At 49.5% G+C, this 131,404-nt stretch overlaps 2 protein-coding genes across 2 annotated transcripts; one reads left to right on the top strand and one right to left on the bottom strand.

Moving 5' to 3' along the window:
• Positions 1-43,586: 43,586 nt before the first annotated feature.
• Positions 43,587-69,261, bottom strand: EHD3 (EH domain containing 3). The gene is made up of 6 exons (XM_035000851.1): positions 68,514-69,261; positions 59,620-59,796; positions 56,756-56,853; positions 49,040-49,452; positions 48,226-48,390; positions 43,587-45,765 (listed from the first exon to the last, which is right to left on the bottom strand). The coding sequence occupies exons 1-6, from the start codon at positions 68,738-68,740 to the stop codon at positions 45,238-45,240; spliced, it is 1,608 nt and encodes a 535-aa protein (XP_034856742.1). The 5' UTR covers positions 68,741-69,261; the 3' UTR covers positions 43,587-45,237.
• Positions 67,322-123,574, top strand: CAPN14 (calpain 14). Its single transcript, XM_035000852.1, has 23 exons — positions 67,322-68,314; positions 80,531-80,641; positions 97,047-97,309; positions 99,043-99,112; positions 99,973-100,091; positions 100,228-100,364; positions 101,001-101,175; positions 101,800-101,865; positions 104,052-104,137; positions 105,346-105,420; positions 106,488-106,651; positions 107,566-107,729; positions 108,250-108,258; positions 110,157-110,362; positions 111,297-111,333; positions 111,831-111,887; positions 113,388-113,445; positions 116,064-116,128; positions 118,052-118,120; positions 118,744-118,822; positions 119,427-119,543; positions 119,877-119,932; positions 122,265-123,574. Exons 3-23 carry the CDS (start codon positions 97,085-97,087, stop codon positions 122,289-122,291), a joined length of 2,061 nt encoding a protein of 686 aa, XP_034856743.1. The 5' UTR covers positions 67,322-68,314; positions 80,531-80,641; positions 97,047-97,084; the 3' UTR covers positions 122,292-123,574.
• Positions 123,575-131,404: the final 7,830 nt, after the last annotated feature.

The raw sequence follows: 131,404 nt of genomic DNA, 5'->3' as shown, positions 1-131,404 counted from the left end.
TCTTGCCTGTGCCTCAATGACAGCCTAACACTGAGACCAAGAGTCCCTTTCCTGAACTTGACCCCTGGATGTTGAGAGTAGGGAGCATAAGGAGGCTGGGCCTGGGCCACTCCCATTGTCCTGATGGGCTCCTGGCTCAGATCAGGGAGCAGAGAGCACATTTTTGAGAGTCTGAGCAGCATATATCTCCCTCCCCTGCTTTCCCATCTCCCACACATCCTACCTGGGGTGGAGACCAGGGCCCTTTCCCTGTGCAGCCAATTGTCCCAACCTTTGAACTTTTGACAAATACTGAACTGGCGCATGCATTTCCCTGTGTTCTTCCTCCATGAGGTGGTCCAGGGGTCCTCCTTGCTGCATGACAGCCTTGTGGGGCACTGCCGTTCCTTGCTTCCCGCCTAGGCTGGACTGAGTGCCTACCCTGGGGCGGTGGCAGGCTCCCTGCCTGGGCCCACGCTGGGTTATGTAGGAGTTGAGTATAACACACGGGGGCCGAGACCCTCTGCTTCTCCTCTTCCCTCTTCTCTCTTGGGCAACTCGCTTAGCTGCTCGGAACCTCAGTCTTCCCATCTGTGAAATGGGGATGGATAATCACCTCCTCTGCTGCCAGATGGCTATGGTCTTAAACCAAGTAAGACCGTTTCATGTCATTATGTTTTGGCACAAATGACAAAGATGATTGATTAGCATGTCTCAGCTTTTCACACCGACGCGACTTTCCCAGCACACTGGCCTGGGGAGGAGAGCTGGCTCTCAGCTCCCCACGGCTAACTAAGAGATACCCATGAGAGTGGGGGCAGAGCATATCTGGCATCTCCCCAGGCCTTTACCAAAAGGCTGGAAGGAGACAGTCCTTCACTTCTGTCACCTCAGCCATTTAATCTTGTCTGATAATGACAACTGACATTCTTAAAGAAATTTGCAAGGCACTTGACCTTTTACTGTTTAATGGAACTCTTGCAGTAAACCTATGCAGTGTGTTACAATCATACCCATTTTACCGATGAGGGAGCAGAGGCTCAGGGCAAGAAGGTGGTGGTGCAGTCAAGAGCACTAGCTGTGACCTCCACAGATACGGTCCCATCTTGGGTCTCTCACTTAGTTGCTGTGTGATCTTGAGCAAATTGTTCAAATTTTTGTACTGTACTTTCCCCTCTAATCTGGCAATAGCCTTCCTCACCAGTGCTCACTCCCACCCTGCCCCTGGGGCCTGGGATTGCCACCTCTTTGGGTGGTGGGGCTGTGGTCCAGCCGGTGGTGATGTGCGGACCTCAGCTGATGAGGACACTGGCTTGAGAGGAGCTCAGCCCTCATTTGCCGAAATCCCACATGGTCTTCTCATTGCTCAGGGCATGCTCCCTGTGCTGCTTAATGGCCAGGCGCTGGGCTGAGCCCAGGGTTGGAGTGGAAGGAGCATGGGCTGCCCATGAAGCCTCTTCTCTGCTCCGGCAGCATCTGAGCTCTCTTCCCTTGGGTCCGTGACTCACCCTCTGAGCCTCAGTCTCCTCGCTGAGAAAAGCAAAGTGGCAAGACCTGCTGTCCGTATTTTGACACTCAGTGAGGTCAACTGTGAAAGCGCCCAGCACCGCACTTGGCCCCACTTGGCCGCTCCATAAAGTCAACCCGTTGCTGTTGCAAGACGTGCCCAGCCTCTGGACAAAATGTTGTAAGTTTGGTGGCAAACATGTTTATACTGTGTACTTGCAGGAGACACTGTTGGAAATCCTCCTACTGGGCTGCGAGTTACCAGTTTCTCTAAGTGCTGGCTGCTGATGTCTCGTATCTGCTGCCTGTTATCTGGAGAATTGCCTGCAGCTAGAACAGAAGCTCTAGGGAGGTTAGAAGGTTAGAAGCCCTCTGCACCCCTCACCCCTGAGTGCAGCTCATAGACAACGACTGACTGTCAGCAGGTGCAGAAGAATGGGCCCTTGCCTCAAGATTTGTCCACCTGTCCTGGTGGTACGATTTCCGCTGCTGACTGTCTAGGGGACAAGGCTGAAACTAGACTCCCGCTGAGCCCCCAGCGTTGCTTTGCACCTTCCCCTGCCCTGCTCATTCTCTCTGTCCTGAGAGCAGCTCCCCCTCCCCTCCCCAAATCACTGCAGTCAATCTCTTCTAAATCCTGGCTTCTTGGGAACCCACCGTAGGATAGGTCGTAGGCTGTTTTCTACTCGCATCATTTAAAACCACATTACATTCTTGTATCCCTGCCCTCTGGGTACTGTATGGCTAGAAGTCCTCACTGTCTTGTAAGGTAATGTGTGGCTGGGGATTCCCATCTTACTGGGAGTTCAAAGTCAGTCTAATGAGATCAGGTGTGTGTGCTTGGTTGCTCTTGACAGTACCTTGAGTCTCTCCCGAGTCTCCTTCATTACTCGGGGCTGCTTGCCCCATTCTCACAAAAATGTCCTCTGGTCAAAGCATCATCAGTTTCCTCTACTGTTCCACTGAATCCTCCTCTTTTCCTCAGATAGCAGATGAGCCCCACACAAAAGCGACCAGGGCTATGTGCCTTGCCATTGTTGGTTCCTTCTATGTTCCCATGTGCCTGGGCTCTGAGACAATGACAGGCATTGCTCCAGTGGTATACACCGAAAGCAAAACATTTTAGAGCTAGAACAGCTTGGTGGTCCTCAGGTGGGGCCAATTTGTCCCTCAGGGGACATTTGGCAATGTCTGGAGACCTCTTTGGTTGCCACCACTAGGGAGGGGGTGGTGACTCCTGGCATCTGGTGGGTAGAGTCCAAGGATGCCACTAACATCCTGCAATGCCCAGGGCAGCCCCCTGAAGCAGAGAATTACTTGGCCCCAAATGTCAACATTGCTGAAGTTGAGAAACCCTAGTCCATCCGACCACCTTAATATCAGGGAGGTGACTGAGGGCTCCAGAGATGGCAGTGGCAGAATTCGAGCCTGACTTGTTCTTTCTACTGACCTGTTGTCTCTATATGTTATAGCTTCAGTTCTGTGTAGCAAGCGTGTGACAACAATCTCTTGTAGAGATTCCAAACTTGTAGAATGGAAACCTCCTAGTGCAAGAGCACACCCAGAAGTTCTTATTTCTAAATGGACACTCAAGTGGTATCCACTCAGCATGAGGAATTACCCTCCCTGCAAAATATAGATCTATACATAGATTTATATATCATATCTGTCTATCAACTATCTATCTATCATCTATCTATAGATATCTCTATCTCTATCTGATATACATATGTATCTCATATATATCTATTCATATATATATGTGTATATATATATCTATTCATATATATATGTGTATATATATATATATATATATTCCCCAGAAGGGGAATGGGGGAATGTCTGGTCTATTAGTCAAGTTTCAAGTGTTGAATTTTATAACCAGATATACTGTGAATTTGTTTGCTTCTTTATGGTCTATTTTTTTCCTTTAAGAACTTTTTACTTTAATTATAGTATATATCAAACATAAGTAATACAGAGAAAAATCACAGACAAATATATACTTCCCATCTAGTTCCAAAAATGTTTGTCCATATTTGTTTCCTATGTTTAAAAATTAATGTTATAAGAACAGTTGAAACTTTCCAATGTATCTCCCACCCTCAGGTTTTCCTCTCCTGCCTTGAGGTAATCAGTATCCTAAGATGGGTGTCTATCAATTCATGTTTTTATATTTTTACTGTATATAGACATATATCCATGGGCAAGTTACAGTGCTTGTGTGTGAGTGTGTTTTAAAATTCATACCCATTAACCACCAGAATAGCTCACATTTGAAAGACTAAAAACTCAAGTGTAAATAAGATGCAGAGTTACTGGAACTCTCCTATAATGTTAGGGAAGTAAATTGGTAAAACCACTTTGGAGAACTGGGAGTCTGCGGAAGCAGAAAGCACGCATACCCACTGACCCAGCAATTGCTGAGCTATACCAAGGGAAATGCGTGCACATGTGCACCAAAGGAGAAGTCCAAGATTGATCACAGCAGCTCTGCTTGTACAGTCCCAAACTGAAAAACCCCAAGGGTAGATCACTAATGGAGTCCATAAATTAACTGTGGCATATTCATGCAGGGGAACCCGAGCTCACGCAAGAGTGAATAAGGTGTAGCTTCATGCTTCAGCAACGATGCAGCTCACACACATAATATGGAATGAAAGAGGTGAGACAGAAGGTGAGCACAAACTTTTTGTGTGTATGATCCCATGTATATACATTCAAAACCAGGCAAAACTAACCTACGGGGTTACGACAGTAGTTACCTTCGGAGGGGGATAGTACCTGGAGGAAAGTGAAGGGATCTTTCTGGGATGCTTGGGAATGTGCTAGTTCTTAATCTGGGTGCTGGGTACAAGGGCCTGTCACTTTGTGAAAACTCATCGAACTGTCCATTATGATTTGTACACTTTCATATATGTATATTTTTCTTTGATATAAAGTTTCCTTTGAAAAAATCTACGTCCATGATATCATATGGGGATAACTTTCTCCAACTGGAGTTTCTATTCAACATTACCTCATCCCCCTTTTTAAAATTTTTTTTATTTTTTATTTTTTTTAAAGATTTTATTTATTTATTTGAGAGAGAATGAGAGAGAGCGAGTACATGAGAGGGGGGAGGGTCAGAGGGAGAAGCAGACTCCCTGCCGAGCAGGGAGCCTGATGCGGGACTCGATCCAGGGACTCCAGGATCATGACCTGAGCCGAAGGCAGTCGCCCAACCAACTGAGCCACCCAGGTGCCCCCCCCCTTTTTTTTTAAAAGAAAGAGTGTATGTGTGCTTGAGCTTGTGTGGGGGGAGGGGTAAGGGGAGAGGGAGAGAGAGAATCTCAAGAAGAGTCCACGCCCAGCACCGAGCCCCATGCGGGGCTCGATCTCACAACCCTGAGATCATGACCTGAGCTGAAATCAAGAGTCAGCTGGCTTAACCCACTGAGCCACCTAGGCACCCCTCAACATTACTCTTTTGATATGTAGCCATCTTGGCCCATTTGATCTGGTTCAGTCATTTATCGGTTACATTTTGTTTTCTTAAATGTATTTGTCAAAATGTATTTTTTCATCCCTCTGCTAAGGGATGTTCATGCTATTTCCAATCTTTCATGATTACAAACGACACCATTTGGTGTTTCTCTACTGACTATGTTCTCTTTTTCTCATGGTCTTCCATTGGCGTCAAGCTTTCTCTTCCCTTCCCTCCCTGTTCTCTCTGCTAGTTTGGCAGTTCTGCATTTTCTTTCTACTCTTTTAAAGATCTTTGGTACATTTTTCACCTGCCCACTGTATTTAGCAAGGCCAGCGCTTATTTAAGATTTACATGCTGTCACCACACGGTGGAAGAGCCTTCGAATGTATTCACTCTGATCTCTCCCTTCCACCGTGCCTCCATCCCTGGGTGCCATGGTCTCACCTGGTTTGGACACTCCCATTAGTCGTCGGTGGTGTGATGCTTGCGCAGTCCTGTGTTTAGTTATACTCATATGTTTACCTTTGTTTTTCTCATCTCTGCTTTTATAACCCACTCCTTCCTTCTGGGTTCAATTTCCTTCTTTCAGAAACACACCTGTTAGCAGTTTTCCAGTCAGAGTTTGTGAATGGTCAGCTCCGTCTTTTGTCAAAACATCTTTATTTTCCCCTCCTCCCCAAATGACGGCTTCTCTGGGCACCGAATGGTAGGTCTCAGCTCTTTCTCCCAGTCCTTGGACCATAGTTTTCTGATGTCAGTCCAACAGCCATTCCTTTGCAGGCAAGATATCTTCTGGCTCACTGCCTGCTTTTCTTCTGTGAAGGTAGTTTATTTTAAGGTATTCTGCTACCTAGGTATGGAGAAACTTTTATTATGCTTGGGGTTCACTCGCTTCTTCATTCCTATGTCGGCATCAGAGGATGCTGGTCCATTCTACACAGTCACTCAGAGACCAAGGATAAGAGGCTCCCTCGTGTAGGAGGAGTCTCACCAATGGGGATAGGAGCTCTTTTGGAGCTTGCGCTCTGGACATTCTTCTTTTCTGGAACTTGGGAGGTTTCCCTTTCCTTCTTTTGAGCTCAGCTGGGTGTTACATCATTTTGCATGTTCGACAATATTTATACCCATTTGAAGCAGAAGAAGAACATTCATTTAATTAAAACTTCATGGTGCCAGAAGTTGAAATGTTTTAAGAGGTTATATTCTAAAACATTTTCGATCCCAACTTTCAATCCTGTTTATTTTGTGTATGAATTTACATCTCAGAGCCAACTGCCAGGGCGCTCAGATTCCAAGCATCCGAAAATTAGCATATCCTACTTCTGCACATTCTGGTTTTTCTTATGCTGTCAGTTTCCATCATCAGTCAGCTACTCCTTTGTATATTTGCAAATATTTCTAGGGTCCATTGCCACAGCAATTCATTTTATTAAACAGTAACCACCCATATAGGTCATGAGACATCCTTCCAATGAAAATTTAACACTGACTACATATGAGGTGTGTGCTCTGCCCTGGAAGGAAAATGAAGATGAGGAAGCCTCAGTTACTGCCCCGATTAGCACAGTCTGGTGGGAGAAATATACCCCGATACAGGTGGACCATGGTAATGGTTGAATGCTTTGAGAATTCAGAGGGGACCTCACCCATACATGGAGAAATCAGAGAAGGCTTCGTGGAAGTGGCATTTGTACTGGTGCTGAAGGATGGTGTGTTCATTCTCCATTGTTGCTGTAACAAATTACCGCAAGTTTAGTGCATTAGAACAACACCTTGTAAGGTACAGCCTGGGACTATAGGTAGTAATACGGTATTGCCTGTTTGAAAGCTGTTGAGAGTTAGTGTCCCACAGTTCTGTGGGTCTGACGTGTGAGTACAGTGTGGCTCTACTAGGTCCTTTGCTTTGTTTCACAAGGTCAAAATCAGGGTGCTGGCAGGGCTGCATTCCTTTCCAGAGGCTCTGGGGATGAATCTGCCTCCAAGCTCGTTCAAGTTGTTTAGTTCCTTATGGTGGCAGGACTGAGGTCCCGCCTCCCTGCTGGCTGTCAGCTGGGGGCCTGTCTGCTCCCTGAGGCCACCCCACTCCCCTTTATGCTTTACATGCGGTCACCTCCAGCAGTGGGAGGCGAGTCCCTCTCATGCTGTGGATTTTTCTGACTTCCTTTGCCACATCTCTTCTGACCCCAGCTGGAGCACCTTCTCTGCTTTTAAGGGCTCCTGTGATTATATTGGGCCCACCTGGAGAAGCCAGGCTGGTCTCCCTATTTCCAAGTCTGTAACCTGCCCTGCATCTGCAGACTCCCTTTCGCCATGCAAGGTGACATAGTTACAGGATCCAGTGATTAGGGTGTGGACGTCTTGGGAGAGCCATTACCCGCCCAGCACTGATGGGTAGAATGTACCTATGTTGGGCCATGCCAGAGGGCTCTCAGGCTGAGGAGGCAGGAGACCACGTGCATGGAGCCCTGCGAATAGCTGGCTTTGCTTGGGCGTAAGCGGGCCAGTTTCTTGCAAATGATGAGATACGTGTGCAAGCTCTTGGGCAGAGTAAGACCTTCTGAATGAGAGCCGCAGACTCCTGCCCAGGAGCGTGGGGAGTGCAGGGCCTTCCCCTCAGCCCTGGGGGTGAAATTGCTCTTGTAGCATTTCTACGCTTCCTGTGTATGCTTCGTTCCTTGTGATTTAAGAGCATAAAAGCTGGGCACCTGCAGTAAGTAACTTTTATGTATTATTACATATCCGTTGTACAGAGTACTGGCAAATCAGAAGAAGAATGTGACAAGCACCCATCACCTGAGCACTCAGATGGAACTGTACATGCTATGTTTTTTGTGAGATGCCTTTAAAAGTTAGCGATAGATGCGCCTGGCTTTCCAGGTCTATTAATAGTCTCCCTCGATGTTATTTTTACTGGCTAGGTGGTTTTCTATTGTATGGGTGGCACCATGGTTTATTTAATGAGTTGCCCGATGTTGACATTTGGCTCGGTGCCGAGTTGTTTCACTATCATAAACAACTCTGAGATGACCACAACAAGGATTGTTTGTACAGGCATGTTGAACAGGATGTCATGAGACCCTCAGCAGGAATGCAGAGGGGGGGCCTGGGCGCAGTCCCAGCGGCTAGGGTGCATGGCCCCTTGCCCAGTTTCTTCATCTGGGCCTCTTGGCTGTCCCCAGGTGTGTTGTTTGTTGTTAACTTGATCCGGCTGCACCTGAGGGCTCTGCTGGGGATGCTGGAGCTGTGGCATGAAGAGGGGCCTCAGAGCAGCAGCTGAGGGCTGTGGAGGACCGTGGGAGCTCAGCTGGGTGTGAACCCCCAGGGTGGGGGGGGCTGAGCAGGCCCTGAGTCCTGGTGAGCGGAACCCCCAGGGAGACGCACCCGAGCTTCCCAGGATGCCTCTTGGAAGTTGTTTCCTTTGGAAGGAAAGGGAAGAACACAGCAAAGACATGTTGCTTTAATAGGCTGAAGGAGGATGGACAAAGAGTTGCTGTGAGCTGTAACTAGGACAGTGACAATATTTGTACTTCCTTGCCTGTATCCAACTCCTGCTACTCTGTTTTCTCCTCCCTTGCTCCCAGCTGCCTGAACAGAATGGAAGATCTGAGAACTAAATGTGTTCCTCTGGCTGGGGGGCGGGGGGGGAGGGGTTGGGGGGGATTGACTGGGAAAGAGCACAGGGATCCTTCTGGGGCGAGGAAACATTCTGTATGTTAACTGGGGTGTGGGTTACACATGTATTAAAACCCAGGGACTGTTGCAATTAAGAGCTATGCATTTCACTGTATATAAATGATCCTCAATATTTAACAAAAAAATTTAAGTGTTCTACATTTGCAAACCAACAGGATCTTGCTATTTTTGTGCAAGTTAATATAAATGGGATAAGGTGGAGGAGAAACAGGAAGGAAGGCACAGGAGGGGCTGTCCCGGTGCTGACCTCCTCGGGCTCCCCGGGGAGAAGCTCAGCATAGAGGGCTCTGACTCTCAGCCCTCATGTGGGTGAAGGAGACACAGCCCCGCCTTGCAGGCTGGTGCTGTGGTAAGGGGTAAGGGTTTCAGATCCTGTGTATAACAGCCCAGCGTGGTGTCTGCTGAAGGACAGGGTGTCAACATGTGGGAGTCATCCTGAAACTTTTCCAGGGATATCAGGCAGATGCTGTGCTCTATAATTTACTAGGCAGGGTGGGGAAGAGTCACAAGGGGACCCCCAGGAAGAGGAGAACGAAGATAGGGCCTGGGGATGCTTCTAACTGTTACTTCTGAGAAACCCCCACCTAGGACTGCCGCTCAGTGCCTTTCTGGGATAGGTACCAGGGAAAGTGGTCAGTGGAGACAGACTCTGCAGGGGGGCGAGGCAGGGGCTCAGGGGACCTGGCAGTTCTGACCGGAGGAGGCGGCCTGGGGTGCAAAGCAGATAAAAAGGAGCCACATAGCTGCGTGCAACAGAGTGCTGGTCATGTGACTCTGCCTGCAGCCAGCCCACCCCACCCTTTATGCTGCCACATGGAACATGAACTTGGTTACAATAATGAAATACTAATCTAAAGTAAATTTTGGAGAGATTACATAAATACACATCGGCTTTAGTTTTAACATTATTCTGATTATTCCTATTTGAACAGCAAGCTGTACGCCTTAAAGTCTAGTTCCTGAGAATGTATGTCTAGGCCACGCTTGCATCATTATCAACCTGCACCCCTACAAACTACAGGGCTCACCATGCAGCCCATAATAAATTAATCAGCAAAGATGAACCAACCAGAAATTATCCTCAAAAACCAAGAAGAGCAGCAATTTAAAGTCATGACCCTGAAGACAACGGTGATCGTCCTCTTATTGCAGCAAATCCTTCTAAACTCACTGGGGACTTGCAGTGACTTTTTTGGACCCATGCCTCATGCAGTCCAGAGGAAGGCCTCGTACAGTGTGGCTGCCTCCTTCCCTGGGAGAGCAGTGAGGTGGGGCTCACTGTAAATCTCAGTAAATTTTTAACATGAGTTTACAAGTCCCAAATACTAGTAATTCACTTAATAACTTACTAGGTAGGTATTTGCTAAGTCATCTTTCGATGTAAAATGAAGTTTTATACAAGTTAAAGGGAGGATCGGTGAGTGACTTATCAGATGAATCCTCCCAGCGCTCCATGGGATTAAATATTATACACTGCCAAGACTTGGCCTGCAGCAATAGAGTTGCCTGAGGTGGTTATTGAAAAATGCAGCTTCCAGGGCTCCCCTTGTAGAGATTAGATGAGTCAGGATTGGGACTCAGGAATCTGCATTTTAAACAAGCACTGGGAAGGGAAGCTGATGTAGGTGGTCCACAAATAGGAATTGATTGGTATCTAGGCCAGGTGCTGTGTGCACCTGCTATTCTGAGAGCATCTCCAGGATGGATGTGTGCTTTTATGAGTTCTGGGTGGGTGGGGGTCAGGCTGGTGCCTATAGCCAAAGGCAGGGAAGGCAGTGAAGAAGGGCCCAAACAAGGTGGGCTCTCTCTGTGGGAGGAATGTTGTGGTTGATCAATGAGTGGTGGCAGCTTGGAGAGAAATAAAGGCCTCCTAGTGAGGGTGGGACTGAGGGATGAGAGACTTAGAGGTCAAGGCCAGAGAGGCCGTGTGAGAGGGAGAGGACCATGGAGAAGACTGGAAGGACATAGGGGAAGTAGTAAAGGAAAAGAAATACACACGGCACTGATTACCCACCTCATTCACTGCTCACCACTGTGCTCTGAGCTGGGCATTAGCATACCTTCATACCAGTGGGGAGACGGTGCTTGGAATGATTAACCAATTGGCCAAAATAAGTATGGAAGTCAGGACTTCATCCCAGGTTCATAGAGTTCCTGAGCTCTTGCTCTTTATCTAGTGCTTTGTCAGGCAAGTAAATGATATGCAACCACTCCATCCAACATTTATTCATTATTTCATTCATTCACTCAGCATGAATGAGCTTCTACTAAGTGTGAAGAGCTGAGATAAGGGTAGGGGATTGATTGGTAAACAAAAACGACACTTTCGTGAGACTTTGATAGAAAACACATACATTAGACAACCATGTGTGTACCTATCACTTTGCAAACAGTTGTAAGAACGGAAAAGGAAAACTGCAGGCTTTATAAGAAAGACAGCAGGGGCTCTTCATTTAGACTGAGGGACCAGAAAAGGCCTCTGTGAGAATGTGATATTGAGCTGAGACTTGGAAAATGGGTAGGAATTAGCCTAGCTCGAGTGTGGGGAAGAATGTTCCAGAACTGCACTGTCCAAAGGAACTTTCTGTGAGGATGGAAATATTCCATGTCTGTGCAATCCAACATGGTAGCTACAAGCCACTTGTGACGATGGAGTGCTTGAAATATGTCTAGTGTGGCCAAGGACCCGAATTTCTAATTTTATTTAGTTTTACTTCATTTAAATATAGATATGTAAAGAGCCTCATGTGTCTCGTGGCCATTGTATTGGGCAGCACAATGGGAAAGTTTATGCAAAGCCTCTGAGCTCAGAAAGGGTTTGGTGGCTTCCAGGAGCCTAAGGTGTGGGGTACAATGGGGAGGCGGGAGCCAGATGAGGCCTGTAGGAAATAGCCTTCAGAGTACAGACACCTGCGGGCCTCATGTGGGATTTCGGGTTTACTGCGATGGGGATGTTGAAGGGTTTTGAGAAGAGGCGTATCTTGGTCAATTTTATGTCTTAAGAATATTGCTTCGGGCTGGGGCAAAAGCATCATAGGGGGTGAAAGTGGGAGAAGAGAAACGAAGGAGGACAAGATGCTGGTGGTTCAGCTGAAGGTGGAAAATGGGAATGAAGAGAAGTGGGTGGATTTGTGATATAATTTTCAGGTATAATTGACAGAATCCACGGTTTTAAAGACAGAATCAGGCTTCCTAGATCTGTGTTGTCTAATACGGTAGCCACCGCGGCTGCTTAAATTTAAATTAATTAAAATAATTAATTTTACCAATAGTTTTAATAATTTTTAATAATAAATTTTAATAAAATAAATGAAATAATGCTGCTTGCCCGCCTTAGGCACATTTCACGTGCTCAGTGGCCATTTATCGGACAGTGAAGCTTTAGTGAACTTTTCCACCATTGCAGAAACTTCTACTGGACAGTGCTGGGGTCACCTGGAAAAGTATTTAAAATAAGTTCTAGAGGAGATCGAAGAGGTCATCAAGTCCAACACCCTCCTGTTGGAGGCGACGTGCCCGAGGATGCTCTGTAGATGTCACTAGAGTGGTGCCTACGCCAGGCTCTCAGCCGGCAGCCTCCTCCACGTGCCTGCTTTGTAAGCATTGTTGGCAGAAGCGCCAGCTCTCCAAAAGGCTTCGCTTCAAGAACAAGCGCTTCTCACTGTTCCCCAAGGTTTGTCAGTGAGGAGGGGGGCGGGGGCAGGGGAGAAGGGTGTGCGGATGGCCTGATGACCCCGTTGGACAGAAGGCGAAGTAAGGAGCTTCAGGCAGGGGCTGAGTAAGCAAAGCTTCCCGGAAGGCTCAGGCCTGATTCTGACTCAAACCATTTAATAATTCCATGGTAGCCTAGAGAAGGAAGAGTGAGATATAAACAGCAAAGCACAACCAGTTCCAGCTAGCATGGCCCAGCGCCCGAGGCCCAGGGAATGGGGCTCCAGTCCCTTCTGTAGAAAAAAATGCATGGCCTTCTGAAACCACACACCACACAGTGGGGCTCATTTTGTTATTCAGCCCCATGGCCTCACTCCGTGTCTCCAAAGACATCCCAAAGAAGTGCGTTCCAAAGAACTACCACCAGCTCATACTCTTTATGTGAGTCTAGACCCCAAGTAGGCCTTGTCTCCAGAGAAGCAAAAAGAAAAACAACAAGAAAAAATCCTGAGCTAGCAAAGCTTCCTGGTGACTTGGTAATTCTGGGAACAATGAAGTGAGTACACAGGAAGTAGGTGAAAAGATAAAACAAAACAAAACAAAACAAAAAACCCTTGTTTTTGTCACCTCTGAGCTTCTGGTTATGGTCAGGGCTCAGCTTCAGATGAGTCAAGTGGAGGAAGGGGAGAGCGGGCTTGGGAAGTTGAGGAGGACTCAGTAGAGGACAGCAGATGTCTGAGGGTCCATGATCCCCGGGGGCTCTGACTTGCTGAACCTGAGAAAGACAGCTTCCCTGTGACCAGTGATGTGGGTTTATCTCCACCTCCCCTCCCAGCTCAGGCTGCTCAGGCCTGCAGCACTCGGGATCACAGCCCATAGGAGGCCACCATATTCCCCCTTGATGGAGGGAGTAGTACTCTGCTGGCTTGTCACCGTTCCCTGTTGCCCTGTGCCTTCTTGGACTGTGGACAGATGACCCATGACTATGACACCCTGACGTCCTCTCCTCCAGTCTGCACTTGGATGCGCATCTCTCATGTTCGTGTTCCCATCAGCGCTTGAGCAGGACAACCTTTAGCTGAGCACTGCCTACGTGCTGGGCACTGTGCTAAATGCTTCTCGCGCATTAGCTCAAAGACACCTCACAATACCCTGAAGGACTATGTTCTCTCCACTTCACTAGTGAAGAAAATGAGGCTCAGGAAAGTGAGAGCAACCATATGATCCAGCAATGGTGCTCTTCAGTGTTTACTCAAATGAGTGGAAAACTTGTGTCTACACAAAAACTTGCACATGGATGTTTATAGCAGCTTTATTCATAATTGCTCAAACTTGGAAGCAACAAAGATGTCCTTCAGTAGGTGGAAGGATAAACTGTGGTCTCTCTAAACAGTGGATTATTATTCAGTGCTAACAAGAAATGAGTTATCAAGTCATGAAAAGACATGGTGGAATCTTAAATACACATGACTAAGTGAAAACAGCCAATCTGGTCAGGCTACGTACGGTATGATTCCAACCATACAACATTGTCGAAAAGGCGAAACAACGGGGAGAATAGAAGACCAGTGGCTGCCAGGGATTCAGGGGAGGGAGGGATGAATAGGTGGAGCTCAGAGGATTTTTAGGGCAGTGTAACCATTCCGTGTGGTACTGTAATGGTGGATACATATCATTATTCATTTGTCAAAACCCATAGAATGTACACCAGAAGTGAACCCTGATGTAAACTCTGGGCTCTGGGTGATGATGTGTCAGTGTAGGTTCACTGATGGTAACAAATGTGCCACTCTGACGGGGTAGGCTGTTCCGGGGGGTAGGGTTGTGGTATATGGAATGCTGTAATTTCCAGTCAACTTTACTGTGACCCTAAGACTGCTCTAAGAAATAGAGTCCATATTAAGAGAAAAAAAAATGTCAGTACCTGTTTAAGGTCCCAGTCTAGTGCACAATGGAACTGGGACCCCAATGAAGAGGGCTCTTTAATTCCAAATACCCTGTTCTTCACTTTCATGCTGACCTACCCCACTGTAGGCTTTCATACCTTAACTGACAGTGATTCCATCAAGTGGCCATTAATTCTGTTTTCCAGATAAGGAAGTAGGCTCAGAGAGGTTAGTTAACTCACTCGAGTCACCAGCTGGGTGGGTGAGTAGCTGAGTGGGAACTTGAATCTAGGTCAGCTGACTCAAAACTCTGTGTTCTTATCAGGTAATACATTGACCCTCTGATCTAGAAACTCCTTTGGCCTAGAAGCATACAGAGTGGTGTCTCGGCTGGTTGCCTCCACCTACCAGGTACTATATGACTTTCGCTCTGTGTTGAGTTATTCCAGCAGCTGCTGAGTGTGGAGGGAGTCCAGTGAACCCCAGGACTTGGGTCATGTCTTCACCAAGGCAAGACACACAAAAAACAGCTTTGTCACTGATCCACACCCTGAAGAAAGGGGTGTGTAATAGATGGAGAGAAGAGGCAAGGGAAGTCACTGGGCTTCCCTCACTTCTCACCAGAGAAGGCTCAGCTATTCTTCCCTTGAGGGTATTGGGATTCTGGGCTGGCCGGATCTCCTGGTTGTGGGGGGAAGCTGGCAACAGGGATGGAGAGGCTGTTTAGAAACCTTGGGAAAATTCAAGACTCCTTTCTCTCTCTGTCTCCTCTTTTGAGGGAAGTTTGACAATGCCTTCTCCTCCTCTGTGGGCTGGGAATGTGCCTGATGTAAATCCTGACCACAGTGGTCTTCCTCTCCTTCTAGTCTTTCTTCCCTTTGCTTGTAGGCCACACCTCCTTCCCTGTTCTCTCAGGAAAGGTGGAGGGTGCTGCCCATGTCTGGCTGGCTGGCAGGCTGGCACCTCTCTTTCCTGGCCAAAATCTACCCTTTAGCCCACTGATCTCACTGCTCTCTGTCGGGGGACAACCTAAATGACAGTAAAATGTTGAGTGCACAGCCACTCTGCTGTAGAAAAGGAGCTCAGAACTTAAGGTGATAACTATCAAGGCTGCCAATGTGGAGTTGGACAGGTTGTGCATTGTCCAAGGGTGGCTGGTGGAGGGGATGAGTGATGAGTGGGGTCTGAGTTGGAGACCTTGCTGTCCTGACCAAGCCAAGTCCCCTCAGCCCAGAGGGGCGTCTCTAATGAACACGGAAGTGCCAGGTGGCCTGAGGTGTTTTCAAAAGCAATGGTGATCACTGTTTATAACCTGCATTACTGTTATTTTTATTCCTAAATACTGCTTGGCATGGCATGGAAAGAGGCTGAGCTTGGGAGTCATGGCCCCCAGGTTCAATCCAACTTAACTTCTCCACCTGTAAGAGGTAAGAACTTTGCAAGTCTCTTGGCCTCAATGGACCCACCTCAAAATGCTTCCAAATACATATTTTCATTGACCCTCATACACACAGAGAAGGAAAAAAGCTCTGTAAGGAGCACAAAGCATGGGTCCCCATTCCTGTTTAACAGAGGAAAAGTTAAGTGATTTTCCCAAAGGGCACTGAGTGGTAAGTGGTAGAGAAAGGACGGAAGTTGGTCTTCTCTCCTGGTTCTGGTGCAGCTCACACTACCCCAACGCGCACACGCGGTGCTTCACACCTGCGGCCGCCAGCCCAGTGTTCAAAGCACTCACGTTCATTATCATCTGTGAGTCTCAAGGTGAACTAGATGAGGAGGATGGTGGGTGCATTTAGGGTGGTCATACAGATGTCTGTTGTTTTTTTGGGGGGGGGATGGTTATTGCATTGAAAGATTTTATTTACTGATTTTGAGAGCGGGAGCAAGAGCGAGAGTGAGCATGAGCAAGCACGTGCACAAGCAGGGGGAGAAGCAGAGGGAGAGAGAGAGAGAGAATCTCAAGCAGACTCCCCGCTGAGTGTGGAGCCTGAGGCAGGGCTTGATCTCACAATGCTGAGATCATGACCTGAGCCGGAGTCCAGAGTCCGAGGCTTAACCGACTGAGCCACCTGGTGCCCCCAGATGTCCATTTGCTCCCACACGGGGGCCTGTGTGTCCAGCAGGCGCCCTGAGTCCAGTTAGGGAGCACAGTGCCTCAGCCATTTGCTGAATGATATTCTAGAATTTCTGCATAGCCCTTTGCAGTTTCAAATGCACTTCCAACTATAATATTGCAGAGCTCCCTCGATCTCCAGGACTCAGGGAGGAGGCACAGTTCCCACAGTGGCTGTCTTCCAGGCAGAATGGGCTGGCTGGCCCCCGCTCGCTCTGCCCGAGGGCCAGGAGTGTGGCGTGAGTGGGGTGTTCCCGCACTGCGCCCCCACCTCCCCGGGACACCCTTCTGCGGAGTCCGTGGCTGCCTTCCCGGGTGTCTGTGTACCCCCCACCCTGTCTGGTCCCCATTCATATTCCCTCTCTCCCTCGATCCCCCTTCATACACACACACACTTCCTCACACATTCTTATGCATTCACACACACACACATGTCGGCAGTGGGGTGCAGACTCGGACCTGCCCTCAAATACACATCCTAGTGGTGGGGTGTAGACTTCAACCCCCCATACACACACAAACACACACACATCCACACATACACCAGCTGTGGGGTGTAGCCTTGGACCACAGCCTGCTTCCCAGGGTAGAAACTTCCCTTGGCCTCAGCCCCTCTCCAGGGCTGGCTCTCCCCTACACACACAGACCTAGGCCTGTCCTCACACTGAAAAGGCAAGGAAGCTCCTGGAAGGTAGAGTCGTGGGGAAGAAAATGTACCGACTCCCCCACTTAGTGGTAACACAGGCTTTTCTGTTTCTTACTTCACTGAACTTTTCAGCTCCGAGGGAAATACACAGACCTTAGTTGGGTTTCTTGCTAAGTGGGAATCAACAGACCTCCTGTATCATTTCTTCTAGGGCCTTGCAGACCCCAGAGACACTTCTGTTTGTGGCCCCTCAGAGCAGAGGCACGCAGGCCCCCCCTGGAGATGCCAAGAGGCAGCCTCACTTCCTCTTCTAGGGGCTGCCCTTGGCCTCAGGGTCCTGGCCCCACCGCCGGGCTCTGGTGAGGAAGGTGCCCCTTTAAGGGCTCTGGGTATTTTCAGTCATCGAGTATTTATGTGACCTGGAATGGGGCAGGGCTCAGTGGGGCTGTGTGGGTAATTTTCCTCTTATTCTTGGACAATCAGCGGAGAAGGAATTCCAGGCTGTGTGTATTTAGAGAAGGCCACAGGGATCCTCAGGGAGGAAAGTGACATGCTGACCTCTATTCTGATGAGCCCCTGGGAGCCTAGAGGCTTCTCCTTTCCACTCCTGGTGCTCCGAACCCAGGACCCTGTCCAGGGAGGGAGGAGAACCTGGCAGCAGAGTCTCTCATGGGCCTGCCTTGGGCTCTGGGCTGTCACCCACCTCTGCCCCTGCCCTGTCTGCAAGGTATTTCCAGAATGTCTCCTGTGGGCCTGCTGGGCTCTCCTCTGCCCGGGGAAATCGCTCAACTCTGGGCCACTTAAGGAGGGACCTGAGAGACGGAGATGTCAGCATGGCCTCTGGTGCCTAGGAGCACCCAGTAAATACTCAGGAAGTGGGCGATTATTCCTGGCTGACGTCAGTAGTCTATTGCTGCCTCTGTATGTGAGCCTCTTTCATCCCAGCCCCAGCCACGGCTCCCCCAGGCCACGTGGCAGCCCCCAGGGGAATGTCAGCCCGTTGCTGTTGGTCTTAGAGGCTGGCCTGCACAGGCTGACCACCACCTCCCTCCCCACCAGCCTCAGGCCTTGGCTATTTTCCTAGGGTGCTTACCAGTCTGGGCCGGGCCAAGATCTTCTTTTACCCAGCAACCCAGCTGTGGGCAGACAGGTGTGAGAAGAACAGAAAGCAGACATCACAGTCAGCTGATTTAATTACCACTCTACAGAGCAGCCGCGGTCGGGTCTGGAAAGCTCCTAAAGGCAGGTCTGTGTGCAACAAGAGCAGACACGGTGAGCTTTCAAGAAGCGGTTGACGGGCCACTGCTGACCGTCATATCGGACCAGCCAGTCCGGGCAGACTCCTCAGGCCTCGGCTCCCTTCCTTCCTTGCCTCAGGCGTCAGGCGTGGTGCTTCGCTGAGCTCCCGGGCCTGCCAGGAGGGGCAGAGTGAGGTGGGCCCGCCCCTCAAGGGAAGCTGAGCCTCCATTGCAACGTCCAACCTGTGCTCGTCCTTTTCATCTAGTCAGTCAACAAACATTGATCAATTACCTATCGTTTGTCAATCGCTGTCCTTTCCTGGGGGCCTGAGAGTGAACGGTGAATCTCCGCGGTGAAGGGCCAAATGCCCTGTCTTTATGAAACTTTTTGTTCTCCAGGGCCCTTCAGCTGGTGCTGGGGTCTGGCGGGGAGTTTATGGAGCGAAGGAAGGCTCTATGGCCTCCGTCGTCTAGAGCGTGATGTAGAATGTAGCCTAGGTCTGAGGTGGCTCCGGTGTTGGCCCTGGAAAACCCCAGGGAAGGAGCAGGGTCCTGTTTGCAGCCCCGCAGGCAAATCGTGGCTGCCCAGATGGCCTCCGGGGCCAGTCACAGGGCGACGGCTCATGCTGTCCCAGATGGCCATGACGTGTGTGCGTGCACACGTGTGTATGTGCAGAAGGATAATTGCGCTTGTGTTCAAGCTAGAGGTCAGAGCCTCATTTACTCCACTTGTGGTTTTCTTTTTCCTAAGTTGGGATTATTTTCTTTTTCTTTTTCACACTGGACACCCGAACAGGATCAGACCAGTGATTCCCTCCCAATGTGGTTTTCTCAGTGTACTCTCCCATTTTCTTCTCTCACATGCTTTTATTTGAAGCTACTATTGAGGGCCCACTCCATGTTGGGAGCTGCATTTATATGCATCATTTCATGGAATCTTCAAGACAGTCTTGTGAAGAAGCATCACGAAACCTTAGTATACGGAAGAGGGAACTGAAGTTGTCCAAGGAAGCAAGTGTGCCCAGTACCCCCCAACTTCTTACAGGGTTTGACCCCCATGGTCTGACCTCAGATCTCCTGCCCTAATCACTGCACTATGCAGACCCTTCAGGACAGGTGATGCCCCTGTCATGTGTGTCTCATTCATGGTCAAGGCTAAGGTTTGTCCATGAACCTGTCATTCAAGTACTTCAAGAAGGTGGCTGGTATTTTCTTGTCTCTTGCTTACAAGACCTGAGGCTCCACCTCTCCGAGCTCTTGGGTGAAACCTGCCCAGGCCTATGGCCCACAGATCCCAAGAGAGTCACTTACCTTTTCTAGGTCCCCCATCGTAAATGTCCCCAGAGGGGGGGACCACCCATAGGAGGGGGATGATGCCAAAACTACGCATGAAGTCCTGCTCCAATGCCCATTCTCTGCATGATCTTTAGGCAAGTTCTTAAAGCTTCAGTTTCCTCATCTGTGAAATGGAAGTAAAATGAGAATCTGCCTCATGGTGCTCTTGGTGGGTTATATGAGGTATCTTGCAGAGCTGCATTTAGCAGAGCTGACATAGAATAAGCGTGCAATAGTTACTATCTATTACAGGTCCACGGTCTGCTATCTACAATTCTGAAGTCAGAAAAGCTCTGAAAATTGTATGGTTGGTGTCAAAACTCATTTGGAAGCAAAGCCTATCGTGAAGTGGCACAGAGCTATATTTAGAAACGCTAATGAGGCAGGGCTCTGGAGCCTGCTGGGGCTGTTAACATGATGCATCGCACACACGCCATATTACCCGTCTAAAGTCTGAAGCATTCTGAATTCTGCAATGCACCTGGTTCCCAGGGTTTGGGACAAGGGATTGTGAACCTGGGTTACTTCTAAGCGCAGCGTGTCCTCTGACCGACTTTCAATAGCAGTGACTGTCAGGTCTGGAACTCTCAAGAGCCAAAACCCTGGAAGGAATGGAATTAACTCTTTTCTCCTCAAAGAAATTGCAGATTGATATGTAAGGGCGGAAAGCATGAGAAGTAACGAAGACAGCTGAAACAATATATCTCTTGCTGCTTTGCTCTTGTGATCATTGGAGAGTTTCTGTAGGGATCTGGTCCTAGATGAGACTAGCTTTTAAGACGATTTCAGTTCCCAGATCCCAGGGTGTCGTGGTCACTTCCTGCTTGTTCAGCATCTTGCTAGGCAGGACTGGGGAAAGGAGAGCAGACCAGTCATCTCCTCAAGGAATCTATGATTTTTTTTAAAAGAGTTTATTTGTCAGAGAGAGAGAGAGAGTGTGTGTGAGCACAAGCGGGGGGAGCTGCAGGCAGAGGGAGAAGCAGGCTCCCCGTGGAGCAGGGAGCCCGATACGGGACTCGATCCCAGGACCCTGGGATCATGACCTGAGCCGAAGGCAGAAGCTTAACTGACTGAGCCACCTAGGCATTCCAGAATCTATGCTTTTACTGAGGATAAAAGATACACACTCTTGAAACAGGGAGTAGTGCGTTAAAAGATTAGGGTAGATCACAATATATTAGAAGATTAAGAAATCAATGTTCAAGTGAATAACAGAGCTAGTATGTACCATAGGAGTCCAGGAAAGGGACCCCCACCCCCCCTCCAAGGTGGGAGAGCTGATCGAGGGCAAGTTAATTCTCCGAGAGAAAAGTCCAAGGAATGGGTAGGAAAGGAGAAGAGAAGCAGCACTGATGTTGGAAGAGAAAGCAGGGACTTTGGAACTCAGTCTACACTCCGTGGGTACTGGTATGTGGCTCTGGCAATTTGGCCAAAGCTTTCTGAGCGTTGGTTTCCTCACCTCTAATGTGAAGGTAGTTCTATCTCTCTCGAGCTACAATTATTATAAATATTAGGTAAAATCCTATATGTAAAGTGTTGCCAGAACATCTCTTCTTTTGGTGGCCCTGTCCCTGCAATTTGGCTCTCAGAATCTTAGCTCTCTTTGGCTCCATGATGCCTATGTTTGACAAAGACATGTAAGTCAGGAGGAACCAAGCAACCAACCAGCCATTCAGTCAAAACCTCAAACAAATATCCCCCTACCCCCATGGCAGCATTTGACAACTCTCTCCCAGTCAGCCCCTCCTATCACTGTAGTTAAGCCACATTCTCAGTCCGGCAGTGGACAGGGAAGGCCAGCCGGCCCATGGAACTTTGCCCTCTAGGCAGAGATGTTTGTTCTCAGGAGATCTCACTTTATCTTCTTCTTAGGACCTCTTGGCCTGTGAACACACAGCACCACCCCATGAGAAAGTTCCCGATAGATGATGATTGTCCTGAGATCTTGGCTCCAATGTCCTTGTCCTGTTTCAGTAGGTCATAAAAATACCATATACATCATACATATCAACTAGGGGAGAAGTCAAGGGGAAATGTAAAACAAAGAAGAGTAGAGGTTCATGGTCAAAATGCAGGGCGAGAGAAGCCTGCACCAGATCTAATGCAGAAGGAAAAGGGGAAGAAATAGTTGCCAGAGCGGAGTTAACACCAGAGCTTGCCACACAAGCAGGGAGCTCAGGAAGACGGTCTCAGTTCTGAGGGGATGCATCTGCACCCCAATATCAACACCTAGGAGAGCTGGGACCGAGAAGGCTGTGGACGACCGGAGGTGCTTAGTGGTACAGCCCCAGTAATTGGGTACTGCTGTCATCATTCCATCTTTATGGAGGATGAAAGTCCATGAGGATCTTTTCTCCTGCGGGGGCTGGTTAGGAAGAGCACATGGGCCTCAGGGACCAGTGACAGCGGGGAGAGCAGCCTGGCTAAAGCAGACGGGAATGCTGGGAGGTTTAGATGCAGAGATCGGAGGATTTTGAACACCAGACTGAGCCTTCATCTGTAGTCCCTGGGTGCCATTGGGCGTTGTTGAGAGAGCCAACATGGTGATTAAAAATGGGGTGAAGGGAGGCCTGTGATGACAGGTGAGTGAATGTTTCAACAAGGATGGGAAAGAAGGGAAAGGGAGACGAATAGGAATAAAAAGGAAGGGATGGGTCTTGACGATATTTTTTTGTTTTGTTCAAATGAGTTTTATTATTTTATCGACTTAAGTTTTTTAATATGATTTATTGTCATGAAATTCACATAAGATGAATATCTTAGAGTTCCATCTTAGAGTGAACAATTCAGGGGTTTCAGATACTCATAATGTTGTGGAACCACCAACTTTATCAAGGTCCAAACTTTTCCATTACTCCCAAGTAAGATCCTGTATCCATTAAGCAATTTCTCCCCATTTCCTCCTCCTTCCAGTCCCTGCTAACCAGCTGTCTTCTGTCTTTATGGATTTATCTCTCTGGGATATTGCAGAGAAATGGAATCCTACAATATGTGACCTTTGATATCCGGCATCTTTCAATCAGCGTGTTTTCGAGTTTCATCTATACTGGAACATGCATCAGTCCCTCATTCCTTTTAATGGCTGAATAATATTCCATCGTGTGCATAGACCGAATTTGTTTATACATTCATCATTAATGGACATTTGGGCCGTTCCACAATTTGGCGAATAGTCAGTAGGAACATAGCGTACTGTCCTGATGACATTTTGAAGATGACTTTGATGCTGTGTCTTTATGCGTACTTTGCTTGGATGCAGTGACAAGTCAGCCTGTGACATGTATTTCAGAGGTTAGGCGCGCAGTTTCAATCACTGATGAGCCAGGACACAGGCGTCGGTAGGCAGAGGAAGCTAAATGGTGGGTGTCCCCCATCCTGGGGACACAGCTCCAAGTCAGCTCAAGAGGCCTGGGAGAGACTGTGTGGTCCGGGGGAGAGCACTCTAGGCTGGGGTCAGAAGGCAGGGTGGTGTTTAAGTGATGGCCCTGCTGTTCCCAAGCTGGGTAGGAAGTAGCTGGGTAGGTCTCTGAAGCTCAACCACCTCCTTTCTCAGGATGTGCTGTGGCCCCTGCAGACCGTCCCACCGTGCCGTGGAAGGCTGCAGGACCTGTATTCCCTGGGAGCGTCTCAAGCAGTGATGGATCACACATTTGTGCTGTAACTGTCATTTCCCTGTTAGAAGACACGCAAGCTGACACTCCTGAGCCACTCTCCGTACACTTGTGTGTTAGTCACAGGGCGTTATTGGCAAGTATTAGAAAATGAAAATCTTCAGAAGGCTCCTGGGGAGCTCACAGAAATTGGAGAAATGAATAATTGGCCTCAAAAGGGCTGGGGGCGCCAGGGATTGGGCCTGACTGCTGGGGCAAAGAAACGACGGTCATTCTTCTTCCTTGCCTGGCTCCACTCAAGGTTCCTGGTCCCAGGAGAGGGGCCGGATGATGGGCCACCAGACTAGGGGAGGGCAAGATGCCCCGAATGGCAGCTCCATCAGGCCTGCACCCTGGGGGGGAGGAGGTGGCTCTCCAATGCCAACAAGGGAGCTGTTAACAGAAGGAAGAGGAAGTGGGTGCTGGGAGGCCCCCGAACCTCAAATGTCTACCAGAGATCAACTCTTTGCACGGGCTGTGCAGAAGGGAGCACAGCAGGAGCTCTGGCATCACAGGCTCTGGGTCTGTCCTAGGAGCAGAGCAGAAGTCTGGGTGACCAGGGATTTGGGGAGAAGGTTAGGGCCTGGCACCTGCCTAGCTCCAGGGAGGTGCCTCCCTTCTGTGCCATGTTCCTTGTGTGAGGTCTGACAGCTCCGCCTGAGAGGTCTGGACCAACTAAAAATACCCTGGCTCCAGGCAATCAGCAGAAAGAGGTCTTCCAAAGCCAGCCAAGGTCCTCAATGTATGTAGGAAACTATTAATCACACCCTGCAATTCTTCTTGGTATGAGTTGTCTTTACACTTTAAAAATAAATAAATGTGAACTGAGGCCCTTTAATCATCCATGTCGGAAGCAGTTGGTAAGATCTGCGGTCCATGCCCCCCAGGATAGGGTGCCCCGCTTCCTGGGAAAACAGGAATTTCTCATCAGATCAACAGGAAATTCTATCCTTATTGATGTTAGAATTAAAAATACCACAGGGAGAGAGGGACACTCTCCTATCCACGCGGGGCACTAGATATACGCCCTCCCCCCCCAACCAAGGCGCTCCCCTCCAAAACTGTTGCTCCTGGCACTCGGTCCTGGGTTTGCACCCTCCGAGACTGGCCCCAACAGCCTGGTGAGACAAGGAGCTGTGACCTCCCCACTGGGTTTTCTCTCTGATCCCAGGCAGCGGTGTTGTGGCCGTGAGGTCACCCATGACCATGCAGGTCATGGTCAGGCTCGGGGAGATCCCGCAGAGACACTCAGCTCCAGCTGGCTGCACTCCAAAGCCACCTCAGAGGTCCTGGCCAAGAGTGGCCCTTCAGTCAGAGGACCCGTTTCCCCCCAGCAGTTAGGAGAATGGCATTGATGGGCTGTGAGAAACCAGCCTTGAGAAGATCAGGGAAGGAAAGCCAACATTTCTTGAGGCCTGACTGTATGCCAGGGACGTACTGGTGGGTGCTAGCGGGGCCGGGCCTTTCGATCTGTCCAGCAGCCATCCAGAGAAAGTAGCGTCAGCATCTTCCCCACTTTACAGAGGAAAGAGCAGACACTCACAGAGGTTCTTGGGGATTGGAACCTGGCTCGACGTGATTCCAGAAGATTCCCTTTTCCCCTTACCCCCAGTACTTTGTTCAACATCTTGCTGCAGGTCTGAAGCAAAGTCCGTGGACCCAGTGGCCACTTGTGTGGGCGCTGCCTGCTGGCTGGCTCGCAGCCCTGCAGGACTCCTTTCTCCTGGAAGGAGCATCGGTCTGTTTTGCAGGGTGGATGCCTTTGCTGGGCTTTCGCTGTAGGACAAGTGACGACCTCATGCAGGGGGGCGGTGAGAAACTCCCTCAACGGCCACTTGCTCCAACTTGAAAGTCATGGGACTCCTTCTTGTAACCCTGCTAATGTACCCTTAGCCCTTGGTCTGGGATTTGTAGAAGCCAACATCTTATTTGCTTGCTGCGTGGCATTTTTGGTTTGTTCTAGTTTGGTTTATTTTTTAGAGGTGCGGCGGAAAGAACGCTGTGCAACACCTAGGCTTTAGCTCTGCCCCTGAAGCTGGGATCTTGATGGAATTCACTTCTCATCTTGGGGCCTGAGTCTCCTCATCTGTGGTAATAAGAGGCTTGACTAGGACCCGTGTTCTCAATCCAGAGGCCACGAGTCACACGGGAGCACCCTAAACGTGACTCGTCTAAACTGCAACGTGCTGCAAACACAAAATACACCCTGGATTTCGAAGATAACCCTTGGAAAAAATGTCAGCTTTTTATGAATCATAATTATATCGATTACATGTTGAAATGATAATCGTTCAGGTATAATGGGTTAAACAAAATAGATTGTTAAAATTAATTTCACTGCCTGTTTCTTTGTACTAATATGGCTATCAGAACATTAGAAATATACATGTGATTGGGACTGTTTCTCACGGACAGGTTGAACTAGACCTTCTGGGTTCCTTTCCAGTTGCGGTCTGGTCAGGTAACTTGTCCAGGGCTAGGTGACTGGGGAGCTTAACAGAGGCTGTTGAGGCTGCAGGAACCCCTTCCTCTGCTGCTCCTCTGTCATCGCTCCGATGTCCCCCATGGCGCTGGCCCACGGAGGTGTCCTTGCGAACTGGTGTCCGTGGCAAAGTGTTTGCCCCGACAGGCCCTGCACCAGCTCATGGCCTGTGCTGTCTGCCCCCCGGTAAGAAGAAGAGGTCACGCGTACTCTGAGATCCTTCCTGCTCTGGGTTAACCACCCCCTTAGCCAGGCGGGTGGCTAATGGCTGAGGAGCAGCCTCAATTTTTGCTACGATGTCCAGGAGTAGGAGATAGTCTGCCACATTTTAGAACCTTGATAGCTGTCTTAACTTCTCAAGAGTTGGTTCTTGGGGCACCTGGCTCAGTCGGTTAGGTGTCTGCCTTCAGCTCAGGTCATGATCCCAAGGTTCTGGGATGGAGCCCAACATCTGCTCAGTGGGGAGCCTCCTCCCCCCCGGCCTCTGACCCTGCTCCCCCCAACTCATCCTCTCTCTCTGTCAAATAAATAAATACAATCTTAAAAAAATAAAAATAACTGGTTCTTTTCATGCAGAGGCAGCCTAAAGAAAGATCAAAAGACAAAGAAAAAGGAATTAAGACCTGGTCCTAGACAGAAACCCAATGACCAGGTGAAAAGGCTGAAAGCTCTTAGGATACTCAAGAATAGGGGTGTGAGGAGAAAACAAAAGCAGCGCACCCGGGACAAAGCAAGCCCCGCCTCTCATTGTAGGCTGCACCTGTCACCAAGGGCCCATACTTCTGTGGCATCAGCTAAGGTCTGTGAGTGTTAATTCAATGAGGGGGCAGCTAAAGGCAGGGTCTGGTAGATGAGACTCAAGCATACCCTCCTCCCTGTGGGCAACTGTATGAGGACCCAGGAGATGGGAAGGGAGATGTGAGAGTGGGTCAGCGCACCTGCCCAGCCTTTGCCCCAGCTGAAGAACACAGTGTTGGTCGTTCCCTCGGGAAAGCTAGGATATGCCTGAGACCACTAGGGATCATCAGCACATCATAAGTGCCTCCTCTGTAGGAGGCATCATAACGAACCCTGTGGGGCGGGTCATGCACACAGAGAGGCACGGAGCAAGACCGCCTTAGCGGGACTTTTGTCCCATATTATCATTCTAGAAGAGGAGAAACGGAGGCCTTTGGCCAGGAGTGACTTAACCTAGGATCGCATAGCTAAGTCAGGGGGGTGGGGTGGAGGCAGGGGCTAGGATCCCAGACCGCTGTTTTAGGTTCTTGTCTCAAGGAGCCTACAGGATGGTGTCCTGAGAGAAGTATTGGACCAGATGTGAAGGGGACTTGGTGCTAGCTCTGAGCCACTACTAATGATGTGACCTTGGGCAGGTCATTTTACTTCCTTCAACCCTTCGTTTCCTTACCTGTGAAGCAGAGGATGGAACCAGATGGCCTGTTAGGTCTCATGTTATAACGATCAGGACAAACTAGATTGTGCTGGGATAATGAACAACCTCCAAATGTCAGTGGCTTAGGAAGAAGGTTTATTTCTCGCTCACATTATATGATCGTGGCAGGTCAGCAGGGACACAGACCGATGGAGGCTACACCTTGACACATGTTTTGTGGGGAAGAAAACGTGGCAAGTACCCCCTGGCTTTTAAAGCTTCTCGCCAAAATTGACACATCACTTTCACTTATATTTTGTCTGCCGGAGCAAGTCGCAGGGTCATCCACCGTATGCCAGGAGAGGAGACTAGAAATATTGAAAAGCAGTCCTGCCACCCTTAAGGGTCCTTACTTTGTGACAAAACAATAGAGCTGTGTGGGACAGGTGGGATGGGAGCACCCCCCTGTGGACTTGATGGGAAGGCTTCCTGGAAGAGGCTGTACTCTGAGAGGCAGAGTGTGGAGATCTTTCCAATCTAGAGGGTGTGGCAAAGGGCACAAAGAATGCTAACTTAATGGGGATCTGCCTGGTTTGGCTGAAGGGTGGGTACACCAGGCTGGAATAACCAGAGAGAAATTCGAGACCAGATCACTCAGGGCTTGGAGTGCCAGGAGGAGGGGTGTGTGCCTTATCTGCTAGGCTCTGAAAGTTCTGAGCAGGTCTGTGAACTTATGAAGCAGTGTGGGGATGGTAGTAGCAGCCCCAGGCAGTGGGGGTAAGGATGGCATCGCGGTGGGGGACACCAGGTAGGAGGCCATTGGTATTCTTGGGGCTGGAGGTGATAAGGGGGTGACAGTTGATGGTGTAAAGGGAGGAATAAAAATACGCAGGAGGTTTTGAATTCATACGACTGGAAGGAAGGTGGCATCTGCAGAAAGAAGGAAGTCAGGATGGGGAGCTGGTCTGGAGTGAGGGAGGTGGGGAGCTGTGCTCAGTTCTAGAGATAAACCAGGGGGTCTCTCTTCTCTTCTCCAGGGAAGGCAGAAGGCAAGGGAGCATGCGGAGAGCCCTAGATGGTTGTCAGGTGTGTCAGTGGGCTGGAGCCATCCTCCTGGGTGTGAAATTTCATGTCAGTATTCCCAGGACCCCCAGGGAGGATCCTCTAGCCCTACAGCCTGTGTCGTCTCATCATGTGCAGATGCCCCAAAGGGCACCCAGGGCTTTCCTGAGAGGGGACAGGGGTAACCTGAGGGCTTTCAGGGGTCCTTCCTGAACTCTAAAGTGAGAATCAGGCCAAGGGCACGGACGGTACTCCTGCTTGGTCTGGAGTCCTGGTCAAAGGCCTGGGCGAAGTCCAGGGCTCAGCCCAGGGGAGGTCCGTGTATCAGAGGTCCAGCTCATTCCTGACTTGTCATTTTGTGCATTTTGTCCAGATCTCAACTTGCTGCTTCTAAAGCAATTGTCCTGAGTTAATCTAGAAAAGATATTGACACACCCTCTCAACCCCTGCTGCTCATGATCATCCAAGACTCTGAGTATGATTATTTAAAATAATAATGAAAAGGAAAACAGGAAATTCTTATCCGTTTTGGCAGGAAATTCTTTAGCTGCGTGGAAGGTGCTGTGCTGGGGGTTTGTGCCCTCCAGGAACTGTTTGGAAATGATTTATGGTTCAAGATGGCGCCAGTCCTTCCTCAACCCACTGCGGTAGACAAGGGAGGGATAAGCTGGACCCTGGGAAGCAGGGCCTGCATTATCTCAGAATGTGCATTTCTGTTGATAACATGTTCATTGTCTCCACTAATAAGTTATGGTCCTGTTTTCATCTTGCCCCCGGAATGGGAAGTGCCAAATTTAGGCAAAATAAAGATGTTCCTTTTCAAATTTGAAAAGTTTAATTCCTTAGTATGTATTATTTTATGAGGAATCTGAGATAATATGACTTAGGGGGGAAGGTTTACATTTATTGGGGACATATGAGTTCCAGATATTGTGACAGACCCTTTGTCATGTTATCTTCTCTAACTATGGGGATTATTTTCCCCATCTCACGGATGTGAAAACTGAGGTTCACCGAGGTTAAGTAATCTGGTCTAAGTCACTTAAGTAGGAAAGGTTGGAATGAGAAGAATAATGTTTTCAGTAGACTCTGAATTACCTGAAGGCCCGGGCCAGGTCGGCTTTGCTCACCACTGTGTCCGCAGCACCTGGCACAGTGCCTGGAATATAGTAGCTTCCAGCCCCCAAAATAGTTCTTGAATGGAAGAATTAAGGTGTGAGGGGAATGGCGAGGCTGATTATCTTAGTTTTGCTGTGACATCCTATGCCTAGGCTCCCTCATTCTGTTCCCATAAAGTCTTTTGATTATGTCTAAAGCACCAAAGGAAACACATCTCATTAAAATTTTGAAGGATCATTGGTTTTTACCAAGGGCTAGCTAGTGTTATGGCCTGACCTGAGTCCCTTCCAAAATTCATATGTTGAAGTACCTCAGAATATGACTGTATTTGGAGATACAGTTTCAAGGAGGTAATTAAGGTTAGATGAGATCATTAGTGTGAGTCCTAATTCAGTGTGACTGGTGTCCTTATAAAAAGAAGCAGTCAGGATGCAGAGACATACAGAGGAAAGATCATATGGAGATGTATGGAGAAGATAAGCCAAGGAGAAAGGTCTCATAAGAAACTATGCCCCCTTGATCTTGGGCTTTTAGCCTCCAGGACTCTGAGGATAGAAATTTCTGTTGTTTAGGCCACCCAGTCTGTGAGCAGTCCATTATGGAAGCCCCAGCAACTGAATCCAGCTGGTCTCTCTCAGTGTCTCATTATGTCCACCTGTCTTGCTCACAGACCCTTCGCTCTCCCCCCCGTTGTCTGGACAATGCACTGCTTAAGGTCAGAAGATCTACTTTCCAGTAGCTGGCAGGTTCCACTCTCTCAGCCGATTTCTTCATCCATATTTGTTTGGCTGGCAAAGGTTTTGTTTTTAACTGATTTTTAAATGTCTCCCTTTTAAAGGACACACATTCTCCAGCTCTCCACTAGCCGGTATACCTATGGTCTTATTCCTGTCTGCTTTACCCATCTACACTCAAGTCTGAACCACTGCTGGCTCTACCAGCCTCTGTTATGGGATTCTAGGATGCTTTAGCACACAGCTTACCCTGTGCTTGGCCTCATGCCCAGGAGGCTTGTCACGGCCAGGGCAGGGCCCAGCCCCGCGAGGCCTCCTCTGTGGCCAGGGCTTGGCACCTGTCATCCTGCCACTTTGTCAGTTTTCACACCTCTGACTTAATTTAAATTTCCACCTTCATGAACTTGGGACTACTCACCCTTGTTTTTATACCTACCTCAGCACTGACTGGTATCTAGGTCCTCTGCAGGTCTGACTGACCTCAGCAATTCCAAATTGATCCATGCCTTTAGTCATCCATTCAGTGAATGTTTATTGCTGGTTTTTCAGTATGTCTATTTAACTTGAGTATTACCTTCTGTGCTGTTAGCTTATTTATGGCACGTCTAAGAATTTACGATTCTTTATAGTGTGTATAAGAATTTTATCCCTCTAATTCAATTAGGCTGACCCTGGGAGGTAGGCATTATATACCCATTTTACAGATGTGGGAATGGAGGCTTAGAGATTTTGAATTACTTAACCAGAGTCTGATGTGGCTAATACCCAGAGCCACAGCTATTCCCTGATCTTCTGGCCCATCTTTTCAGGACTCCTGTTTGCTTCTAACTCCTGCCAGATACAAGGGGGAGAGCTTTTTCGGCTTTGGAGAAGTTCCTAAATTCTAAGAGAATATGCCCTAGAGAGGAATTGTGTGTTTAAAGTCTGCTCCCGTGAAGCCACGATTGAAACAAGTGGGCCCAGGATGGGGGAGGCTGGATATGAGACAGTGTCAAAGGGGGATTTGAGGATGTGGGCCAGGTGGGAGGGGAAGAAAGGGGACATTCTAGCAAGCCCACACACCTGCTGCAGGCCTGAGTGCCTCTCACCCATGCAGCATTTGGGAGAGGCCGGGCCTGGGGCCTCAGCTCTCGGGAGCTGTATTTGTCAGGAGCTGAGGACCTAACAGCGAAAGCTTGACTTGGAGATGGAGAGCAGAGAGCTGGAAGGTCAGTGACCAGAAGGCTCTAGATAGCAGAGGGAGCTAAGCCAGAGCATGAAATGAGGACTAGAATGGAGACTGAGACTTTAGCTCTGCACCAAACTCACTGAGCAGCTGAGAATGTGTTTCTATAATCTGCAAACCCAGGTGTTCTTTGTGCACCAAGATACTTCTTGGTAGCATAAAAATTGGTAATATAGAGAGAATTCATTCTCCTTTTCCAGTTAGCCTTTCTGCCTCTTCCAGGATCTCTCTCCATCCCCACACTGTCTATTTGCATGTTGTAGGATGGCCGACTTGTTCGGGTTTGCCTGGGATCTTACCAGTTTTAGCACTGAAAGTTCCACATCCCAAGAAACCCCTCAGTTCTGGGCAAACCAGGATGGTAGGTCACCCTAAAGATCTTTCCCTCCACTGACTCCTTCCTAATCTGTGGACAGGCCCATGACTCCTCTTCATTAAACAATTCTGCTTCCCCTTAAGCTCCTAGTCCACTCTCTTTCATCAATGGATTGCTAGACTTCTTCTACTTGGAGTCCATCTCAATATGTCTCCTCACCTTCCAGACAACTCCTGAACCTTCCCTATCAAACTTTACCAGCCCTCATTCTTGATAACCACTGGGTTCTGGGATCCCATGTTCTCCCTCTAGCTGTGAAGCAGGTGCCTCTCTGTCCCAGGTCTAGGGCATGAGTGCTACCTCTGTTCTATCTCTCTGCCCATTTGCAACAGACCTCAAGGCTCAGGTCTTGGACTGTGTCCTTACTGATCTGCACAGATGCCTACAAGAGTCAGGCAGGAAAGGCAGTCCATTGGACAGACTGAGTAAGGATGGGAAGAACCAGAAACTATGGGCTCCATTTAGAGAGGTTTTTATTTTGCAGGTTTTCATGACAGTTGGCTACCCTTGGTTTCAGTGCACCACTTTTGAATTTCAGCTGCTACATGAAGTAAGGAGGAGGAGGCTTTATCATCCAACCTGGGACTGGAATATTTCCACCCAAAGGCATAGGAGGAGATCTGGATATATCTTTGGCAAGAATTCTGAGAGTGTTTGGAAATACCCCGTCCTTGACTTGGGAGAAGAATTCTCCTCCTTACAGTGGCATAAGTCTCTCTCTTCACCTGCCTTTGTACCTCCCCCCAACCCTAATCACAAGGCTCTCACAGTGCAGTCAGGACCCTGATAGGGACAGGAGAGAACCAGCTAGTCAAATCCTGGGAGCTCTGTTCAATTCTCCTAGCTGATGAAGGCCTTTTCACTCATCATGGGCTCATTCATTTTTCCACTGGACTTCAGGGGCAGAGCGTGGCCTTCTAGTGAGCAACGATGGTCAGAAACTAATGAGCAGGTAGATCACAAGAAATCACAGATGAGAACCAGGTCAACAACTTGAATGATAAAGCTATTTTTAGTACCAGTGTTACAAGTCTAGGAAGGACTTTGAGGAATAATTTGCCTATTCTTCTGGTCTCTAGTGGAGCTGTATGTAAATAATCTCCAATTTTCTATATTCTAATTCTTATTTCTATGAAGAGTTTGTGCCCTTTGCTTCTTTAAAAAACACCCCCCCCCAAACTCCTTCATACTAGGAATTTTTTGTGTGTTTTAAAAAACTATACAGTTGGGGCACCTGGGTGGCTCAGTCAGTTAAGCGACTGCCTTCGGCTCAGGTCATGATCCTGGAGTCCCGGGATCGAGTCCCGCATCGGGCTCCCTGCTCAGCGGGGAGTCTGCTTCTCCCTCTGACCCTCCTCCCTCTCGTGCTCTCTGTCTCTCATTCTCTCTCTCGCAAATAAATAAATAAAATCTTTAAAAAAAAAAAAATAAATAAAATAAATAAAAAACTATACAGTTGGATATAAAAGAGGTGGAAGGTATATTTTTTATCCTTGAGAAGTCTCCAATTACAGACGGGAAGACAAGGTATACATAAGATTAACAACCCTTGAAAAGACTTCTTGCTGCTTCTCTTGGCCCTGCCACGTCATGGATGTCAAACTTGGGCAAGTAACTCTGATGTCTCATCTGAGACTTACTCTTTAAGTATCTCGCCCGTCATAACAGAGATCACATTACAGGGTTGTTCTGGGGTTCAGATGAAATGCATGTAAGCAGCCCAGCCCATATACAGTATGGATTAACAAATGTTAGTGATCATTAATAACTTGAATTCTTACAGAAGTTTTGGTGATAGAAGCATTATTACCTTTATTTTATAGGTGAAGAACACTGATATTTAGTTGCTCATGGAAACTAGTTGCTCATGGTGGATTTGGGCTTCCAGCTTGGGCTTCTGACTTCCTAGAATCAGTATTTACACACTATTAAGGTGCAGAGTAATAGTGCCCCCCCCCCCATAACACCAAGAGCTTCTAGAAAGTAAAATAGAAGGCTTTGGTGCTCAAGGAGGTGAATTTCACAACTGGTCTGAAAGTGAGTGATGGTTACAGAAGAGGTTCCGTAGGTCTCGGGGTGTCTGGTGGATGTAGGGGAGTCTCCATGAAGAAAGGGAGCTGCCAACATCAGGCATATGCCTGCCTTCCAAGATTTGTCCTTGTCACCATTTGCCTGCCTCAATTGCAGAGGACAGAAGAGTCATGAGCTTTGAGTATGGGAGGGCTGGAGATCTCTCCTCCAGTGGCCCAAACCTCAGGCTCCCAGGGCTGTCGTGTGAGCCCTCCAGGGACTGCATTCACTGGGCCTGGGCCAGGTCGTCTGGCACCGAACACCAGTGGATTGCCCTGCTTAGTCTAGGTGGTTTGGGAGGAAGAACAGGAATAGGAAACCCAAGCCTATCTTCCTGTACCTTGTAGTCTGCTTGGCAGACAAAACAAAGACACTTGAGACCCTTAAGAAGCCGCTCAGTCTTTTGTGATGAGATGCTGACTTCGTGGGTGCTCTCGGAGAGTTACTGTGGACTTGTGACCAGGCTGGAAAGTGGGAAAAGTGGAGACAGCCAGAGTGGGCTCATCCCCTGGCCACTTTCTGTGGAAGCACGTTGGCAGCCAGTGCAAGGAGGACAGGGTCTAGCGACACACGGAGGAGAGCAGGAGAGGGCGATTGGGTCCATTGCCGACAGGGTCCCATTTTATTCTCATGCCAACCCTGTGATAGTGGGTTTAATTATCTGTGTTTTACAGATGTGGTTCAAAGATGGGTTCAATTATCTGTCCAGATGATATGCTACAGAGGCACTGCTGATGGGCTTCGTGGCCTTGAGAGGTGACTGTTTCATCACATGTAAACCTTGTCCTGGATCTGCAGATTGCTCAGCTGGAGGCACTTTTCAATGTTGTCTTTCCAAAGCCAGAATTACTTAATAGAAACAGGGCAAGAAGGTTCTGGTATGGCGTTTTGCAAAGTTGTTCCCAAGGACTCTCCAAAATTGTTGTGTCACTAGAGAAGCAGGACGAGAGGAATGAACAACACACACACACACACACACATACACACACAAACACAAATTTACACACAAGGCAGACACACAGACACACAGATTCTCACGCACCCACAAATACACACACACACACACGGATGCTGAAGCCCTGTAGACGCTGCAGTGCTCCCAATACATACTTAGCCAAAAATGTTGGATTAGGGCCAGAAACTACAATAACTGAAATAACTTTGGAAGAAACCCTTGGGGGCAGTGGGAAGAGCCAGGGGAAGGGCATGAGAAGGATTATCTGACTCTTCATGCTTGTTTAATGCTCACAGAGAAAGGGAGCAGACTGAAATTAATCACCCCCCTCCCATCCCAAATCTGCTCTTTTTATTGAAAAAAAACCCGACTGTGGTTTGAGACACATGAATGATACATTTGGTTTTCAAAGGAAATTTTATTTTTGTATTGGAAGAAATGTAGTTTTTTTTTTTTTTTAACTTATCTAGAGAGTTGCATTTCCTGAGCTGTAAAGAAAAAAAAATTCTTTCCCTTCTTGAAACTTATCTTCTTTTCTTTCAACAGTAAGTCAACTTGGGTTATTTTTTTTTCCATGCCTAGATCAAATGAGACCAACAACGAAGGGAAGTGACAAGTTGATCTCAAAGCTTAGCCATGGTGGAAGGCAGGCCCTCTAAGAACTGAAGTGGGGTGCCGAGAAGGGGATCTGGGCACAAGGGGATCCCTGTGTGCCCCAGATTAGCTGCCCTTGTAAAGATGAGGACATTGCACATAATTAATTCAACAAGTATCTATTTACATCTTTCTTTTCTAGACCCAAATTCCGCCAACTCAAAACTCAATCCCTCACAATACTTACCAGGCATGGATTTTATTTTGCTTAAGTGAGAAGGGGATGAAAGAGCCAGGGAACCCAGCCGGCTGAGCCCCGAGTTCACGCCCACAGCACCCCCATCATCGCTGTGTGCAGATGCTGAGCTCCACATGCACAGGGAAGGCCTGATTTCTTTCTTCCTTTTTTAAAATTAATAAACTTTATTTTCAGAGCAGTTTTAGGTTCACAGAGAAACTGAGCAGGAAGTGAAGAGAGGGGGCCCCTGGGTGGCTCAGTCGATTAAGCATCGAGCCCCGTGTCAGGCTCCCTGCTCGGCGAGAGCCTGCTTCTCCCTCTCCCTCTCCCCCTGCTTGTGTTCTCTTTCTCTCTCTCTCTGTCAAATAAAAAAATAAATAAAATCTTAAAAAAAAAAAAAGAAAGTGCAGAGAGTCCCATCTGCCCTGTCCCCACACAGGCATCCCACACAGCAGGGGTCCACTGTTAGGCTGGAGGAGCCTAGAGAACATATCATTATCATGTGAAGCCCACAGTTTACATTAGGGGCCCCTCTCAGTGTGATATACTCTATGGGGTTTGACAAATGTGTGTTGACCCTACTTTCTTTTCTGATGCGGTTCTGTGTGCATATTTATAAGGCAAAGTATAATAACTAGAAAGTGATTCTGAGAAGATACTGGATTCCGAAGAAATGGGTCCTGACATGTGGGTGGCCAGGGACAGTTGTAAGGAGAACTTGGTGGGTGTCTGGGGCTGGGGGGACATGATGGTTTCTGAGGGCCCATTCAGCTCCAAGACCCGCGCTTCTATAACCTGGCCATCCACTATGAGGAACACACCCGTGAAGCTGTATCCTGTGGGGGTGCTGCTTCCCCATTCTGCCCACTCCTGCCGATGGGGCTTTAACATAAGGATCAGTCAGGATTCATGGTGTCTGGGCTTCTATTTATTTGGTAATGTCTCAAGAGGATTGTTTGTCTCCATACTTTTCAAAGATGATAAAATGATTGAGGACATGGAATAAGATCTGTATGGCTTATTAAACTTAATTAACTATGCATATACAATTACATATATATAATATAATTATGTATATAATAAACCAGAGATAATGTACAGTATGGCTCTGGGATTAAATTCGATTCCTCTTCACTGAGGACCTGGGGGCATGTTAGCCTAGGACGAATGTGCCACAGTTCCGCACGTCAGTGGCGGTGAAGACATTGCTGAGCGATCGGGCAGCCACACTGCGACTCAGGTCCTTCCATCGGCGTCCCCACAGCTGCTACCAATCCGTGGCCACTGGACGTGGAAAGCAGCTGAGGGGTTCTGATCCCCATCAGATCTTTTGTTGTACCAGTTCTTTGTCATCCACTGATCTTTCATAGCTTATGAGTCTGGAATTAAAAACAAAAAAACCCAGCTTATCACCAGGGCTTTTATACCAAATGTAGAAACATTTCAGTCTCTGTATGCAGTTGTCTGGGTTGCTGCTTAAGGACAGTGTCTTCCTCACCTTCATTCCTCAGGAAGCCTCCTTCCCTTTAATGCTTCTTCTTCTTCTTCCTTTTTTTAGAGAGGGAGTGGGGAAGGGTAGAAGGTGGGGGAGAGAGAGGATCCCATGCAGACTACAGGCCCAGCACAGGGCCCGACACGGGGCTCGATCTCATGACCCTGAGATCATGACCTGCGCAGAAATCAAGAGTCGGACGCTAAACCGACTGCGCCACCCAGGTGCCCCTCCAATGCTTACTTCCTGAGAAGCCCAGGCTGGAGCCACAGTCCAGGAAAGAATGCTCTCTCCCTCAGCTATCGCTCTCTGTCTCTCTCCACTGTGGCATGTCCCAGAATGCCAGGGACTTTCTGTCGGTAAGAATAGCAGAAATGACAGATTGAGAGTGATTAGCACAATGGTCTCATTCTGCACAGAATAAGGGTTTTGTGGTCCTTCTTATCCTTCACTATGAAACAGCCTTCTGGCCAGAGCTGCCTGAGGTGTGACTCTGGGACCATTTTTGCCTTTTCCCCTGTGTTCCGCGGCTCCAGCTTCTCCCAGTAATTCACAGTGGCCTGCCACGTAGGCCACGGCTCCTGCTTGCGTGGTCAACGGCCTAGTCCCCATGAGGCCATCCTCTGATCGGATTTATCACGGAGGCGTTGGCTGTTCGATGGGATGCCAGCCGGGATTTACTGAGCGGCTCCTACTTGCCAGGACCCCTGTTGGAGGTGGGCTGCCCGGGAAGCTGGCTCTGAGCTGGAGGTTGGCACGTGGGAAGCGTGTTAGTGCTCTTGGGCTCAGCACTGGGGAAGGGGAAGGGAGGGAGGCAGAGTGGGCAGAGGGAGTGGTCAGGCTGCCGTGTGGTCACGGGGGCTCAGCTCCCCCGCCGTGGGGCGGCCCATCAGAACTGTTCCAGCTTGGGACGAGGGGAGCTGGCCTTCTGTTTCCTCACGGACCGCTCAAGGCAGCTGCCTCAGGAAGAGGGTGCGGCGCTGGCGGAAGCAGATTTCTGCAGCCGAGGGCAATTTCTAGAGTCAGCTTGAGGCTGAGGGCTGGCAGCTGTGGGCCAGTAACCACTCAAGGACAATTTTGGTGGCACAGCAAGGCGCCCACGGGACTGTGCTAAGCCCGCTCTATGCCCTTAAGGAGCGTAATGTCTGGATGGTGGAATTAAATAAGAATGCGAGTGAACAGAGCTCTAAGGTGGCAGTAGGCAGATGGAGATCCCAGAGCCCTAGGGAGCTGTGGATGGAGGGGTCGATGGGGGACGTAGAAGTGTCGCATTTGCTTGGGGACAGTATTTGAATTGAGTGTTGGAGAATACTTCCTTGAGCAGTTTTGTCACTCTGCAGTCCAGGTAGTCCGGTTGAAATATGCGGTGCACCAAGGGGCACTTCCCTGACACAGCCCCCCGGGCCTCAGTCAGTCCCTGGGGCTGACGAGGGCCATCTGGTCAAGTGCCGCAGCTCAGAGGCAGTTTGCTTATTCTTGCTTTATCTCAAGAAGTTCCAGGAAATGTAGCTGAAGAGTTCAGGGCTCCAGTTATCTCCAGCCTCACTTCCTGCTGCCACTGGCCACGCCAGGGTAAGAGGACAAGCTGCATCTGGTCTGGGGCCTGGGCAGCTATTCTGCTCGGAGCAGGAGGCACCCGCTGACTTCCCTGCAGCGAATTCTAGCACTTCATTCCCTGCCACGTTCCTGCGGAGTAGGATTTTCTGGAATGAGGGGAGTTACTTCATCCTGCCGAGAAAGCTGTGCAGGCATTTAGGAAGCAGATAAGATCCAGAGGGCCAGGCTGCCTGCATGTGAGCAGGTGCCTGCCTGGTGGCCTGGCCCGACACCTGCCTGACCATGAACCACTCCCCTTCTTCTCTGGCGGGCTACCAGGACCCTCTTCCACAGGGCTTCTGTTTCATTCCTTGCTGTGACTTACCTGTGACCAGAGTCGTGGCAACAGCATCGGATCCCATGGTCACACAAGCAGACTCTTGGTTCCTCAGATCAGCATAGTGAGACCCATCTCCGTGGGATGGGGAGACATGTGTGACGGGAATGGTGTGTGTGTGGGTGTGTGTGTGTGTGTGTGTTCTTGTATGCTTGTGTGCATGTGTGCGTGCGTGCGTGCATCGCTGGTCAGTGGAGTCAGGGGAAGGGAGATCCTCTGGCCTCTGGCCTCCTGGGATGGGGGTGGGAAGGAGAGCAGGAGGAATGGGGATGAAAGAGACAGTGGCCTTGGAGAAAGGAGGCCTGATTTCACCAGGGTCATCACTGTGCCAGCATGTCTGCGATTCTCTCAAAGGTGAACCAAATTCCAGTCCTAAGCCAAGATGGGATCGGGGTGCGGTGAGGCTCATCTCTCTACACTGAGCTGGCTTTTGCTACTCAGACAGGGATTGAGAGATGCTATGACAGACAAGACCCTGGCTGGGAGAAAAGGAGCCTTCACCTTACACAACAGTATGAGTCTGAGACTTTATGGATGAAGATAAACATTTGCCATTTGGGTCATGCTTTCATGACATCGGAGGATCTGCTATTGCCTATGAAAGTCTCAGGTGGTCTGCATTGGACCCAGGCTGTTGTGTAGCCACCCTCCCCCCAAACCCACCCCAATGGGTGCTTCTTGTGGGTTCCAAGTCCGCTGTCAGCACGAGCTCATGGTGGCTGGGAGGCCAGGCAGGGACTCCGGGCTGTGTAGGGGCCACAGTGGGCCAGGGCCTGCAGGTGCCCACAGAGAATACCCCCTGGGCGGGGGTATTCAGGCACGCTTGCTCTTCCTGGATCTTCCACACTCTTTCTTCTGTGCCTTTCCAGGGCTTTCTTTCCTGTAGATTGGATTCTCACCTCTTCCCAGAGCTGAGCCTCTTCTAGCTACCCCAACAGAATTCACATGTGTGGTGTTTATGTTCTTGGTGAACTTTCCCCTCTGTCAGCATCCTCACAAAACTCCAAAAGATGGAGATGACCCCCACTTAGAGGGAAAATAAATGGAGGCCCTGAGGCCACACACCTTGTCCTGAGCTAGAATTCAAGCAGCCAGCATCCCCAATCAGCTCCAGGCTGACCTGGCCTCAGGCCACAGTTCTACCCCAGGGGACAGGGCAGGGGTGTGGACCTGCCCCTCGTGAAATTCTGAGTGAGGAGACACAACTGCTATTTTTGATGTTTCCTTATTCTATAGTCTCAAGTGTTGTAAGTGCAGACACTCATAGCCTCTGGATGCTTAGAAATGGGATTATTACTTTGAAAGTTCCCCAGCCATCAGTCCTTCTGGGGAGCCCTGCCATACCCTCTCTTCCTCACTTACCTGGTAAGACCCACTTCAGCACATCCTCACAACACACACACACACACACACACACACACCCCTCCAGGGAGCCTCCCCTGCTGCAGCCCGGGCCCCCTCTGCACATCACAGTGGTGCTCAGGCAGCATGCTTATGTGGGCAGACACAAGGTGGCACGTGGCCATTTCCCATGCTGCTTCCTGGTGCAGCCCACTGCTCCATCTGACCTCACAAACAAGGCTTCCAGCTTCTTGAGCACAGAAAGTAGGCTGCGAAGCCGGGGAAGCTGTTGTATTAGCTACCGGGTCTGCCTCTGGCATGGTCCGCTTCAGCAAACTCTCCCATGAGTATGTCTGGTTGGCGGGACCTAAAATCACACCCTGAACCTGGTTGCAAGGGGGTCTGGGAATTGCAATGTTTCTTTGTCCAAGCTGTACCCCATCTGTTCAGCTCTAGGCAGACACATGCTCAGTCAATCCCCGGTATCTGTATCATCACAGGAGAAAAGTAAGTCCCATCCGTATTTGACTCCATTCATGCCAAGTTCCCCAGCCTAAAAAGCCACATGGAAGGGCCATCAGTGATGTTCTGAGATGCTGCAGAACATGGCTCAGACAATGAAGGTCCTTGTGCAAATCTCACATGCCTTCAGCTTCAGGCAACCTTGGTCATTAAGAAGGCAGGAATTCAGTCTCCCAGGCTTTCTTTCCTTTACACCCACTCAGGGGACTCAACTATTGGAAGAACTTTAGTCGTGATAGTATTTTGGTCACGATAGTCTAGGTTATGCTGCAGGATCGATAGCCCACAACTATCAGGGGTTTAGCATTAACACCACCAGGGCTGACACCTGGTTCCTGACACCTGTCCAATGTGGCCTGGATTTCAGAGTGCCCCAGGGCCTTGGGCTGACCACAGCTCTACCTTCACACCTGCTCCCAAATGCATTCTTGGTGAGGCAGGAAAAACAGAGTGTGGCAAACCACACACTCGTTTCTGGCAAGGAAAGGACGAAAGGATTTGCTGACACTCATGTTTCACTAACCAAAGCAAGTCCCCCAGCTCGCCTAGAGTCAAGGGGGCAGAACTGTAGTCATCCCTGTGCTGAAGGGACCAGAGAACCAAAGTGCGGTGAACAGCACTGATTACCTCTGCTGGAAGGTGGAAGGGAGAGCCATGCCCCCTGCACCATACCCCTTACACTGTCCTGGTTCCCTGTCACTCCAGCTGGGGCCACTCAACATTCCCCCATTACCATTTCCCTTCAGGCCCTGACAAGTACAGCTTCAAAGATATGGATACCATTTTTACTTGAAAATGTCCTGTGTCTCCCATCCAAGTACTATCCAGGCCCGGCCCTGCTTAGCTTCCGAGATCAGACGAGATCGGGCGCGTTCAGGGTGGTATGGCCATAGAGATGAACCATGAGAGACTATGGACTCTGAGAAACAAACAGGGTTTTAGAGGGGAGGGGGAGGGGGGATGGGTTAGCCTGGTGATGGGTATTAAAGAAGGCACGTACTGCATGGAGCACTGGGTGTTACACGAAAACAATGGATCGTGGATCACTACATCAAAAACCAATGATGTATTATATGGTGACTAACATAATAAAATTAAAAAAAAAAAAAAAAAAGAAAATGGCCTGTGAAAAACCAGGCACGGTCCCCAGAGGCAAAATTCTCCTCATGCTTTTCCTCAAATACATCTGTGGTTCTCAGTCTGTCATGACTCTGTGGGCTGGGAATGCTGCGTGTTTACTTTTGTATAGAAGCCCTGCTTATCTTTCTTGAATTAGGGAGAGAAGGTGATTGGCACAGGAGGCGTAACCCAGGTGGTTTCTCGGATTCAGCCCGAGTGCCTCACCCAGGCTTGCGCTGACCACCTCCTCCCCAGCTGGAAGCCATCTGCTCTCCTGAGTCCCTACTTTGCCTGTGCCTCCCACACCCCCCATCCTGGCCCGGTCCCTCATTGCATGATCAACCTTTGTATAAATGCCTCACTTCCCCCATTAGCTCTCTGAGAGCCAGAACTTGATTTGATCCATCTCGAATTGTCCCTGCTACACAGATGGCATTTACTAAGTATTTTTGAGTAGGTCAAAGAATGAATCTCTGTCTTTACTTTAGGGCCTTTCCTGAAGGAGTATCTCAGTGTCTTCTGAGTAAAAGAAAGGATGGATGGATGGATGGATGGATGGATGGATGGATGGATGGACGGACGGACAAATGAAAGAATAAAGGATTGAATATGTATAGAGTCAGTTAACCTCTCCTAGGGAAAAGAAGCAAGCCTCGTCTCCCCAGATAGCTCTGCTGATTCTGACCACCCAATGCAGAAATACAGGCTCTTGGAACAGAGGGGACAGATGGAAGTGGGGTGATGCAAGGCAACTTCTCACCACTCTGCCAACTGAGGCCCAGGCCCTGCCGTGGCCAGCCGTGTCCCACCATGTCCCCTGCACCTGTATACAACTAGACTTTGGTCATGGTTTAACTCGAAGGCAGCAGGGCCAAAATTCGCTGGGGTAGGGGTGAAGGGTGTTGCTCTTCTTATCTGATGGTTTCTGTGGCCCAAACTGAGTAGTGTGGGGGAAGGAGCCATAGGACAGTGGAGTCTCTAGGGATTCTTGCCTGTGAAACCGCCCTGCTGGGTCCCTGCTTTCTACACTAGATGTTTTCCAGGCAGGGGCATGATCGACTCCCAGGTCCCCAAAGCCTGTAAGAGGTCAGGAGGCTGAGGTAGCAAGAGCCGGAGGGACAGCCCCAGAGGAAGTGTCCCTCCATGGTTCCCTCACCTGTTGAGAGGAGCCTCAAGCACCACTTCCTCTTCCTCAGGAGATGGGAAAATTGCCAACATACATTCCCATGCCTTGCAGATCTCTCCGGGCTGGAGTCTTGAAGGGGGAGGGAAGAGAGGCAGGGGCATGTGGGGCAGGAAGTGGCACGTGGCACATGTCCAGGCGGTGGTGGCACGAGGGCACCCAACGGACACCCCTTTCTTCTACACTAAAAAGACAGCAACTTCATCCCTCTGCTGTCTCCTTCATCTCAAAGAATGGCATAGAGCTGAGAAACGGTCCCTCTGCTGGACTTAGCACTCAGCTTAGGGGACGTGAGACCTTTTTGCCTTGGTCTTCCCTTGCCCCTTCATTTCATGAGAAAGAGAACTCTGTGGGTGCAGAAGCAAGCCCAGAGGTTTGGGGATCCTCTCCACTCCAGAGTGGTAGGAAGTGGTGGTTCCATGAGGTCAGCCTGGAGAGCTCCTTGGCCTGGAGGCATCAGGCCAATGGGATGCTGTGTATGGACGCTGGTTGTAGGCAGCCCGATCCTCCAAAGATGTCACCAAGAGCCCCAAGTAAGAACCCAGCCTCCTTCCCTCGGCCCCCCTCAGCCTCCTTCGGAATGATGCTCTGTGGCCAAGCAGGTACCAAAGGATAAATGTGCTGTATTAACATGAATCCTAATGACAAATGCACTGCAGTAGTAAGCACATCATAGATACATAGAATATTCTCTATATAGTCTGAACATAGATATAAAATAAGTTATACTTGTTTCTATTTTCCATCACAGTAGGAGTACAGCATACAAAGTGATTGGTTCAGTGGCCACAAAGCAAGCCAAGGGAGAGACCATGAAGGAGGGCGTAGGGCACCGAGAATGGCTGGGGTATGCCAAGGACGCTGCCGAGTCGCCGGGGCTCCTGCCAGGGACCAGACCTCAGACCCCTCACGCTAGCCTTCTGAGAACTGGCACGAGGTCCCACGCGATGAGAGCCAGTGGCTGCATTTGAGCTGGGATGATTCAGGCGCCAAGAGCCTCTGGCAGGCCAGCGCGCTCTCCTGGTGGCGCTGTCGGACTTCTGTGATTTTAGGAACGTGGGCTGCGTAGCCAGATGGCACGGTTTGCTTCTGTGATGGGACAGATGGCCAGACTGATGGCGCACCAAGTGCCGGCTGGCCCTCCTCCCTCAGCAGCCTGCCCTGGGAGGCTGAGGTGTGCCCCGCATGCTCAGCTTGTTCCCTGTGGTGCGGCGGTGGCTAGCAATGCTGGGACCCTGCACGCGTGGCCACAGCAGAAGGAAGGGTCTGAGGCTCTGGCTCTGAATCCTCTGTCTACTGCATGTGACCTCTGTGACTTTGGGAAGGTCACCTCAACTCCTCTGAGTCTCAAGCTCATCTGCAAAGTGGGCGGGACTGAGGCTTACCTCCTAGGGGGTTGGTGAGGGCCAAATGGGATAATGTATGTGAAGCGCCCCCCACAGCTCCCGGCACATGGGAGGGGCTGGATCATGGCAGAAGGGTCTGAGCATCAGGGCTGGGTGAGAAAAACATGAACCTCACAAAATCTGTGGAACAAAGCCACTTGGACTGGCTTTGAGTTGAGGATTTCGGGCAATTTCTTTGCCTTCTTCCCTGCTAATTTGTTCTCTTTTCTCTCCGGGTCTGGGATTCTTTGACATGAAGTAGGGGTAGGGTTCAAGGACTGGTCTGTGCTGGCAGACGGAGTCTGAGCCTGGGGAAGCACAGAGCTCAGGGCCATGTCTCTTCAAGTCCGGGACCCGACCAAGGATGCTTCCTTCTACAGCCCCCCACCCCTGCCCCCTGCAGCAGCCCTTTCCCTTGCATCTCTCAGCCCTGGAGCACTGCTTCCCATGGGGAAGCCAGAGGGGGAGACAGCACTGAAAACAATGCAGTGCCGATTAAGCGAGAAGCCTTTTCCCTCTGCTCTGAGCCTAGGAATGTGGAGGCGGGTGGGCCACCCATGGGCGAGCGAACTGCCTCTGTGGGAGAAGGCAGGTCTCCGGGTGGTGGGAGATGGGAAGGAAAGAAGCGTGGAGATCTGGGCTTGAAGCTGGGGCCCTGGAGCGCTCCTCTGCTTCTACCAATACCGAGAACTTGGAGATGTGTCCAAAGACCAGACCAGAAGCCTGGGGGACCCTGCGCCTCTCAGCTGCAGTGCAGTTCTCAAGATCTGCGTGTGCGAGTGTGTGCATGTGTGTGTGTGTGTGTGTATGTGCGTCTCCTCCTCTCCCATCTCCTTGAACCCCTGCCTGCCCTGAACCTCCTCCGTCCATCACTCAGCCACTTTCCTCTTCGATGGGGGGAGCAGGTGGGCGGGCAGCTCATTCGGCAGCTCGTGCCCCTCCAGCTTGACCTTGATGAGGTGGTTGGCCAGTGCGAACTCCTCGTCATCCAGCATGCCGTCCTTGTCAATGTCAGCCAGCTTCCAGATCTTGCCCAGCACGCTGTTGGGCAGCTTGGAACGCACCATCTCCTTCTTGGCATTGGCACCTGTGATCTTGCCGTCCACTGGCGACAGGGTGTAGAAGATCTCGTCGTACATGGGCTTGTCCCTGGCCACCACCCACTCGGCGTCATCAATGCCCTCCCCGGCACCCTCCCCGTAGCCGTGACCGAAGGGGCCGTGCAGGGTGCCCTCGAATGCTCCGCCCTTCACCATCTGGATCGGCCGCTGCGTCTCCTCCTGCCGCACCAGCACCATGAGCTGGGCAATGTCGTGGGCCAGCATGTCATCCACCACCTCCAGCAGCTTGCTTTTCAGGGGCTGGAATTTGCTAAAGTCCTGGGCCTGCAGCTGGTCCTGGGGAGAGGGAGAGAAAAGAAAGTGGGGGTAGAAGACCAGGGAAGGAGAGCCTTCCCCTTGCTGGGGACGCTGCCTTCTGTGAATGCTGGAATGTTCCCAGCTCTGGAGGCTAAAAAGCTGATCACAAAATAATGAAATACTGGAAGATGTGAGAGAGGAGGAGAAAAAAAGGCACACTGGCTCTGGGTGGAATTTTGCAGGAGAGAACAGGTGCAGGGGCTGGGGAAGAAAAGGAAATTGAACAAATACTGGTTTGCTCCATTTATCTGGATTCCCTTTAATGTTCTAGAAAATAATTAAATGTCTCTTTAGCTAGTTTTGGCTACTGAAGGGTGGTTCCTGAATGCTTTGTTCTCTGAGACCAGGACTTGTGCGTTTCTCTGCTTTATCCAGGGTGGTTCCTGGGCACAGGAGAAGCCTCAGGGACAAGCACATCGAGTTCACTGCAGAAAAATTCAGAAAACGCCCACAGCTGAATTTCAAGAGCGAGTGTTAGCTTCTGCATTTCTCACCTCCCTTCCAAGGCAGGGCCGATCCTGGGAGGGGAATGGGGGCTGGAGGGTGGGGGTGTGCAGGGCAGGAGCAGAAAAGCCCTTCCTCCTGCCCTCTGGGCATAACCTCCCAAGGTCCCAGCCCGTCCACAGCTAGATGTGTTTGGTGGGCTCCCAAACAGGCATCCTAATGTCTTCCAGGGGGCGCAGTGAGTAACCCCATCACCCCACACATGCCCCGCCAGGACGGCCATTTACGTGACTGGTTCAGCGTCCCTAACAACAGATCCTAACGTGGGACTGGCAAACAGATGAGAAGGTGAAATCATTTATGATGCGAAAGGATTCCTTCCTCACATTAGAAATGGGGTCGGATGGGCCCTTTCTTTTTTTTTTTTACTTTTATTATTTTGGGGTTTTTTAAATGTTTTTATTTATTTATTCATGAGAGTCAGAGAGAGAGAGAGAGACAGAGGCAGAGGGAGAAGCAGACTCCCCGCCTAGCAGGGAGCCTGATGCGGGACTCGATCCCAGGACCCTGGGATCATGACCTGAGCCGAAGGCAGACGCTTAACCATCTGAGCCACCCAGGTGCCCTGGATGGGCCCTTTCAAATGTTATCTTCTCAAATGCTGGCTTGCAGATCATGACACTCTTAACAGGAAGAGAGGCTAAAAGTGGGAAATACTGTAAACCACAGCTGAGGGGCAAACCTGAATTATGTTCAAGTGATTCTGAAATCAGTAACTGGCTCCTGGTAAGTGGTTACGGGAATCAATGGATACATGGACAAATGTGTACTTTGAACGCCTATTTGTTTTCTCTTTCTTTTAGCACATAGGAAACTAAAAAGGGCTATTTGCAAGTACACTGACGTTCTGAACCCCCAGTCTTACACTGAGAAACAAGTTCCCAAGCCCAAGATCAAAATCAGCAGCAGGAGCACAAACAATATTACTACTACATCTGTTGCTATTCTTAAAAAATTCCCTACTTCTTAGAAACTTTTTCTTTTTAAATAATTATAGAACCATGAGATATTGCAAAGATTGTGCACACAGGTAGGTCCCTGGTGTTCATCAGTCAGCTTCCCCCAGGGGTGACGTCTTACCTAACTGGACGCTGCATTTTAAGAGCATAGTCCGTGCCAGGCTCTGTGCTAAGCACCTTGCAAACATTATCGCATGGATGCTCATAACATCTATAAAGCTGGGTGCTTCTGGAGCCTCAGACTACAGAAGAAGAGACAGAGGTTCAGAGAGGATCTAGTTAGTATGGTGTGGTGGTTTTCTGCTTGGACTGTGGGGACAGCCGGGAGGCTCTTCTACTAGCAGCCTGTGTGAACACCACTCTCAGAAAACTGCCAGCAATTAATTACAAAGGTTAATTACCTTTGTAAACCTCAGTTTGCTCATCTGTAAAAGGAGGATGAAAAGGTCTCCCTCAGAGGACTGCTTTGGGGAATAACATGAGAAACCAGGCGTTACAGCCCCTGGCCCAAGACAGAGGCCCATGGTGTATCCCTAAGATGACAAGCTCCTGTGCAGACTTCTGCTTCTCTGTGGCTTGTGTCCCAGATTGCTCCCAAGTGGGAGCTCAGGAGTAGACGTAAGCACTTGAGGGTCTGGAGACCCTCCCATTTCACATGGCCTCCTGGGGACTCCAAGCCTGTGGTGGCCATGATGGGGGAGAGGTCCTACACTGGAGGTATCAGGCCCCAAACATCATGGATGCCCCTCTCTCACTGGGAGCACTGGGGCTTTGTGTTCTCCCCGGGCCCAGATATGACACCTGCTGGGATACCGGCCGTCCAGCAGGGAGGGCAGACCTGGGGCCATCTCCTTGCCTTCGAATTCTGGGTCAGCTTCTATCTGGGGCAGCCAAGACTGGCCTTCTCCATTGTCAGGCCGCTCGGCCAGCTCGCATGACATTGTCCCTTGCCCTGGAGCCCCAGAGCCCCAGTTACCTGCATCCTCTTCAGGTTGGGAAAGTCCCCAGGGGAGATCTGGTGCTCCCGCTCGATGCGGCCATAAATCTCAGCCAGGTTGTTCACCAGCTCCTTCTTCTTATTCTCTTTTCCGAACACCGATGGCATCTCCTTCTTCAGGGAGCTGATGATGTACGCGTGAACCTGACACACAGGGGCAGAGAGAAAACTTCGGATCCATTCCTTCCCTCCAGGGTGTGGCTCTCACCCATCTCTTCCCACGAATCCCTCCTGCTGTTACTTCTGCAGTCATTCCTATTTCACCCCCTCGCCCTCGCTTGTTGCTTCCAGCGGGGAGTTTTCCTAGATCACAAGGGAAGAGCGAGATTATGGGGAGGTTAAGGTAAAAGGCAGTACTAGGGATGGTAATACTGCTGATGGGGTTGGTGAGGAGGAAGATGACGACGACAGCTAACATTTCCAGAGCACTCTGAGGATGCCAGGCACTGTGATGGAGGCTGCTCCTTTCCTTATTTTACTCTGTCCTCCCACCCTTTCATTGTAGAGCCATGGAGACAGGCACAGAGAGACCTCCCAGGGCCGGGATCCACAGTTCGAGAACGGTGGAAGAGGGCTCCAACCTGGCCACCTGACACCAGGGCCTGTGACCATAACCACCAGGCTATCCTGCCCCCAGCTGCCCGAGTGGGCACAGCTCGTGCCCACGAAGCAGGGGCTTGAGGACGTTGTCAGGCAGGCAGGCGATGGCTCAGGGTTGCGGGTGGCGGCCCCCCACTCTCGCAGCTGACCCTCCCACCCCCAACCTGCACATCTCCCGGGGGGACAGCCTCACCTTGGCCAGCCTGGCTCTCTTGATGAGGTCGTTGAGCTTGCGCAGGGCAGCATTTCGGGGCAGACTCTGAATATCTCTGAACAGGTCCTGCTCCTCCGCCTCGAAGAGCTTCCGGTTGTCGGGGATGAGAAGGGGGTGGGACCAGAAGGAGCCGATGTAGACCCGGATCACCTCCGGGGTGTTCACAATCTTGCCCAGGGACCACATGAGGGCGCCATACACCCGCATCAGCTGCTGCGTCTCGATCTGGTCCGCCTTGTTCAGCACCACCCGCATCTTGTCCTCGTGGTTCTTGAGGGCCTTGATGACCTCAGAGAACTCGTCAGAGATGTCCAGCTTGTGGGCGTCGAAGAGCAGGATGATGCGGTCCACCCGCTCGGCGAACCACTCCAGGACAGCCGCGAAGTCGTACCCTGTGGCAGAGGGACGGTCAGGAGGGGGCGGGGGGGCTCGGGGCACAGGGAGGGGTTCGGGCAGAGGCAGCCAGGCGCCGTGCACAGAACACGGTCTTGGGAGTCAGAGCTGGGTTCCAGTCCCCGCGCCTCCACATGCTTGCTATTTGACCTTGAACATGTTACTCAGTGTCTCTGAGCCAGTGGTCCCTCACCTATGGATGGGCACACTAACAGCGCCTAATTCATGGAATTCTAAGGACCAGATACACTCGGAGCCCAGCACGTAGTTGCTCTTCACATCATTGTTCCCGTGCAGTCTTCTTCTTCAGGCGGAGGGGCCCTCACCATTCAGGGACGGGGCTCAGCAAAGTGCTTCAGGGCCAGGCTGTGCCCAGCAACGAGGTAGGGGCTGGGTCAGTGCCACCGAGAGACTGTGGCACCGTGACTCAGCCAAGACCACCCTGCTTATAGGAGGCAGCCGCTGGAGCACAGTACCCAGCTCTCCAACCCCAAGTTCAGTGCTTGCTCCGGCTGGCAAGACGTTCACCCCCACAGCCCCCTGTGAGATAGGCAGGGTGAGGAGTGCCACTCCCACTTTCCGGAGGAGGAAACAGCTTCAGAGATGAGGTGACAGTCAAATAGCCATTGAGGGGCAGGGGCCAGGACTGGATGGGGCCACCTGGGCCCTGGGCTCCCTGCAGGCCGGAGGGCAGCTGTCTTGCACCTGGCCACCTCCCTGCCTCCCTGCCCTGCCCTGCCCTCCCCTCGGCCCAGGCCCAGCTAGCCTCTCCCAGAGTCCAGGAGGCCTGTGCCTTCCTGCTTCAGGTGAGCCTGCTGCCTGCACCCCCTTCCCTGCTCCCCTCTGCCCCTCCCTCCCAGGCCTGGCTATTTTACTCTTCCCTTCAGCCCAGCCAGGTGGAGGGCTGCTCTCACCTCCCCAAGGCAGTCCCTCAGAGCTGTGGGCAGGAGTGGGGCCAGAGGGCTCAGAGACCCAGGTCAACCCGATCCCCTTGCCCCAAGCCCCACCCTGGGAAGCAGGCCACAGCTTCGCTACTCTGGAGCCCAGACCCAGCAGGCCTGCCCTCCTCGGTAGCTGGGGAGGGCAGCAGGGCTCATTCCCCAGTCTGGTGTGCCAGGACTGTGGCTGTGGTGTGCAGGCCGCCGGTGGGGCAGCCCCGAGAGCATGCTGCTGCCCCTGTAAGCAGCCCAGAGCAGCCCGTCCTAACCGGCTGGGCGGCTGGAGCCTGGCACTTTACCAACAAGGAAGGGGAGGCTCAGAGAGTGCACATGGCTGTGTGGCGGGAGGGGGCAGAACCAGGATCAGAGCTCATGTCCCCCCCATCCCGAGTCAGGCCCTCTTACACCCCTACACGGGCTCAGGAAAGCAAAGAGGCCAGAGAAGCTGTGGAGAAAAGAGGCTCCCCCCAACCCCAACTCTCTCCACTCCCTGATGGCACCAGCCATGCAAGAAGGGGCTCAGCCGCCAAGGCTTGAGGGGGAGTGGGGGCAATTCGGGGTGGGAGGGGCAAAAGCAGCACCGCCCCCTGCCCTTTCCTGTCCCCTTGCCTGGGGGAGGTGCCCCTCGGTGTACTCAGGATGTGCTCTGAAGTGGTCACCTGAGGAGCACTGGCCTGGGAAGCCCACTTTGGGTTTCTGGTCGGCCGTTAACTAGCTGTGTGTTCTTGGGCAAATAGCCTTCTGTCTCTGGTCCTTGGTCTCTTTGCCTGTCAAAGCAGGGGGGTTGGACTGGAAGATCTCTGAGCTTCTCTTCTCCCTGCTTCTAAGACTAGAGGTGGAGGGCGGAAAGCACAGCAGGATGGAAGTTGGGGACACACAAGGAAGCCATTGCAGGACAGGGAGAAAGGAGGCTGGGGGTGGGCCTCTGTCTTCACCTTGGGGTGCCTGTGTGAAGTCTGCTCTGGGGACTGAGGACAGGCGGACAATTCTGGGAAGATTTTCGGGGATTTTATAAGCCCAGAGGCCTCCCATTCACCCCGCTTTTGTGAATTCTGCGTGCTCTGACAGGTGCTATCCAATCACGAAGTTAGCAGCGCCAGGCGCCTTCTCCCCCAGTTTGGCTGTGAGGACCCTGAGGATCGAGCAGTGAGGGCGTGGCCTTTCTGTGGAGCTCAGCCTCCTGCGCCCAGCTGTTCAGAACCTAGCATCCTCCAGGACAGGTCAGTCTCAGGACTGGGCTTATGCACAACCAGGAATGGGAGCATCTGAAAGGCCCGGGCTGGAAAAGGGCATGGGACTAGGTCTCTCATTTACTCTCTGTGTGGCCTTAGCAAATCTGAACCTTGGTTTTCTCAGCTGTAAAATGGGGAGAATAACACCTGACCAACAAGGGGTCAGTGGTAGAGCCCATGGCAATAGGATCTAAGAGTAGAGGGAGGGCTTGGATCAGTCTGGAGGCTCTGCCCTAAATTCCAGGGTGACAGGCCCCCTTCCCTGACATGGTCTCCGGAATGGCTCTGAGACCCCCCAGCAGGAGCTCCTGAGCACCTGCAGCAGCGCAAGGGCCCATGACATATGAACTCGTAGCTGGAGGGAGACTCAAGCCCTAAGAGAATGAGCGGCAAAGCTGGCCGTCCCGGAATCCCTGGGTCCCTGGGCTGATGGGTAGCCAGTCTGCTAGCGCCCAGAGATCTGATCTGCAGGCATCAGGCCCAGAGACCAGGCAGACTGCGGGATCTGAGGCTCTCCCCACTAACCCCCAGGGTCCAGAGGACGGGAAAGAAAGCATTTCTAAGTCATGCCAGGCAGGAGGAAATCAATGAGACAAGCACAATAAGCAAGGCAACTCCTCAATCAGCCACGGGCTTCCTGCAGTCTGCAGTGAAATACAAGAGAGCTGACAGCATATTTCTTTGTATGTTCAGCCACACCATCCATTTGAGCCTCCTAAGTGTCCGCCTGCCAGGAGGTACACGGGGCACACACATCTTACAGGGCAGGGAGGGGACAGAGAGCTTCGGGGCTGGCCAAGCTCACACGGGCGGGACTGGAACCCAGGCCCTTGCCTCCTGTCCACACTCCCTTCTTAGACAGAGCCACGTGTGAGGCTGGAGCTCAGAGGACTGAGCGCATGAAAGGTCCCATCTCGTCCCCAAAGATCTCTTTTGAGATTTAAAGACACCTTAGCAAAAGAGAAATAGGAGTGCTCCAATTTTCAAAACGTGGGAAGGATTCAGATGACAAGGAGGAATAGATGTCACACTGTGTGCCTCCTAGAGGTAACCTTGAAAGCGGCCGGGCAGACTCCGCACAGGCCTCCGAGGACCACGAGGCTGCCGGCGAGCCCTTGTGACGGGTGTCAGGACTCGGCTGCTCGGCCCCGCGCGAGGCCCCCCACGATGCCCCCCACAGAGCCACATGTGGGCAGTGTAACTCTGGGGCCCAGACGTCCCTAAGTGCGGGCCCCGCTCCGGTCAGAGTCCAAGGACGGGCCAGGGACATGAGGCTGTAAGGACCAGCCCAGACCCTCCGAGGTCCCCCCAGGGGAACTGCAGATGAGAGTCTGCCCCCTTTCCACTCCCTGCGCTCTTCCTGGGCAGGAGATGATAATATGCTCAAAAGCCGCTACACTGGGAATCGGGAGACCTGAGTTCCCATTCCAGCTTTTTGGCCTGGGCGTGGGTTTTACCTGCTGTGGCCCCGCTGAGCTCACCTGTACAGGAAGGGGTCCCCTTGGAGGGATGTGAGCTCCATGCCCAAGGGGTGGCTTTTCTAGGTGAGGCCCTTGGGGATTTCCAGCTGAGAAGGAGCCAGGAAATGTGGTTCCCAAGTGTGAGGACACTCAGGCTTCCGGAGCCCTCCCACTTCGGCTGCATCCTTGCTTCTTCCCAGTAATGAGGCCGGGGCTGGGCACATCCTGTCACTTCCAGGAACTGGCTCCCTGCCCCTCTGCTGCCCGTCCCAGTGCATCTTTATCCAGAGACATGTGCTGGCCTGGGACCTCCTGGACTCAGGTTCCCGGATGTCCCCTGCTTCCTCTCTCCCCCTAACCCCCCCTCCCCCCAGGCCTGGGCAGAGAGGCCACACCCTGAGAAAGGACCACACTTTTTCCAGCTCTAGCCCAGGGCTGGAGGGCTCCTTCCCATGAAGCCTGAGGCCTGGGGAGCCCTCGGGAACAGCTCACTTTCCAGCATGTGGCACCCTGGGCCCACCAGGCCAGAGAAGGCTCTGTGCAGATTTGATAATGCGGCCCCTTTTCGCTGGTGACACAGCACTATACCTGGTGTGAAGCTCAGTGGATGGAGCGTGGGCTGGATTTCAGGCTCTCCGCGCCTCTCCGCCTGGTGATCTTGTGCAGTGCCCAGTCTGCCGGACTCCCCACGGGGCCCTGTCCTGTCCTGAGCTGGCTGGGGGGGGGGGGGGGGGGGGGGGAAGAAGCACCATATCTGTGGTGCAGCCAAACCCAGAGCTTGGAGGGCCCCAGGCAAGAAGCCATACGGAGAGCGTTTGCTTCCGTGCACTCGCTTGTGTGTGTGTGGTGGGGTCGGAGGGGGTGTGGGTGTGTGTAGATGAGAAGGTATACATGTGTGTAGGCAGAAACTGGAACTACTAGGTCCTATGGCTGATTGTGAGCAAGGATGGGAGAGGCTCTGCACACTGGAAACTTTCCTGATATCTGAGGGTGTCCGATGCCCTCCCATTCCTAGGCTCCTTGGAGTGCGGAGGGCAGCACTGCCCCAGGCTGGCGATACGGTGCCAGTGCCCAGCTCCCCGCTCTGGTTTTCATCACAGGCGGCTTTTGTCAGCAGCTGCATTTATAGCACTAACTCAGGAAGGCAGAGAACAAACTGGCTTATGTAACCATTCATGGGGCCATCACTTCTAGAGGTCAGTGTGGGGTAGGAAGGGATAGGAAGGACAGGCAAGAAAACCAAGCAACCAACTTTGCCAAGGGCAGCCCCCGAGGTCCAAAGCAGGAGAGAACATACAAGAATAGGAAAAGAATGGAACGGCACAGGAGCTGAGGAGGGCAGATGTCCCTGGAAGCAGGGCTGCCACATACAGCTGCACAGGTCGTGCACTGTACAACCGCAAGGGAGGCCATTCACATAGATCACCCCGGCAGTGTTTAACAGGCAGCCCTGGCTGGCAGATAATGGGAAAAGAAGGGAGCTCACTGTGATCCAGGCCCAGAGCTGATGTCTGTGTTTTCATTACCATCTGTAAACCTCATGAGGTCATGTGATGGGTATCATTAACCCTTGTCACACAAGGGGACACAGGCTCAGGGAGAAAATGTGACCTGTTAGGACCCATCCTAGTTCTAAAATACCCTAGAGGCCGGAGTCCTCTCTGGACACACTTGTAAGGCTGCATGGCCTTGCATGATGTGACCCCCACCCCTGGCTCCTTCCTGACCCCCAGGCGGTTCAGACTGAGAAGCTGTGGCTCTCCTGAGCCTTCCTTGAGGAGACCCAGGCCACCAGTGTGAAACACTGAAGCTCCTTCAGGCCTAAACTCAGGGGAACCCCCGATGAAACTGGGGTGGTGGCGGGGAGGGGCTGGTAAGGAGGGAGGGAGTGTTTAGGGAAACACATAGAAGCCAGACAGAGAGCCGCCCAAGCCTCCTCTCCACAGGGCTCGGACCGAGCACCGCGGGGCTCACAAAGGCCCGGAGGAGAGGGCAGGCAAGCCTCTCTTCCCAGGGCCGTGGGTTCTAGGTCTTCAGACAAGCTCCTCCTCAGCCCCTGCACTGCCAGACAGCCCAGAGGTAGGGAGCCTGAGCCCAGGCTCCCCAGACTCCCTCCATCGATATCTGCTGATTACATGGTGTGGTAATACGGGCCCCTCTTGCCTGGCTGCCTTTGTTCCCCCCCTTGTCCCAAGTGTCACCTCCTCAGTGAAATGGGGGGCGCGGGGGAGGCAGGGCTTTCCTACTGGGGCCTCGGCCCGGCCCTCGGCCCTCCTGCTGCTGAATGAGGTCCTGAGGCACCGGCTCTGTCTTTGCTGCAGGACAGACCAGGGTCTTCAGGCCCTGGAGCGGGCTGCAGACCTGAGGGCCTCTCCCGCTGTCTTCCCCATCTACCCGCTGCCAGACCTGGCTGCGCCCACTCACACGGCCATGGTGGCCCCCACAGAGCTGAGCTCGGTACACAAGGAGGCACATGGGCTTTCCTCCCTGGGGCCCAGGAGCCTGGGATTCAGCAGGTGCCGGCCCATGCGGGTCATGCCCTTGGAGGAGGGGGCTTCCGGGCCCCATCACGCTGGCCCAGACATGCCGCAGGACAGATCTGGGCTGGCTGCAGAGTGCAGCGGGCCAAGGCCCATGCGGGAGGGCAGTAGACAGTCGTCACCTAAGGCCACTGCCTAGAGAAGCCTGCCAGTCCCAAGCCCTTCGTTCCCGGAGGCTGCCTTCTGCATGCAGACTTGGCTCCAGCCCAGCTCTTAGCTCCAGGACTGGGGCGGGAGCGGCTTCCCTGCTTTGCTTGCTGGAGACACAGAAAGGGCAGGGGGCTACCCAGGGCACACGGCAGGTGTGGCAGGAGAGGCTGGGGTGGGCGGCCAGGAGCCGACGTGAGTTATGGACAGCATCATTGAGCATTCTAGAGCTAGGAAAGACCAGTGACGATGATCTGTTTACTCAGGTTTACTGAGCACTCGCTCTGTGCCCAGCAGAGCTTGCCGTGTACCTGTATTTAATCCTCAAACAACCCTAGAAGGTAGATAGAATCAATTCCCCCTATTTTACGGGTGCATAACTGAAGTAAAGAACCCTGCCCGAGCTCGCTCAGCTAGGACGTGGCAGAGGCAGGCTTAGCTCGCTGGCCATCTGGCACGCGTGTTCTGTCTCCTCGCTGCCGTGCCCAGCGACCTCCCGGTGAGCAGTCGCCCCATATCTGTCCGGGGTGAACAGTTTTCAAAGTGCTGTTACATACCCAGCTCCCTACTCTCCCACCCCAGAGCGTGCACCCATCCTCATGTTCCCGGGCTGAAGCTCTCTGCAGGCATTCGCCCTCCCTGCAGACGGCAAGCTCCCCAGGCCGGGGACTATGGGAACTTCAGAAGCAAACCAGGGTCTGGCCCACAGTCGTGCCTCTTGCAGAATGAATAAACCCAATGAAGTAAGCCAGATGTTGATGTCTCCTTTTACAGATGAGAAGACTGAGGCCAGCTATCTCCTAAGCGAGGCCCGAACTATCCTCTGCCCCCTGCCTAGGATTGTTCCACATAGCACACGAAGCAGTGCCAGCTCATCAAGGTACAGCAAGGACTGGGGGTCTATCTCATAGGCTGGAAGCAAGGGAACATACCAGAAAGAACATAGCACAGGGCCAGAGCCAATCCTAGCCGGTGCCTCGCTTACCTCGGCTGATCCTCTGCTTCTCCCCAGAGAGGATGCCCGGAGTGTCGATGACGCTGATGCTCTCCAGCACGGGATTGGGCAGCTGGGCACACACGAACCTGCATGGGGCGACAGCAAGCCTGCGCTGTCCTCTCATTGGCTCTCACGCACCCTCTCACGTCCCAGCCCTGGGGCGGAGGTGCAGAAGCCTGGCTGCCTTCTCATGCAGACTCCCAGGCTCCGGGCCAGACTCAGCCCCAGCACTAGGCCCAGGAGCTGTATTTTGAGGAAGCTCCCTGGGTGATCCCGAGACAGCTGCAGTCCTCCACTTGTGAACCCCTGCTGTCAGGGACCCTAACATGTCCAAAACTCAATCTCCACCCCCAAGGAGCACAGCCTCATGGGGAGAGGAGGTGTGGCCTGGGCAACCACAGTATGGGGTGAAATGGGGCCAGTGGTCTGAGGGAGGTCAGGGGAAGGGCTCGGGAAATCCAAGGTGGAGAGATGGCTTCCAGGCATGGCAACTGGCCTTCACGAATGGCTCGTGCCACCTAGGAACATTTATTTGGGCTTCCAGATGCCCTGCTATCAAGATAGCGGTCAAGCCTTGTTAAAGGAAATATTTCTAGGATTGCATCCTGAAGTCTCAAAATACAAATTGGTAAACCTAACTTAGGTCCTTCTTACTTCAAGCCTTCTCTCTTAGATGCCAGTTTTGGTGGAAACTCATAAGGTGTCTTATTCTCTCCGGTACACTGGGCCCCGCTGCCCAGTGAGGTGGCAGCAGAGATGCAGGGGAGGGGAGCAGGCCAGAGATGCAAGGAAGAGGGAATCAGGGGAGGCTGCCCACAGGAGGCTGGAGTGGCCAGGGTGGGGCTGGGTAGGGAGGCGGAGGCCCCTCCAGCCTCCTCACGAGGGCCTTGAGAGATTCGGATTTTATACTGAGGGCAACAGAAACCCATTTATGCTGAGGAACATTTTGAGCAAAAGAGTGACTCAGTCAGATAGGATGGTTGTCAGCAAGCCCGGTTCGGTTCATCAAGTATGTGTGGAGGGCTTGCCCTGTGCCTGCCGCTGGACTAGGTTATGGGGTGGGAAAGTCCATGACAAAGCCCCTGTCCTATTGAGGCCCATGGCTTCCATTATTCCCAAGGCCCAGCCTCATTCTGGTCCTTAGGCTCTATGGACCATTCAAGTAGTCTACAAAAAATTCCTCATTTTGCTGAAGCTGGCGTGACCTGGGTTTTGGACACTTGGTGACCAGGTGGTCAGGTGCACGGGGCTGGTGTCTGGGGCAGGGGCTGTGGCGGAGGCTTCCCCCAGGCTGAGCTCCTGGAGTAACAGGGGCAGGGGGCTGAGGGTGGGCCCTACTGAGGGGGGACATCAGGGCACGGGAGCCAGAGAGAAAGGGGACAGAGCAAACTGGAGAGGGCCTGGCCAGGGAGGCAGGAGGAGGGCCAGGGAGCTGAGAGGGAACAGGGGTCAAGAGGGACTGATAGCCAAGAGAGGCGGGGTAAGGAAAGGGAGGAAGTGTCCACAGCCCCTGATCACTGAGAGGTCAGGGTGACCTTCCCATGGGTGCTGTGATGGGGAAACAGGGAGAAGTGAGGAGGTGAAGTCTGGAAACTTGGCTGTGAAGGGAAGTGAGAACGGGGAAGAGCTGGTAGGGTCCGCTCAGCTCCTGTGCCTCTGGAGAAAAGCTCAAGCCTCATAGCGCCCTGTCTTCTGGTCCCAGGGCTCCTGCAGCAAGCCGTATTCTTTCCTTCCTCTCTGCTTGTTGGGTTTTTTTCCCCCCCACTTTTCTCTACATAAAATGTCCTTTTCCCCTACCCTTTCAGCATCATTTCACTCATCATTGAACACCCACGTCCAATGCCAACTTTTCCACAGAGGCTTCATCAGTCCTCTTGCCTTGGAGAAGGATAGTTCTCTTACCCTATTTCACAGATGGGAGAAGTGAGGCACAGAGACATTAGATAATCTAAGATCCATGGTGCTCTTTGGTAGGACTTTGACCCAGGACCGTCTGAGGCAGAGCCCATCGCCCTTGCTTTCACTCTAAATACCTCCTATTAGAGACAGTAGGTCACACTGCTTAGGTGCAATGCGCACGCAAACGTGGCGTGCATCTGTAGCAGCAGGTGATCAGGGTCAGCATGCGTCCTGGTGAGGCAGAATAATGACGGGAAGGCAGGGTCAGCTTGCCATGCACCCCCTACAGCTTTCATTCCTCAAACGGACCCAACGACCTTGGTGTCTGCAGGCTTACACTTGTCCCAGGGGAGGAGAGGTGACCTGTCCAAGTCACACGGTGAGTTTAGTAGGAGAGGCAATACTCACACTCAGCGCTCCCGCCTTCACCCCCGGGTTCCTTCCATCCAGTAAAGACAATGTCCAGGAACAGAGAGGAAGCTTCCTCTACCTCCTTCCAGTTGGATGCAAATCCCCTCTGTAGTACAGTTGACCCCCGAACAATAAGGGGTGAGGGGCGTCCATCCCCCCAACCTACACCGCACAGTGGAAAATTCGCATGTAAATGGACCCACGCAGTTCACATCCGTGTTGTTCAACGGTCAACTGGATACAAGAGAGCTGGGACCGACACAGTACAGCCCTCTCTGCTTTTGTTGGAGGGAGGTGCAGATTAGGGGGATGTGATTTAACTGGTGTATCCTTCCCAGCTCACGATCAGGAGGAATTAGCCCAGATTCCTACATCCCTAATCAGTGGTGACTGACTCAGTTACATTCCCAGCAAGAAAGGGACAATCAAGAGACAGTGGTTATGGAGAAGGCACTGAGGCTCCCAAGACGCCGTCCCTTCCTTCTCAAACTGCAAGAAGAAGAGAAGAGAACGCTTAGGATGAGTGTTTTCGGAGCACGCACCTGTTCAAGAAGGCATTGCCAAAGGCGTTCAGCTTCCTGAAAGGCTTCTTAGGATCCACCACCAGCGCGTTCCCAGGGATGATCCCCTCCACCTGTCCGTGCATCACAGCGATGAAGGAGTCAGTGGTCGGCTCGGGCCCAATCCTCATGCCGGGGAAGTCCTGTTCCAGGAGGTACCTGGCGGAAGGGACACAGCCATCAGGCAGGGGTTCCGTTCGCAGAGCAAAGCCGGACCTCTGCCACGGGCAGGTGGTGATGCGAGTCACGGCAGAGGGCAGGTGAACAGCAATGACATTTCATGGCAGGGACAGACTTCCACGGATGGGGAATCCAAAGACCTCTGTGGAGGAAGTGGGATATTAGCTGAATTTAAAATATCTAATCTGTGCTTCTTGGTTTTTATCTTTTTCCCTCCCCGAAATCAGTAATTGGGGCGGGGCAAGGAGAACCAGGATTTGGATTCAGCAACAAGCACGGGTTGAGACTGAATCCTGCAGAGTACAGTGGACTTTGCAACGAAGGTCCCTTGCTCAAGTATCTACACAAAGTCAAGGTCAGAATGAGACCATCCATAGACTCTGATGGCTTTCCATAGGTCCGTATTTCTTTATCTGGTTAGTCAGTCATTTGATATAAAATATAAAAACACCTCCCACATCATACAGTGTGAAGGGCCCACTGTGAAAAGTCGGTCTCCATCCCATCTAAGACTGTTGGTCTCGCCCTCTAGCGTCAGGACTAGGCTGTGGCTGGAGGTGGCAGGTGTCTCTTTCTGCTCTTCTCCAGGTCTGGGAAGGGAGAGCCCAAGGCCCCTGCTCCTCTCCACAGCCCCTTTTAGAAGTCAAGAGCAAACATGGTGAGCCCAAGAATGAAGAGAAGGAAGGTGGACGCCTCCTGGACCAGTGGTCCTCAGCCCTGGTGGTGCATTCGAGCTACCGTCCAGCTCCAGCTAATGGTGCCCAGGCCCCACCCCCAAGGTCCTGCTCTGCTGGCTGGGGGGAGAGGGGGGACGCCTGGCCACTGGTCCCTTCTAGGAACTCCCTTGTTGATTCTAAGATGCAGCCCGGGTTGACAACCTGCTCTAGACCAACCTTCCCACTTTACTGATACAACCACTGACACTCAGTAGCATTTCCACCTGCCAGACATCACACTGGTCACTAGGAGAACATTCTCTTCTTCGGGTTTCACATCGGCCCTACAGGCAGGTACTGAGGGAACTGAGGCTTAGCAGGGTTATGTGGCTGTCTCCAAGTTAAACAGCCAGTAGCCAGGAGGTCACCCCTGGCCGCACTGGAGGGTCTTCAGTTGCCCTGGGAAGCCCCTCATCTTCCTCCAAGATGGCCCAAGAATCCAGGTGTGAGGGCAGGATCTTCTCCTATCAGAGGACCATTTTGAGAGCTGGCCCTTGGGTTGTGATGAGAATAAATGACAACAGGTGCACATTTGGACAGCATGTCTGGCTTCCTCAAACACACCTTCTTCAGGGCCTCAGTGGCGAGGCAGGGAACCTCAGCAGCCCGGGGCCAGTGAGCTGTTTCTCTAACCATGAGGGATATGCCCTTCAGAAGGGAAACTCACCCCCTTCCTCCATGACATGGGAGATTACAGTTCCGATTTATTAAGCACCTGCGATGTGCCAGACGCCGTTCTAGACTTTCCAGGGATTATCTCATTTCATCTTCATATCTCGGATGTGAGCACTATGATTCTTCTCATCAAATGGGTCTAATAAAACCCACCTCATGGGGTGTTCCGAGAGTCATGTCAGCTACAGAACTTAAGCACTTAAACTACCGGCACCGAGATTCCCAGTCATTGTGAAAAGGAGGAGACAGAGGGCAAACAATGTGCCCCAGGATATGTAGTCAGTGAAGAGCAGAGCTAGGATTTGAACCTCAGCACTCGGACTTGAGAATTCATGCTCCTAACCACTACATGCACAGTCTCCTTTCCTGCCTTAGGTCCCTGGACCAGGAAACGGGAAAGGGCTGAGCCCCACAGGGGACCAGAAGGAGGAGTGGGACAGGAAGGCCTCAGAGGAGGAGTACGGTTTGGCAGGAGGCTGGCCAGGGGCCAGGCCTTGGGGGAAAGTTAGGCTTCGGTGCCCACAAACGCAGGAATGTATTCATCTCCATAAACACCCACCGCTGGGGTTCACAGCTCAGTCTCCACGAGTGGGATGCGGCACCCAGAAGTGGTTGCTATGGGTGACCAGAGCAGGTCCAGGCCCACTGGCTCTCCAAGGCCCTTCTTGGAACCTGAAGCTGCCTTATGAGAGTCACAGCTCTGCCCGGGAAGCCCCATGCATTCTTGCCTGTGATGGTGGGGGGAGGGGAGGCACCTGTCCGCGTGTGCTTGGGTGAGAAGCCTTAGCAGGGCCCTCCCAGCAGAGCGTGTGGCGGTTGTGAGTCTGAGCCTGGAGCAGGGTGCTGGATGTCATCAAAAGCCCCGGGGACAGCTGACACACAGACGGGTGGAAAGAAACAGGCTCGAGACACACAGGAATGCCCAGCCTGCAGAGGGCCAAATGCTGTGATGAAGTATCTTCCAGACATGGGTGCCTCAGATTCCAGCCCCAGGAGAGATGCGGTGTACCAGCCGACGAAAAAAGGGTGACACTTCCCAGCACAACAGGGGCCACTTCCCAGGATGTTCCAGAGCCACAGCCTCAGGCGGCCAAGCAAGGGCCTGGTGGCTGGGCCTGCTGTCCTGCTCTCTCAGCTAAACCCACGTGACCCCCAATTTGCTGACCACACATGGGCCTGGAGAAACACAGAATCCAGTGAAGCCACCAGCAGGTCCGGGGACACAGTCGGGCTGGGCAGAGAACCCAGGGCTGGGTAAATTCTCAGGGACATTTGGGTAGGGCTTGCAGCACCGAGTGCCCCCTTAACAAAGCCACCACTGTGTCCAGAAAGGAAAAAGCTATTGAGGGATCTCATGGCTGCTTCTCTCTGTTCCAGGCGAAAGCATTCCCACAGCAGTGTAAAAAAAGAAAAGTTAATTCAAGCCTGGGTGGGAGTGGCTGAGATGGGGCCACACAAGAATACAGAGGGACGGGCAGGCCGAGCACCAGTGGTGTGGCAGGTGTCCTTCAGGGACCTTCCCCCGAATGCCCTCACTCCATCGGCCCCGGAAGTGCCGTGGGATGGCGGCCTTACTCCGTGCTGCAGGTGAGCGAACTGAGAGAGAGGCGGCCCCCCTCTGGGGCCAAAGAACAATATTCAGAGGGGCTAGGAGTGGAAAAGATTTTGGTACAGCTCCCCCGCCGCCCCCTGGCCATCCAATGCAAAATTAATAAATACTACACTGTAAGAGAGGTGCCAGGAAGTCCCAAGCAATTCTGATTTTTCCCATGAGGACAATTTTTCTTCACATCTTTTAAAGCAAATTATTTTCTAGCATTTCCCTCATTTTTTGTGTGTGTCCTGCTTGGCTGGCAATCTAAGCATGTGGCCTGCTTTACTGGTGACCTAAGCATCCAGGGTAAAGGCAGGGAGCCAAGAATCTTAACCCAGTCTGCCTCCAAAGTATCCATGTCCACAACAGCTGGGCCAGACCTCGGGCTGTGGCTCTTACTTTGCGTATCTTTAGACTCTAAATGCACAGGTCACTTTCTGCTCTGTGTTACAGGTATTTGTGTTGTATACCTGTATCTTTGGTCTCTCCAAGCCTTGGGTTCTTAGCTTTGAAACAGGGTCAAAACAGTAATACTGGGGCGTCTGGGTGGCTCAGTCGGTTGAGTGTCTGACTCTTGATTTCGGCTCAGGTCATGATCTCAGGGTCTTGGGATTGAGCCCATGTTGAGCTCCCTGCTCAGTGGGGAATCTGCTTGAGATTCCTTCACCATCTCCCTCGGCCCCTCCCCCTGCTCCTGCACATGCGTGCTCTCTCTCTCTCTCTCAAATCAAATCTTAAAAACAAAAACAGTAATACTCTGTTGGGTAATACTTGTTTCAGGAGGTTTTAGGGACACCGGAAAGCACCTCATAATCACAAAGTGACATAGGAGATGGGAGACTCTTGATGGCCATGCTGCGGGCTGAATCAGCTCTGCCATGGGACAAAGGGACCTCAGCACAGAGGAGCCCCGTGGCCCACTAGGCTCCCTTTCTTGTGCCCACCCTGTGACAGGCCGCCCACCCAGTCCACGACCGACCCAGCACCGCCCACAGTCCCCTTCCCCACTCCTCTTCAGCCCTTGGAGGTAGAGGCAAGATCCTCCACTCCCTCACTTCCCTCCCCTTTCCCTCCCCCAACTGTGGGTGGAGCTGGACAAGAGCTCCCCCCACCCTCCTGAGGGCCAGCCTCTAAGCCTCTGCTTAGAGAATCAGCTAGAAAGAGGAGAGGGAAGGATAAAGCCCCAAGCGCAGTGTCAGCATTATAATTGGGGCTACATTGGTTCTTTCCCTTCCTAATCGGGAGAGAGACCCTACAAGGTGGTTGCTGCTAGTCTCACGTCAGAGATGAGGAGGCTGGCGTGTGGACAGTTTAGGCCTTCCTGACGAGGTCTCTTGGCCAGTACTGGAGGGCCTGGATTCAGCTAAGCCAGGCTGTGTCCTTTCCATGGCCTTACCCCACTGTCAATGGGAATGGGATGGAGGCCTTTCTCCAGAGGTCCCCTCCTGCCAGTAAATGCTTCTCCTGATGACCTCCAGACACCGGAGGTTCAAGGCAGATCTGAAGCCAGACCTGAGGCAGGTGGACTCATTCCTCTGGCCTAGGGCTGTCTGCTCCCTTGAGTAACACTCAGGTCTTGTAAGAGGTGGGCAGAGTCCCACCCACCCCCACTTAGGGACCAGTAGAACACAGCCCCGACAGAAGGGCGTCCACTGACCACAGTGGGAGGACAGGAGTGAGATGTTACAGGGACTGTGGCTGGCAGGACAGACCCGGCAGAGGTCAGGGGGTCTACCTGGAACGGTGGCCCCTTTCCCTAGTCCTTTGGCTTTCTGGAGGATCATCTTTCACATGGTGAGATGCTGTAAAGCCAGGGATGAGGCCTGGGCAGTGCGGACGTCGGGGTTGTGAGGAAAGATGGCATAACCCAGCTAAATGCTGAGTCACCTTCGTGGGAGGACGCAGAGAGCTCCCTGAGGAGTGTGGGAGGTCCAAGGGCCCACTGAGGAGCCCCCCCACCTCAGCCCGTGCTCATACTTGAGAGTCCGAGTCCCATTGTAGAAGGGCCTCAGGTCCTCACGACCAGCCCAGACCTCCCTGTAGAGGCCCAGGCAGCTTCGCTCTGGTAGCCTCAGGCCGCACACTCCATCCCCTGGTCCTCTACTTGAGCTCTGCCACGGCCGGGCCTCCCTCCCAGCCCACCAGAGCGCTTGGGCCAGTCCCGGGCTCTGGGACCGCCCGCCATGCACCTTGGTGACCAGGGGGCCGCGTGTGCAAGGGAGCGGGGAGGGGGTGGTGGGAGGCTGCGGGCCAGGGAGAGGAAGAATGAAGGGGGCACCCAGCAGAGGCTGAGGAGGGCTGCCAGGGCTAGAGGGACACAGAGCTATTGTACACGAAGAGGCAGTCTGTGTGGAGGCAGCAGCCAGCAGGCCAATTTAGTGTTTAGTGTTATTACTCCGGGTTGCCGGGCCTCAGGCCAGGGAAGTTATTTCAGGCAGAGATCAGAGCACATTAATTAGTTATTAGAAGAATGTCCCTTTCTGCATGTTCTTCCTGAGACGAGAAATAGAGGCTGTGGTAAGTACCTATAACTGAAAGTGGATGGGCAGTCGGGAGGCAAAGGGCCAAGGGCCAGGAAATGAAGAGGCAGGTCTTTGTTTCCGAGGGAAACGTCCCTCACAGGTTTAGTCCAGGGACAGGAGTTGCTGCGAATCACTGTGCTCAAAGCAAGCAGCAGGGGCGGGAGAGGGCGGGGGGCACTCTGGGCTACCCCAAGGGGGGGCCTTCTTCGCTCTGGGGAAGGGGTGTTGCATCAGCTCACTCTCTTGGAAAGCAACTCAGAAATAGGATTCTTAACATCCAAATGAAAAAGCAGAAGAATTTAAAAACACAATGAAACAGTACAACCTTTGGCCCAGTGATTTCACTTCTGGGAATCTCTGAGAAAACAGTCCAATGTGTGGAAAAATATGCATAGAGGTATTCAGAGTGATTCTGCAATAGCAAAAAATTAGAGATGACCTAAAGCATCCAAAACAAGTGGGCTGGTTAATGAATAATTGCATACACATACAGCGAAATATCATGCGGCTCTTAAAAATAATGCTTACCAAGATTTTTAAAGTTACAGGAAAAAATGCTCCTTTTCTAAGTGAAATAAATTAGCACACAGAATTACATTACGGCATGCTCTCAATTGTGTTATAAGATAGCTAAAAACACTGGAAAGATAGATATATAAATATCTATATCTATCTATATACATGATATTTAAAATGGTTTCCCCTGAGTCATGGGCTTTTGGGTGATTTTTTTTTTTTCTTCCTCCTCAAATTTATTCTTGTCTACATTTTCCAGTGGGAGGAAAAATAGCTGTTTAGCGGGTTTAATGAAAAGGAGGAATATATGTAATTTGGTTTTGGAGGACTTCCCCATGCTCCAACCCCTCCTACCCTGCTGGTGGACTCTCCCTCGAGGGGGGGATGGCTTTTGATGCTGGAGCTAAATTCAGTTACTACATGAGTGGGGAGGGAGAACCCTTGTACTTGGAGGATAAGAAAGCGAGGGATCTGCCTCTCCCGGCCTTCCTGTCTCCCTCAGATAAGGAAAAATCTATGGCAACTCGACTCTGCCACTCCCTTCAACCCAGTTAACAGCCAGCATGACTCAGGCAAAGCCAGGAGAGTGTCTCAGGCAAGAGGTACTTAAGTCTGCCTCTCCAGGATCCTGCCTCCCGGAGACACTCGCCTTTCCCCATCTTCCCTCCCATTCTGTAAACATTTCCTGGGAGCCTCCAGGAGCTTCCACCCCAGGCGAGGCCCCAGGGAGCTAAGGCACAGTTGTAAGATCTGGTGCTACCGAAGGAGAAGCTCTACGTCATGTCCTGGGAGTTATAACCCAGGTGTGTCCAGAGGGCTAGGGAGGGCTCCTGCAAGGGCAATGAGCCATCTGTGAAGGGCCTGCGCTTCCCGTGGGGCACAAACCAGGCCAGCTGGAGGACAGGGATCACAAAGGAAACCTGGTACAGAACCTAGGGAGCTCCGGAAGTGCCTCTGGCAGCAGAGGCTGCTTCATGAACCAAGGGAAATGGATTCGATCAGGAGTTCTCGCTCTGAGATTCTATGTCAATTTGTGCATTTTTGTGTACATGGATGTGCATTTTCCTAAAGACAGGGCCACAGCTTTCGACAGATTTTCAAAGGATATATTAACCTTTTAAAAAGTTAAGAAAGCAATGGATCAGATCCATTGCTAAGAGCCCTTGTCTTTCTAACAACATAAGATATCCAAAGCCGGTAGCTTCCCACCCCCCACCCCCGGAACCTAACTTCTTTAGAAATCACTCAGCCCCTCAAAGCCGCTGAGCCCAAGGCTGTCCACCCCACAAAGGCAACGCCGATCTGGTGTTCTGTTCAGACATGACGTGTTAGCATGGTGCAAGCCCTGCTCCCAGAATGCTTGGGTACAAGCTTGGTGTCAGAGAAAATTAGTATCTAGAAAATTAGTAACCAGACTGTTAACTTTTCTGCTCTCCTTGCCGAACAAAGCACAGTGCTTTGCATGTTGCAGGTGCTCAGCTAACTGGAATGGAAACAAGATTTGATCTGAATGGAAACAAGAGCACCCTGCTTTGAAACCTCCTGCAGGAGATGAGCACCACTGATTTTGGGGGCCGCTGCCCCCATGGCCACACTACAGGAGTCTGACTCAACAGAGGGCCACAAAGCACCTGCAACAGCTTGGCAATGACTGTAAATGAGGCCAAAGGAAACCGCCTGGCCTTGGGGGTTGTGTGGACTGAGGACTGGAGAGAAGCCTGTCCTGGAAAGATAGGAAAGATGGTCGTCACTCTGGTGGACAATGTACAGACCTCTCTGAGTGCAGGGTGGACAAGCTGACTCCTTGAGTTTCCCTCTGGCCCTAGGATTCTGTAATTCAAGGGAATAGATGACTCACTCTCAGCGCCACGGGCATTTAGCCAAGCATCTCCTCCCATGCATCTCAGCATCCCAGGTGGGCCTCCTACTCAGTTACACGGCTTTGGACGGTCACTTAACCCCTCTACACCTGCCAAGTCAAGGGGCTGGATGAGACCCACCCGCCCACGTCCCTTGCACCTCTAAAAGACGTTAATGTTATTACTGAGTCATTAAGATCAAACAAGGGAAAAGAAAAAAACATGCTTCTGACACTGCTTCTGTCCAGTCTCCAAGAGATCTATGTGGGAACTCTGCTCGGAGAAGGAAACTGATAAAAAGAAGGACCAGTGGCACTGCCCCAGCAGGGGCCACAGAGTCCCAGGCCACCTCCTCAGCTGCAAAACCCCCACGTGAGTGGCTGAGCCCTTAAGAAGGCAAGGGAGGTGGTCCTGGCCATGAAGGGCTTGCCCCTAAAAAGTGAGGGTGTGAGGCACCCCCAACCAGCATAAGGTGCTCTTGTGACCAGGAGTTTTCTCACTGGGCCTCCTGGGCCTCAGTTTCATCATCCACAAAATGGGGAGAATACGGATGGCCCTGAACTTCTTCAAGCCGACCTCTGGAGCCAAGGGCTAAGTCCAGCAGCGAGGCACTAGGTAGGAAGGGGTGCGGGACCAGCAGTGAAATGAGGGGTGGGGGGAGGTAAGCTTTGGACACACACACAGCAGAATGTCTTCAGCGCCCTCCACGGAAGGCTTCCCGCTTGTCCCCAGGCAGGAGGGGCCCCCGGGAGCGAACGGAGGCCGCAGGCGCTGGGCGGCGGGGTGGGCTGCCAGGGCCCCGGGGCCGGCTCACCTGATGAAGGTGGTCTTCCCAGTGGAGTACTGGCCCACCAGCAGGACCATGGGCTTGTTGTCGAAATCGGCATCCTCCAGGGCAGGCGAGTGAAACTCGTGGAAGCGGTAATGCTCTTCCAGGGGCAGCAGCTTGGTCTTGTAGAGTTTCTTGAGCCCCTCGCTCACCGTCTGGAAGACCTCGGGGTCCTTCCGCCGGCGGTCATCGGAGCCCAGCCAGCTGAACATCGCGGCCGCCGCTCGCCCCCCGCGCGCAGCCCCGCGGCCGGCGCCCTTGGCTCCCGGGGCTTAGAGGCCGCTCCGAGCCGCGCCGCCGCCTCACGCGAGCGCCGGGCTCGGCCGCACCATGGCCGGACGCGCGGCGCGGGGAGGGGGGGCGGTCCCTGGGGCGGCGGGAACGCACCCGGCCCGAGCTCCTGGGGCCCAGCCCAGCGCCAGCCGCCAGCCGCCAGCCGCGGCCAAGGCGGGGTGGGGAGGAGAAATAATCAGAGCGGGGCAGAAAGGCTGCGATCTCGGAAATTAAAGTCAAACCTGCAAAGAAACTGCCAGATGCCGGGGTGCGATGCCGGGTCCCCGACCTGCCCCTCCTCTCCCCCGACCTCTCCAGCCCTGGCCCCGGTGCGGCGAGCGGATGCTGCGGCTCGGCTCCTGCGCGCCCGGCCGGCTCAGGAGGGGCGGCGGCGTGGCCCAGCCCGCGGACAGCTCAGCAGCCGCAGCCGCAGCCCGCGGCCCCGGGCGCCGGTTTAAATGCCAGCCGTGCAGGAAGCGGGCTCGCGGAGGAAGTCCCCGAGTACTGGCAAGGCCAGCCGGGCCCGGCGCCGAGAAGCTGAGCAGGGCGCCGCCATGTGTGTGGGCAGGCGCTCCGCGCGGGGGACCGGCGACCGCAGCCTGGGGAGGGAGGGATGCTGAGTCCTGTGGGAACGCTCCGGTATTTCGGTCCGGGCCTCTGGAGGTTTGATTTGGGAACAGCGCCCTCTCAGGGACAGCTGTGAAGACAGAGCTGACCCGCTCCACCCTCTCCTTGCTTTTGAATAGCCTAGCCTTTCCTTTAGTTACCGAGGCCAATGCCTTAGGAAGACAGGTACTCTAGCACCTGGGAACATTTTCCTTGGGGCGTGGAAAGAAGAATCCGATATCAGGTTACACAAAATGACCACAACTGTCAATACCCCAACTTTTTGCTAGATCTAGGGTGAAGTCAAAACCATTCCCATTCATTCGTTCATTCATTTGTCCATTCCTTCCAGTAAAACAAAACCAAACAAGCAAAACTCCCACAGGTGGTGAGTGGGTCTTATGGGGCAGACACAATTATGGTGACTGTGGATACACAGTTAATCACAAAGATGAGCACACACAGACTCTCCCTCGCAGGAGCTCCTTTCGGGGTGAGCTGTAAGGAGGAGCCATGAGCAGAGGGCCATGGGTGCGCAGGGGGAGGAGGCATTCTTTTTGTCTGTGTGATCTGAGGAAGGCTTCCCAGAAAGCATGACCATGTCCTGGATCCTAAATGATGACTCCTCAGAGAAGCAGAGAAGACATCCCAGACCGTGTACAGGGCTTTGCAAAGGCTTGGGAAGATGGAAGAAGTCAGAGTAAACAGTTTCTATATCTAGAGCATAGGAGGGTGGAAGGGAGTGAGCGAGGCCAGTGCAAAAGGCTTTGCTTGCCAGAGCAGGAATCATATAGGAAATAGGGACCCAATAGTACTGCTTAACTGTTAACATTAACTAAGCGCTCAGAATGTGAAAGGGGCTGGGCTAAGCTCTCATCGAGCATGTTCCATTCACCCTTCACGGCAGCTCTGGGCAGAACATATTCTTTCCAGGGCTGCACCAAGGACAACAGGGTGGTACATGTTGGCCACGTTAGGCAAAAGGGGTGGCATTGTCTGTAGGGAATTTAAACACAATAAAACAACCAACTCAAAGTCAATCTGCTTTATATTAGCACCATTCTAAACCATGCCAGTGATAAACTCCTCCCCACCAAGGTGGATGGTGCCTTCCACAGATGAAGACACAGTATGCAAATGGTCCAGGCGGGACTGCTGATGCTGGGAGCAGTCAGGGAGGGGCTGGAGAGGCAAAAGAGCCTGGCGGCCAAAAGAGGCAATAGTTTCCGATGAGGAAACACTATTCAAAAATTTACAAGACAGTGGCAATTAGGATGGGGAAAAGGTGGTATTCAAGAGACTTTTTATGGCATAGAATTGACAGATCCTGGTAAGCAATAAAAAAGAAGAAATGAAGGTAAGGCAGAGTCTGGGATGATTCTGAATTTTCTACTGTAGGAGACAAGATGGTTGGAGACACTGGTCTACCAGTCAGAGGAGTCAGGAAGAGGACAGATTTAGCATTTAAAGATGAGGTGTTCAGTTACTGGATCATAGGGTATTTCTATTTTTAATTTTTTGAGGACCCACCATACTGTTTTCCACAGTGGCTGCTCCAGTTTGCATTCCCACCGACGGTGCTCGAGGGTTCCCTTTTCTCCACATCCTCTCCAACACTTGTTATTTCTTGTCTTTTTGATTCTTGCCATTCTGACAGGTGTAAGGTGGTAGCTCATTGTGGTTTTGATTTGCATTTCTCCGTGACTAGTGATGTTGAGCATCTTTTCATGTGACTATACTTCTCATGGTGAGCACTGGGTAATCTGTAGAATTGTTGAATCATTATATTGTACACCTGAAACTACTATAACTCTGTATGTTAATTATACTTCCACAACAAAAGAATAACAATGAAAATAAATGTAGATGATGTGTTCAGTCTGAAACATGTGGTGGTGGAGAGAGGTGTGGGAGCTCCACGTGGAAGAGTATGGTGAAGCTGCAGGGATTTGGGTAGGGATTATCAGAGGTGGGTGCTGGCTAGAATCTCCTCACTTACAGCTCAAATCTCCTGATTCCCTCCTTGAACCCCAGAGCTGATTGCTTCTTTCTGAGCTCTTTGTACCCCTGTTGGAGTAACCACTTGGATTAATATTCACCCTTGGTATTGGGGCACCTGGGTGACTCATTTAAGTGCCCAACTCTTGGTTTCAGCTCAGGTCATGATCTCAGGGTCCTGAGATCGAGCCCCGTGTCGGGCTCTGCACTGGGCATGGAGCCTGCTTGAGATTCTCTCTCTCCCTCTCCCTCTGTCCCCCTCCCCCACCGTGCGGAAAAAAATATGTATATATATATATATATTTCACCCTTGGTGTTTATGTGCTGGGTGTAGAGATACAAAAGGGAGTGAAAAGATATTACAGTACATAAAACCAATAAAACAGCCTCCAAAATACATAATTAATGCCTGTACATCTATAAGAAAAAGGAAAACATTCCAATAGAAAAACCGATAGAAAAAAATGTCAGAAGACACAAAAATTCCTCTTACAAAAGTGTTGACATGAATGTCCTATAGACATAAGAAAAGATGTTAGACCTCAGTAGTAGTATCTGGAACTTGGGGAGGTCTGGGTCTGTCCAGGGGGAGAGGCCAGCAGCCAGAGTGTCAAGGAAGAAGTCAGGGGATTCCATTGTGGAAATATTTCAATATTTTAGTAACTAGTACAACCATGGTGTTATGTACCACTGAATGTCAGCCCTGAGTGTCTAATTTGTGGAGTACCTGTTGACACATCTAACTCTAGTTCTCAGTCCTGAAGAGTTCTTTGGAAAGGAACCGAATAATAGTTCAGCATTCCTACATACTAGCAATAGTTATAAAAAAGAAATTTTTTTAAAGATATGGTTTATGAAAAACAAACAAAAAAAAAACCCTAGGGAGAAATCTAACAAAAGATGCTCAAGAAAATGATAAAACTTAATGGAAAGACATTAAAGAAGTGCTAAATAAATGGGAGAGTCACACCATGTTTAATTCTAGAAAGATTCCAGGTCTCAAAGATGAGAATTTTTTACAACATTATTGCTAGATTCAATAATTGATAGGATTTAAATTAAAATCCGAATAGGGTTTTCCCTGGAAGTCAACGAGGTGATTCTAACAATACTCCAAGAATAACTAAGATATTGAAGAAGAAGGAAGAGGAGAAGGAGGAACTGGGGGAGAAGGAGGAAAAGGAGGAGGGAGAAGGAGAAGACAGTAACACCAATAGAAATAACTAGGTGAAGGGAACTTGCCCTAGGGGACGTCATTACCAAGTTGCAATGGTTAAGATGGCGTGGTTTTGGTGCAGAGATAGAAAAATAGGACAATGACACAGTAAAAGAGCCAGTCAATGTGGAAACCCGATATACAGAAAAATTGCAATAGATATCACATATATACTGCTACAAGGTCAGGAAGAACGTTTCAACAAAACACCGAAAGCATAAGCTGCAAATGAAAAGATTAATAAATTTGGCATTGGTAAACGTAAGCAGTGGTGCTCAACTGAATAGACAAAGAGAGTGAAAAGATATTTACAATATATACAACCTTATTAGTAGTTAGAGAAGCACCACACCACCATGAGATAACACTTCACACCCACCAACGTGGCCAAAAATAAAAAACGGTGGACAATACCGAGTGGTAGCAAGGATGTGGCACAGTGGGTACTTCCACATACTGTGTGATGTGTAGATTGGCACAAACACTTTGGGAAGCCATTTGGCATTATCTGGCAAAGCCAAAAACATGCACGACCTCCACTCTGCAACTCCGATGCTAGGTGTGATCTAGAGAAGCTCCGTACACGCGCCCGGAGAGATCAGGGTCGGAATGTTCGTGGTAGCTCTGTGTGAGGCAGCCAAATATTATAAACAGCTACATTTCCCTGACCAAGAAGGTGGATAAATACATTTTGCCGTGTTCATGTCATAAAATAAATTTCTTACAAAATAATCTTCATATAATAAAATAAATACGATGCAAAAGAGAAAATGAGGGGACTAGAGCAACTGAGGACAAAACAGCGCTGAATAAATAAAGCCAGTGGGGAGCTGTGATGTGTAGCCTAGCGCCACTTCTCTCCATGTTGAGATCTTGCAAAAACCACAGTGCATTGTTGGTGGATGCGTAGGAGCTTCTGAAAAGAGAAGTGAGGGAATACAAAACAATCAGGAAAGCGGTGTCCTCTGGGGATGAGGAAGGGAAATGAAACTGGAGATAGGTCACACCGGGGGCTCCAACTGTATTTATGATTTCTTTTTCTTAAGTTTGAAAACGGATACTTGGCTGTTCATTTATAATTCCCCCTATCCTTTGAAAAAAAAAAATCTGGTCCTTCGATGTTCAAAATTAGATTTTTTTCATAATCCATGGTTCAAGATGAACTTTTTGTATCTGGATTTTTTTTTTTTTTAAAGTAGGCTCTGTGCCCAGTGTGGACCCTGAGATCGAGATCCGAGCTGAGACCAAGAGTCAGATGCCTCATCAACTGAGCCATCCTGGTGCCCCTGTGTCTGGCTTTTTCATTGCATTTTTTCTTTCTTTTTCTTAACGCATTTTAAAATGATATAATGGAGCACCTGGTGAACCCATCAATCCAAGGACTAGAAAAATAAGCAATAATTTACATCTACCTATGTGTTCCTCCCCTATCCTGCTCCTACCCCACCTGGAATTTAGTGTGCTCTATTCCCTTGCTTTTTAAATTAATGTTAGCACATATGTATGGAAGCCTGAACAACATATTGTGGATGCCCAGGGCTTCGGGACTTGATAAACAGCATACCGGCAGCACGCATCTCCTCGAAGTCTGTTTTTTCCTACTCGACATGGTGTCAGCAGCATTGCTTTTCAGCCGTCTCCAGCTCCTGAGCGCCTCTCTCCTGCCAAGTGCCTCTCCCGAACTCAGCATCTGGCTCCTATATTCTGTCACCCTGCTGGCTCGCGGAGAGTCCCAGTCAGACAGCCTGCAACACAGAGTCCTGGTCCCCCAACATCCTGGCTGTGTGTTCTTGGGGAGGTGGCTTCACTCTCCAAGCCCCAGCTCCCTGGTCTCTGGAATGGAGAGAGTAACAGGATCGCTCGGGATTAAAAGAGAAAGTGTGCTGTGCTTAGGGCAGTGCCTGGTCTATTGAGAGTGCTCAATATACACTGTTAACTCTGCATATGATGATCACCATGACTTTCAGTCACTGCATGTGCGCTGCCCCATGATCTGGATCTATTTAGTAAGCTAGTGCGTAAGTCAGGGAGTAGCTCTTTCGGTTCTTTTGTATCTTAACTGAAGAGGGCTCCCTGACTCGAAAGAATATAATTGCTAATAGAATTTGTGGCATTTGCTATAGGCTCTTGGGGGTGACACTATGAAATAGGGGACTTTCCCTTCTCTTCCCCTTTCTCTGTCCTTTCCCACCAAGATCACCAAGGTCTGGCCAGAAGTAGAGGGAGAGAGATGGACACTGCAGAGGCAACTTGGAATAAAAGCTTGAGCCCTGGTTCAGGGAGGCTGGAGGAGTCAGGAGAGTTCAGTGGGGACCCTGTGTCTGCAACCCCAGAACCCAGGCCCCTCTCAGCCTGGCCCCTGTGTAAACCATGGTTTACTCATTTTGTTGGCCTCCATTGGAGAGGTAAGTGCATCAAGTCAGCCAATATCTATCATTGAGAAATAGGCTAAACTATTTAACCACCTTTTGACAACATCCTCATCCGTGACACCAGACCTAAGAATGACACTTACAATGCTATTGTGGGAATAGAATAAAACAGCGTTGGTCGGGGACCTAATACAGTGTTATGTATTTACATCTTTCTAGCTAGCTAGCTAGTGATATAATTATAGACTAGATCTATAGCACTCTGTAGATAATAGTTCACTTCCCCTTGAATGAATGACAACTGAATACACATAAGGACAGGGAAGTCTGGAATAAAAATAAGGAGATGAGCAAATTGTGCTCCAGAAGTGCACAAAGAGGAAAGGGGATGAAGAAACAGGGTCAGGCTAGGTTCAGTTGTCCAGTTGTCTAGGAACTGCTTTCCCCAGTCATGCCGTTACTACCACATCTACGTAATTGCTGGGACATGTGTCTGTTGTGCATGCCAGCTCACATGGGCAGGAACCTAGTTTCATCCCGTGGTGTACCAGGAGCAGAGCTAACCTGGCAAGTCCACCATCACAAAGAAGAAAGCCCACACCATGAAGGCAGTGGTATGTGTCTGGTTTTATTAACATGCCTGTTTGATGAGCCTCCATGGCTCAGTTTTCTAAGACCCTCATCTCCCAAAGGCAAGACATATATAACTTGCAAGATGTGAGCTGTAGTTAGAAAACCTCCCCACCAGTACCTTCAACCTCAGACTCTGATTCTGGGGGAGGAGGAGTGGGGGAGGGAGCGGGGCAGGAGGGGGCATTACTCTTGCAGCATCCGTCCTTACAGCAATCTTGGAAGTGAAGATAGGGATGCTTCCCGGGGAGGAACAGAGAGGCTGAAAGCTTTGCCCACCGAGGCATCTTCTATGGAGCTAGCTATCACCCTACTTTCCTACTTTCCCCTCAGTCCATAAAAGCTGTGAGGCAGCTTACCCAAATCTCCAGAATTCTAAAAAATAGTTTAACCCTTGAGGCAGTAGATAGGAGGGGAATGGGCAGGTAGGTGGGTGGTGCAGTGAGAAGGTCAGAGCAGATGAGTTCACCTGGGACTCCTTGGAGGCGAGCAACACAGGTAGCTCTAAGCTTCTTGATCAAAGCAAAACAGAAACAAGTTCTTGGTCCCTACCCAGATAGATCGATCTTTCCCTGCCAGAAGTATTGGATCACACCATTCTGCTAGACAACCTCCCTTGGGTGAGAAATGTGACAAAACAGTGAAACTCTAAAAGCACAAGAATCCAGAGCTGGAAGGAGTCTGGTACTTAGCAGTGAGTCCAAGCATCTTTCCCAGGTAGTAAGTTTTGTCGGTCTGCCCACCCGGGGGAGCTACAGGAAGCTCCTGGAGGAGGAAGGCTGGGCTTTCATCTCTCCTAAAACCTAGCTCAGGGGCACTTGGCTGGTTCAGTCCTTAAAGCATGCAACTTTGATCTCAGGGTTGTGAGTTCAAGACCCATGTTGGGCATAGAGACTAATTAAAAGGGAAAAAAAATCCCTAGCTCAGGGCTAGTGCCGGCCCCCAAACTTCACTTATGGCTGAAGTGATTCTTGATGAGCAGAGACTGGAAATGTGAATTTCCTACAGCTGGCCAATGGTTATAAGACAAGAAGGCCATGACTATCCCAAAAGGTGCATGGACAGAGGGAACCTGATAAGGCAGAAGATTTTTTTTTTTAAACACAGAAGCAGACAACAGTGGAAGTTACAGACTGCTCACGTCTTTTAAAAGTCAGCTACTCAGCAGCTACCTCTTGCTTTGTCTCCATTTTGAAATTGTATCTCTTTTAATTTTACTTATTTTGCATTTTGCTTTCTAATTCTGATTATAGATTTTTTTTTACTTACTGAAGTTTAACACTTTTATAGTAAAAGCTATTGATTTTATTCTTTTTTTTTTTTAAGATTTTATTTATTTATTTGAAGAGAGAGACATAGCGAGAGAGGGAACACAAGCAGGGGGAGTGGGAGAGGGAGGAGCAGGCCTCCTGCTGAGCAGGGAGCCCGATGCAGGGGCCCGATCCCAGGACCCTCGGATCATGACCTGAGCCGAAGGCAGACGCTTAACGACTGAGCCACCCAGGCGCCCCCCATTGATTTTATTCTTTGTGATTCCTTCTCTTACTACACTAAACTTAGAATTCCTCTGCTCAGATACTTGAGAATTTTTTTCTCGAAATTGTCCTGTTGTTTGACATTTTTATATATAACTTTTTAATTCATCATTATCTTTGTTGTTATTGTTGTTGTAAAAGTTATGGGGTGGTTCCAGGTGCTTGAGCAGTTCTCTGTTAAATAATCTTACGTTCTCTTTTCCATGGCAGGTCTTCTTAAAGATAAATTAGTACAAATGATTGAAGAACATAAAGCCTATTTCAGAATTATCTGTTCTGTTGCAGTGATTTGTCTATTTTTAGTAACATGCCATTAAAATCACTGTGATCTTATGATACATTTTAATATCTGGTATGAATATCCCCCCTTACTTATGTGATTTTAAAATTTCTTAGATATTCTCTTTCCTCTTGTCCTCATTGTCTTCTTTCTCTCACTCTCTCTTTTGTTTCTTCTAACTGAAAAGTCATTGTGCAAAGTAACTATGCCATTGGCCCCAGGCCACAAAATACCATGAGTATTTCACATATCCTAGAAAGCTAGCCAAATGATTGAATTGGAATGAATGCTAATATTCAACTACATGGAAATTTCATTAATTGAATTAGCCATAGTCAATGGTGGACATAGAAGTTGTTTTGCAGAATTATTGTCAATAATAATAAAAGCTCTATTTCAAAGTTATCTGTTCTGTTTTAGTGATCATCGATGAAAGATGAGTATTTTTGTATATATGTCTTCATCCATGGCTTTATTTATGTAATATATTTTATATAAATGGAATTTTGGGGAACATTATTAATGCTTTTGGTACTTATCACCAAATTGCTTTCCAAAAGAGGTACATCAATTTATCCCTATCACAATGATACCAGAGTTCCAAGGTTTTTTTTTTTCCCCTTTAGCACTGTATGTTATTAATTAAAAATATTCACCAATGTGGGAAGTTGGCAATGATATCTCTTTTTTAAAATTAGTAAATGTGTCATTACAAAAATGTTTGAAATTTTTCTTGTGTTTATTCACCATGTAAATTTCTTCCATGATTGTCTGTTTTTGTTTATCCTTCATTTTTCTAAAAACGTTTAATGTTTTTCTCATTGTTTTGAAAAGAACTCCTTATTTACAATAAGGACATTAATCTCTTGTGTGTTTATTCATCCAGATTAATTTTAAAGAAATTTTGTCAATTACCTCTCTGTCTCTTCACTCCTCTGAAAAATGGAATCATTGGGATTTTTTTTGTCAGAATCTCATTAAAGCTATAAATTAACTTTAAGAGGATGAACGTAGTCTTAATATTTATTCCTTCCATCCAAGATGTCATGACTTCCCATTTATTCATATATCTTCTACATCTTTATAAACTGTAGTTCCCATCAAACAGGTCAAAACATTTCCTTTAAGATTATTCTGTTATTTTATATTTTTATTGTTACTCTGGATGAGATATTTCTATTATGATAACTTCTAACTGCTTATTGTTATATACAGGAATGCCATTACTTTAAAAAAATTTGTCTTAAGTTTGTTTTACTCAATATTCATTAATATAATTTCTAGTTTATTCTTAGGTTTTCTAGTTATATAAGGACCATCAGCTAGAGTTTTTCCTCTTCATTAATACTATTTTGATTTATAATTATATTTCATATTTTGGATTTTCAGAACAATGTTGAAATTTTTAAAAAAGGAGCATTCTTGTTTTGTTCCCAGTTCCTAGATACCTATCTAGATTCTTCTTTCTTTGCTCCCTTGGCTTGGGAGTTGTGACCTCTATCAACCCTTTTCTCTTTTTTGTCAGATAAAAAATATTCTACTAAAACAGAACATCTAGTATACAGCATCTTCTCAAATTTAACATACATATATTTGTGTGTATGTAGAATCCTACATACCTAATTACATATATGTTATATACTCGAGTCTTCTTTTTTATTTTATTTTATTTTTTAAAGATTTTATTTATTTATTTGACAGAGAGAGACACAGTGAGAGAGGGGACACAAGCAGAGGGAGTGGGAGAGGGAGAAGCAGGCCTCCCGCTGAGCAGGGAGCCCAATGCGGGGCTCGATCCCAGGACCCTGGGATCATGACCTGAGCCAAAGGCAGATGCCCAACCGACTGAGCCACCCAGGCACCCTGAGTCTTCTTTTTTAGAAGTCTGGGTAGCTGGTGGTGCATTAGTAGAAATGAGACCACAGGAGGCACTTGGGGAGATATCTAGTGATAGTCACCAGAAGCACCACAGTGCTTCTAGTGAAGCACTTCTCAGTATCTTCTCAAAGGGTTGTCCTTTACAGGATGGGACAGAATTCACATGTTAAAGAGACATGAGATCTAATTTATGGAAAACTCAATGTGAGTCAACACTTAGATGTAGTTGCCAAAAATAACTATAAACTTCTAGCTCCCTGAAGACAAACATAGGAAATGATGATGATCGGCGTTGGCCAAGAGCCTGATACATAGCAGGCATGATGCTAGGTGTTCTCACACAGATTACTCACGTCTATTTTCACGAGGACAGTTGAAAGTGTCAAGAGAGAAACTGAAGCTAAGTCCCTAAAATGAAGCAGAGCAGGGGATATGCTATAGTTTTTATGAAGTGTAGGGTCTTGAATTGAAACAGTATACCCCAGATCTGGCCTGATGTGTCACGTTTAACAGTGACAGAGCCAGTCCCTACATTGTATTGTAAAGAATTTAAGGAACTAAAAATTTTAAAGTTATACTTGAGGGGCTATCACATGGGAGGGCAAACACTATGGATATAGGGTGAGCCCAAAACAATCAATCTACTACTGTGACATCGCCTGCTTGCAGATTTCAATTACTAACTACCTGCATGCCAATAATCGTGAACATTCCTATCTCCAGCCCAGGCATTCCCTGGGTGTCCCATAGGCAGCACACACTCAGTCCTGGGGGTTAAGGGGTCCTCAAAGACCTCTCTGTGAGCACTGAATCCAATCATAAGGAATAATCATAATCATTATTTTAACAAAATGTTTTGAGTGCTGATTATGTACTGGCCCCTGAACTAAATATATTGTATTTGTTGAACACAATATTAGTTGAATTCTCCCACTAATCTTCCCAGTATGTATGATTACCATGTTGTAGATGATTAGAGTGAGACTCTCAGAGGTTAGTTATCCACCTGAAACCAGTATCCAGCTATCCACCTGAAACCAGTATCCAAAGGGTTTATGGGACTAATAAGCACAGCCGCAACTTTTTACCCAGGCCTTCTCATTTGCTTTTAAAGTTGCCTGACTCTCCTTGGGGAGGCAGATTTGGGGCGTTGTCCTTCTGTCTCCGAGTTTGGCTGCCTCTCGAATAATCTCTTTCCTTTCTGCGTGATCCAGGTCCCAGTGATTGTTTCTACTGTGTATCCGGCAGATGAACTTGGGTTCGGTTACACAACCCGTTAAGTGGTGGAGTCTGGTTCAAGCTTCCAGGTTCGTCTGACTCTCAAGGTAAGCTCTTTCTAGGACGCAAATGCCACATTTCCAGAGCAGGCAGATCAAGGTGGAAGGCACCATGCATTGGGGAGGCCCAGACATGAGGGCCCTCCCGGTGACTGATGTTTTCATGGCTACCGCCTCATTCCAGAAGCCTATCAGAATTATGCTTTTCAGTTAAAGACATGTTCGGGTTTTTGTTTGTTTGTTTGTTTGTTTGTTTTTATGTTTTGAAAGGCACACACAAACCCTTCCATGGAACTGTGGGAGGACAACATGTTTCAACAGAAATCCCTGCCATGTTTCCATTGAAGACTTTTGCCCACACAACTCTATAAAAGCCTGGTGTTTCCTGGATGTAGAGAAATCCCTTATTTTCAGAGAATGCAAGGTTGAGGATGGCTAACAGACATACTTGTTAAGGTTAGGAATTCCTTCGATTGCAGAGCAGGCAGCCTGCATGCTAGAGACACCACTTTAGATGGTTCTGGAGGACAAAACTCTCAGGAATGGGAGCTGCCATATTGGCAACCCTGCAGGCATCATCACCTAACTGGGATGCTGTTGACTTCAGGATGCTCTTCCCCTCCTTTCTTGGATCTCCTGGGCATTGGGCACCTGTCTTACTCATTTCTGTACCCCTGGGATTAGTCATGGTTTATTTACCATTGGGACTTCTTTCCTAACAGAAACTTTGCCACCACCTCTTGGAAGGAAATATGGAAATTGTGCTGTTTTCCCCAGCAGTCAATTTTCCCTGTTATGATCATCATAATGGCAAACAAACTTTCTGCCAAGAAAGATAGGCTAGGTCACAAGTCAAAAGGAAAATAAACCAACCAAAACAAATATATAAGTAGAGGTAAAATTGTAAGACACTCAGGGAAAAAGGATGTCAGGAACAAAGTAAGGGTCAGAAAGAAGAATGGTTAGAAATACATTCCATAGTTGTGTATTGATTTGGACAAGTTTAATAATGCCAAGAACACAATTAAGAATAGAGGCAGAAAACAAGGTGTACACAATGAGACATTGAAAGAAAAAGTCTAGGCAACATTTTTATCTGTTAGGGAACCAGACTAAGAGCTAAAAAAGAAATGAAAACAAATCATGCTGTAGACCTTTTTAAATTTCTGTCTTGGGGGTGCATGGATGGCTCAGTCAGTTAAGGGTCTGCCTTCAGCTCAGGTCATGATCTCAGGGTCCAGGAATCAAGTGCTGCATCGGGCTCCCTGCTCAGCGGGGAGTCTGCTTCTCCCTCTCCCTCTGCATGCCTCTCCCCCTGCTTGTGCTCTCTCTCTCTCTCTCTGTGTCAAATAAATAAATAAATAAATAAATAAATAAATAAATAAATAAAATTTTCTGTCTTTGGATAGTCTTTCTTTGAAGGAATAGTTAATAGTTTCATAATTGTGTGATTTCTGGGTATGCTAGGAAGGCCCATCATGAGAAAAGGATCTGTCCCAATGGCTTATTGTTCATAGATGAAGGTCTATGCTTCAAGGTCTATATTTTGTGTTTATTTTTATTTATTTGTTTATTTATTTTAAAGATTTTATTTATTTATTTGACAGAGAGAGGTACAGCGAGAGAGGGAACACAAGCGGGGGGGGGAGAAGGAGAAGCAGGCTTCCCGCTCAGCAGGGAACCTGATGAGGGGCTTGATCCCAGGACCTTGAGGATCATGACCTGAGATGAAGGCAGAGGCTTAACGACTGAGCCACCCAGGCCCTCTTGTGTTTATTTTTTTTAAATTTATTTATTTATTTGAGAGAGAGAAAGCATGTGAGTATTGAAGGGGGAGGGGAAGAGGAACAGGGAGAGAAAAAGTCTTAAGCAGACTCTGCTCTGAGTGCAGAGCCCAACACAGGGCTCGATCTCACGACCCTGAGATTACCTCCTGAGCCGAAACCAAGAGTCAGATGCTTAACCGACTGTGCCACCCAGGCACCCCAATCAAGGTCTATATTTTATAATTGAAACATTGGCACTTGACAATTCAACTACTATTAGCCATGAGCATCTTTTCATGAATTAGGTTATCAGATTCTTTCCAGTGGTCGTGGGAGAAAACATGTAAAAAAAAAAAAAAAAAGGGGCGCCTGGGTGGCTCAGTTGGTTAAGCGACTGCCTTCGGCTCAGGTCATGATCCTGGAGTCCCGGGATCGAGTCCCGCATCGGGCTCCCTGCTCGGCAGGGAGTCTGCTTCTCCCTCTGCCCTCTTCCCTCTCGTGCTCTCTGTCTCTCATTCTCTCTCAAATAAATAAATAAAATCTTTAAAAAAAAAGAAAAAAAAGAAAAAAGAAAGAGGCAGGAGTGCTGGATGAATGGACGTTTCACGAATTTGCTACAGAAATGCCAACATGTACTATCAATCTGAGTGAAAAGTTAGGTCATATATGGGTCTCAAGTATTGCCCCAGTATGACTTCAAGTGCTGTACAAACCTGCTCCCCTGGACCCATGCTAAATTAGAGAAGCGGGGGGTAGAGAAGACATAACCAGAATGGAGGCTGATGGAGGAGGGCTCTTGCTTCTGCTTCCAGTTAGCTGCTTTCCACCCAAGATTTACTGACCAATTCTGCCCCAAGACTGGGGAAATAGCTAGGTCCCAACTCAGATTTTGTGGGGTCTTGAAGTCAACAATGTCTCTGGTTTGCCTTTCTAGGATCAAGCAATTTCCTTGCATCCTAATACCATGAAGGTGCTCGCTGCCCAGGACCTGCTTTCCAATTAGACAGATATCAGACGTGTTTCTGCCCCCCTTTCTAGGAATCCAGTTGTGCTCTGTGGCCAGGTCACCATTGCTGTTTTGGATCATCTCTGATGCTGCCTGCCTGCCTGGTGTGTAATCTAGTGTATTTCTACATTTCTTCACCCTCTCCGATCCCAGACCATCATGCCCTGCCTCCCTGATCTGCATGGCTCCCAGTGCACCCCCAAGCCCTTCCCAGGTACAGCAAATCTTGTCAATTCAAGTTTTCTTGGGTTATGAGTTAGAAATAAGTGTCCTTAAAATTCTGGTGAGCTCTCTGATAATTTAGGAAAACACTCTCTTATTGAAAACAAACAAACTTGTTTGTTTTTATTTCCAAACTTTGTAGTGAATTTCTTAAAAGATATTTTCCTATGACATTCTGAAAATATTTTGAGGATAAAGAAATTAATAATTTAGGTCTTAGAATTTACGCTGGAATCTTGGGATGAGTTAGCCCACAAGGTCTCTTTTTATAATCGTGGTTTTTGGATAAATTTCTAATGCTTAAAAGTTATATATGGAATCACCAATTTTTCCTTTCATTCTTCTGAACTTGATGTGGTCCTTTCTCCCACTCACAAATCAAATCCCTTCTCTTTACCTTATTTGATCCTAATTTTGAAAACCTGTAACCAGTTGAAAAAATCAAGCAAGAAAAACATCAGAGAATAGTACAACCTGTCAATTGATTTCATGAAGCTTTGGTGCGGCCATAACTACCAAGACTTTGAATTCTTATCTAGAGGGCTGCTAGTAGTAACCTTTGCCAGAGCCGTGATGCCTCATGATTTTCTTGTTTTACTCTTGTATCTGCACAGAGGGAATCAATGCAAGAAATAGTTGGAGCTTGTCCGTAAGTATTTTAGTAGTTTTCCCCATTTATAGTTGTGTTGGACACATTATAGTTTTAACTTGTTTTTTAGTGTGAGTTGAATTAAGCAACAGAAGTGACCCATGTGAGCATGCATGAACACTTGTGAGCAGTTATATTTACTGTACTTAGTGCCTTAACTTCATCCTCAACCAGACTTCTGCACGTATTATATCACTACCTGAAATTCCAGCAATCAGGAATTTGTCTGGATAAGGAACTCCCTATTTTTAAAAAAAATGCAAATCCTTATAGCAAGGTTAAGGGGGTATGAGCTCTTCACACATTTATGAGGACTAGTTCCATCAGATTGTTCTCTGGTGCCCTGAAGGAACGAGAATTTTGCTTGGAGGAAAAGGAAGGAACCACTTTGGAGAGAGTACTTAGTTAGGTTTGTGTAGGGCACTTGGAGAGTCTGTGGAGTGGGGTAAGAGGATGCCAGAGACAAACTTGTTTTCCTTTGAATGTTTGCTCAAGGCAGGTCCCAAGCAGAGTCATAGAATGTTATAACAAAAAGCTGAGAGTTGATAGAGTACCACTTCCTCGTTTTATGTAACTTAAGTCCCAGAGAGAGGAGGTGACCTGCCCAGCTTCAGAGTCAGTGGTAGAACTTGGACCTGAATCCACTCTCATGTCAGTGCTCCTTCTCTAATATTCTGCCACCTAGCACAGGTAAGGAGGCATTCCTTTCCCCCTTGGATTTTCTGCTAGGACCCAGTGCTTTTCGGCAAGCACTCAGGTCCTGCTGCTCTGGAGCTTACGGAGGCCACCAGAGCCCTCCTGTGGACTTTACCACTCCTCAAGCCTTTGGAAAATGAACTCCTGGTCATAAATCACAAATTTGCTAACCTGCTTTTGGTCCACAGCCCACTCCTGGGTCAAGGAGAGCCCAGGCCGTGCAAAGATAGGACTCATCCCCAGATGAGGAGGGGACATCTGACTTCTGAATGACTGTAAGTCACAGGGCTCATGTGAGAGGCCAGTGAGCCTCCTTGGACTTGTTTCTTTTACCCCAAACAATAATTCACAGGAGGATCAAAGGAGGAAATGGCCACTGGGCCTTGCCCTCTTCCACACAGTTTATGACAAGCCCAATGACGACCTGACAAAAACAGCTCTGACAGAGAGTGAGTCCCAGCCCTGCTCTAGGTGTGGAGCGGAGACCTAGGGTTGAGAAGCAGCCCCAGCCAGAAGTTCCTGAAACAATGGCCAATATGAGAGGGAAGATCAGTGCCAGGGTGAGGGGATAAAAATGAAAAAGTTCTGTCTGAGACACAACTTGGAGATCAGTTGTAACAGCAGTCCTCTCTATACGCATAGATCCCTGTGGTGTTTAGAAAACATTTTCACATTTGTGACTTGATGTATTATTAATAGAGATGAATTATGCTGATTTCTCAGAAGAGAATATTGAAGTTTTCTTAACCAAACAGGATCTTCTCCCCTGTCTTTTGATTCCTAAATCCACTACTCCTGCTATCCACCCAACACCCTCAGACCAAATAGGGTAAGGAAGGCTGGCCATTTAAACACGAGGTGGGGCAAGGATTCAAAGAGCTTTGAACTCAGGAGGAAAGCTTTGGATTTGACTTACCAGTGACAGAAAGACATGGTTTCTTGATTGATATGATGAAAAGCTAGTGGAATATGATGCATCTGGGACTGAGTTCCATCTCTGCTGCTTACTAGCTGTGGGTGCTTCAGTGGGGTTACTGCTCTGTGCCTCAGCTTCATTTTTGTGAAATGCGGAAAATAGTACCACCTCACTGAGTTGAGAAGATTCAGTGAGATTCTGCATGCAGTGTATTGAGCATTGTACCTGGCATGTCACAAGGGCCCAATAAATGTTGGAATCTTGGCTATTGTCTTAGTCTGCTCAGAATGCCTTAAGAAAGGCATTCAGTTCATCACAGCTATTACTACCGGTATTATTTTCCTTATCAGTGCTAATGAAATGAGTGAGGTGATAGATAGTTGCACAAAAAGATCAAGATGTGAGAGGTCAGAGTCAGAGCAAAGGCCACTGCAGAGAAGCCCGTAGGAAGGAAGAGGAGGATGAAGTTCTAGAAGTAAGGAACTTGTTCATTCCACTGACAGTATTAGGCAATTAAGGCATTGCTCCATGTCCTGGGGACCCAAGGATTGCAAGCATGGAGTCAGGCAAGTGAGGGCTGACTTAGTCGCTGTGCTGAGCTCTGCACAAGCCGTACCGGGAGCCTAGCACAAAGGTCCTGGGAGAGCCAAGAACACCTACCAAAGAGCCACCATGTGAGTGCCAGGAAAGGCTTTAAGGGAAGAAGAGCCAGTGTGGAACGCAAGGAAACAATCAATAGAGGTTGTTTCTAGCCATGAGTGGCCAAAGACAAGAAAACAAATGAACCAAAATGGGGGATTTCAGGAAGTAGGGTTGGGAAAGAAAAGGGAGATCTCTCAACGGCACAGGGGAATCGCTGGGTTCCTTCTCAGCAGAGAACATCCCTGAGGGCTTCATCAAACTCCAGAGACCACAAAAGAACATAAACATTGCATTAGTTCCTGTAATGAAACAATGTTCTAAGTCATATCTCCAAATACCCTCCCTTATCTGGAAGTGAGAAGATGACTAACTCTTGTCAAGGCATTACTGAAACAAATTCTGTCTGCCTGGTTTTCTAAGAAAATAATTGTATTCGTGCAATACCATCAGAAAGCCCTGGGTGCTCCCCTCCCTTCCAGAGAACATACAGTGAGGCGGAGCCAAGGCTCTGGGAGCCAGGAACCCAGACTCCCAGCCAAGCACATGTGCTGAGAAAGGCTCATATATAAGGTTGGTCTCAGGCAGCAGGTTTCTGATTGCACTGGGACTAGAGCCTGTCCATTTGCTTAAAGAAACAAGATCTTCAGTGCAGGTAAATTTCTTTAGCTCCAAGGGTGGGATCAGTTTAGCCCAGAGCCCCCAGGGGCCTCTGGGGTCTCTGGGTTCAGACGATGAGAAAGAGGTAGTTGCTTCTCCTGGTTTGAACTTTGCAGGTCAGAGTGTATATGGGAAAGAGCCCTGGAGTCTGGAGGCCTGAATTTTGTTCTCAACTTTGTTGTCCCTAATCTGCGTGACCTTAAAGAACAGACTTCAGCCCTTTGGCCTCAGTCTCATCATTAAAATCAAGGGTCTTTGGGCGCAGGGGATCTCTGAGGTTCCTCCAGCTTTGATTGTTATCAGTGGTTATTTTGTGGAGTAACTGAGGTCACTAGGTGCTGTCATTTCCCAGGGCTCAGACCATTCCAGCGGTTTTCTGAGCCTCCTTGATTTTGGAAGGGGTCTGGAGGTGGCTGGTTCTTGTCTGGAGCCTTTTGTGGGGTCCTGATGTTCTGGGAGGCAGGCTGTTCTCTGGGCGCTGATAGACAGTGAGGCTGGTTTGACTTCTGTGAAATCAGATGTGAAGAAGACGCCAGTGATGATGCTCACATTCTGTAAGACAGAAATAGTTCCTGAAGAAAACCAGAATACGTCACGCCAAAATATGCCTCTTTGATATAAAAATAATTTTGAACTGTAGGCACTTGAGAAGTGGTAAACACAGAAAAAAGTTCCCTCTTTTCTGCCTAAAGGCAGGAAATAAATTCTCCTTTTATTGGAGACATACTCTTAATAGGCTCTGCAAACAAACCTGCATAGAGGAATCTGCAAACAAACCTAGTAAAAATAACCCTATCTTCCTTGTTCTTGTCCTAGTTAAGGAAATTCTTTTCTTAGTTAAGGAAGATAAAGACTGCTTAGTTCTAGTTGGGCCTAGCCCAAATTCCTTTGTCATGTCAATTATTCACAGATTTATTTGTTTCTTTGTCTAAAAGGTATGGGAGCATCCTGCTCTGGCCACTTTGGGTCTTCATCCTCTTATAAAGGCTCCCGTGTTTATGTAAAAATTCAATAAAATTTGTGTGCTTTTCTCTTGTTAATCTGTCTTGGTCAGTTTAATTTTCTGACCCAGCCAGGACCCTAAAAGGATTGAGGAGAAATTTTCCTCCCCTCCATCTCTCATATAGTAGTTATCAGTATGACACGAGGGCTCATTTAGACTAGAAATCTGGAAATCACCATGGTTGGAGCCATTTGCTGGCCTCTGGACATGAGAAGTCACTAACTGGGGCTCTGGATGATTCTGGAAGAAGGCAGGCAGCTCTCAGCTCAGCTCATAATCCTTTTTGTGATTTGGGTGGGAGGTAGCCTGGATATGGGTTAAACATTGTTGTTCCAGAAATGCCAGGTATCGTCTATGGGCGCTCAGGGCTGGAATAGTGATCCTAACCTTGAACTGGTGAAGTAGACCTAGGTTTTTAGATCTGGGGACTCTCCCTGACCAGACAGGGCGAGAAGGTGTCTTTGACTTTTAGAATGAGGATTCTTAGACTGGTGGGTGCCGACCATTACACGGAGTGAGCACCTTGCAGCGAAGAGAAGAAGGCCCTCTCTAGAGTGGGAGCCTGGCTACTGGTCCGTGATTTCCTTGTGGGCAGAAACTAATTCATCCTGTACTCCTATCATCAAGGGTGATGCCTGGCCCATGGGGAGGCACTCAATAAAGCCTTGTTTATGTAGTTGAATTTACCACTTTCCAATCTCCCTATAAATCTCTCTCCTGACCATCAAAACAATCAATAGAAAGGAGTAGAATAGACTCATATATTAGTGGTTTAATTGGCTTTGTGATAAATGTGTCCACTCCAAGGGTAACCAATAAACCGATTTCTAACACATAGATTGGTTTTGCCCTTTTTTTTTGAAAGTTACATACGTTGTCAGAGGTTCTCTGTGCCTGGATATTTTTCACTCAGTACTGGTGTTTGTGAATTCCATCCGTATTGTAGCAAGTGGTTCTTGTTTGTTCAGTCTCAGTGCTGTGTAGTATTCTGTTGTGTGAATATAGCCCAATACTATTTATCCATGTTCATGCGCATGTGGGTCGTTCTCAGTCCAGGCCTAGTTTGAATAACGCTGTCATGAATACTGTTGTATATGTCTTTTGGAGGACAAATTTAAGCATTTTTGTTGGGTAATGCCCAGGGATTGTTGTATCGTAGGGTGTATATATGTTTAGCCTTAGTATTCACGGCCAAGTCGTTTTCCTAAAAGATGTTTTTGATTAACTTACTTTCCCCAAAGTTTTGCCTTAATTTCTAACTGCACAGCTTGGCATTTAAGTAGTGTAAATCATAACCTAAGATGCAAAGCCATCATTCCTCAAGTCCAGGACTGAGCCTTGCGGCGGGCAGGGGATGCTCTTACCCAGCAACCTCCTACCCAGTGTGCACGCTTGAACAATGGGCAAGCAAGCACTAAGTCGTAACAGATTCACGGTTGTTCTTTCTGGGCAGCTCCTATTACAGTGGTCTCTGCCTGTCACACAAGATCGGAGACCCTTAGAATACCTTTCCTAAGGTGAAAACATCGATACATCAGTGAGGCGACTCAGCTGTGAGGAGAAGATCAGATGTGCTGGGGGTGCAGAGAGGACTCTGGGGAGGAAGGGAAATCTGAGCTGAACTTTGAAGGATGGATGCATTTGAAACAAAGAGAGCAAGAAACACCTTTTAGTTGTGTGCCCATAAAAAGAAAAGTTGGATAGAGAAGAGGAGTGTGCTGTGGATTATTTACACAGAAAGGGGCCAAAACACCAAGAGCCTGACTATTTGGTTTGAGGCCATGGGCTGTGTGGATCTGAGGGGAGTGGTGTGAAATGGCCGCTCCGAAGGTAAATGCAGGGTCAGTCGGAAGAAAACGTAGGCAATGTAGCACTAAGTCTGTGACTCTTTAAGAGGTAAATACTCCTAAAAAAAAAAAATAAGAGTAACTAACTTAAATCTGTTTTAAAACTCATTCCTATTCAAATGTGTTTTTGAAATGTTCAGAAGAGAGAAAAATTGAAAGGATTTGTCCATTAGAAGTGTGGAAGGTGGTGGAGAAATAGGAGCAGGGACTGACCTGAGGCTAGTGGATGAGAGCTATAAGACCAGAAGTGGGCTTGAGGGAACAGAATGACCCCAGTGGGATTCTGGATGAGGGGCTCAGCCCCACGAGGTTGAGCAGGCTGAGAGCCCATTGGTCCTCCTCAGAAGTCTCACCTGCACACAGGGGTGCTGAATGGGGTGACCACCAAATTCCTTCTAGCCTGATATTTGGTTCACATATAGTGAGTGACATCTTCCACACGGGCTAAGTGAATATTCCTAAGCCCAAGGAAAGTTATCTCTATGGGGGTGTCTGCACTTCTACAAAGCCACAGATCCGTGGCTGTTCAGTGTCCCATGGAGTCAGATGAAAGATGGGGCAGTTGCGAGTGGGTAGAGAGTGCCACAAAATTTTAACATCTCCAAATAAACATACAGTGAGCCCATAGGAACCCCTAGCATCACCAGCTAAGGCAGGGCGCTTCCTGCCCCTCCGCCCCCCAATCTACTCCCAAGGTATATGTTCCCTTTGGAGACTCTTTCCTCCTTGAAGGTTGACCTTGATTTTACTTTGTTGCCCAGGGTGCTTTGCCCTGGAAACTGCATAATTCCCCAGGAAGTAACCCCAAAGCCAGCAAGGATTGGAAGGGAAGGCTGTTAATGAGGCTCCTGAAAGCAAACCTCAACTTAAAACAGTTCTCGGGGATGTGAACAGAAAAACAGAAGAGCAGCCGAATGATTGACAGCTCACAAAAAATATTTCATATCCTGTATCTCATTTCATCTTCATATCAGGAGGGGTGGAGAGGGCAGGCTTTATCATTCTTTACATTTTGCAAATGAAGAACCATCTATTTGTTCATTTAGTCAGCCTGTCAGCGAGCATTTATCAAGCATCTGTTTATTCATGATGTATTGCCTGGCTCTGTGAATCCAGAAAAAAATATATGCCATTCTTATCTTCTATAGCTCATGGCTGGGCCGCATTCTTCATTGTCTCCTCAAAGACAAATGTCTGCCCTAATAAGTAAAGGAGTGCTTGGGGTCTTCTGTTACAAACTATATCTAAATTAGACAAACCTAAATAGTAAAAACTTTCATGATCCTTTCAAACCATTAATTTTGTTGTCGGGAAGAAAAATTTTACTTTACCCTTCCAGCTTCTTTTGGCTGGTCTAAGAATTAAATTGACATGAAGCAGATTAACGGGGGAAAATCAAATTTAATTATGTAAGCAAGAGAGCTCCATAAGAAAATGAGGCCCACAGGCAGTGGGGCAGGCAATTGAGGCCTATATGCCATCCAGAACTAATGAAAAGGATGCAGGGGTCTAGGTCTTGAAAGGAAAGGAAAACAATCCACCCGAAGATGAAAAAGAGTAAAAGAGTAAACAAATGTTTGCTGGGTCCATAGCAACAATGGGAGATAGAGAGGAATTTTAACCAACAGACTTTTCTAGGTCCCACCCTGTCTATCACACCTAGTTCATATTGTACTGTAGTTATCTATGGTAATAGTTCCTTTTCTGAAATAAGTCCTCTATCTAAACTTTCTTAGGTAGTTAGGAGGGAGGCAAAAAAGAAAAACTTCTTGAGTCTTCTGTTTTTTAAAAACAAACAGCCTAAAATAATCCACATGCCAAAGAGACACACTTTGGGGTGGCAAATTTTGCTCCCCTACATTGCGAAATAACTTCCTCTTTTACAAACAGGTCATGATCTATACATAGAGATGTGGGTTTTCCTATTCATAATCAGTAACCACAAAGCCACCTGAAAACTTCTCAGGAATGTCTGATGTCATCACATCTAAAAAATGAATTAGAGACAAGACTTTAGCAGAGAGAAATGGCAGGCCACATCTTCAAGTCTTTTTGAGACATAAATGTAACTGTAAATGTTGAGTCTATAAAAAATTAATGAATCAATTAGAGATAAAATTCTGTTGCATTAACATAAGTTCTTTTTTTTTTTTTTAAAGATTTTATTTATTTATTTGAGAGAGAGACACAGCGAGAGAGGGAACACAAGCAGGGGGAGTGGGAGAGGGAGAAGCAGGCTTCCCGCTGAGCAGGGAGCCCGATGCGGGGCTCGATCCCAGGACCCTGGGATCATGACCTGAGCCGAAGGCAGATGCTTAACGACTGAGCCACCCAGGCGCCCCGCATTAACATAAGTTCTTAATGATGGACCCAGTTAATCACATTTTATTCTCTGAATTCCTATTTGGAGACTACCATTGTGTCTAGCATTGTGCCATAACAATTTATGTCAGTTAGACCATGATTTAAGCCAGTTTGTCCGTAAAGGGCCAGCCAATAAATATTTCAGGCTTGTTGGCCATATGATGTCTGTTGCAACTACCCAACTCTGCTGTTGTAATGTATGTTGTAGATACAGCCATAGACAATACATAAACAGGTAGTGTAGCTGGGTTTCAGTGAACTCTATTTACAAAAACCAGCAATGGGCCAGATTTGGCCCATGGGCCATGGTTTGCTAACTCCTGACTTAGACTCAAGTTTTTTCAAACTCCTTTATATCATTAGCTCTTTTGAGGCCTGAGAGTGTATACAATATGTGTCATCTCCATTTTACAGGTAAGGAAACCAGCTCAGAGAGGGTAAGGGATCTGCCCATGGTCACACAGTAGGAGGGGACAAACCCAGCCACCTCCTGGGTTTCCTAATTCCAAATCTAGTGCTCCACGACCACTGCACACTGTCTATGACACCAAAGAAGTACAGTCCCTGCCCAAGATAAATCAGGCAGTGCCGACAGTTAGTCTTGTTCTTTTGTTCCAGCTGTCGAGAGCCTGGAATTGATCATGTTTCCAATCCAATGCTCTTTATCATGCAGACAGACCATTGTGCAAGAAGCCTAGGTTTCTCTTCTAATTTTACCTCTGACAGCTTGGTGGGTTATGGCAGGATGCCAGAGTTCTCTGGAAATCAATCATTCCCTGGGAGGATTCTACAGGTCCGTAGCACCTGTGGATGAGAATATGGTTCTTGTTTCTTTTGTTTCCTTTCTGGCGCCCCAACTCTACCCTTATGTGTGTATGTTTAGCATGGGTACAATGTCTGGAGCATAGTAGGTGCTCAGGACACATGTGAATTAGCCGAATATCAGGGCAGGGACTCCAGGCATGGAACACTCACGTGTCCCACCTGGTAATGTCCCTCAGTGGTCACCAGCCAGTTAGCACCAAAAGGCTTCATGTGGATTCGGAGCACCAGGGACACCCCTCACCATCACAGAGCTCCACCTTGCACCTAACGTCTATAGAGAAGGCGAGTAGAGCCAAGTAGAAAAGTGAAATGGAGGCTCTGACTACTTATTTGCCGAGTACAAATGAATCCTGACATGAAGAACGTGACAGAGGAGTCTAACAATCTCTGGGGAGCCAAGGAAAGGACGCTCAGGCAGAGGCAGTGTGCCTTTAGGTTGCATACTCAAATATCATGTGCCTCAGTCAGCTTTTCCCTATTCATTTGCATAGTCGTATGTTATGGGCCTGCTCTGACACTGCTTACTTACAATAGTTAATAGGAGTTTCCAAATACAACCAAGATACACCTGGCCCTTTGCAGAGCGCTGTGGCAATCTGAGAAAGAGCCAATTTCAGCCACAGGTTATAACATACAGAAGACATGTAAGACCTGCGAACTGCCCACATCTGGGTCTAGACTCTCCTTAAGGTGCCTTAGGAGTACTTATTTAAAGACAAGATATTTATGCGTTTGGCCTCATTCTGAAATTTGGAGGGTGAAAGCATCTTGTGATGGGCATTTTGTCCTCTCAGCCCGACAAGGCACCAAGGCTTGTCATGAGATGCAATGTTTTCAGGCACGGAGAGGAATCTGAATGGCCTTGTGTTTGTTTACAGATGTAAATGTGGTTGGAAGAAGGAGTCAGGGTGGAGGAAGCTTTGCCTGATAGCCCATATCAGGAAGAAACTCAGGGGAAAACACAAGGCCCCAATAATAGCGTTTGGATCCCTGTAACCCAGGTTAGGAGTCGTCCCCCAGGAAGTATGAATGCACTTGTGACAAATGAGAACGGCCGGGAATCAGATTGTCCTCACCTCAGAGAGAGGTTAAGGGTGTGAGACAAACAGCATTCCATCGGTGTTAATCCTGTGGGGGGAAAAACCGGTATTAGGCAGAGGAGGTTTCCGTGTGTGTGAATCACTCAGAGCAGAGCCCACAATGGGATCCAAGAACAAGATCGTTTCATGAACTGATCACTAGCGGTGCATGAGAGGCTGAACTAAAGGTAAGTGTTTAGAAATTTATTTTATAGTAATTGATCAAATAATTTTACTTATGTTGAATCTGAAAAAAATTTTTTAAAGGAGGGCTTGTATTTTCTATATCTTTTTTAAATTTCATTTTTCTATTAATTTATTTTCATTGATCTCTGTGACAAGCTGAAAATAAAGAAATACAGCTGCTTCACTGGTGATAATTTGAGAAGCACCAGTTAGAAGGTGGTAGGGTGTCCTAGGTGGTAGACAGTGGGTCAGTAGACCTTCAGAATGAGGGGAACTCAGTGAAGACCAGACACACAAGGAAGGTTTCCTGGTGGAGAGGATAAAGTTGGACTTTGGAGGATAGGCAGGATCTTGACGGATGAAGAGGCCCCTCAGATCGCTCCTACAGCTGGGAGGGAGTACTCATGCTTGGCATAGGCTTGTTTGCAGGCTGCTTCAGTGCATATACATTCTGTCCTAAGCACTGTACTGGAACAAATGGGAGCTGTTGCCATGGAGGGCTGAGCATGGTTATGGGAGCCAGGGCCCTGGGTTCTGGATAGGGCTCTGATGAATTTTCCCTGGGTAGCCCTGGGAAAATCACTTGACCCCTACTAGGCTGGAAAAGCCATGAGGGCAGGGACTATCTCTGATGAATGGTGCTTAGCTCAAGCCTGGCAGATAAAAATTCCCAATAAAATTTTTGGTGAGCCAATGGATGAATGGGTTTCAGTTTTAACACTTGAAAAATGAGAGGGGCTAGGTAAGATTGGTGGTTTTCTTTTTTTTTTTTTTTTAAGATTTTATTTATTTATTTGACAGAGAGAGAGTGAGCGAGAGCAGGAACACAAGCAGGGGGAGTGGGAGAGGGAGAAGCAGGCTTCCCGCCGAGCAGGGAGCCCGATGCAGGGCTCGATCCCAGGACCCTGGGATCATGACCTGAGCCGAAGGCAGACGCTTAACGACTGAGCCACCCAGGCACCCCAAGATTGGTGGTTTTCAAACCATACAATGAGAAACCTTACAAAGCTGCACTGTGGTCCAACCTGTAAAATCAAGCCTCTACCCTTGAGTTTCTATAGGATTTCATTTGAAGAAGGAACTCCACTGCTAAAATAATTTTGGGGAAATACTGGATTTGATGATTTCTAAGGCATATGCTAACTCTGACATTTTCAGATTCTAAGTAGATAGGAATGCAAATCATAGAGGCCATAAAATCATTGACTTAATGAATCACTACTGTGCAAAAATAGACATAGGAGATATAAGGATGTGCTAGAATATTGGGGTTGGTGGGGTCCAATTGGCTGGCAGAGCTCTTAATGTGAAGCTTGTTGAAAAGCTTCAGAAGAAGGATCCATTTATATCCCAAAAGAGTATGTAAAATTTTCCGTGCCATTGAGTATCACTTGCGAGTGCTATGGTTGCATGTAACAGAGACACATAACACTGGCTAACACAGAGAACACTGCCAAGTCTGGCCACTACCATGGCTTAAGTAAGCAAATGGTTTGTCCTTCCCATGTAATAAGTCTAGAGGCAAGCCACCGAGGCTGGACCATTTGTTCAAGGAAGTCATCAAGATCCAGACTCCTTCTAGCATGTGGCTTTTTTCTAGTGGTCCCTCTCTAGGGGTGACATCTACTTTCCAGGAATGGGAAGTGGGGAAGTCAAAAGTAGTGCCACCTGGGAAAATTGGGAAAGTCGCAGCTTTTCCGAAAGCCCCACCTTGTAGACTGCCACCTTCATCTCATTGGCCAAACTGTCCTGCAAGAAGCTCTGGGAAATCAAGTTTTATTGAGTGATCAAAGCTGCGATCCTATTAATAAGGTGAAGGAGGGAATGGGTAGATACAGACAACTGTCAGTATTTACCATAATATGTATGTGATTTTTTTTTTTTTTTACATTGCCCAAAATGTCTTTAAGGAAGGAGTTAATTTGAAGAATATGTAGAAGGAGGGACGCCTGGGTGGCTCAGTCGGTTAAGCGGCTGCCTTCGGCCCAGGTCATGATCCCAGGGTCCTGGGATCGAGTCCCACATCGGGCTCCTTGCTCAGCAGGGAACCTGCTTCTCCCTCTCTCTCCCTCTGCTTGTGCTCTCTCCATCAAATAAATAAAATCTTAAAAAAAAAAAAAGAATATGTAGGAGGAAAGTGAGAGACACGGTTTTGTAGGGAAGATGGAGAAGGACATTAGAGCAGGCAGGAGGACGTGAATGAGCTTGGGGGTGACAGCCCTGTGAGGGAGGACAGAAGGGGCATCCACTGCTCCTTCCTTGTCTGGCACAGGGACCCTCAATCCCTATGAACTGAACTTTAGCTTCCTGTTGCTCTCCTCCCCCCTGCCCCTGCCACCCAAACAGAAGTGTCCCTGTGACATGGTCAGGGGCCCAGGACCCAGCCCTGAGGCTGGAGAGAGCCCTCCTTTTCCTCAGGCCTTGGCTGCAGGAGCCCAGAACCGCAACACGTGCTCAAGGAACCCCACTCTCTAGGATGAGAATCGGATCAGGTGCTGCCGCCCATCTCACCTCTTCGTCCTCCTCCTCCTCGCTGGGGGAATGGCAGAGTGTCAACCGGCAGTGAGTAACCTGAACATGGGCTCTCCATTCCAGGAGCAACAGAGACTATCCGGGAAGACCCACTCAGAGCCATGTCTCTGAGGCTACCTTTCCAAGGCAGATGGAAGCTGGGGCGGAAGAACTCACTGGGGGGTTCCTCGCAGCTCCCCAAGCAGGACTATGAGGCCCTGAGGGAAAGGTGCCTGATGGAAGGCCGCCTCTTTGAAGATGACAGCTTCCCAGCCAGCCTGAGCTCCGTGGGCAGCGGGCCCCTGCTGCGGAAGCTGCCGCCTGGCCTGCAGTGGAGGAGGCCTCCGGTAAGCGAGGAGGGTGCTTCCCCACAACACACACACACACACACACACACACACACACACACAGGTCAACCCAGACCTTCCTTTGGGGTGCTCCAGATGCCAGGTCTTACTCACTGCCATTGATCCCCACGTGAGGGGAATGTGTGAGTGCCCACATTCCTATTCTCCAGATGGAGAAAACCAGTGGTGGCTCTGAGGTGGTCTCAGAGCCCCTTCAGCCCCTACCCAGAAATATGCTGGGCAGCCACAGCCAAAGTCCTGTTGGGCCTCATCCAAGATGGCAGGGCATCCTGAGCTGCTGCCGATGCCATCGGCCAGGGAGACACATTCTCACATACCTTCATTCCCAACCAGGCCCAAATCAGGCCCACAAAACACATAAATTAAGAAGCTATTGGGCGCCTGGGTGGCTCAGTCGTTAAGCGTCTGCCTTCGGCTCAGGTCATGATCCCAGGGTCCTGGGATCGAGTCCCACATCGGGCCCCCTGCTAGGTGGGAAGCCTGCTTCTCCCTCTCCCACTCTGCCTGCTTGTGTTCCCTCTCTCGCTGTCTCTCTCTGTCAGATAAATAAATAAAATCTTTAAAAAAAAAAAAGCTATTAATTACTTTATAACAATGTTCTTCACTTTCTAAAGTGCTTTGACAATTCCTTTTTTTTTTTTTCTAAAGATTTTATTTATTTATTTGAGACAGAGAGAATGAGAGACAGAGAGCATGAGAGGGAGGAGGGTCAGAGGGAGAAGCAGGCTCCCTGCCGAGCAGGGAGCCCGATGCGGGACTCGATCCCGGGACTCCAGGATCATGACCTGAGCTGAAGGCAGTCGCTTAACCAACTGAGCCACCCAGGCGCCTGACAATTCTTTTAAAAGGCAACTTAATGTTTTCAAAGGCAATCCAGCCCCCGCCAAACTTGATTTACACAATAGATTTCCCAAATATGGCTGGTGAACAAAGTGGAGTCAGCCTGTGCTACAGATTCTCTGCCCTTCTAGGCCCTGTTCAGCCTGCCCATCAAAGCGTATGGCCCCAGACTAAGTCCCTTCTGTGTGCAAAATTCCCAAGAGGGCCTCCCAAACTGGATAGTAGTCAAGATTCTACTTTTCTCAGAAAATTCGGGAACTGCTGACATAGAGTCTGTCACACACCTGACCTTGGGTGAGCTGTGCCAATGCAGAACATGAGGGCTTTAGTGCTCACCATGGGGCAGAGACCACCTGCCCCATCTCCCACTGCATCTCAGTGCGGAAGGGCAAAGAGGCCATTATGTTGGGGGACGGGGTGGGAAGGAGCAGTAGGAGGAGAACAAGGACAATGGGAAGATCTCTAGGAAAAATATGAACACCCTCTAAAAGACATACTTCCATTTTAACAGAAACTCCAAGCAAAGGCATTTTGGTACAAGTGCTATTTCTCAGTATCCACACAGAGTTCTCCCAGCCTCTGGCTTACATGGGCTGCAAGAAGAAATGAGAAATGCGACAGGCTGAATCCATATGCCAGCTTGTCTGGGACAGCCCTGATTTCACATATATTCTATATTCTATATTCTATATCTATAGATCACATATATTCTATATCTATATCTATATCTATATCTATATCACATATAGAATCACATATATTCTATATTCTATGTCCCCGTAAGTCCAGTCTTGGGGCATGGGAAACTACGGTCACTGTAGCTCAAGGAGCTTCTTCTTGGTCAAAAGGGCAATTCCATCTGTCCCCCATAGGAGCTACACAGCAATCCCCAGTTCTATTCTGCCAATGCCAAAAGACTGGACCTGTGCCAGGGAGTGGTAGGTAAGTCTGTACAGCCCCTGGACACACAGGCCTGGCAGCTGCTAAGGCTGAGCGGGGTGGGGAAGAGGGGAACTGAGAGATTCCCAATGGGGGAAATGGCCACCCTGAACTCCACCTTGTAGTCTGTGTCCTTTGCCGGGAAAATGGTAACAACTGGTCCTCTGAGGATGTATGGGAATGCCAAAACTTGCCCAAGGGTAATCCTCATTACCAGTTTACAGGTCTAAGTTTTGTCTTGGGGGAATGTGTTCTCTGTGCTCTAGACCCCATAATGAGTCCTTTTGGGCACACCAGTCACTAGATGCCCCAGCTAGAGTCCAAGCATGCCTGTCCTCATCCCGACTTCCTTTTTAGGGGAATAGAAAAAGCCCTCGGCCACAAAGGGGAGGCACAAATGTAGAGACACTTGTTCCATAGACAGGGATCATGGAGCCCAGAAGCGTTGAGGCTTCCCCAGAAGAGCATAGATCAGTTACTTTCTAAAGTGCTTTGACAATTCCTTTAAAAGGCAATCCAGCCCCCGCCAAACTTGAAGGCAGGACTTTAAGAAAAGTTTGGTTGTGTTTGGGTCCAAGTTCCTGAGGATGTGGCATTCAGGAAGCTAAAAGCTGGTCCAGGAATATGGCTTAATTCTTGGTGTCAAGTTGAGATCCCAGCCAATGCTCCTCCCCTCCTTCTGCTCACTCACTGTCTTCCTCCTCAGTTTTTCTTTCCCTTCTGCTAAACGGGGCTACAAGCCCAGAGAGGAAAGCAGCTGGGACTAGGCATTTCTTGCATGTAATGTCTTCAATAGATTCACGCAGACACTTGCAGAACGTAGGAAGTACACCCATGCAGACGCTATGCGCTCTCTGGCTTAGGTGATTGCTGGTTCTTGGCCGCTTTGCAAGCCCTGACTTTGCACCAGGACATCCTGAGCCGTGTCGTTCCCCTGAATCAGAATTTCACTGAGAAGTATGCCGGCATTTTCCAGTTCTGGGTGAGTAACCTCCTGGTGCCCCAGCCTGGAGGAAGCCATAGGAAAGAGGGTTCTTGGAAGAGTCATATTTTTGCCTCCTGGGCTGACCATCTTCCACGGCAATCTTCTCTCACCGGTGGGCACTTTCTCCTTCCAGTTCTGGCACTTTGGGAAGTGGGTGCCTGTGGTGATAGATGACCGACTCCCTGTGAATGCAGCTGGCCAGCTGGTGTTTGTCTCTTCCACCGACAAACACTTGTTCTGGGGAGCTCTTCTGGAAAAGGCCTATGCTAAGTAAGACAATCACCAGAAATATTTTCCCTCCTCTCCCCTTCCCCTCCCTTCCCCTCCCCTTCCCCTCCCTTCCCCTCCCCTCCCCTCCCCTTTCCCTTCCCTTCTCCTTCCCCTTTCCCTTCCCTTCCCTTTCCTTCCTTTCCCCTTCCTTTCCCTTCCCCTTCCCTTCCCTTCCTTCCCCTTCCCCTTCCCTTCCCTTCCCTTCCCTCCCCTCCCCTCCCCTCCCCTCCCCTCCCCTTCCCCTTCCATTCCCTCCCCCGTCTCTGTCTTTCTGTCTCACTCCCATCAATGCTGGGAGAGCACAAGAGGAGGCAGGTAAATTTTATGAAGTGAAACGCTGAGGCATGGCTCAGTGAATATAGAAGTGATGTATTCAGAGACTCTTATGTAGAGTTTACCCCATCTGAACGAGCATTTGGGAATTTTGCCTTTCCCTAATGGATGGAGTTGTTTAACAAGGATAGGAACTCAGCGTATACGCTTTCTCCTTTGCCCCTGGGATGGAAGGAAGGAGTAGCGGGCACATGCCCAGGGAAGAACCAAGCAGGGGGGTCACTAGACTCATTTGGACCATCCCAGGCTCCAGGATAAATGGCCCTTCCCTTCTACTCCCATGCGTACTCCTTCCCTGGGCAGGCTCTCTGGCTCCTACGAAGACTTGCAGCATGGACAGGTGTCTGAAGCACTCGTGGACTTCACTGGAGGGGTGACGATGACCATCAAACCGGCAGAAGCCCCCGGCAACCTCTGGGACATCCTAACCCGAGCCACCTACAGCAGAACCCTCATTGGCTGCCAGACCCACTCAGGGGTGCGACTGGGCTCTGTACCAGCAGTGTGTCCTCCCTGCTCCCGTCCCCTTCCTCCACCAGCTTCTGCTCTCACCTCGGGGCGGGCCCCCAGACCCCCCTCTAGATCCTGCTCCTAGAGTCCTGCTGCTCAAACCCGAGCAGCCAAGCTGAGCCCTGGGGGCCGGCGAGGCCACAGTCGAATGCAGATGGTGTGCAGACAAGCGAGCTAACAGTGACTAAGTGTCAACCAGGTGCAAGGTGCTTTACTAGCACAACTTGTCTTTACTGCCTAATTTAGTAACAACCAAGAACGTGGGACTAGAGTAGGGAGCCCTGGGCTCAGCCCTGCCTCTGCGAGCGACCACCACGTCATCCCATGTGATGGTTTAGCAGCTCCGAATCTGAGTTTGTCCTCTGTCCAATGGGACGGGAATCCCTGCAGAACGGCATCCTGACTTAGAGGCTCCAATGAGACTGTGGATGCTGAAGAGCTTTGACAACTGTGAGGGCATAGCTGGGTCTCTCCCAGCCCTCCCCATAAGCCCTTGCTCCAGCCACGCAGGTCCCCATGCCCCTCCCCCCCCCCCCGCCCTCAATAAGCTGTATACAGCAGTGGGCTGACAGGAGCTCTCTTGTCTCCACAGAAGGAAAGGGTGCTGGAGAATGGGCTGGTGGGCGGCCATGCCTATACCCTCACAGGAATCAGGAAGGTGGGTGGAACCAGCCCCTCTGTTTCCCGTTGGGCTCCTCCTTCTCTCTCAGGGCTTCTCCCAAGGCTTGGGTGAACACTACTTGCTGGGCCCAGTCTAGGGGGCAAATTCTTTGCCGGGTTTTATAGGTCCTGCCAAAGCAGGTGGTGGGTTCCTGCACCAGTACACCTGTGTTCTGGAGTGATGTGGTGGGTCCAGCCTAGCCTGGGCCACCTGCAGGGCACCATCCCAGCCCCTCCTGCCCTGGGGCAGCCCTGCCAATCAGCCACCCAGCCTGCTGGGCCTCACCGCCCTTCCTCGAGGCCCCCTTTGCTCGGGGCTGCCACTGCCCATGGCCTTCACATCTGGGGCTTCCTGCCCAAATTCCCACTTCTTTCTCACACACTCCTTTCCATCAGCCTCCCGGGTTCTTTCCATGGCTCTTCATCTTTTGAGCTGTGCTAAGCATTGAAGGAAAGATGAATCAGACAGGGACCCTGCCTACACAGAGCTCACAGTCAGGGATGGAGAACCATAGGTAAGAATGGTAAGGAAGCAAGGTAGAAAGCGGAGAGAAGAAAAAATAGATGAAAGGCTTTAGGGGCTCAGAGGTAGGAGAGAACACATTTGCCTGATTGGGTTGGGGAGAGTCAGGAAAGGCTTCGTAGAGGAGGTGGCATTGAGCTGGCCCTGGAAATGTCAGTAGATGTGTCTGAGGGAAAGGGGCACTCCTGGTGGACGGGGCTGCACGGAGAAGCATGGGTCCATCTTACAGAGCCTCCGATGTCCTCTAGACAGGCTGATGTGCCCAAGTCCTCCAATTCCCTTTTACTCTTTCAGATTTCTTGACCTCAGCTCCCACCTGACTTCCTCCTCCTCCTCCCAGATCTACATCAGTCATGTTTGTGTGTGTGTCAAGAGCTTTTCATGAATTCTCATATTTCTTTAACAAAACTTAGATTTTATTAATAGAGTCACATGTTTATGTCCATATTTGTTGTATATTTATTTAACATAATTAGCACTTACTGTGTGCTAAGTCTTGTTCCAACTTCTTCACAAATGTTAACTCAATCCTCAACACACCCTGTGAGGGGGCGTATTAGCGTCCTGTCGTAACAAATTACCACAAACTGCAGGGCTTCAGACAACGGGAATTTATTCTTTCACAGTTCCAGAGGCCAGAAATCTGAAATCAAGCTGTCATGACGGTCTCTGCAGGTTCTGGGGGGGATCCTTCACTGCCTCTTCCAGCTTATGGCGGCTCCCAGCATTCCTTAGCTAGGGATGGAGAGCTCCAATCTCTTCCTCCATCTCCGCATGGCCTTCGCCCTCCCTTCCTTTCCCTTCTCTTATCACTGGGTTTAGGACCCACCCCAATCCAGGGTGATTTCTTTTCTTTTTAAGATTTTATTTATTTATTTGAGAGAGAGGAGAGAGTGAGCCAGAGAGCACAAGCAGCGGGGTCAGGGTGGGGGTGGGGGGTTGCGGCAGAGGGAGAGTGAGAAGCAGGCTCCCTGCTGAGCAGGGAGCTCGACCATGGGGCTCGATCCCAGGACCTGAGCCAAAGGCAGACGCTGAACCGACTGAACCACCCAGGCACCCCTTCAGGGTGATTTCATCTCAAGTTCCTTAATTTTATTATACCTGCAAAGACCCTTTTAATAAGTAGGATCACACTGGGGCGCCTGGGTGGCACAGTTGGTTAAACATCTGACTCTTGGTTTCAGCTCAGGTCGTGATCTCAGGGTCGTGCGATCAAGCCCCGTGTCGGGCTCTATACTCAGCTGGAAGTCTGCTTGGGTCTCTCTCTCCCTCTCCCTCTGCCCCTCCCCGCTGTGCTCTCTCTCTCTCTCTCTCACTGAAATAAATAAATCAATCTTTAAAAATAAATAAATAAATAGAGAATCACATTGACAGATTTTGGGTAGATCTATCTTTGGGGGGCCACCCTTCAACCTGTTACAGCAGATGTAGCTATTAACTTCACTTTCCAGATGAGGAAACAGACCCAGAGAAGGGAAGTAAGTTGTGCTAGGTCTCAGCAGCTCTAAGAGGCAGAACCACTTTCTCTTCTCCCCACGCTCAGGGCCTTTGGTCTTCCACTTCAAGGTCTCATCTGGCAGGCACGGATCTCACCCAGATGGCTGCAACATTTGCATTTGGCACTCAGCCCAGCCACCTAAATTGCTTCTCGTTTTGCGCAGGTGACCTGCAAACATGGACCAGAATATCTAGTCAAGCTGCGGAACCCCTGGGGCAAAGTGGAATGGAAAGGAGACTGGAGTGACAGGTGAATGCCCGGAACGGGCTGGCAGGGGTGAGGACGGGGCAGGGCAAGCCTGTGAAGGAGGCTGCTGTCTGCACACAAATTCAAAAGTGTTCTTTGGTCTCCAGCTGGATCGGGAGAGTGTTCTGGTTGTGAAGGTCAATTGCTCACATTTATGTGATGCTTAATGACATATAGACGGTTTTCTCATTCATTATAATAATTGAGCTAATGTTTATTGAGAGCTTGCCAGCACTGTGCTAAGCATTTTGAATTTATTTTTCCTGCCCTTATTTATTTGAAAGTAAAAATTACCTTGACTTCGAATGTGCAGAGACCTTCCTTAGGAGTAGTCTGGCATATTTCCTTCAAGCACTTCGAATATTTATTATCTCTAATCCTCTAAACAGTGCTCTTACTAGGTAGGGAGTTTTATCTCCATTTTACTGATGAAGAAACTGATGCTTAGTAAGCAAATTACTTAAAGGTTTTTGGAGTCGAATCCAGTGTTCTTTCCCGGGCATGGTTGAGTGTGCTCTTGGGCCCGTTGAGTCAGAGGTAGACAGATCCAGATTGGCCCCGACCTTCTGGTTCCATGTCGTGACCTCTGGGAACTCTGCTGAGATCAGAATGCGATTCCCTGGGTCACCTTCCAGGGATTTAGTTTCGGGCAGGAGTCTGGGCGACGTGAGGGCTCACTTCATTTGCTCTTCCCAAAGGCCCCCGGGTCATAACCCTGAGCTGCCTGCTGTCTAGCATCTGAAAACAATTGTTTTTTATATTTTTAGTTGTTTATGGTGGAGAAGTAATGCAGGAAAGCCTTACTCCCTCGTGGTCCGACATAGAAGTTCAAAATGACAGGCTTGAAAATACATAGTACCGACGTAGGTTCAGATGCGCTCGGACATTTCATAACTTTGTGACTTCAGGACAGTGACTTAGTCTCTTTTAACCTCTGTTTCCCAATCTCTAAAATGGCAACAAAAATCTCTGCCTTGCAAAATTGTTGTTAGCCTTAGGTGAGATCAAGTATGTGAGGGGCCTGGCCCAGAGCTTGGCGCCCAGTGAGGGATGAGTTACTGTCACATGTTGTTTTTAGAAGATGGGATGTGAGATTTAGTTGTTTGCAAAGCAGCATGAAGAGGAGAGAAATAATGACATTCTCGAGCATTTACCCCATGTCCTCCACAATCCTTCATTCCCCACGGAAACACCCCCTTTTCTGTTTTCAGCTCAAGTATGTGGGAGCTACTGAGCCCCAAGGAGAAGATTCTACTGCTGAGAAAAAGTGATGATGGAGAATTCTGGTATCTGACCTGGGGACTCGGGAAAAATGCCCTGGCTTACATTTGGACAACCAGCCTGCAAATATTTACTGGGAGCCACACATATGCCAGGCACCTCGTGTGCAGAGATCGTGAAACCCTGATAGGGGCCCACAGCCCCTGCAAACGGTCATGGTCCCTATGATGAGTGCGGTGATTGCTGGCAGAGCGTGGGGGTGGCCGCCTCCTTCTCCCTGACTTCCTCCCGGTCTCTTGTATCACTCAAAACACTCAAACCCAAGGTTTTGTCTTTCCTGGCCTGAAAGGGAGATGAGGAAAGAAGCCATAACTATAAACTATAAGCCACCTCAGAGCAACATGGCATGACTCCCGCCCACCCCAAAGCCACTCACCCCTTTTATGAAAAGCCACCAAGATGCCTGGAGCTGATGCTGTTTCTGGGTGTCTGAGGCGAGCCCCATCTGCTCCCCTTTCCCTTCGCTTTTGGTCCTTACTATTAACCTCCACCCTTGTTCCCATGGGCCACTCTTCCCCCATTCTGTACTCTTTCTAGACTGCTGTGACCCCTCTCTCTTTGGAAGTGGGGTCCGGCACTGAACTCAACAGCCTGAAACTACTATTAATTTCCACTTTACAGATAAGTAAACTGAGCATCAGCCAGTGCAGATAGCATGCCTTGGGTCGCAAAGTGAGTAGGGGCTAAGACTTTTATCAATGAATAGTTGAGAACCGACTTGTGCAATTATTCTTGAACATTTATATCTCAATTGGCTAGCTAGGAATGCCTCAATTCAGCTTTATCATCGCAATCAGCAAAGCAAGAACATTTTCCCCAGGCACGCTTTGCAGGAAGCTGCTTCCAGTGACGGGCTGGGGGTGGGGTGGGGTTTCTCGATGGCCCACCTCCCCTGATGCCTCCTCACACTCATCTAGCCAGCCCCACTCTCCCGTGTCCCAGGCCAGCTCAGCGGGACAGAAGGGCGAGGTCATGGGGCTGGGGCTGGTGGGGCTAGTGGGGCTGCTTGATTCCAGCCCCCACTTTAGTCCTGATGAGTAGACATTGTGCTGTGCCCCCTTCCTCTCCACAGGATGACACTGAGGGACTTTAAAACACATTTCATGCTTCTGGTCATTTGTAAACTGATCCCCGGCCTGCTGAATCAGGAGGTGGGCCGGAGGTGGGCATGCACCATGCAAGAGGGGAAGTGGGAGAAGGGGAGCACGGCTGGTGGCCGGATGAAGTCGCCCCGAGGTAAGCACGTGCACAGGAACTGGGGCTCTTGGGGCTAGAGTAGCAGCTTTGCCAGCAAGGGTGGGGATGCGGGCACACTGTGGGTGGTGGTGGGGCCTGCGCCCTGCACGGGGCATCTGGCTGAGTGTGAGGGATTTTGCTGGTTGAGCCGTGTGCTCTGGCCCTGGGCCGTGTCCTCCTCAGCCCCAAGAAGCCACAGGCACACATGCATGGTAGAAGTGGGGGTTCAGTCTTTGGTTTTAGGACAAGGCCATTTCTATGCTGAAATAACCACCCCTTAAAGGCAGGCTTGAAATAGTCATTTTATCCTATGTATCAGGCCCTCCTTGCCTGGAGGTCGGTGGTGAAACAAAATCAAGGATTCTCAGCTCACCACTTACAGGAGACAAATGTGTCTGAATTCTCAAAATGGAGAGATTTGGTCACTGTGTCCCTTTCTCCGCAATGGAGGGGCTGAGCCATCTCTCTGGAAGGAAAGACCTGTAGGATATGATCTCAGTGGGCCAGTTGCCCTTGGCTCTGGCTTCCCCCTCTCACCACAGAGGTTCCCCCAGAGGCTGAAGCTTGGTCCCTGTTAAAATGCAAACCTCCCTGGGATCATGGACCTGTTCTCCTCGGTTAGTTAATACAGTTCCTTACTCAGGCAGTCAGTGCTTATGGGGCACAAAGTCTGTGCCAGGAACCATGCTGCACAAAGGGGCTACAGTGATGAGAAGAGCTTTCGGTCTATGTGTCTGTAGGACACGGGGTGGAAGGGGTGGGATTGGAGGGGGGAGGGAGAGAGGGGAGGCTGAGAACCTCACTCTGTCCAGATGGACCTTGGGGTGGGAATCTCAGGGCAGGTGCCCTGCGTCTGTGGGAGTGTAAAGTTAAGGACCTGGGGGCCTGGCTCACCTCACTTCGCTCTGCTCCAGACACATTCTGGAAGAACCCACAGTTTCTGCTGTGTGTCTGGAGCCCTCAGGAGGGCAGGAGTTTCCCGATGCCCTGCAGCGTGCTGGTGTCCCTGCTCCAGAAGCCCAGGCACAGGCACCGCAACCGGAAGCCTCACCTCGCCATCGGCTTCTACCTCTTTAGGGTGAGTGGGCCTCCAGGGCCCGTGGCCTCGTGGGGCATCTCCCACCACTGGGCATCCTTCCTCCCTGTTTCCAGTCCTCTTCACCATCTGTCTCTGTCTACACGCAGATTTGGGTGCAGACCTTGGCTCTGTCCCTTGGGAATATGTGATCTAGAACACATCACCTGCTGGCCCTTGAGCATCAGCTTCCTCATCTGTAGAGTGGGGACACTGATATTTACGCAAAGGGTAGACCAGAAGGACACCGCATGCCAGTGCTCCTCATGGGGCCCGGCACGCAGTTCATACAATCAAGACCGCTGTTCTTTTCCTCTCCCAAAAAGTCAAGATTGCCTTCCATCATCCTTTTCCAGAATTCCTGATGATGAGTTAAAATGTCACTGACTAGAACAGCAAGTCTTATGGGAGAGACGGGGGCCCTTGGGGGGGAGCCTTCTTACATATCAGCCTCCGTTCGTTTGTGCTTATGGAAGAGTTGCATTCCCTGCCTAATGAGGCCTCTCTTTTTTCTGCTTTTCAGTTGAGCAAGGTGAGTGCCACACTTGACCAGCTGGCCCTGGTTTGGAGTGATGTCACATGTGAGGTTCAGCTTGACTGTAGCAGCCTTACGTGAGGAATCGTGAGCATGTCCGGCAACAGTGCCGAAGGGATGGGCGCTTGCCGTTCTTTTTACCCAAGGACCCTGAGAAATCCTTCTGCCTCTTTGGGGGGTCTCTGAGCCTGGTGTAGAACCAATACATGTTAGAATTTATTAAATCCCTGTGTGAATACCTAGCACTGATATTGAGGACCATCCTGGCGTCCAAAGAACGGTAAATCACAGTCTTAGAGCCTGAGTTATGAAGCCCATAGTAAAACAGATCTGTAACATATGGGACATGAGGAGACCATGCAGCCCCCCTCCTTAGGGACAAGGGACAAAGGCTTGGGAAAATGGGACAGAAACACAGGCAGGGGACAGGAGCAAGTGTGGCTCTCATGTGCAGTGGGAGCCTAGAAGAGCAGCTGAGAAGGCTGGAGGGACCCCAACCTCTGCGAGCGTGGAGGCTATTATTTTGTTTGCCAAAGTAAACAGAAGTGGAAAACTGAATTTTCTCAAATTAGACTGAATCGAGTAAAAGGGTTTTTGTAAAAGAAACTATTTCTGTATTAGGTGCCTTGGGTCAGTTTTGGATTTTTTTCCTCCTGTAGGAACACTGAAGGCTCCCAAAGTTTCCCATAATTTTTTTTAAGTTATTTATATCATGCATATTTCTAAATAGAATTTGGGTCAGCCTACAATAAAACTGTAAACAGAACAAAACTATAAGCCAGTTAAAAATTTAAATGGCAAGAAAAAAGTCATATATGGATAAGGTAAGCAGTTGAGTCTACAGGGAACGCTAAACCTAGGACAGCTAATATGGCTGATTATAAAATTTAGGTCTGAGATTCCCAGTAGCCAAGGCAAAAATGGCAACAGGATGAGTCTCTAGTTCTTATTGTCTGATAAAAGAAAGCATGCATCATCAGGAGATATATTTTATTTCCTTAGCCTTGAGTGGAACCTGCGAAATGTTTTTATGTAAATGGGTAATGTCTTTGTTATCTATATATAAACTGGAGTGAAGAACCAGCACATGGTCCTCTTCTCCCTCTACAACCCTTGAGTGAGAGCAAAGGGGAAAGGCAGCAAGAGAGAAAGATAGGGAAATAAAGGAGGGAGAAAGGAGAGAGAGAAAGAGAGAAAATAAGAGAGGGGGGGAGAGAGAGAGAGAGAGAATATGAGATAAAAACACATGTCCAGGCAATGTGAGAAGCAGAGCCTGATTCAGGTCTTCTGAACTTTTGTCCAGTTCTCTTTCCCCTTCACTGAGATGATGTAGAATGTCCAGTTTATCTGTACGTAGCTGTTTTACTGTAGGTGGGGAGAGGTTTGGTGGTCCACCAGTATCTGTGACCATAGTCATGTCATAATCAACCTTGAAATTGCATCACGTACATGGAGGCAGCATCAGGGAGTGTAAAAGACATGGACTTTGGAGCTCAGCTGCCCTGCATTCCAACGCTGGCTGGGACTCTTACCAGCTAGGTGACCTTGGGCACATGACCTAACTTGTCTGAGCCTCAGACCCTTAACCGTAAAATGGAAAGTGCGGACACAGTGACATTTCTCACGTCGTTTGTATACAGCATTGTTTTTAATGTAAAGTTAAATGGATTGACATGTGGTTCATCAGCCCCACTTAGGATTCCAGCAGTGGTGCTCATTCCTGACATGTTGTGTTTTATCCTCTCCACTCCTCACCCCTTTATCCTTCCACTGGAGCAGGTTGGGTTTGGCTAATCAGAGACCACCTTCATCCTGTCTCCTGGCCAAGGACCCCAGGGCTGGCTACAAGCCCTGGGTATCATCTTAACTGGGGCTCTTCCATCCTCCACCCACAGTACTATGGTGACCAGAGGAGACTGCCTCCTGAGTTCTTCTGGAAAAATGCTCCCCTAAGTTGGCCTGAAGCATTTCTCACAGAGAAAGAAGTGAGTCGGGAGCTGCAGCTGGAGCCAGGGACATACCTCATTGTGCCCTGCACCTCTGAGGCTGGCCGGGAGTCAGAGTTTCTCCTGAGGGTCTTCTCTAGGAAGCACATCTTTCAGTAAGGACACAGGACTCCCCTGGAGGTTGGGGTCCCCTCGGGCCAGGGGAGGTATGGAGGAGGAGGTGGAAATGGCAGAGGATGGGGTCTGTGTGGCCAACACAGGAGAGGGGTAGGGAGAGCAGGGAGCTCCCTGCATGGAGGGCACCCTTCCTTTCTTCCTCCCCACTCTGCTAAGAAATGAACAGTCTGCTAGACATTCAAGAGAAAAAACTAGACTAGGCCTGGCCCCTGCCCTCCAGAAGCTCAAGGCCTGGAAAGGACAGGGACGTATGAGCAGTGATTTATGCTATACTATGTCCAGTGCAAGCATTTATCTACACAGGGTGTTAGCAGAACATCGAGGAGGAGCATCTGAGCCAACCTCCCATGGTCCTGGGGGAAGCAGGGGTGGCTCTGGGGAGGTGTTAATTTCTAGGAGCTGCATAGGGATTGTGCACATGAGGGGAGGCTGTCATCAATGAGCAGGCTCAGATCCATAAGTGTGTGCAAGTGAATCAATAGACATACATCCCAGCCCAACTTCTTCTGCTGCTTAGGATTGTTTTGACACGACAGTCCTTCAGTGCTTAGAACCCAGTTCTCTTTCTTTTTTATTTCATGGTTTGGCCCTATGCAGTCTGACTTGGCCTCGAGCCTCACTGCCTGTCCGTGCTGATAGTATATATGAGTAGGAGTCATTTGGTGTAGGTGGGGACAGTGAAAGGCATGCCCGGCGTGGAGATGAGCAACAGCCTGGGGGCATGTGGGGAGCAGTGTGTGGGGCCACGTGGCTGGACTGTCCATTCCAAGGAGAAGTGGGGGGAAAGGCGTGAGAGTGGGGCGAGCCCACATGGCAAATCAGCTAAAGGACTTGGAAGATGTGTTCCCAGGGGAGGGGGAATATTGGCCAAAATGCTCTCAGGAAGTAATTCTGCCTTTTGTTTTCCCTCAGTGAAATTGGCTGCAGCATCAGTGCTGTCTTCTCTAAGGTGCGTAGGCAGGTGGCATTCCACGCGCTGGGACCGTTTCCAAAGGACGGTGGGCTTCTCCCTCGCGTTCATGTGTCGGGGGAAGAAGTCTGCAGATCCTGAGGACCCTACTCTATGGCACCCATACTCTGTTTTCTTTTGTGCCCTACGAGTCCCTAGTTCTGCTGTTTTTACACCAGGAGAACTGCCTTTCTGGTCAGGTCCTTGTCATGGAGGGCCCAGAGTGCCCGGTACATGAGTTATACATCGACTTGCTTCTGCTTCTTTCTACCTGGTGTTTCTTTTACCCATTGCACTGTTTGCTACTTCTCCAAAGCCAGTGAGAATTGGAGAAACAAAAGATGTGTGAATGCTGTGGTAGAAAACTTAAGACGGTGCTCAAGGTGCAACTTACAGATTTCTGGGGCTTGGGGGTCATGAGACATTAGTGTGTGCCTGAGCATCCATCCGTTCATCCAGGTGAATGATAAGGTCTTTCCATGTGTCTGTTCCTCTAGGAAATAGTGGACCAAAATGAAGGGCAGGATGAATTCTTCACTAAACTCTTTGAGAAGGTAAGTTGGCCAGGGGTGGTGGCGAGCAGAGGGCAAAGTGGGGGAGAAAGTGGAGCATAGAATTCCATGGAGGATGTGTTTGCAGCTGCCTGACCCTGGTACAAAGTGTGATGTAAGGCTCCTGTTCCCCAAACTGCCACTTTATATTCAAGTCCTCAGGTTTTTAGACAAGTAAGTGGAAGTGGATTGTCTCCAGAAGGCTCCTGTAAAATGCATATCTGTTCTTGAAAGTGACTTTGATTAGTTGTAGGAGAAACAGCTTTAATCTTTGATCCCTGAGAAAATGGAATATAGAGTTTAGAATCCGTGTTGGCAGTGGGTGCAGAGCATGGTAATGACAAGCCCCAGGGGCCTGGGGGAGACCAAGGAGGAAGACCCCTTGGGTGGTCACCTAGAGAAGGGATAGGGCTGGGAAGAGGGCATTAGGGAAGAGGAGGGCCTGGGGCTGCATACCTGGTCCCCTTGTGGCCTTTCCTTAAGCTGACCCAGATCAGGAGGCCAGTGGTGTGAGGTAGGGCTCTGGAGGCCACTCTGTCCCTAAGCTGCAGGACCCTAGATCCGTTGAGGAATAAGACACAAATACACTAGAAATCTGGCATCTGACAGCTTAGTGATGTCATTAAAACTACAAGGGATGAGCTCCTTGTGTTGGCAACTCTCTGGATTTAATTCACAATGTGCCTGCCCCCCAGTCTTCTCTCATATTCACCCCTGGCATTTTGCCTAATGTAGCCAGAGAGGATAGTCAGAATCTTACCTGTGTTGTTCATAAATGTTTTCCTCCATACCAGGGGTTTCCAGTTTCTGTTGCAGTCCTTTTATCAAATGGAATCTCACTGAGAACCCCAATATATATAAAACAGATAAAAATGATATATTATGAATACATATCTGTTTTATAAGCTCACATTGATGATACTTACATTTCATTTATATTTTTTAAGGTTAAATTTTTTTTTTTAAGATTTTATTTATTTGAGAGAGAGTAAGCACAAGCAGGGGGAGCAGCAGAGGGAGAGGGAGAAGCCGGCTCCCTGCTGAGCAGAGAGCCTGATACGGGGCTCAATCCCAGGACCCCAGGATCATGACCTGAGCCGAAGGCAGACGCTTAACCAACTGAGCCCCCCAGGTGCCCCTTTAAAGTTAAATGTTAATGTAAAGGGTTGCTTCTGATAAACTCTAAAATTAAAACTTGGAGCCTTGGCTGAAGATCGCTTATTAAGAATAAAATTCAAACCAAATTGTTTGCTGAACTCCTGAAGCATCTTGATGAAACTCAGTTTGACGAACACCATTATTAGACTGTTTCTTATGAGTCCTGTCCTGCTGGGGTTCCCTGGACTTGACACCCGGGCTCACCTACTCTGCCCAGAAGTGGCGTATGTTCCGTGCTGAGCAGGTGTGGGGGTGACTTCCCAGCTCTCTTCTCCCGCAGCCCCTCTGCATCTAATGAACCTTCGGTAATGATAATTTTCTCCTGCTACTCTGCTCCCACTTCAGTATCCAGAAATAAATGCAGTGCAGCTGCAGAAGATCCTGAACCACATGACCTGGTCAAGTGAGTATTTCAGAGTCATCCTGTAGGACTCAAGGGGCACAGCTCTTCTAAACTCCGGGTCTACTCTCTTTCCCCTGTGGGACACATGAATTCCTACACGAGGGTCCCCTAAGCAGCGGTGTCTTACACCGGGGTGGGTCATATAGTAGTAAAGAAATTTATACAGCTTGGAAAATAGATTTTTTGTTTTTTGTTTTTGGGGTTTTTTTTGTTTGTTTTGTTTTGTTTTTGCTTTGCTTTGCTTTGCTTAGTTTGGGTGTGTAGAGATACATGGCTGTGAAAATAAAGATTTCTGATGTTTTGCTAGTTTGGGAAGAATATCTGAGTGTTTCTTTCTTGGCATATAAATTCCATGTGGAAGAACTGTACCCAGCCTGGCATATAAATATTGTATTTATGTATAATGTAAGTGTTGACTAGCCCTCCCAGGGAGCTTTCTAATGAACTCGTATTTAAGTTGACCAACCTTCAAAAATTTGAAGGAGGGGAGCACATCCCCTCAGAGGGCTGCAAATGGCCAGTGTGGATGCCCTCATATGAAACTTGAGATAAATTATTACGAAAGCTTAAAGTCCATGGAAAATTTTTATATGTATATTTCAAGTGGAAAGAACATGATTTCTCCAGGGAGGAGAATGAATTTCAAAACAAAGAAAGTAAACCAAACAATTAACAGGTATTTGCCACCTAACATATGTGATTGATTCTCCTTTATATGAAGCCAAGACTTCAAACCCAAACAAATTATAGTCTAGGGTGTTGTATAACTCAGGGCTTGAAATAATTTCCAGATGGTTCCTCAAAGCCAAATTCAGGTATTATAAAAGAGCCAGAAGGAGAGATTCTAGAAATTATAGAATATAAGAATCCCCCCCCACTGACACACACACCCTGGAAAATAAATTCTAGGGAAATTATCTAGAAGAGAAAGTTTGAGCACATTTATAATTTTTTAAATGTTTTGATCACAAGTATGCAAAGTGGTTTTCCAAAGAATGTGTGGACAGATTGCTTTCATTTAGTCATATGAGAGAATTTTTGGATTGACAGATCAGAGAACTACTGTGGTTTTGGGCAAAATACTTGGTAAAGTATCTGATGGTAAATGATGACATGTGGGTTGGGAAGTAGCAATATGAGATGTATTCACAAGTCTGATTACCATTCCCAAGAGTTATATAAATGTGAAACCAGAGGGATAAATCTATGTCATAGATGAGAGTCTAAGTATAGATGAGAGTCCCTGGTTTCTACCCTTGGTCCCCTTCACTTCCTCAGGTTTTATCAATGACTTAGAAGAGGACATGGGAGGTGGGCTTATCAGATTTGCAGATGGCACAAAGCTGGAAGGAATCATTAATATAATAGATAGCCGAATTGAAATTCACAATGCTCATAAGCTGTACCCAAACCAAAAAATGAAACAGAGTCAGGATGATAATTAAAAACTGTCACTTCATTATTTTTTAAAAATTGATTGCCTAAGTTCCTGGCAGACAAGATCTCAGTTTTGTGGCAGTTTATATGAAAGATATCTGGTTAATATAGTTGACCTGGAGCTTAACACGGACTCACAGTTTCAAGTTGCTGCTAAATAAGCTCATCTAAATTCAGGCTATATTTAATGAAAATGTTTAGATTTGTATTTTTGAAACTGCATTCCAAGGAGTATTAGACACTATGAAGTTTTAGGAAATGTTCCATGAAATAAAAGGGATTAGACTCTGTGGTCAATTGTGCTCGGGGAATTCTGCATTAAACAAAAACAAAATTTCGATGCTGGCTTCTCAGTACCATTATATGCTAAGATGCATGGTGAATGGATAAAAGGGTCTATAAATACAAAATATTTCAAATATAGTTGAACTCAAAACCCCTTCTCTGCAGAACATCATCACTGGAACATAATTTGGGAAATACAGCTTGAAAATTTGGGAAGTCATAGTCCCCTTGTACTCTGCTTCATTAAACTGCAGTTCAAGGAGTGCATTCCGGTCTTGGTACCACATTTAGAGAGAAGATGGCAAAGCATAGGGTCTAGAAGAAGGCAAAGAGAGTTTAGAAGCCACATTTAGTATGGAGAGGAGACGTTGAAGAGCAGACATATGCCTGTCTATGCCTTTCTGGAGGCAGAAGTTGGACCAGGGACTGAACTTTGCAGGAGGTTCCTTTGGAAGTAACATAGATTTCTCCTGACTGGAGCTATGCATCCATGTGAAAAAGCAAACACCCATAACCGAGAGACTGTCCACCGAACATCTGAGGAAAGGATCCCCCAGTTTAGGTGGAACTCGGACAGATTGATCTCTCAGCTCTCTTTCGGATTTGGGAGTCCATGACTCAGCGCCTATGTCCTAGGTACCTGGGGCTACGTTCACCTGCCTATGGTGGAAGCAAAGCCAGGCTGTAACCGGCTCATCTCTGCAGGGCTTTATGGTGCTCTTTGGGTGTAGGAACCACCACTGAGCCTTCTCTCTGCTGCCCTCTTGTCCTTACTCCCCACTACCCCCCATAAATGATGGTCATTGGAACCTACAGGTGGCCTAGACAGCTCAGCCTCTTCCCAGCTGTGCCGTCCTAGGGCCACCCCCATGCACACTCTTTCTGTCCCTCTGCAGGTCTGGGGAGCGCCCAGCCTCTCTTCAGCCTGGACGCCTGTCAAGGGATCCTGGCCCTGCTGGATGTATCTTTTCAGGTTTGTGGCAGGAGGCATGGTGCTGCTGGTGCAGAGCCTCGCACTGGGCCGTGCTGCCTGGGTTTGAATCCCAACCCAAGCGCTTCGTAGTCGTGTGATCTCAGACAAGTCACGTAGCCTGGTTGTGCCTTCAGGCCCTCATGTGCAGCGTGGAGATGCTATTAAAAGCTACTCTGTAGTATCAGTGGGAGAATGCACAGAGCAGTGACTATTAGCTATGAATAATAAGAATCTTATTTGCCGAAAGTGAGGATGAGGCGGCTGCAGGGGGTGGTGGTTAGGAGCAATCCTCTGGGTAACAAGAAGCTGTTCCAGGAGCCTCAGGCTCCCGACTTTTGCAATTGGTGACCAGGCAGTGGCTGCTCCCATTTACAGAGCAGGAAATCAGAGGTCAGTAAGCTCAGTGGCATGCCACAGACTCTGCTTTCCTGGCTCTCAGCCCTGTGATGTTTCTAGCAAACCCTCTGCCTTTCTAAGTGGACAACTTAATCACAGTTTAATTATCCACGGTACAGAGGGGCACGTAGAATGGAGAGTGTGAGGTGGGGGTTGCAAATATAAAAGCTGTCTTTGAAGAAACGTTGCAGAAGACAGCGTACGGCGGTGGGCAGGTGTGTCGGCATCGGAGGAGGTCCCAACCTTACCACCGGCTGCATGAACTTCAGCAGGAGCATCCTCTCTGAGCCCCCATTTTATCATCCATTACAGGGGGAGAGTGAATACCTACCTCACCTAGGAAGTGAAAATGAAGTGATGTAGGACAAGTGTATAACTCAGGCTCAAAGAGAGGTGTGTGTGGTGGTATGTTGACCTGGTCTCCCTGATGCAGAGGTGTTTGGACAATCATTAAGCTTTTAACTTTTTATAAAATGACTAAATATGGGCGCCTGGGTGGCTCAGTTGGTTAAGCGACTGCCTTCGGCTCAGGTCATGATCCTGGAGTCCCGGGATCGAGTCCCGCATCGGGCTCCCTGCTCGGCGGGGAGTCTGCTTCTCCCTCTGACCCTCCCCCCTCTCATGTACTCTTTCTCATTCTCGCTCTCTCAAATAAATAAAATCTTTTAAAAAAAAAAAAAGAAAGAAAGAAATACAGAACCTCGGGGTGCCTGGGTGGCTCAGTCGGTTAAGCGTCTGCCTTCAGCTCAGGTCATGATCCCGGAGTCCCAGGATCGAGTCCCGCATCAGGCTCCCTGCTCAGCGGGGAGTCTGCTTCTCCCTCTGACCCTCCCCCCTCTCATGTACTCTTTCTCATTCTCGCTCTCTCAAATAAATAAAATCTTTTAAAAAAAAAAAAAAGAAAGAAAGAAATACAGAACCTCGGGGTGCCTGGGTGGCTCAGTCGGTTAAGCGTCTGCCTTCAGCTCAGGTCATGATCCCGGAGTCCCAGGATCGAGTCCCGCATCAGGCTCCCTGCTCGGCAGGGAGTCTGCTTCTCCCTCTGACCCTCCTCCCTCTCATGCTCTCTGTCTCTCATTCTCTCTCTCTCAAATAAATAAATAAAATCTTTTAAAAAAAATGACTAAATATGAGAGCCACCCTGTGACAGACTCCTTCCAGAAGCTGGTTTTAACAATAATGGGGAGAAAAAGTTACTGTTTTTTACTTAAATCACATCAAATTGGCTGTGTCAAAATATCCTTTCTCACTGAATGTTAGCTGTTGTTGTCACCAACATCCCCTCCATCATCAATCCTCTCCCAGTGCAGCTGTGTTTCTGGCTCCTTCTGTCCCTTCCTAGCAAGGGCAAGGGAGCCCTGGGCTGGACTGACCAGCCAGCAGAGGCCAAGCAGGGCTATCAGACGGGGAGCAGGGCTGTCCACAAATTACACTCTGTTGTGCGGAGGGCCAGTTGCTGCTCCCAGAGGTGTGAATGCAACTCCCCTAGAGGCTTTGACCTTAACCCTCTATCAGCTTAATGCATCCGGTACTGTGAGCATCCAGGAGTTCAGAGACCTGTGGAAGCAGCTGATGCTCTATCAGGTAAGAACAAGTCTTAACCATACCTCCTTGCGGGGGTGGGGGGCAGAGATGGCAGTTCTGCGAAACTGTGTAAGGCACCACACCTCTTTCAGCCCCGTGTACCCCACTCTGTTCACCCAGCTGCTCTACCCTCCCTTCAGTGCGCCTGCCTTCCCTCTCTCCCAAACCCAGCCTGTTGCAACGGCCTCCTGGATTTCTAAAGTGCATGTCTGATGATGTCGTTTCTTACTGAAAGCTTTTTAAGACTCCCCATGGTCGTCAGATAAGGTCTGAACTCTTTAGCATGGCAATTAAAGTCCTGCATCAGTTGGCTTCTTTCTATTTCTCACTACTATCCCCCTTGTCTCCTGAGTCCAAAAGCTGGCAGCCCTTCAAGGTTTGGAGAATGTGCCTAAGTCAAGTACATTTGGCTATACCCAGGCTGTCTATCCGCATGACAAAAAACCACTCCATATCTCAGAAGCCCGGACCCTCTGCCTATTCTTGTCCTGGCAGCAGGCCCTGCTGGCGGGGTCTCACGCTGGCAAGGGTCCACTGCTGCATGGATGCTGGGGCATGGAGGGGCTCTCAGGTGGTGCTTGGACACGCCTGGTTCCTGAGCCTTTGGTGTGGGTTCTTCACAGGAGGTTTTCCACAAGCACAACAGTAACCAGTCGGGATACCTGAACAGGACTCAGCTGCGGGCCGCCATGAGGGACGCAGGTAGGCACAGGCTGAACAGGGGCTGCCAGCCGCACCCTCGCCAGGCTGGGAGGGCAGGGGGTGCATCACTTCTGAAGTAATTCTAATGTGTGGAGTTGCTCCCAGAGGCCCGAAGATGTGGATCTGCAAATCACGGAAACATTTATTATCACTCTCACTGTGGTCACAGCCGACATTATTGAGGGCTGGAGCATCCATGCTCTCGTTTAATCACCCACGCCGAGTGATAATCCCCACTTTACAGAGAAGTTACAGCTCAGAGAAGTTAGGTAACTTGTCTGGAGCCTGAATCCAGGACTACCAGGCCCCAAAGCGGATGTTCTTGACCACTCTTGAGCAGACTGCCTCCTGCCTTGAAGGTCAGGATCCCAGTCGATAAAAAGATCCTCATGCTGGTGGCCTAAGGGGCAAGAATGGGGAGTCGAGATGGAGATAAAGTTAATGGACTAAATAATTAAACAACCCATACTGAACCCCATAAAAGAAGACCCCCGTGTTACCAGGATTCAGGTCCTGCAAGGGGAGGGAGCTGAAGGGGCCTCAGGTGGCGGGGAGGGGGCATGAGGTCCCCAGCACCCACGGCCGGAGTCTGTGTTCCATGCAGGAATCGTGCTCAGTGATGAGGTCTGCCTGCTGATGCTTATCCGGTACGGCGGCCCCAACCTCCAGATAGACTTCGTCAGCTTCGTCCACTTGATGCTGCGCGTGGAGAACATGGAGGGTGAGCTGGTGGGAAGGACGCAGGGCCAGAGGTCCCTCCGCACTCCTTGTGGATTGCCCACCTGTCCCCAGTCAAGCAGGAGGGAGGACAGCAGCCGGCCAGGAACTATGGGGCACGCTGGCTCTGTGCCTGAGAAACCCGGCTGCATCGCTCCAAGCTCATGTACACCCCGCCTGTCCCAGGGGCAAAGGCCTGAGGCAGCTCGCTTACCCTTGTAAAGTGTGGCCACATGGGGCTGAAACCAGGTTCCCAGGCGCGGGGACAGAGGGGAGGAACTTGTCGTAATGTTTCCAGCACACGTTAGCTGTGTTCCTTTCTGCTGCATTTTTACAGATGCCTTCCAGAACTTAACCCAAGATGGCAAAGGGATATACCTCCAGAAGCCAGAGGTAAGCCTTTGTCCATGGGGTGGACTCACATCATCTTAGGCAGAGGGGGCCACGGCAGGTCCAGGCTCTTGTGAAGGAGCAGGGTTCTGGGGCCTTCATTCTACTGAGTTGGGGATGTAGACCTGCATTCACTGCACTCATCCGTTCATTCGTCCACTCTTTACTGAGCACTCAGTCTGTGCTGGGTGCATAGGCAGGGACCTAGACCCTGACTCAGGGGACCCAATCACTGTGACCACAATAATGTCATGGAACAAATCCACCCAACTTCAGCTGTGACAACAATACTCACTGAGTTCCCCAGTTACATGTTTGGGAGTGAGTGTGTCTCCGCTGGCTGGCTTGTGATTGGTGGGTGAACTGGGAGCTTTGCTGGAGTACCTTCATTGAGGAAGCTCTGGCTAGGCTGGTCTCATTGTCTCCGGGCAATGGCAGAAGTACAAGGGAGCGAGCTTACACATGCAGGGCCTCCCAGATCAGGCACTTCGTACTCTGCCACTCATTCTGTTGTCTGAAGCAAGTCGCATGGCCAAGCCCACTTCCGACACTTGGGGAAATAGGCACCTCGAAGTCACTTGCAGAGGGCATGGACACAGATTGGGTGAAGACCCAGGCCAGCAATGAACTCCAGCACAGACAGTAATAGGGGACCTGGTCTGAATAGGGCATTTCACAGAGGCATTTCTGGAGGAGGTGACATCAAAGTTGAAACCTTGATGATCAGAAGGAGCCAAGGAGGCAGAGTGGAGAGTAGGAAAGGCTCAGGCTAGAGGGAACAGTGTGTGCGGTCCTGGCTAGAGTAGAGAGAATGACAAAACTGGCTCAAGGTGAGTGAAAAGATCAGGGTCAGATCTTTCTCAGGAGCTGGCCTAGCCTTTCCCCTATGGCCTGGGATTCTGATCTTGTGTGGGTAGCCTCTTCTTGAACCTCATATAGTGGTTCACATGTAATAGGAGCTTGACAAATGTTTGCTGAGTGAATGAGATGATATGCTGATAAGACAAATCTGTGCCTGACACTAATGGTCTTCCCCGATGATTCAAACCCCATGGATTTACTGAGCACCTACTATATGTCAGATGTGGCACTAGGTAGAGTTTGCTGCAAAGACGTTGGAGTCTGGAATTAAATTATCTGTTCTTTCTTCATAAAAATACATCCTCTGTTTGGGCTGCTTAAAAAGGGTCTAGTAAAAGCTGAGGCTTCTTCACTGACCTCAAATGTCCATTTTATGTAATATCTTTCCAAGATATTGGGATCCTCAGTATGTGTCTTGCCTCAATCACAGTCATATTTGAATGTGAAGACAGGATTCACCTGGAGGGAAAAAGGTTAGAATCTTCTGAGCCCATTTCCATCTCAAATCCCCAAGCTCACGCGCTGATTCCAAGCAGTCCCTCCATAGTGCAGTCTCAGAGCTGGGAGAGCAGGACAACGTGAACGTGCAGTTGAAACAGGGCAGCCCCCATAGCCCGAGCAGGCTGCAGCACTGCAGTGTGCCATCATGGGACGAGAACTGGACTGAGACCCGAGTTGAACCCGCAGCACTGCTTGTAACTAGCTGTGGGACCCTAGGGGACTCAACTTCAATATATCTGGGCCTCAGCTTCCCCACATGTGAAATGAGTGAGCTGGTTCTCTAAGATCCTCTTCAGCTCTGACCATCTCTGGCTCCATGAGAAGGAGATCCTCAGAGCCATCCAAGGAAGTTTGTAGGGAGTGGCAGCCAACTTGTTGGAATTTCACGCTTGTTTTCTCTGATGCTATTGGTAACTCCATCATTGTCATCTTCATCACCAACATCAGCAGCAGCAACATTCTGATGTAATTGGCCTGAGGAGTGGTTTCTCCAGAGGTCCCCTCTATTCGAGTCAGAGGGTCTGTTCATCACACCCACATAAAGCTGTCAGACAAATGGGCCCATAAATGTAAACACGTAGAATATGCTCTAATGGATTTCTGCTACCCAGTTGGTCCACACACCTGCACACTGATGTCATGAGAATGCCAAATTGAATTCATGGCAGAAAATTGCATTGATTGTTGAATACAGAATCAGCCAGTATCTTGGGTATCATCATTCACCGGCACCATGAGAAGTCAAGGTTGATTATATTTCAGGTTGATTTATACTTACTACCAGATGGTGTGGTCCCTCTGGCTAAACCATCCATTACTGTCCTGTCTCCATGGCTTCCCAGGAACGAGGGGGAGGAGGTCCTAAGTCCTGTGTCGGGCTCCAGGGTCTAGTGACCAAAAAATGAATCACCCCTTAGCTGGATGTCAGAGGTCTGCCTGAACTGACCGTAATTTGCTTCCCCACTATGTCCAGTGGCTGATGATGACTCTGTACTCCTGAGAAGGCTGGGGCCCTGTCTACCTTCACTGAGGATGCTGCATATGGCTCAAAGGTAGCCTTTGGCTGAGACCAATCCACACTCAACCCATTTTACCGTTCTTCAGGACCATGTCTCCAGTCATCATCATCTCAGCTGGGAAGTTTTCTTTTCTGCAGATCTCCCCTTCAGATAGGCAGTGTGCAAAAAGGGAAAGGAATTAGCAGAGACTGCCTTGGACTTGTAAAGACCAACTGTCATTCTCAGGGCACAACCTTTTCATAAGCAGAGATGTTACCTGATGTGATCTAAGCAATCTGACTCCAGAATTGGTATCTCAACCTTTAACAATACTGCCTCCATGGCTGTCCAACTTAAATGACCTTAGTCGAATGTTATCCCATTTGGGGTAAGAGTCTAGGTTTTAAGATCTGAAGAGGGACTAGTATGTCCTTAAACAACTGCATCAGCTTCTAGAAATCGGTGGATTCAGGCTAAATTTCAACTGTGTGGAGGTGGGGTGGGGCTATATTGAGCTTTCAAGAACACAGAAAATGAGAGGATTGGCAGAGTCCAGGTGGGTTGGGCTGGCTCTGGCATTTGAGGTCACTGGATGGTCTTCTGCTACAGTATCTCCAGATGGTTGAATTTGGGGCCGGAACCAGTGGATTTAAAACACCTGAATTCTCCAAGAGCTTCCTGCATATAATAGGTGCCAATCTGTTTACTTGACCTATGGACTATCAGATCCATTTCAAATCAGTCCCCAAAGCCTCTGTGTGCCAACTTTAAAGAAGAACAACCAATCCATGCTATATCATAGAGCTAAGCAGTAGATGGTTGGTATCTCTGATTTTTTGAACTACCATGCTGCCTCAGTTTCACAGCATCCCTCTCAACCCAGAACCTGGAGGAAAACCAGGATGAAAACCATCTCCCAAAGTCCATACATTTTATTCACAGGTTAGCAACTCAGAGCCATTTGTTAAAATTCTATTTATTCTTGATTCCAAACTGTTCTAATAGACATGACTGTCTGGTTTCCAAACCCATAAAAGACTAAAGGAGGAAGCTGAATGATGGGATAAAAGGGTGTCCATTGGCAGAACAAAAGGAAACTTGACAGTCCGATAAATGGGCACTGAAGAAGGAGCAAACATTTTCTAAGCATGGCTTAAGGAAGTAGAAAAGTATTTTACTTAGAAAAAACTTTATTGATTCCAAATGATGAAATGTAAAATGGTTTTCCATAAAGTTCCAGGCACATAAGGTATTACTGTTTTTATAAATGATGATTATGTGTTATAGGCAAGATTTTTATGTCTATTTATTTGTCAGTATCTCTGTCTTTAGATTCTGCCATTGTAAATATTTGTTTTAATTAAATAGCTATTGCTTTGGTCCCACGAAGGCAATTTGGAAGATTTTGGGGGGTGGGAAGGTGATACCATCATCTGGTTCATGACCCTTGGACTACAGTGTAATAGTTTTGGTTGGTGCCGATGACATTTATATCGAGGTTAATTAAGTCTGATAGAACCTCCCTTCTAGCTTCTCAGTGGTCTGAACTGCCCTCCTATGTCACTCATGTGTTACCCTCACTCGCCTGAGTCTATCACTGTGGTAACTCAGATGCCCCACGCCATGCTGACCTCCTCCTCCATTCCTTCCAATGCCCCCCAATGCTGAGTCGTGGACACCAGGGGCAGAGCTGTTTTCCCACCCAAATATCCCTTCCCCATCCTCTGTCACTCCAGGCAGTGTGAGGCAAGTAAAGATCTGGGACAGGATGGACCGCACAAGGGTCAGAGTGAGGTCAGGCTGAAGGTCTGAGAGGTGGACATCTGCATTTCCTGGAAGTTAAAAGCCAAAAGTTGGATCCTGACCGAGACAAGCAGAAAGTGTGCAAACCCAGTGAAGGATTAGCAAGGAATCGGTCCTCAGGTGCCAAAATAGGTGAGGTCAGGGAGTCCGGGAGGTTGGGTTGTCCACCCATCCAGCGTAAGCACACTGAGCATGCCAGGCTGAGCACACCACGCTGAGCACTGGCGCAGGCTTTTAAAATCTCAGGAAAAAAAGAAAAAAGACCCTAACTGGTGAAAAGAAAAGGACGGTTGCAAGAGAGGACTAAAATACCTGCCCTTTCTTTACCCCTCTTTTTTCTCTTTTCCTTCTCTCATGTTTTGTACAAAAACTCAGCCACCAAAGGAACCTTCTAGATTCCAGCTGGAGCCTGGGGCAGGGCAGTCAGCAGCTGACTGTAAATAGCACTTCTTCCCTGCCACCGTCACGCTGGGTTAGAGAAATGATTTTAGCCTCTGGGATTCTCAATCTGATGTTTCCCCAATGAAATATCTGCATTTATATTTATAATGGGAAAAAAGGAGGAAATGAGTTTCATGGGTCATGGGTAGGTCAAAGTGGGCCAGCTGTGCTGGGCTTAGTTTTGGAGCGGGCTGTGTGCCCAGTTCTCAGGGAGCTTTGGAAAGATGGCCATCTGGGGTTGCTGGCCCCAGGTCCTGAGTCCCATCTCTTTTCCAGTGCCCTGAGGACCCAGGGGTACAAAATCCAACAGCAACGAAAGTGAGGAGACATTGGGAAGGAACATTCTAGCTGGATGACATTGGGCCTCAGTTTACTCACTTGTAAAATGGAGCCCAAAACGTCTACATCACTGGGTCATTATGACAAATAATGCCAGCATACTGTAGGCACTCAATAAATAAAGCGTGTCCTTTTTCCCTTAGGCAGTGAAAGTATTTTTTACAACCATCATAATTTATTTTCATTTTTGTTTCTAAGAACATCGTCCCTCATAGTGACTGCTCTTCGTAAGTACCCAGGATTTCATGGTCCATTTCTACTTTTCTCTTCCTCCACGTCCCCTCTCTGAACACTTCACACCATGTCTTTGAGGTGTGGCCCCAGGAGGACTGCCCCAGTCTCCGGTGTCAGGGACTCAGCTCCAGGGACCTCTGAGAAAGTGGCCGTCTGGCTATGAAAGGTCCTCTTCTGTCAGCAGCTCTGCGCTCTGCTCACCTGGGGCCTCGGGAGCAAAGGGGGTTTGTGCATCAGAGTCCAGGCTGCTAGCTGGCGGTTTCCTGGACCACCGACTGGGCGACTTCTGGGAGTGTCTTCTGTGAGACTGCAGGCTGGCCGGCACTGACTCCAGAAGCTCCGCTGGGCAATTCAGTTGCGATCTAGAGCTGACCTTGCCGTGAGAAGGCGTGGCACGGCCCCTGGCTTGTGGACTTCTGTCCTCTGTCCCGATGGGCTTGCGGGCTAACCCGGCTGGTCAGCAGGTGGGGAGGCCCACCGGGCAGTGAGCTTTCCTCTCATCCCTCTGTCCATCCAGCCACGCAGCCAAACATTCAGCGCTCTGCGGGAGGACACCTGGCCGCCTTCTGCAGTGGGTCAGGCACTGTGCTAGGCCCTGGGGACCAGAGTGACAGTTTTCTGGGGCAACAGATGACTGGCAGGTGGCCTAGCACTGTGACACGGTGGGGGTGAGGTGGGGCAGGGCTTCTTGGGAGATGATGCTTAGTAAAGAGGCTAGGAACTAGAAACTAAGGGGAGGGGCGCCTGGGTGGCTCAGATGGTTGGGCGTCTGCCTTCTGCTCCCAGGGTCCTGGGATCGAGTCCCACATCGGGCTCCCCGCTCAGTGGGGAGCCTGCTTCTCCCTCTGACCCTCTCCCCTCTCATGCTGTTTCTCTCTTGCTCGCTCTCTAAAAAATAAATAAATAAAATCTTAAAAAAAAAAAAAAAAGAAACTAAGGGGAGAACAGCAAAGTTCCCCACGGAGGGTATTGCACGGGTATGTGTGTGTGTGTGTGCGTGTGTGTGCGTGCGTGTGTGTGTAAAAGACCGGAGTTAGGGATGGAACGGTATGTTTGGAAAGCATCCAGTGGGTCAGGGCAGCAGAGCTTAGCTCTGTTCGAGGGGGCGGCGTGGGCCCAGGTGGCCCAGGTAGGCGGTGGCCAGGGCCCTCTGAGCTCCGTCACGTCATGGCATCCGGGTCCTCTCCTGGGGGGCCGAGGCACCCCCCCCCCCAAGGACTTCAGACCTGGGCCTGAGACGTTCAGACCCTTCCTCCCCACCAGCAAAGCCAGGAAGTCAGCGGTGTGTAGACAACGACCTGGGAGTCAGACGGAAGAACCGAGTTCAAATCCCTGCCCTAGTTCACCCTTCTGAATCTCCACAGCATCGCTGATAAAATGGCGAGAGCAACACTCACCTCACAAGGTGAGTCTCGTAAGATAACATACCAGCATTTCTGGCGTTTCTGGCTTTCGGCCTTGCCTGTGTGAAGTGTGAACTCCACCGGATTTCCCCGCCAGCGGTGGGCGCCTTTATTCCCGCATTTGTGGCATGTGCTGAGGCTGTTCCAGCACTAGATGGCGCTCTGTCCCCACACAAGGGCTCCCGACAACCGACTGGCCGGGGGACAGCTTCAGCCCTTAGCCGGGGCAACTGGGTGCTTTAGTGACCTGCCCGCCTGACTCAGCTCAAAAGGCCAGCGTCAGCCCCATGCAGGCTCGCTTTCCTTTCCTGCTTCTTTGTTTCTGCTTAGTGTTTAATGGATGCTCTGTACTTTGTATTATAAACACTGTCCTGTAAGTAATGTATAGCTTTTTTGTTTCTGAAAAAAGCAAAACTGTGTTTTTAAGCCCTTATTGTAAATGCATCTCCTTGAGATACAACCATGCCCAGGCCACTCACCCATGAGCCCCAGGACCTAGCTTAATGCTGAGCTCATGTTTGGGGTTCACTGAATGAATGAACAATTTTTGAAGTAATTCAGGTGAATCCTGTCAGGAAAAAGTCAGTGCGTATTCGAGATGCTAACCGAAGATGTTAGCATATAAGGGTTGCTTAAAGAAACAACGATTTGCCTCTGAAAGGGTCCTTTTGATGTGGCTCAAGCTAGCTTACTCTGCTGCCCTGCACCGTGCCCTGATCCCAGGGGCAGTTCAAACCACCGTTCAAAAGCTCATCAGACTCTCCCTGAAGACATTCTTCTTATTTTGACATTCCGGGGACTTGGACATCATTTTCTCTTACATATTCAGAATTCATCCTCCTAGAAGCATTAACCATCTGGGTCAAGTTCCAGAGCCTTTTACTCTCCGTCAAGCTGTGTGAGCAGTAGGAGGTAGCTGGTCCTGGGCCAGACCCAGACTGAGGTGAGGCCAGGTGGGTAAGTCCTCATCTCCATCCTCAGCTTGCTCAGCCTCTCCTGCTTGCAAAAGCAAAAGAGGCCAGAAGTGGTGTAGCCCAATGCAGGAAGGGTGGGTGGTGGAAGGCTCAGGCCTCACCTTGTCAGGGAGTCTGGCTGTATTTTATTCCCCTGACCAGCTGTCCATGGGGCTGTAGATGAGTTCCCTAACTTCTCAGTTCAACTATTTTAGGAAGTTACATATGCAGTTGGAGGAGATTGGATTGTATAGCTTCTAAATCTGCCTCTGGCTGGACATAACAGATTTGCAAGGGCACAGGCTGGTCTTAAAAAAAGATGCCTACTTGAGTCCAACTCTACTATTTCCTGGCCTAAGTTACCTTCACAAGTCACCAAGTGTTCATATCTACAGTCCAGAGGATGCCCTGTGGATTGCATGAGATCACACACTTGAGCTGCTCGGCACAGAGCCGGGCCTCCCCTGTGCCCTCTCTACTAGGGGAGAAGCTAAATGGTTTCTGAACCAGGGCAAAGCAGAGGCCGCAAGGCTCTGAAGCCTGAGACCCAAGCTTCCATTCTGCTTGGAAAACATTTCTTGGAAAGCTTTCAGACAAAAGATCCAGCTCCCAGATTCATTTTCGTTTTGGCTGAATGAGAGGATCGAAATGATGGTTGTCTTTGTTCTGACTTCCCATTGGCCTCACATCAAGTATCCCCCAAGAGGAAGCCTCAGCAAGCTTGACATTGCACTCACATAGCTCTCAGACCAATTTGTTCACCAGTAGGAACAGTGGGAGGCGATCCTGCCGAGAACACCCAGCACATAGAAGCTCAGGCCTAGCGGCCTGGCCGGGCGTGGGCCCCCAGGTTGCCCCCTCTGACCTTTCACCCTTGGGCCCGCACACACTAGGGGAAGTGGGCCCGGTTCAGGCCGCTCGGCAAGGCTGGCCTGTGTGCTAAGTCCCACTCCCACTGCGTGCGGTTGGGGGTTCCTTGGGTGCAGCTCAGATGGTTAACTCACCAAGAGCATTCTTCTCCTGGTCTTTGGCTTTCTTGAGAAGGGAGAAAGCAGAGATTTTTGGAGTGCCCTTGGCCTGGGCTTTAATGTGGAGAGGACCGTGGTGTTCTTGGGGTGTGGACACCCCTCTCCTCAAACTGCCGCCCTCTCTGCATGAGTGGAGGAACTTCTGGAAGGAGTGGGCTGCAGGCAGTCTTCCTGTGGACTCTAGGAGTCTGTAACAAGCAGCTGGGTTTGCAGGCATTGCCTGGAAGCGGTCCTGGGAGACCGTTGGCTCAGGCCTGCTTGTGGCTCCATATCCTTGCCCTGTGAGTGTGGGTGTGTTTGTCCCACATCCAGGCTTGCAGGAGGTGACGGCAGCTGCAGGTCAGGTGGGGCTGGGCTGTGAGGCTTGGGAGCTGGGAGGAGGGGTCAGAATTCTGTGAGTTGTGCTGGGAAAGGTGGGCTCTCCCAGGGGGTGGAAATGATCCTGGGAGGAGGTACTGGCGATGTCGGAAACACATATGACCAGAAGCCAGATGGCTTGAGCGTACATCCCCTCTGCCACCAACGGGCTCTGAGATTGTGTGGCCTCAGGAACGTCGTTTAACTTTCCCGGTGTTCGTGTGCTTGCCTTCCGATTTGGTGGGAACTCCTGCCTCACAGTACGGTGGTGGCAAAGAGTAAATAAGATTTTGAGTGTGAGAGAGCTTTGCACACCATACGGTGGAGGTTTTGCACACAGCTGCGGGTTAGAGCTCTAGGATCAGACCTGGCATCATGTGCATTGCCTGGATTATTTGAGAATATTTGACTCAGCTCTAGAAAATAAGAGAAACCAATGGATGAGGATAGCTCATATTAAGTGTAGAAGCAGACGGCTTGAGAGACACGTTAGAAGGAGATAAAGGTTAGATCCTAGTGCACAGAAATGAAAACTCAGCTCCTGTTCTTAAGGAGGTTGCAGTGTAGTTGGAGGAGAATGCAAGAAAGTCAGCCCAGAGCAGGTTATAAGGAACACACTGGGGAACAGACTAACCTGGGAGTGTTGGGAGCATTCCTAGAGGACATGTACTCAGCATGAATGCTCAGAGACGTATGCAAGGAGAGAAGGATGATCTAGGGAGGAGGAAGAGCATGGGACAGGACCAAGCAAGAGAAAGCAGACTCCTCAGGAGAGGGACACTGGCTGTCATGACAAGCGGCTGTAGCAGGATATAGCATGTTCTAGAGAAACTGTTCTAGTAGCTTAGCAGAGGACAGATTGGCAGAGGTAGAAATGGGAAGCAGTTCAGAGAACATAAGTGGCCTACCCAAGGCCTACAGGAAGTAGGAGGTTCTCATGACTTATCTCTTTCTGGACCCTCTCCCCTAGTTCTTAGAACCCCAAAGGTCCGGACAGGTGCCTTTCCAGTCAGGTCTGCTGCCATCCTCCACCCTCATAGCTGAGGAATGAGCCACTCTTGGGAAGGGAGGTGGGGCGAGGAGGCTGCCCCATCCCACCTCATGTCTCAGAGACCCAGACAAAGGCTAGGTTGAAAGTGTGATGGGGACAGGGCAGCTCTGGGGCAGGGTGTATAAGGGGGCCTCCCCAAGCCCTGCTGTCCTGCCCAGGCCATACTCTGTCAGGAGGGTCCTGGGGGAGGTAGGGAAGAAAGGGGAGGAAGAAGAGGCTAACACGTGACTTCACAGATGCTTCTCAGCTTTGGTTTTCCCCACTCAACCAGAAAGGTATTTCTGTCTAATCTACCTTTAAGATTTACTTATTTATTTTAGAGAGAGAGAGAGAGAAAGAGAGCATGCATGTGAGTGGGGGTAAGGGCGTAGGGAGAGGAGAGAGAGAGAATCTTAAGCAGACTCCCTGCTGAGTGTGCAGCCCGACTCGGGGCTCACTCTCACAACCTTGAGATCATGATGAGCTGAAACCAAGAGCCGGATGCTCAACTGACTGAGCCACCCAGGTGCCCCTGTGTTCCATCCATCCTGTGAGATGTGTAATAGACATAGCCCAAGAAGCAAACAGGGCATTCAGTGAATAAGACAAGGCATTTTCCACCTAGACTCATTCCAGTAAGACCAGGCTTTCTGGACAGGAGCTTTTAAAATCACTTTTTACTACCATGGAATCTTACTGAACACTGGGTGGCTATTGAACGCAAGACTTCCTTTCCAGGGGATGGGCTTTTGGAGGAAACCATCTTATCAAAGGAGCCATATGGGCCCAATCAGGAGAGAGAAATGCACAGTATGGTAAACAGGAAAGCTTTCCTATAAAGACTTTGTAACAGGGGATTGGAGTAAGGAGAGACTGGGTGAGAAAGCATAATGAGAGTGCTAAACAGTGCAACGTCAGCAGGAATAAAGTCACGTGCTACCCTCCCCCAGGGCTGGGATAGGGTGGCCAAGGGAGAGCCCCCCTCCCCCTCTCAGAGCTGATGCAGACTTTGATGAAGAGGGCATATCCGTGGCTCATGAATGCTAGAGAAGTCCCTGTGGTGCCATATGGCAGAACCCATGGAAATCAGAACCCGGGGACTTGCTGGAATCTGCCCTCCTGTGTGCCAGGGAAAGCTGCTCAGGCAAGGTGTCTCACCAGGGGCACTCTGCTGCTCAGCTCCCTTTAAGTGGACTTCCCTCACACAAAATATTGAAAAGGCATGAGTTCAAGGGTTGAGACTTAATCACATTAGTCATTTTTATTGCTTCATCAAAGACATGCTTAAATGAAATTGGCATATTTTGTCCCCTTTTTTACTGCGAGTGTGGGCTGGGGAAGAACATGATGAGAGTATGCGGTTTGGTGACAACTGGACAGATTGGCCCCAGGGCACCTGCTGTTTACCCACACCGCTTCTGCACCGCTGATGCACATGCCAACACAATGCGCAAGGGCAAGAACCGCTTAGCACTCTTGCTCAAATAGTTTGACTCCCCTGGGCCCTGGAAGGGTCCACAAACCACC

This window comes from Mirounga leonina, unplaced genomic scaffold (assembly GCF_011800145.1).
Source record: "Mirounga leonina isolate KUSES-001 unplaced genomic scaffold, KU_Mleo_1.0 Mir_125, whole genome shotgun sequence".
Classification (NCBI taxonomy): domain Eukaryota; kingdom Metazoa; phylum Chordata; class Mammalia; order Carnivora; family Phocidae; genus Mirounga; species Mirounga leonina.
The sequence above is the reverse complement of the archived record's forward strand: the minus strand, read 5'-3'. Positions and strand labels throughout refer to the sequence as shown.

Excerpts from the sequence above, each read along its gene's own strand:
- EHD3 (XM_035000851.1), bottom strand. The coding sequence starts at position 68,740 with ATGTTCAGCTGGCTGGGCTCCGATGACCGCCGGCGGAAGGACCCCGAG. Across the intron at positions 59,797-68,513 it reads GGGAAGACCACCTTCATCAG|GTACCTCCTGGAACAGGACT; the intron begins GTGAGCCGGCCC and ends CCCTTCCGCCAG. Across the intron at positions 49,453-56,755 it reads GAAGCAGAGGATCAGCCGAG|GGTACGACTTCGCGGCTGTC; the intron begins GTAAGCGAGGCA and ends CCTCTGCCACAG.
- CAPN14 (XM_035000852.1), top strand. The coding sequence starts at position 97,085 with ATGTCTCTGAGGCTACCTTTCCAAGGCAGATGGAAGCTGGGGCGGAAG. Across the intron at positions 106,652-107,565 it reads CCGGATGAAGTCGCCCCGAG|ACACATTCTGGAAGAACCCA; the intron begins GTAAGCACGTGC and ends GCTCTGCTCCAG. Across the intron at positions 116,129-118,051 it reads GGATCCTGGCCCTGCTGGAT|CTTAATGCATCCGGTACTGT; the intron begins GTATCTTTTCAG and ends ACCCTCTATCAG.